Below are 143,163 nucleotides of genomic sequence, written 5' to 3'. Positions count from 1 at the left end.
TTGTTCTTACAGTGTTTGATCACACTGATATGCTGATTTTTTTTTTTTTTTTTTAATATTGTGAAGTTTAATTATCTTAAAAACAAACACAAGATTAGAAATTATGCTTACCAAAAAGGTTTTGACAAACTAAACTAGCAAAGGCTACAAACAAACACCAGCAGGTCTGGTCTTTTAAATAATTTACAGTTTCAGTTCCCACAACAATGGCACTATGTTTACAAAGCATCTAAAGGAGCCAGCACACCAAAGCAGAAGGATGAAGTGGGAGGCAAACAGCCACAAGCGTTTGCTTTTAAAAGTGCAAACGTGGATTTGTACTCTCAAGCTCCAGTTTGAGTGTGGTTAATTCACCTAGTTTAAATTAACAGCTTAATACAGTCAAACGGCCAAATCCACAAACTAAACCTTTACGTGCTGTGATGCAAACTCATAGATTAACACCATCTTGTGGTGTGTTACACTGACAGGTCAAACTTCTTTGAGAACAAAGCATTGATCAAAGTAGGCCTTTTGTTATAGATGATTGTGTAACATGACTGCCTATCAATACAATAACTTAGTGATCACTAGTAAGCTGAGCCTGATTACTTTTCACAATATTGATTAAATCATCTGCTCCTTATTATTTGTTCCCCCCAATTAAATAGCACTTTTCTACCAACTTTGAACACAGTAAGGGCTTTCCTATAACAAGCATCTTTGTCTAGCTCACACTACAATACAGGCACCATGGGAAACTGGTGTTCGGGATCTTGCCCAAGGACACTTCAACATGTAAGACTAGAGGAGCAGAGGGCTGACCTCCTGACCTTGTGGCTAAACTTAAATCTGATGTTAGATAAAGCACTGCTTTATTCACACTCTACTCTGCTTAGTGTGAATACAAAAGTAGCATCACATCCACACAATTAAGGAGCAGGAACTGAAAAAAAACTAAGGAAATTCTGACTCTTTATTTTACTTAAAAAAAAAAAAAAAGTAAAAGAACAATCTCAAATTGAGAGTGATTAGACAAAAAGGAACGATTTAATAAGAATTTTAAATATTTCAGAGCTATTTCAGTAGTACGTACAGTAGCTGTGACATAAATTAATACTCTAATGACTACTTAATAGAACTTCTATCCTATATTTTGTCTGTCATTTAGAAATTTGACACCAAATGATAAAAACCACCCCAAAAAGTCTTTAGTATTGAGCGTCCTCTTCGGTTACAGTGTTATACGTGTGCGCATTCATAATGGTACGTCCATCATTGTGTACAGTAATCTTCTCACGTCACCTTCAGTAAAATGGCAGTTGCGTAATAATTTACCGAGTCAGCTCACGATGGCAAAGTCAGCAAAACGTGTTCACCTTTTTAAAATCAGTCTAGTGGTATCATACCTCTCGCTTCCGTCCTTTATTTATCTGGGGCCACCAAATGTTTACGGGAACAGCGGGACTAGCGTTGTTTCCCTGTTTCAATGCGCACAGCCCGATGAGGCGAGTTTTAAGCATTAACAATGTCACACGACAGCTGCCGTATAAAGATCTGCTTCATTCAAGAAGGATATCAGTTTACGTTGTCGGCACGTATTTCACAACATGATGTATTAAATTGCGTGTTTTCTTTTTACTTTCTTTGACAAAGCGATTAACTGTTAAATGCTGCCTACTTGCTAACTGCAGTGACGCAACTCAAGTTCAACGACGTCTGCGGCTAACGTTAACTAATGCTGGTTAAACTGCTTCTCGGGGTCACACAACAAGCCTACGTACTTTCAATATAAGAGTTTTTAAAAGAATATTAAAAACACAACAGACAAAAAAGTGTGACCTAAAGGGTATTTGATGATACTGCGTTCTACTTAAATGCTATTTACTTCCGCTTTTCTGGTGGGCCGCTAGCTTAGCTACCCCTCCCCCCACATCGCGATTAGCCGTTAGCTTAGGCGAGGTGATGGTACTTACTTCCCAATCATGTCACAAATACCGCTACTCAAATTCGCCATGATAGTAAGAGGCTGCGTTTTTCCTTCTTTCTCGCGAGCAAAGCAATGACTGTTTAGGATCCGCTGGAGGTTGGATTTTACCATCCGGCCTCGGGTAGAGACACGACGGGCTGACTGCTCTCTGCTGCGCTCCACTCGGTAGTGAACGTTCACGGAGCTGAGAGCTGGTTAAAAAAAAGAAAATCAAGCGACACAAAACGACACAAAACACCACTTCCTATTTTCAAAAGAGTTGTGAGGACGTTGCGTCTTATGCAACACATTATTTACACGATATTTTTCTTTTAGCATTTGGAAAAACACTTTATTACATGTTCTTCTTATTTACAAAATAAACTAAACTGATCTGGACTAAGATTACATTGCTGCCCGCAACAATGAGAAAGTCGAAACAGATTATTTTTAATATAACAAGAATTTAGTATTCTAGCAATACATCAATGATTTGTCTTAATAACTATATGTCATAAATTTACCTTATTCTCTGTATATTTTATTAATTTCAAATTAAAAATATTAACGGGGACTATTACTGTGAAAGAGGAAAACGCATTAAAACAGCTATGCCTATTTAGAGCTAACTTTACATTACTAAGCTAATGCTAACCGTGTTAAAAATGCTAACGGAAAAGATATTTTAGGGTGCTAATGTAAAATCTCACATTTACCAATATCTGAGAAAACTGACTCTCCCTGATATGTGACTGGAAAATAGTAAATGTGATCTATGACAATGTCTCCTCAAAGCATAGAAACATTTATTTAAAACTGCGATTTCTTCTGTTTATATTCTTTAGCTTGTTTTATGCTAGCACACACCAGTAGAGGGGGGGCTGTGTTTACTGGGCCCGGAGGCACCTAGAGAGAAAAACTTAGAACAAAGGACTGTATATGAGGCCTATATGGTATCTGAACTCGTACATGAAAAATACCACCTTTAAACTTGTGCTTATACGTTTCTTGCTAGATTTAGATAGATGTTAGGTGGTTTGGTTTACAGCATTTTTTATCTAAGTTTAATCAGATCTATGAAAATTACATCTAAGTTAATATAACAAAAAGAGTCAATTTTCATTGGAAAATGAACACATTCTGTGCTATAGCAATCACATGATGGCAAGAATGGCATTCAGTGACTTCGTGCGACGCTCCCTCTGTCCACCAGGTGGCGACAACATTCTAAAATTTCGTTTTAGTTCAATGATAATTGTTATAGGTTGAAATAAAAAAAAAAAGTTCATTGTAAGCTGCATGGAGAAGACCCCACTGATGTTGTAGTGGTAGTAGTAGTAGTAGTAGGTGAGACAGCATAATCAAGTGTATCTTTTCAGATGAAAAAAATAAATTGTGTTTGTGAATCTTCTTTCAGTTCCATCTGCACTACAACACGCCTCATAACAGCCTCAAAAACACAGTGAAGCTATACTCCCAAAACACAAGAATGACCACACCTAATTTTCACACACTGAACTTAGTTATAAAACATATTTGCAGCACTTAGGAAATTTATTAGAACACCTGTTAAAAACATGAATTTTTATCATAATGTTGTGAACTTTCAACCACTAAAAACAAAGTTTTCTGTTCATGAAGTATACAACTTCAATTTATAATCTTAAAATTAGAAAATTCACGGGTGACAATCAAAATATTTTAGCAATAAAATAGAAATATTAATATTTAAATAGAGATCTAGTGCATACTTGTGTATTAACCATTACAGAAACATAAAATATGATTTTAGTGATTAGCAATACTGTTAATATTAGGGCAACTCTCACGTAAACTTTACTCTGGGTGGTATAGTCTAATAAATCTGTTAACCACTGTAGTTTATTGTAAGGGTAATCCCCTTACAATAAACTACAATGGTAAGAGAGACAATGTATTTAATTGACACTTTTTTATTTTCAGTATTTTATGGAATAATATTTTAGATTAAAAAACAGAAAACAACAACAATTAAACAGAAAAATGAACTGAAAATAAATCTGGTCTACGTCAGAGGTCTACGTCTACGTATCTATCTATCTGTCTATCTATTTTTTTTCTTCAGGAAATTATACTTAAATATTTTAGTCTCATAAATGTTAACTGAACTGAAGTGTATATAAAGCTTTACCTTGCACAGGGGGTTCATTGAGTTCATTTTAAAGGAATAATTCACGTTTTTTTGTCTTTCCCCGATATCTCTTTTATATTAGTAATTTTAAGAAAAAGATATGGTACTCTGAGAATCTTTAATCGAATCCTGGGAAATTTAAACAACCGAGATGGAGGTGGTAGAAGCATAACTTCAAAGGGGGGAATAAAAGCTTTATGAAACCTTATTTTCGGACGAAGTCAGTAAAAAAAGAAAACGTTTTTAAATCAAATATAAATAAATATATATTTATGTGGTTTTTAAGTCCTAGTAAGCACAGAAATGTAACTTAATTTGCATAACGTTTCGACAAATCTCCTCTGATTTCCCTCCTCCTCCCGCCCTCTCATTCAAGTTTGTCCCTCTGCGCGATCCGTTTGTCGTCCGAAGAGAGGAGGAAAAAAAGAAAAAGAAAAAGGCGAAGACCGAGAGCGACGCTTGCAGCTGATGTACCGCTGGCTTAGAAATGGAGGGCGACACCACTGTCCGGAGAATAAAACCCTTCGGGACTCAACAATACGTCGCTCAGGATAATAACGGAGCCCAGGACCGCTGCGAGAACAACGGCTACAACGGTGAGCCGAAGAGGAAGCCCGAAGTGAACCTTTACCTGCTGCGAGAAGGGCTCGCAGCTTCCCTGGTCTCTGTGTTTATTTTGGTGTTGTGGGCACTCGTTCACTTGTCTTTGCAGCAGCTTGTCATTGGAAAACCGACGGGCGAGTTCAACGCAGTGAGAGCCAGGTGAGTTTTACGATAAGACCAGTTTTATTCTCTAGGTGTTGGCCCGGTTAATCTTTCTTTTGTTGAGAAAGAGACCTGCCCAGAAACCACTGCCTGTTCCGCTCCATCTCCACCTTTACCTTCAACCTAAGCCGCGAAGTGGACAGGTGCCGGTCTCAGGAGAGGATAGGTGCAGCGACTATTAGGACTAATCTGATGTAGTTAACCATTATTCCTCCCCTAAGCCTTTTAAAACCATCCCTGGGTAGATGAATAACAAATTTACTGTCTAAGTCCTAATTCTGAAAGCCGTCAGATGTTAAAAAAGTAGGTGTTTATTTATATACGGTAGCACACAGTAAGTTTTTTATTTGGTGCATTTCCAATGCAAATACACGACAAAGGGTTTTAAAGGACCGGTTGAGAAACAGGAAATGCGGATTCAAAGCACGTGAGCATAGCGGTAGCATGTACATGTAGTTAGTTCTCTTATTGTAGTGGGAGACAGAAAAGACACCTTTGGGAGCAGGGCTTTTGTTAGATTACATTATTAACAAACAGGAGGAGGAGAAGAAGAAGAAATCACCATATTGATCAGTGACAGTAAGCATCAGGAGCTATCCTACTTATCAACCCTGACATTTTATAAAACACAGAAAAAAATCGAATAAATGTTCAAATACAGTAAGAGGGATCATAATAAACATCACACATCTTGTCCCTGTAAAAGACTCTGTAGAAATTTCAGATTAAAAGTTCATTCAGTTTCATGGCGTAACAGAGGGCTGCAGGGATTATAGCATTGAATCTGAGGTCTGCTGAGCTGCTGAAAGTGCAGAGCAGCTGGATTTGCCATCTTTTGGCTCATTGCTCTATAAATGAGTGAGACAAGCTGCATTTGAACTGATTAGAGCTCTGAGCTCTGTGTCTGTCGCCCACAAATCCAGATTTTGCAGTAGGTCATTGAAAAATTGAGTGAAAGCAGCACTTTAGATTTCTGAAATATCATGTGGTGCCACACTGGCTACAAGAAAACCAAATTGAGCAGGAGATTGGTTTTTAATCTATACGGATAACAGCTGGACTACAACACATGACTTTAGAGGTCGTGGTTTGATATCAGGCACAGTTCATTTGTTTTAAGTATCAGTAACCACTGCTGTATTTTAGTATCTCTAAAAGCAAACAGCAGTTTTCTTCTAAAGAGAAAGAAAGGGAGTAAGCACCTCCTAAGGCAATATCACTGTTCTCCAATCCCCAGACCTCACTCTTAAGCTTTGATCAATTGTTTTGCTTCCTTAAAAATGTCTTGTGTACAATGCTTCAGGAAATACTGAAGATTGCTCAGTTCAGTTTCCAAGTCTTGTTCTGCATGTATTCAATCACTTTTCAGTAGAAAGCAAGACAAGAAGGGTGAAACTTGTCTTGTCTTCAGGACATGCATTTAATATATTTTAAGTTTTTTGAAACTTTGTTGATGCTTTGTCTACACATGCACAGTGGCATTCAATCAGACTCTGTAATTACATGACTGAACTGTTAAATTGATGAGCTATGCTCAGATCTGTTGGGACAAGTCACCTTGATTTACTGATGTTTCACAGTAAACATGGCAGGTTATTTTTCTTTCTCTCTTTGTCCTTTTCTCTCACCTCTCAATCTAGGCAGCACTTGGAGCAGATTACTAGTGCTGGCCCTCGGCCTGTGGGCAGCCAGGAGAATGAGGTCCTGACAGTGGGATACCTGTTGAAGCAAATCGAGGACATCCAGGTCGAGACCGCCGCAGGCCCTCATCAACTCTCGATTGATATTCAGCGTCCCACTGGGACCTTCTCCATTGATTTCCTCGGAGGCTTCACTAGCTTCTATGATCACATCACCAACATTGCCGTTAGGCTGGAGCCCAAGGGTGGCGCGCAGCACCTCATGCTCGCCAACTGCCACTTTGACACAGTGGCCAACAGTCCAGGTAAAAACAAATTAATTACTCATTTGAACAGACATGCCTCCGTGAGGGTGAAACCCTGAGTGTGGTGGTGTTTGTTTTATTTATAGTCCACACCTTGCAAATTAACACCTGGAGACCATGTCAACAGCATATTCTGTGCATTTTATAAAAACATCTTCTTAAATCTGTTGTTGTACTGCAAGTGCTCTTTTGTACTATTTATGGTCTCCAGAGGATGGAGCTCATCAGACTGACTTTGATCACCTTGATTTGCTGTCATTTGTAGTTAGAGTGACACATTTAGAAAACCACTTGGTGTTTTTAATTTTTTTGAGTGACATTTGGTTAAAAAAACCAGTCATTGCAGTGGAGCTTTTGCACGCCTGAGTTGCATGCAAGAACATGTGCATGAGAGCTTTATTTCTACTCCGTTTTAAAACTGTGTCATAAAATAGTTTCTTTGATACTTAAAATTTAGTTAAACACCCCCTCCCCCTCCCCGCCCCAATTGTAAAAGTGGCACAGATATATCTATAAAGAATCTGATCTATAAACACATTAAATAATGTCGCTGATGTACATAAACTCTTAACAACAATCATCATTATTTATAGTCCCTACAGGATGAATTGTAAACTTTTCTTTTCCCTGCTTGGTTTAAATATGTAGCACATTGCAGTGTGCAGCCATTGTGCTTTAGTCTGGTTTTAATTCAGCAGTTTTTTTTGTTGTTGTTTTTTTTTTTTAACTCTACACCCTCGAGCCTTGTGGGTAGGCATGTTTTCCCAGCTCTCATTCTCACACACACATATGCGTTACACACAGCTACACTGGTAAAAGGAAATTGATCCAAAAGGTGTGGACCAGGAAGATACACATATATTTTCACATCCCCCGGTGCTTGCCAAGCCTTTGATTTCTTGGAATTCTTAACGTTTGTTTATGGAAAAACAAAGAATAAAAGCAGGCAGGACTTGGTAAGAAACTCATAAGTTAATTCAAAATACTTTTTTCCTGTTTAAAGCTAACCTGCACAGATGCATGCATTCTGAAGTCTTATGGTGAGAGAAAACTATTAATATGCTACTGTCATATGTGGATGGTATGCAGACACAGGGTGAACAAGCCCCCACCCCTACCTCATGAACTCACTGAGTGTAGAAAGCCAGAGCACATGATGTCTGAGTTTGCCCCTCTGATCTGCAGGTCATATTTTCCTTACTTTGGTATATTTTCACTGCTGAGCTGTGTAATCTTTCTGTATCACATGCTCCTTTCTTTTCGTCTCATTGGTGCCCCTTTTTCTTTATTCTCTCACCAGGAGTGGTGGAAGTTTTTTTTTTTTTTTGGTAATCAAGTAGTCACATGTTCCTTCACACAGGGCCTATTCTCTACACTTCATAATTTAGAGCTTTATTTCTACCATCTGTGTTTTGTTATCTCGCATTATTTTGCTAGGTAAGGACAGATGGATGTTAATTGCATTTCTCTGAATGTAAATAGCAGGTTAAGACTGATTTCTGTTGCTCTCACTAATGTTTTAGTAAACTAGAAGCCCACGATTGGTATTCGTGACACACTGCTCTCTGTCTAAGACAGTTTCTCTGTCTTAGGTGCCAGTGATGATGCAGTGAGCTGTGCAGTGATGCTGGAAGTCCTCCATTCTCTGGCCAACCAGTCAACTCCTCTTAACCACGGCGTCATCTTCCTGTTTAACGGGGCAGAGGAAAATGTACTGCAGGTAAAAAGAACATTTGGTGGGATGTTAAACTAGCCTGTAAGGAGAATTGGTGTCATTTTGTTTAATTTGTATCTCTTTTTGTTGTTTCTCTCTTTGTCTCTCTGGATCCCCACGCTCTCCTTTAGGCCAGTCATGGTTTCATTACCCAGCACCCATGGGCCAAGCAGGTGCGAGCCTTCATTAATTTGGAGGCTGCAGGTGTTGGTGGCAAGGAGGTTGTTTTCCAGACAGGTACTGTAACGTACTACTTTGAGGAATTAGCCTTGTTTGTTTGTTATGATGCCTTTTTTTTGGTGTTTGTGTGTGCAGCCTACCATCTATAGCATGCAAAAAAGCATTGCAGGTTCTCCAGTTAAAGCAGTCAACTACTGTTCCTTTGTTTAGTACTTTAAAGAGACTTAAATGTTTACAATACCAAAATACAAGCAGGCAGGTTTAAAAATGGTGGAGGCGAGGGGATAAATAACTTTGATGATATATCTTTGTCTACAAAAGGATGAATCTGTATGACAAAATTTAGGAATCAAGGCTAATTGTCAGGTATCTAAAATATTTCAGCAGCCTCTTCTCCCTTAAAGGTCCAGAGAACCCGTGGCTGGTCCAAGCCTACGTGCATGCAGCCAAACACCCCTTCGCCTCTGTGGTCGGCCAGGAGGTCTTTCAGAGTGGTGTCATTCCCTCAGATACGGACTTCCGCATATTTAGGGACTTTGGTAACATCCCAGGTAAGTCCACCGATTCTTACACTACATAACAGAAGCCAATAAGGAAAATATGCAAGTTTTCTTTGCAGAATATGTTTATAGCTAAACATTACTTTATTATGCTTTTTTAAAAGAATGTTAGGAAGGATGTGCTTCCTGACCCGCTGCTCTGGTCAGAATTTAGTGTAGCTTGCACACAATGATCCACTCAATTGGTCTTCACCTAAATTATGCTTAAGGTCATATTTACTGTGTTATGAGTTTTCAAAAGAATCCCTATTCTTCTTGAAATCAGATTTTTGGGATGTGAGTTTTCGAGCCTCCTTGACTTCTCTGAGAATTTTAATACTTGCTAGTTTGCGTAGTAGAACCACTGACAATGAAATGTATCACTTTTTTTTCTGTGCTTCACACGTTACAGTAACCTGTGAATTGGATGAGCTTTTCCATTACTGGCGTTCTGGTTTAATATATTTTTTTGCAGGCATTGATCTGGCTTTCATTGAAAACGGCTTCATCTACCACACCAAGTACGATACAGCTAACAGGATCCTAACAGACTCGATACAGAGAGCGGGTAAGCAGCGGACCTCATATGCTTCCATGCTCAAATATTTATTACGCTTTTATTCAAGACTCATTGCAAATATGTGAGAGCTGTCACTCCAGCACCATTTTTCTGTTACAGACACCTGCTGTGCATTTGTCCTTTGTCCACCAGTCTGTCTGAGGACTTAAATATGCACACATACAGCGGCAGTCACAGACTGTTGCCCCTTGTGCTTCTGCGTTGCTGAATAATTTTGCTTAGCTTAGCAGAGAATCCAGTCAGACAGCACTAAAAACCTTGGCATCAGTTGGCATCTTTCCTCTCTCCCTCAGGAACTACTGGACATCACCCTTCTGTTCTTCTGTGTGCAGCAACTCCCCATTAAAGGCATGAATTATTAGAGAGAGAAAGTGAGATTTCAGACGGAGGCAGAAGGTATTTTTAGCCTGTAAAGAAGAGGGCAGAAAAGTGCTGTAAGGTGGAGAGTAGGACACAGCACGGAAGGCGAGGATCTATCAGCAGTTCTGCTCTTTTGAAGCTTGTGATGAATACACCCTTTGGCCTCTGCGTAAAAATCTGTCTCTCGGTTTGGTCTAAGCGGAGCAAGCGATTCACTTTTGTTAAAAGCAAACGCAGCGTGGATCTCTTGTAGAGATTATATGTGAAATGTTTTTCTAAAAAGAGCATGTTGCCATGTTTATAAAATGGATCTTATCATTACCATCAGTGTTGGCTTTGTGATAGAAACAGAAAATAGAAAGATGTGAGCAAATTGCAAGCAGTGAACTTTGTACAAAATCTTGATTGTGCAGTGTTGTTTTGGCCACAGCAAAGCTACCAGGCGGAAGAACAATGGAGCTTTGTCTTGCCTTGTGTTTTTGTGCCATTAACTGTGCAGATATGGAGGTAGTATAGTACAGTAGTACAGAGGAAAAAAAACAAAACTGTTTTTGTTTTTTTGTTTTGCTGCAGTGGATTGAAAACAAGTTTACACACCCCTGTAAAAATGCCAAGTTTTTGTGATGTTAAAATACGGGACGACAGTGAGTCATTTCAAAACGTTTCCCGCTTTTTATGTGACCTACAACCTGTGAAAATGAGTGCATTCAGTATTCTTGAGTAGGACTCTACTAGCAGAATAGAATAATCCTTTAATTGTCCACAAGGGGAGATTTGGGTAGCATGGCACATCTTGACTTGATTTGCCCACTCTTCCTCAGACAAGTGCTGCAAATCTATCAGATAGCACTTGTGCACAGCTCCCTTCAGGTCATCCCACACATTTTTAAGGATTTACATCTGGACTCTTGTTGGGCCATTCCAGATTGAACTGGGGCTTTCGTAAAGGTGGAGGGACAAGCATACATCCAAATCAACAAAATAATGGATTCAACAGAAGCAAATTAAAGTTTGGGGTTTTTTAGGTTTTCAGTAGAATATTTGTGGGGTGACCTGAAGAGGGCTGTGTAGAACAACTCAGATCTGACACATTTGGAGTGTGTTTGCAAGGAAGCATAGGCAACTGTTCCCAAGTCAAGACATGCCATGTTGACGAATGGTATGCTGTGATAAAATCAAAAGGTGCTTCAATAAAGTCTTAGTTTAAGGCTGTGCTCATAAGGCAACAGGATTTTTAAATTGATACCATAGGTGTATCTACTACGAGGCTGATGGGTAGCGCTGGCAGTATTTTTTTATATCCACTGTATAGCTCGCTCTTGCTGTTCCTTCCTGTAATCAGATTTCTGATCTGAGCTGAACTTCATATTTGGAGTCAATTTAAACAGAAAGCCCTTGGTGCCCCGTAAACTTGTGTACAGCTGTAAATAAGATTTGTACACACACACACACACACCACTGAGTACTGTCCTTATCTGTCAGATCCTATCATCCTCTCTTACATGTCCTGTCATGGGGGGAAAACTCTTCTGTGAGTAAAACAGTATATGTGTGTTTAATAGGTTTTTACAATATTATTGTTTGTGTAAGAGGTCGCAGTAGTCATCTGCATGTGTTGGGGGCTGTAATTTACCAATATAGTGCCATTTAACAGGCCACCCTCTTTGTAGCCTTTTCTGCTCAGTCAACAGTAACAGGTGTAATGCATGTGACATGTCAGCTCTGTAAAGGATGATCCTTTTAGTCATATGAGGTTATCACTTTCATATTCAGTCATATAATCTGTTTACTTCCCCGTATGTAGGATAAAATCACAAGTGGTGGAAACTCTAAACCTCTATTGACTAAACCTCCCAGTTCCTCTTATTCTGTTGTCATTTACTGTCTGGATAACTTGATTGTATATGGCAGGCTGCCCAGATGATGCACACTGTTCTTTATGGAGTAAATGCACTGAAGCTTTGACTGTCTTTAACTCCATATTTACGTCCTGTTTTCAGGTGACAACATCCTGGCCGTTCTGAAGTATCTGGCAATGTCAGAAAAGTTGGCTGATTCCTCAGAGTACCGCCATGGCAATATGGTGTTTTTTGACCTGCTAGGTGTAATTGTGGTAGCTTACCCAGCTCGTGTTGGCACTATCCTCAACTACATGGTGGCCACAGCTACGTTCCTCTACCTGGCCAAGAAAGCCTCAATGCCTGGCCATGGAGGTAGGTCACCATTTCCTGCACTTAATCCTTGTTACTGATTGGTCTTTAAATCAAGGATTCTGACTAGGGGGCAAGGTAGTCCTTGAAGAGGTCATTTTCTAAGAAATTGATCATTAAGGTTTGGGGTTACATCACTTACCAGAAAAGTAATGAACATGAAATGCTTTCATTCATTTGCATTAATGGCCCCAAGCTGCGTATATTTTAATGATATGTTGCAGTTTTAATATTTAGAACAAATAGCTTTGATGAGCTCTTGTGGATCTGCAGAATAAATTGGTAAAATCCTAATTTATTGGCTTAATTGGTCACTTGTCTCTGTGTCTCCAAGGTGGGCGCTATGTTCGAGACCTGGCCTGCGCCACAGGTGTAGCATTGCTCAGCTGGTTTGTCACCCTGTTGTCGGTGCTGATTGTGGCCCTGCTTGTCACTCTGTTGGGCCGCTCCATGTTTTGGTACGACCACTTCTATGCCTCAGTCTGCCTGTATGGAGCTGCAGCCACTGGCAAGATGATACTTATACACACACTGGCCAAGAACCTGTACTACGGGGTGAGTGAGTGGAGTTTTAAATATAGAGCTTCCAGTAAATTTCAAGCAGAGACCGAGTGGCCGGACATGATTAACAGTAGCAGTAACACTGAATGTGAAATGTACTGTTAAACCTTTTAGGAGCATTGTCTGATTGTATGGTAAAAGTGACTTTATGCATCACTGTCAAAGATGTGGCTTCTTTCTAAAACCCACTTATATTTGATGAATAGGAAAAATGAATTGTCACAGACAAATTTTGGACTATTTGTTGTGTTAAAGTTGGAAAAAGTATCTTTATTCTTTAAATTTGTTAGTTGCACCTGTTCAACTGCTTATTAAGGCAAATGTCTAATCAGCCAACCATATTGCAGACAACATGCTAATGTTCAAAGTGAGCCTCAGAATGGGGAAGAAGGGTGATTTATGTGACCTTGGATGTGGCACAGTTGCCGGCAGTCTGATCTACTGGGATCTCCAGAGTTTAGAGAGAATGGTCAGAAGTCACTCCTCTCAGTTTAGAACAGAAAACTGAGGCTACAGTTCAAAACTGGACAGCAGAAGGTTGGAAAAAATGTTGAATAGGCTGATTAGCCTAAATTTCCCATGTAACTTTCAGATAGTAGAGTTTGAATTTGGTATGAAAGCATCCATCTAGTCTTGGATGAACATTTCAGGCAGGTGGCAGTGAAATTGTCTGGAGTATATTTTATTGGCACACTATGTGCTCCTTAGTACCAACTGAGCACATGCGGGGTATGGTGGAATGGGAGATTGACATTATGGATGAAAGGCTGACTAATCTGCAGCAACTGTGTGATGCTGTCATGTCAGTATGGACCAAAATCTGTGTTTCCAGCACATTGTTCAATTTGTTCTACAAAGAATTAAGAGAAAAGGGTCTAACCCAGTCCTAGCAAAGTCTACCTAAAAATTGGACGGTGATTGTAGAGTTCAAATCGGTCTTAAATTATTCTTATTGATTGTTTTCTGATTGTAGTAAAGTGGATATTACAGTATTTCACTGTGACTGATGCGTCATGATGACTCGGTAAACTGCTGACAGTCGCCTGTGTGTGGTTATAAAACTGTAGAAATGTGAGACAGACTGTCCTTTGTGCCTCACATGTACATTTACCAGATTTGATCTCTCTCACTGTGGTTTTCAATAGGCTTTCATTCAGCTCTTAGATGTTAGCACCTCTGTCATAAAAGCAAAATCCATTTCTCACATGCTTTAAAAGAGAGTGTTATAGGTTTCTTTGGTAAGTCGTTGAATACTTTGTAGAAACAGATGGTTGAAATTGAATGGGCGTATTGTATGTGTGATATTTATAAAATACGAGCACTAATTTAAAGCTGAAAGAGCTGCACTGAATTGATTTAGATCTGGAGCCTCAGCTTACCACAATGTGAACTGCATCTTATCATGGCCATTTTCCAGTAAGGACACAGACTAACCTTTGTCCCAGATTACATAACGCTTCAGTGAAACAACATGACTATTGAGAGAACGGCATGTTTCCTTACTCTAATCCTGAATGGTATATTCTGCAAGAAAAATGTCTTGCTCCAAGGACAGAGAGTAAAGAAATTATTAGTCCTCAAATTAAACTTATACAAGTTATAGTTGTAGTGATTGTCATTTTCTTAAGTTGTTTTATCCTCCTTTTAGTTTACAGTTGTGATTTCGGGATAAAGCCGTGGAAGTTATTTCTTGTTTTTTATCCACATAGATGAGTTGATGATCTTATTTGCAGTTTATGTAAGAAGAGCCCAGCACTCACATTTCACCCAAATAAGAACCCCTATGTACTATTTCACCATTAAATCGTGTGAACTGAAACTTGACAGCAGACCAAAAGCCTCGGCAGTCAGTTGTTTGCAGTTTGAAAGTTTGACACTTTTAAATGAATCCATTGATTGTTATGCCTAATCTATGGGGCAGGTGAGTATATTAGTGACATTAATTTGTTACTGATATCCCCCCAAAAGTTCTGATTAGTATGATGAACTTCTCTGTATTTGTTTTGCTGTTGTTGTGGTTGTTTTGCAAAACAACAATTAGATTTTCATACTTACAGGTTAAATCCTCATCTGTCAAAGCATCACACACCTTCCCCTGCACATTTCCTGTATGTTGAGTATGTATGTTTTCCTCACAGGGCGTCCGCCTGGTAGAGCTGGGTGACCTTTACTTTGACGTGAGCTTGCTGCTGTGGTGTTGCAGCCTGGTGTGGTTGACCCAACATGGCCTGTGTTCGGCCTACGCGCCCATGCTAATGGTGGCTTTCCCCCTGGCCACCAGACTGCTGCTGGCAAAAGAATTCAAACACAGAGGTAAAGACTTGATCTCAAAGTCGACCTTGTTTACCATGATTGAATGAAGCACAGGGTACTAAAAACTGTTGAAAGTAAGGACGGTTGGTTAATTATTAATACTTTTTCTAGAGTCACAAGAGTAAATTATGTATATGCTCATACCTGCTCTTTATAAGCTCTCTTAGCAGTAAGATGAAGCTAGCATCCTCTCATTGTACTCTAATCTTATCAGGCTATTTTAGACGATTGTGTTATCACAGAAATAGTCAAAGTAACTCCAAGTAACTGCATGAAATAAAGGTGAACCCTCTTCCTTTCTAGCTCCTATTGTGCTCTTGACCAAAGGCCTGTGTATGCTTAAAGTTCTTATCAGACTATCTTATGTCTTTTGAAAAATACACACAAAAGATAGATATGTATCAAAGAGGTGTTTTTTGTTGTTGTTGTTGTTGTTTTTTTGCCCCCAAGTGATCAAAAGGGTTCCGGATTGGATCCTAAATGATTAAGTCGCTGGATAAATAGTAACAATATGATGGATGGATCATGCAGCAACAGACAAATCTTAAGTAGCAGCAGCAGAGTTCAGCGAAATGTTTTTCTAAATATATTGTAGGCAGGAAATAAGGCACACATTCACTGAATCTGCAAAACTCACTGCAAAGCATGTTGTTTTCTTCTGCTTGCACAGCAGAAAACAGGACTGGAATCACATTTGAGTTGTAGTGTTTAGATGTTAAACTTTGAAGACTGTATAAACGCTTTTCTCTTTAAGATGGATTTGGGGGCAGCTACGAGAATCCAGTGTGTGTGTGTGTGTGTGTGTGTGTGTGTCTCTGGCTCAGTTATACCTGACAAAGATTTCTTTTTTTCTCCAGGAGCATCAGCGAAGTACTGCGTGCTGTACCTGCTGGGCCTGGCGTTGCCATATGTGCACTTCATGTTTCTCATCTGGGTGGTATTTGAGATTTTCACTCCCATCATGGGGCGGAGTGGCACAGAGATACCCCCCGAGGTGGTGCTGGCCTCCTTAGTCACTCTGGCAACCATCTTCCTCTCCTCCTTTTTTGTGAGTATTTCTACATTATATATAGGAGTGAGAAGAAAATCAGGATTTTTATTAAGCAGAAGAAACAGAGAAATCCCATTTTGAATTAGACAGAATATACTTGACTAAAGAATTGTTTTGATTAATCTGGTAGTAGTAGTGAGTTTATTTTCAAACCAGATACAGAAGGAAATATACGTATAGTATGGAGTATAATTGGCAGAAGTGAATTTAATTTAGAAAATGTGTTGGAGAATCAGGTATTTTGTGCCACCTTAGTTGTATTTTCAAATGCCCGTTCCTTCTGCTGTTTAGTAATACATGCTCATGTCTTTGTCAGCTGCATTTTATCTACTTGGTGCGTAGCACTAAGCGGATCATGGCAGGTCTTGGGTTCGTCTTCACCATCATGTTCCTGTTGGTGTCCTGTGGCCTCTTCTTTCCTTACTCGGGCGATCTAGACAGTCCGCGACCAAAGAGAGTTTTCCTGCAGGTTGAAATTCATAACATGCACACAAAAACACAAATATACACAAAAATGATACAGATACAGTATGTAAGAAAAAGAGAAACTGGATCTGCAAGAAGTCAAAACCAGTAAATGTATTCATAACGGCCAAAACCTAAAGCTCTGGCCTGTCCATTGCATGACGTTTGAGGTCTGAGTGACTCGGTTTGAAATGAAAATGATGCGAGAAGACATTTCTAAATGAGTGGCAGGAGCTTGAAACCCTTGAATTAAAGTACGGTCTGATCAGTTTTGCAGCATTTGGCTGAATCTGAGCTGAGCTCATAGTCCCGTACACTGCACAATTCATTCTGCTGCTTCTATCAGCAGTCACACCCTCAAGAAACCAATGTCCACTGGCTGCAATACCTGCTTATGCCATAGTGTTACCTCCACCACAGTTAAATGATAACGTGGTATGATTCAGATCATGAGCTGTTTCTCTTCTCCATAATATTCTCCGCTATTCATTCCAGCACATGTCCATTTTGGTTTCATCTGTCCCAATAATTTTTCCAGAACTGTGCAGCCTCTTTTAGATCTTGTATGACAGTCTAATCTGGCCTTCCTGTTCTTGAGTGCAACCTGCCCGTTTGCACCTCTGTGTAAATCCTTCGAGTTGTAAACAGTCTCGAGGAGCCTAACTCCTCGAGTGTTCTTGACGTGTTAAATTGTGTTTCTTAAACATGAAAATAATTCTGTCATCTTTTATTATTATATTTCCCTCCTTGATGTGCTCACGTATGTAATTTACATTGAGTCATTCCAGCTAAACAGATGTAGCACAAAGCACGTGAAAGAAAAGAGAACATGTTAACATCAAAGAACTTCGTTGTTTTTCTTTTCCTGTTACTCTCCCTGCAGCATACAACACGGACCTTCCACAATCTCCAGGGAGAAGTGGAGAGCCGAGACTCAGGTCTGTGGATAAACAGCTTTGACTACACGGGCATGCAGCACATCACACCCCACATCCCCGAGATCAACGAAACGGTTCGGACCCGCTGCAGAGAGGACCGACCTTTCTGTGGTTATCCCTGGTTCCTGCCTGTCAAGTTCCTCAGCAGGTCAGCCGTGTAGCTTTGATGCCTCTGGTGTCATAATAAATGCTTGTTTCAGTCATGCTTTGAACTTCACAAGTGCTCCCGTGTGTTTGCAGGAAGAACTGGTACCTCCCCGCTCCGGAAGTGTCTCCGAGCTCTCCGGTGGAGTTCAGCCTGCTGTCCAAAGAAGAGACGAGCTGGGGAACGATCAAGATGACATTCAGTGTGAAAGGTCAGGAGCAGCTAATAGAGGGTTAAGATTTTGGGGATCTAAAGAAGTACCAAGTGATAGCAGAAGGAGCAAACCCAAAACATGGACCAGGTGTAAATCAGAAAATTGATGACCATTTTTAAAGAGCATGTGATCACATGTGCAGGATGTGTGAAGAATGTGAGAGTGTTGTGCGTTGATTTGTAGCTGTAGGTATCACTTTGTGTTTCACCCTTGACCTTCCTGTCTCATGCAGGCCCGAGCCACATGTCTTTGTATCTAATGCCTCATCGAGGAGCCAGCCTCTCTACCTGGTCCTTCGGTGACGGGACGCCTCGATTTGACCTGAGCGGAGAATATTTTATCTTCTATTCACATGGCCTTGACGCCCCCACATGGACCTTCTGGTTTGAAATACAGGTACTGACTTTTTCTTCTTATTTACATTTCCTATTTCCATCTTCATAGTGACTTTGGCGCATCAAGCAGTCTGTACCGAAAATTACCTGCATTTGCAAATTACAGTAATTAACTGTGATAAACAGGCAAATATCATCTACACACACAGGAATTCACATTAACTTGTTAGATTCAGAGTCCAGCCACAGCCACATGGATTTGACACAGAAATGTCTCCACGAATAGTTGCTGCAGGATGGCAATTTGAGTGCAAAATAACACATGACTGGAAACTTTATTTTTAGTAAAGTTTAATACAAGCACAATATAACCAGTTGAGCCAATCCCAGGATTGCAAATAAATTTGTCACAGATGACTAACTGTTTAATTGCAACATGTTGTCAATTTGTCTTCATTTATAAATTCGATGGTAATTATTTGTAAACCTGAGTGACTGCAGTCAGTCCAGCAGTGAGACCCATGATTATTTGGAGACAACCTGTGCAGTTGCCATCTGAAGCTGGTCACCCCACTACTTGCAGTTGTTTGCTGAAAGTGAAAAACACTGCTGGGAAACCACAGATTTTTCCTAGTCACGAGGTTTTTGTCCTATTATTACGGCCAAACATAAGGCCTGGGGGCCAGAATCAGAAAAATGTAGAATTTTGGACTTTGAACTATGTTTTCATCAGTTTTACTTTTGCAGCTATAACGAGCTCCCCTGCTTTACTGATCAGCTTCACTGATTCCGCTTGCTTAAGATCAAAGTCGGCTGCATGTGGCCCATGTTTTAAAATGAGTGGGACTGAGCCACGATTTGCAATGAATGCTGCACGTAACCCCTCGTGGCTCAGACAAACTCCTCATGCAGCATAATCAGACTTAATACATTGCTAATCTTATTTGGTTCTTCTGCTGTTTTATTTCTGTCCCTCTGTTTGTCAGCCTCCCGCAGACCCTGACCCATCTGGCCCCGAGGGGATCGTCTCAGTCGCCATCTCCTCCCACTATTTCTTTGGGAAAGACCAGAGGACTGCTCGGTTGGAGGAAATGCTTCACAGGTTCCCCACGTGGGCTTTTCCCTCTTCCTGGGTCAGTACCTATGACATGTACCGATACTGAGGATGTCACACATCCCACGAGGCTGCTGCAGAGGAGAGCTTTGGCCTACAGGGCTCCACAAGACAGATGTAGAAGAGATTACAAGGAAGAATACAGAGGAGTGACCCCACTGCCTTTTCACTCAAACTGTAACACACACAACACATGCGAGCTCCACCCCAGCCAGCCTGAGAGACCCCCACCACTGTGTCAATAGGCACTGTAGTTAACCAAGGAGAGATGCTTGGTGCTGTGCTCACTCCTGGCTTAGTGAAAGGAAGGGGTTAGTTTTTTTTTTTTCTTCTGTTCTCTACTTGTTCGATCGTGCCTTTTGCTTTACTTGCTGTAACTCGCTTTTCCTTTCGCTCACATCCACCCTCGCTCTTCCTCACTAACGCCAGTGTTCCTCCCGAACAACTAACACCGCACGGCTACCTCCACTGCTCTTTATCAGCAAAACCACTCTGAACGTTGTCATATTAAATGTGTCTACCAACCGCGCTGTGCATCGCAGGGTGCAATAACACATGATGGATGAGTTCAACCTGTTCTCTCCTCCTCTGAATTTAACCGGATACTTTGAAAGTCACTTGTCATTAACCTGCACTTGTTTTAATAGTTTGATTTACTGACTTGCCCTTCTTTACTAAGACCACTCATTTTTATTTTTTTTTATTTTTGGAGCCACGCGTTTTAACGAGGAATGTAACGCCTGCTTAAACTATCGGAGGACATGGCGTGCAGACAGAAAACTGTTAAATGAAAACAGATGTCTGAATTCAAGCTGTTCTGGAAGTGGTGGTTAAATCCGGAGGGCAGTGTAATTTCACTTCACGTGTTTATGCAGTTTAATTTTGTTTTAGGGTTTAAAATTGTTCAGGATTACCCCCCCAGTCCACAGGGGGGTGTACCTTTGCATCCGTTCCACATTTGTTCCTACTGTAGTAATAACTGCACTTTTTTTTTTCTTCTTCTTTTTTAAGAGCAAGGGGGGAAAAAAAAGGAAAACTTGACTATGCTTCCAGCCGTCTCCAGCAGTGACTTTAACAAATCTTTTGCTTCATTGATTTTCAAATGTGATCCTCTGCTTTTGTTTATTGCATCTGTAAGCAAAAGAAATGCCTTCCCGGGTCGTGGGTCAGACAATATAAGGCGTCTGAAAACCTCGGGAATCTGGGATTGGCTTTTATTCCCACTTTTTGATTTTCCCTTTCTTGAATGTAAAATCAGCTGCTGGAGAGGGCTCAGTTTTATTTGTGCTGTTGTTTTTTCTGTAGCTCACATCCACAGTCTGCTTCACATGGTACTACCACTACCTCCGGACTGATCAAACTCAACACCGAGATAAGTTTCAGATTGAATGTTACTGTGGGAAAGCTTTAGAGGAGGTTTAGCTAACAAAAGTTAACTAATGTTGAAAAGAGAGATTATTTAAATGGTTTATAAAGTGTCACCATTCTTATCTGTGGGCTACATCCATTTATAGATGTCCATATCTGTGTTTTCAGAAAGTCTGACTTCCCTGCATCCCCAGGTTTGACTCCTCTTTAAAGGAGTCAAAGGTGGAATCGGGTTGTTGACTAATGAAACAAGTCTTTCGTCTGCCTCGAGTCTACCTAGCGAGGTGTCACCGTGAACCATGTTGTCTGTTTGCCACAAAACGAGAAATCACAATGAAAGGAGGCCTTAAAGTTTTGCTTCCAAAGACGCACAAAACGTTTACTGTTGTGGACACAAACATCTCAGTGGTCTTAAAAGCTATCAAGTGCCACACTGCAAAGCGTTTTCATGCCCGTGGATTGCTAACATCCATCACAGCCTTCAGCAGATTGTCCCACTGTGCTCTTTTTTTTGAAAGTCAAACTATTTTAAAGTCATAAAATTCACATTGAGCCACTCTGTAGCTATTCTGGAGTTATATCTCAGCACGTGAGTGGAGTTTGTGTTCGTGTCGCCTCACGGGTCAGATCAAATGATAAAGGATACTTCTTTTTACTGGTTTCATAGCAATGAAAAAAAATTTCAGTCTTAACTTTGACGACAGGCACTTGAAGCGCTTTGACTCCACCTGCTGAGGAAGCCCGTGTGATGCAGGCGAAAGCGCCTGCTTGGACTTTTTCACCTCATCAGCTGATTCCTGCAAAGATCAGCGAGACCTCGGTGCTCCTTCAAAGGACAAAGATTTAAACAAATTAGATTTTTGCTTGGTGGTGATGTAGTTTTTGCTCTCACTAAAGTACCATGCCTATATACATTTAGTTTTTTTTGCCATTTACCTCATGATAACGTTCATCACCTCACCCGTGTTCACGTTTCGGGTGTCTGCAGTTTGAGTGCGGCACTAAAACCTGGGAGGAAAAAAAAGTCCAGTCTTTTCTGATCTGTCCACTGACGGCCGACTCTGTACTTGATCCTGCTGCTCCAGACTGAAAGATGGATTTTTTTTCTTTACTAAGACCAGTAAAAAGTCTCATTTTGTCCCGAGCAGGTACTGCTGTAATAGAGGGGCAGAGCGGGATTGCTGTTACTCCCAGTGTTCGAGAGCTTCATACACACTCCTTTTCAGATGTGAGTGATTTGCATTACTAATGTGTTAGTGTGAGCTAGTGTAGGCTGAGAGGCTGACGGGCACTTCACTGAACGTTTTTGTTGAGCGTGAGTTCAGATTTTGGACTTTATCTTCTTCACACATAACAGTCTAGAAGTCCATATCAAGTCAAGAAATACGTTCTTTAACTGTGGGATACTTTTAAATATCTTAATGTGATATCTAAAAATATTACATTTGAAGTTTTGGGGTTTTTCTTTCTTTAAATTGACCTTTCATCCACATCTGTAACTGCTAGTTTTGTTCTTAGAGTTGATTTCTAACAAGACAGATTTTTTTTTCTTTCTTTCTAACGACCGTCAAATAACCGTTAACCTTCTTCCTTGAAGTTTTGTTTTCTTAGTTGGAACTGTTGACTGTTGAGCTTTGGATTATTGGGTCTGGTTAACAGGGTATCCATGTATTCAATTTACGGGATGATTTCACATTATGCAAAAAGTTTGAATTAATTTAACACTTGTACAGCAATTAAAAAGCTTCTTACGTTTAATCTTGGCAAGTGTCACTTCTTCAGACGTGGACACTAACATCATCAGCTATATCAGCTACATGGTGAGGCGGGGTTTCATGTTCACCCAGGTAACTTCAGGGTTAAGCCTGGTTTTTCTTTGATACATCGGCATGGTAACTGGCTACTGACCAATCAGTGTCACTTTATGTCGAGTGAATATGTCCATTTTCTGCCTGTAAAGTATATCACCAATACAAACAAAATCCCTGCCGTTCTGTTACAGCTGACCCTGACATTGGCAACCATTTGACACTTGTTTAACTAAAAATTACATTTTGGCCATGAGAATTTTTGCATAAGTAAAATAACTCTGCTCTCTTTCTACAGGCAGAGGAAATGCAACCACTCCTGCTTGCTGATCTTACTTCAAAACTGCATGTACAGATATCAATTATGTTTTAATATAAACACTGCAAGGGCACCACAGCTCGAAGAATAAAACCCAGAACAGTCTTTTAAACGTGAATTTAACAAAACAGTCAATTTAAAGCCAGCAGATTCCCCCGTGTGATATTCATGGAGTTGTAATGTTAATATGTCAGTTAACTCTGTTTTTTCTGGTGTCAAACATTAATATAAGAGCTCTTTTCTAGAGTATGTAAAGCCAAACACACACACGTTGCTGCTTTGTCTGCAGCTGCTGCGTTGCTTTAAAAATAAGGAGGTCAAAGAGGCAGACAAACCTTTTAAAAATAATTTATTGGTCTATATGTACAAGGGGGGGGGAAAATGAAGTAGAAAACCAAATATAAGTAGAAAAGGCGAATGTACAAGAGAGTATCTTTACACTGCATTGAGGATGTCTGCTGCCCCAGAAATAAATCTCGACTCTGAGGAAACGAGCAATACTTTTAAACTGTACACGGGTGGGAGGGAGCTGCTGTCCACGTTTTACTGAGCGAGCGAACGACACTCCTCCCTCACAGAGAAGGAAACCATAAAAGAGCTGAAATATTCATTTCCGTAGGAAATTGTCTCGCATACCGTCAGCATTAGTTTTGAGCGATGATGTTTCTGATGAGAGGGCTGGGATGTGCGCGAGTGAGATTCTCCTCCCTCTGCATGAGGACTTGAACGTTCAAATCGGGGTTAAAACAGAAGGCCTCTGGACGTAAAGTCTTTGGTTCATCAAGGGTCCGTGTTCAAGTAAAGCTTGTAGTGGAGCTGTAGGCTTGTTCAGAGCGGAAGGAGGGTCGAAGTAGACGATACAGAGCCGCTCGGGCCGTCTCAACCTTTTTGTGTATAGTGACGGGCAGCTCGTAGAAGAGAAACCATTCAAGAATCTAAACAGATAAACACACCCAACTATAACTTATCATTTTGGTCTAGGATGAGAAGCGCACAGCTGGGGGGGAATGAAAGAAAAAACAAACCCAAAAGCAGTAGTAAGCATAAAAAAATAAAGCTGAGTAACATTTCAATACATTGCACAATATAATACTGACGCATTGTTTTTCTTTTAGTGCTTGTAGTTGAGCCAATGCATGACTTTGATAACTAAAGAGGAGGGAGAAGGAGTTTTGTTATCAGTCATTAAAAACAAAGCAGGAATGATCTCTCAGCTAATAATCCCAATAAATAATAGTAATGACGAGGACTAATACGATAAAAATCAATTCCACGTGATCAGAGTCACCAATCATGTCAACATGGTGTGAACACGGCCCTGCACACGCGTTCAGATTTCCACTCGGAAGCACGAGAACACGGCGATCGGCCTCCCGCTCGTCTCGCGGGTGGTCCGGACGAACTGCGAGAGGGTGAGGGTCAAAAACCACACGGCGACTTATCTATTGCACAACAATCAATCCCTCAAACTAAAACAATACTAACGCATCGCTCCTAACACTGCTGACAAGCCAACGATCCACCTGATGGCTTTTAAAAACTCACTAATGATGTGCCTTTGGCGTGATGGGAAACAAAGCCTTTTTTGAATTTATATAAAAAAAAAATTTAAAAAAAAGCATCTTGTGATTTTTTTTTTTTTTTTTTTTTTTGTTCAGCGCAGGAAGTGTTGAGAAGGATCAACACAGATCTGCTTTGCTTTGTGTGAAAACCCACACGGGGAAGGGCGAGGCAGCTGATTCTGTACTTTAGCATCACTAGGGAGGGGGTGGGCAGCGGGCGGGCGAGGTGCTGATCAGTGGTAAGAAACTAGTCTGCACTCAGAACAGTGGGATTCTACTCACAGATCATTTTCTTAGAAACCTTAAATTCAACTGTTTTAAAGAATCGCACAGAATCATCTGCTGAGGGTGTTTTTTCTTTTTTTTGGTCACAGGGTGACTGCAGAGGGATAGAAAAATAATGTCATCCTGTACACTGTTACATTATAGAAAAAAGGTATCACAAAATATTTTAAAATTATACTGAGGTATGAAAGTATGAAACACCTCTTGTGCACACAGACAGAACGGCACGCTTCACGTACTGTAGGCTCAGACGCACTTCAGCGAGTCCCGTAAAAGGTTCTCGAGCTTTTTATTTGTTCTACGTTATGCTCCGCGGTTAGCGCAAAGATCCGGACAGACCCTTCGAACTGATTCTATCGCTCTACCCAAGCTTTCGCGTGCTGCTCTACAGCTTCCAAAACAACACAAGTGGAAAACAACTGACATGAGTAACCCTCCTCTCTAATCTACCAGCACAATCTGCTGAAATGAGCTCTGTTAAAAAGGAACCGTTTGTGCTGTGATGTCTTTGTGCCTGTCGGGCTGATAGCGATCTAAAGAGTGGGTAATACTGACTGAAGTAGGAACCGACAAAGAGGCGCACAAACGCAGGCACGCACACGCTCGCTCACACAAATGAAGTCTTTTTCCAGTCAGCCAATGCTGCAGCTTTCTCCACTCCGGCCCTTGAAGGGTTCACAGGTTAAAAAGTCCAGAAGAGGCTTCAGGACAAGGTGCAGTCGTAGGTTCCCTCCTCCTCCCCCTGCTCCTCCGTTTGTTCGGGAGGACAGTCCTCAGAGGGGGGACGGGGGAAAACTCCTGCGGGTTCGAGAGAGGGCAGGGCCAGGCCCAGCGGGGTCACCACTCCTCTGCTGTCTTCTGCCCGAGGTACCGCGGCTCCTCCCAGACCTTCAGAGCCACTGAGCTTGGAGCATTGGGTGGCAGGCTGGAAGGCTTCAGGCTGCACCTGCTCCGACGTCGACTCCATCAGCCGCTGCAGCTGCGGCTGGATCAGGCTGAGGAATGGTTTGTAACCCAGGCTACGGGAAGAAGACAAAACATTTATTGTAATAAAAAAGGTAAAGAAATCTCTCTATACGAGTTGTTATATCCATCAGTAGAGTTGGATAGGTCAATCCAAATACTGATAGCATAGTTATCAATACTGGTATCGGTATCTGATTGTTACTGATCGTGACTTTTGATAATAGGATCGATAACAACGCCGGCACTGGTATCGGCTCTATACTAGTGTATTAGGACTGATGGTACTGCTGGAAGGTGTGGTTTGTATTTATTGCGTAATATCCATCCACGCATTCGCATCCGCTTATCCTTATCCCAGCTGACTGTGGGAGGAAGCTGGAGTACCGTGGCTCAGGGGGTTGGGAAGCGTATCTGTAACCGGAAGGTCGCCGGTTCGATCCCCGGGCTCTCTGCCCTGGTCGTTGTGTCCTTGGGCAAGACACTTTACCCTACCGCCTACTGGTGTTGGCTAGAGGGGCCGATGGCGCGATATGGCAGCCTCGCTTCTGTCAGTCTGCCCCAGGGCAGCTGTGGCTACAACCGTAGCTGCTTCCACCAGTGTATGAATGTGAGAGTGAATGAATAGTGGCATTGTAAAGCACTTTGGGTGCCTTGAAAAGCGCTATATAAATCCAATCCATTATTATTATTATTATTATTATCCGAGGAGAACCCACACAAACATGCAAACTCCACACTCCAATTCCTGATGGTGGAATTGAACTCAGGACCTTCTTGCTGTGAGGCAACAGTGCTAACCACTGTGCTGCCCTATTGTGTAATATAAAAAAAATTAAAAAAATCACAGTGATTTAGTGGTCATTAAAAATGTGTCACAATTTCCAAACTAAAGATGACATCTCATAAATCAGAACACACTGCTCTCCCCTACATAACGTGTTTTTATAGATTAAAAATATCGGTACCAGCACAGAACTACCCACCAGTCTGTGGAGGCCCACGCATCGACTGCTAATAATCCGTTTCGGACACTCTGCACATTTTCCGCAGGAACCTCTGGGTTGTCCAGGAAACTGATCACCTGCTTGATGACATTTGCATCCCGCAGGATCAAACCAATCACCACACACCACTCCAGGCAGCCCGCCTCCATGAACACATGGAGAAGATATCTGATAGACACACAGAAGGCGCAGCTTAAATATACGTGTTGATTTTGCATTGAATTAAACGACCATAGTTTGAATGGGGTCCCACCTGAGCTGCACCTGGGACTTGTGCGGGCCTTTGTTGGCCAGCTCCATGGAGATGTGCTCCAGCTCGGCCTGACTCAGGCTCAAAGTGGACGAGTTCTCGTCCACCATTGTCCAGTCGCCATCCACCACTGAGCTGGTCTCTGTGAGGTCTGTGGCCGAGCCGATGCTGTACTCCTCGACTAGAAAGCGCAGTGAGTGAAAGATGAAGTTCAGCTTAAGCGGATGAAAACAAAAGAAGGGAATAACTGTTAAAGTTGTATTACCTTTGTTGGTGAGCAGTGACAGGAAGGCCTCATGAGTCTGTGGTGAGTGCTGGTTCGAGTGAGCAGAAGAGGCTGTGTCCATGTCTTTGGGTCTCTGCTCAAGCCCGTCCATCCAGGTGTGGTTGTCAGGAGCTGTCGGAGGCGGTGCCGTGTCCATGTCGTTGTTCAGCAGGCTGTCTGCTGACTGTGACTTCAACAACCGTGGGCTCAGCACTGAAAACAACAACGAAAAACAGCAAGAATTACAGCGATGAAGCCAGTGATGGCATGTAAGGATTAAATTGTCAGTAGTATGCAAACTGGGGCACCATACTGGATGGCTATTCAACCATCACCTTTAAATATTTAAAGTAATAATTGATTTCTCTGTAAACCTTCCTGTTCTTCACTCACCTGTACGGCACCGTCCATTCTTCAGTGGTGAGCTGAGGTTTCCCACAGGAATGACAGGGAACGGCCAGAGGAAGTCCTTATGGAGCTTCTTCAGCGCCAATACAAAATCATCAACTCGGGCCACGCGGTTTCGCTCGCGACATAACCAGCCGATGAGTTCGAAGCCCAGCTGAGCGGAAAAGCATCCCAGATCACGAAGGCGCACCTGCTCCAGGAGGTGACGGGCATGGCGCCACAGCATCATGTCGATATACATGTTCTCTGCACACTCCACATCCCGACTGGCGGGAGGATGCAACAGAGGGAAAAGACAGGAATAGTTAGATGAGCAGAGCACATTCTGAACAAACTGCAGTACTAGTGTCCACTTTTATGCAAAATAATGTGCAGGTACCCTTTAGCAGAAGATCCAGAAGGCATACTGAAGGTCTTCTGCAGGTTGAACTTTCCTGCGGTGACCGAGTCGGCCGACTGAGACAAGCTGATGCTGCGATTTCTAAAGAACTCGAAACCTCCAGTTGAGCTGGGTTCCTGAACACAGAAACACGTTTGAAGGTTACCAGTTTAAAGTTTATAAAAAGTGCTTTTCATGGGCATGTAGTCAGAAAGAGCTGTGCAATAACACAGAATAAAACAAATAAAACAGGAAGAGACAATAAAAGATCATTAAAGGACAGTCAGTGAATTTAAGACAGAATAAAGATAAAACCGTACGAGGTTGGTGCCCTTGCTTGAAGCCAGACTGACAGTCACTGTAACATTTTCAGCTCCTCACCTGAGTAGTGGGTGTTGGGGGCGGAGTCTCCATCTCCCCTGAACCAATGGCTTTGAGGAATCTGATCATGTGCCGGCAAAGGTCCCACTTGCCCTGCTCGAGAGCCGTGTTGAAGAGAAGAGTGGCGTGCTGTCTGCTCACTGCTGGAACCTCCATATTCTTTATGGAGGAGGAGAAAAAGAGGAACGCCTGAGACTTTGAGGATCTTTTTAAGGATCTTGGAAAAATAAATTAGACTCTTTTCCAAAGATTTTCAAGGGTGAAAATGCAAATAATCTCTGCCATTATAAAGTTAACTGAAGTGGGGAATGTAGAATATGGTAATATGAGCTGTTGACTCCGCTCGTTACCTGCAGTATAATCAAATAGGAGGCCGCTGTGTCCAGATCCTGAGCCATGAGACACTCCTCAAACAGATCTTTGGGGTTTCCCACGGCTGCAAACAGGTAGTTCCACAGGGCGTACTCTGTCTTCCTGGCGCAGTGGACGATGGTCTGGAGGAACAGGGGGAACTCTGTGATGAACTTTGCAACGGTGGGAAGCAGCGGGTCGGGTATGGGCTCCCGCGACGTTGCCTCTTCTTCCAGCACTACATGAACCATCAGCTCCATGACATGGGGGAAGTAGGGGAGGGAGGCACATGACTGAGCCAGCATCAAAGCCTTGAAAGGAAACAGTAAAGAAAGGAATAAATTCTCTCATATACTAACATCGCACACACTATCAATATTTTCATACCTGAATTTCTTGGTAATTCAAACAAATTCATACAAATTTGAAAAGAAAGTTTCTCAGAGCTTTGTCATCATCATGCCCTGATCATCATCGTGATCAGTGCCTTTTGGTCTTTATTTAAAGTTTTCCTAAACAAAATTGCAAACGGAAAAAAAGTAGGGTTTAACCTTTTCATTTAAAAGTATTCCAGTATCAAATATCTCATCTTAAATTGCCTTATGTGCTCTTAAAAATGCAGTGCTGGAAGCCTCATTTCTTTTCTGGCTTCCTCTTTGGCGACAAGTATCTCAGTTTCTTCGGACTTGGATTTCGAGGTTCTTTTTGCTCAGGGTAAGAACATTACGAGGCTAATGTGATTACAGTATGGACCTGTGTTATCGCTTACAAAGAATGTAGTCAAAACTACTCCAAGCAAAGCAAAACCCTTATAAAAATAAGCAGATATGTTGAGCCAGGCTGCTCCAAGTACCTGTTCACCCAGGTTGCGAACCAGCAGCTGTCTCAGTATGTGGTGGAGGTAGATCTGTGAGGTCCTCTCTACTGTGCAGTAGGGAAACAGTGCCTCCAGTGGCTCTGAGGATCCCTGCATCCCGTCGTAGAGCACAGTCTCATTGGTTGCCCCCAGTACGAGGGCATCCTCGAACAGCACGGCCAAAGGGTAGATGTTGATGTGGAAGGGCAGCATTATGCGTCTGGAGAGGAAGGAGTGGGGTTTGCGATGGTCTCGGGGGAAAAGTGGCAGCCACACTTTCATGCCCGCTTCTCCACAGGACAACCAAAGAGCCTCCAGCAGATGGCGCTTTTTCTTGTTGGATCGACAGGTGGTCCAAACATTCTCCACACACTGGGCCAACACGACAGGGGGACAAAATGGGAGCTAGTGGGGAAAAAAAAAGCAAAGCTGTTATGAGCGGATGCCTAAAATTTAAAATTCAGTTTTAGTGGTGTGAGGTCTGATTTCTGTTTGCACGGACATCAGTATTATTAGAACATTTTGCATGCAAAGATATCAGTGTGAACTCACCAGCTTCTTGTTGACAGCAGCCGTGTCTTTCTCTCGCACTTGCGGTCCTGAACGGTCCCGCTGTAGCATGATCAACTGGCCAGCCAGATTTAACATAATGCTCTCTGCCATGCAGGCCTGACACACACACACACACACACACACACACACACACACACACACACACACACACACACACACACACGGCATTATTAAAACACCTGTAGTTACAGATCGGCGGTTGCTGTATGCTACTGTGTTCCTGCACTACCTGCTGCGGGGCTTTTAATGTGATGCCAGTCTCGGTGCGCACAGACGTGAGAGTGACAGACACCACAAGGGCTGGATGAGGGATGTAACGGGACATCGACACCTCCTGCAGCAGCTCCACACTGGCTGTCGGGTTTGGACTGGAATGATAATAATAATCAGGAGCTTAATGAAAGAAGACTAATGCACGGGAAAGAAAATAATCCAAGAATGCAAAGAAAAGAGCTGAAAACCATACAACGATTCTACATTTTCTACTGTGACAGCTTCACGTTAAAAGGATTTTTCTGTTTAACCAGTTCAAGGCCGGCAGTCATGAAGTGGTCACAGGAAAGCAACATCTCAAGAATCATTCATTATAGTTTTTTGTTTCATTTGTAAGAATAATTTTCATCATATTTGACATTTTTATAAAATTTTGTTAAGACTCGCATATAATTTCCTGAATAAGAGCCGAGCAACCTTGACTCTGACCACTGTATTCCAAACAAATTCTGAAATCCAAATAAACCGACGTATCAAATCTGTGGGAATTCTCAAGGCGTTCCAGATATATAACCTTCATGAAAAGTGATGAATGAACAGCTGAAAACAGGACCCAACAACATAAGGCCCTCCATCCATAACGGTCACTGGCACAAAAACTGATAAAACCTGCCCAGCGTAACACCAACAGATGACGTTCTTCTCCGGAAACGGTTAATTTGTGATGTAAAGACTGGATTCGTGTGTGTATAGAAGCCCACCTGTCGTTCTTCCTCTCTATACTATAAAGACAGATGGAGCAGTCGGCTCTGAAGAGTATGACCATGTCTCTGAAGACATTGAGCAGCAGAGTGTCAGAATGTAGCTTAGTAACTGAAGCAAAGGCATTGTCCAGGTTGGATGAGCGTTGATAGAGTCTCAACTACAGAGAGACCACAGACGGAGACATCAAAATTAAAGACAGGCATTAGATCAGACAAAAAAAACCAAAGGGATTTTTGACACGGTGGTATTATAGGTGGTGCTTCAGTCTCACCTGCTCCTGCTGGTCTATAAAATTGTAACAGGCCACCACCACAAAGTCATTCCACCAAGCCAGACCTCCTGTGACTGTCATGTTCTGCTCCTGCAGAAAAAAGCAACAACACATTTATCAGGTACTGTCCAACAAAAACACTTTTGTGCACAAATTCATTTTTTAAACAGACTGTTATTCTAATTTTATTTTCAACTGCATTTTTAGAGCTTTTGCATGGAATAGCTTTCTCCACGCACATACGCACAAACAATATATGGACAAAAGTACTGAAGCACCAATAAACACACTTATAGAAGCTGTCTGGATCTGGAAACCCACACTGTGAAGCTCCTGACACACAGTTTTTGTGGTGATGTTAATGTCAGAGGAGGTTTGCAGCTCTGCAGTTATTGAGTGAGCAGAGTGGCTTTTACACACTATGCGTCTAGGCAGCACTTAGCGACCCTGCTCTATGACTTCATGTGGTCTGTCACTTTGTGGTTGAGTTGCTGTGGTTCCTAAATGCTTCCGCCTTTCAGTAACACCACTTACTGTGGATATGCGCGTTGGAGGAAATGTCACAAACTGGCTTATTACATCAGTGGCATCCTATTACAGCCCCACACTGAAATTCAGTGAACTATTTAGGACGACCCATTCTCTCACAAATGCTTGTGAAGGCAGACTGCATGGCTAGGTGTGTATTCATATTCACAAAAAAAAAATGAAGTTACAAGTTATTCCTGGCACATTTGTCTTTGTTACAGTGGCAGTATTTTCAACGTGTGGACAAAATAAAAGTATCTTAGAGCTCAGATGAGGTTTTTCCGTCATTGACCACCTATTGATCGCTGCACCAAAGTCATCTATTAAAGTGTCAACATACCTGAGTGATATTCCCAAACAACTTCCATTTCCTTGTAAACAAGGAGTAGTGTGCAAAGCCTCGCCTCCCTGCTACAGCCATGCACTGGCCTGCTGTGTCTATGGCTGCAAACTTTACAAACATACACAGACGTCGGTAAGATACACCAAACACCAATTTCAAGTGTTGACACAGAAAACGAGCAACTCCATAAAACTAAAAACAGCTCTCACTGGTTTTGCTACCAGTGTGATGACATTTTTTTAAAGTTAAGTTGAGCTTGTTTATAAAGCTTTACATCATATAAAAATGAGCTTTGGAGGCCAGAGGCAACCAAGCCAAAACTTTCCACATAAAAAGAGGACTATACTTCACATTTATCTTCTTCTGCACGTAAAACAAGCTTACTTTATAAAAACTGAATGCATGCATTTATTTATCAAACATCACTGAGATCAACATTAAAGTCAAACACACACACACACACACACACACACTTACCCGTATAGGCCAGTTGCTCTCTAGGTATGTGCTGTGAATCTAGAGGACAAATAAAATTCAATTTTAAAAAAATGAAATGACAATGAGCTAAATTTTAGATTTACTGACACACACAGGCCACTCCAAGATACTCAGTTTATTTGCGTCTGTCTTTCATAATCCATAATCCAGAAATGACTGCAGTCTCTGTGCACTAACTTATTCTTGATAATGACATACAGGAAGTTTGCAGAGCAGCAGGAGGAAGCACATCCTTACCTGGACCACGTGCCAGTGCTTGTGTCCCAGTAAAGTGCTGAGTCCCTGAGAGAGAGAGGAGTCGGGGTTGGGGGGCGGGTGCAGCGGGCTGCCGTCGCGCGGGTGTAAGTGTGTGTGTGGGTGTGTGTCAGAGTTGCTATGGATCTGTGTGGGGTCACCGCAGGTCAGGTAGAGGCGGTCTTCACCGTGGAGTAACACCTGCTCCTGGTTACTCTGCAACAGCCAAGAAAGGAGCAAACCGAGCATAAATGCAGGGCATGGCGCGTGTGTGCGGTGATGCTTCCATCAGCACCGTGCATCTTCTCACCGTGCAGGGGTTGACTGTGAGGGCGCTCTTAATGAAGTGGAACTGCAGTATGCCAGCCTGCAAAGCGCTGGAGTTAGGAGGTGCAACCATCTCCACATCCTGCTCCTGCTCCTCTTGTCTTCTCCTCTCCTGTTTGTGAGGGAGCACCCATAGGTGGTAGCCTTCTGCACCCCAGCTCTAGAAAGGGGCAAAGTGCAAGATTCAGCATACAAAAAAAGTTTTCACCTCTATCACAAATAAAGACTTTTATTTTGATTTTTTCACTCTTAAAACAAATGTCTACATACCATAGAGCTGATTTTAAGGGGGTCTTTCTTGGTACCATCAGATCGATGTCTAAAGGGAGCAAACACACAAAAATCATTACAAACGAACACGCTGTATGAATGTAGCAGGGCCGCATCTGTGCCTTCACTCACATGAAGTCCTCTCCCAGAGTGCAGATGAGGTGAGCTCCGAAGACGCTCCACAGCGACAGGCCGCCGCACTCCCACGTAACCATGACAATGCTGCAGTCAGGTGACCAGCAGATTCGTTTGACAGGGCCCGTCTTGTTGTAGATGTCTGAAAAGGCAAAGAGTGCACAGAAATTACAACACTTCTGTTTTACTGTTGTATTGGACTTTTTCTATTTTATTTATGCACCAAGTTCTGTTGTGTTTTCATTTTTATACATAATGACGAGCAAAATCTGTGAATGGCATCACGTTGGGTGACATCAAAAGAGCAATACTGTTGATTCTGCACAAACACTTTGTGCTTTTCTAGATTCACTGGGATTTTAACAAACATGTAATGACAGTCGACTGAATGTGCAGAAAGGCCACTGCAGGTAAAACTGTGCCACATCTGGCTCTTGTAGATAAAAACATTTATATAAAATCAGAATGATATTACCTAATGGTAACCTAATGAGGGCTTAGTTTGTAGAATGTGATGCAACTGGGATAATATTACAGGAGCTGCTATTTAATTAAAGAGGAGGAGAATTGCATGACACACCTTGCCTCAAACTCTGCGGGAGTTTAAAGTAAGGTGTCTTTACGCTAAGCTCTTAACTACAAAGCAAGAGGAAGACACCAGCCATTTTCATTGTTTAAACAGCCATGGGTCTATAAGGCAGTTCAGCCACTAGGGTGAGCTATGGCTTTGGACCACAAATCCAACAAAAGTGATGCAGGATATCAGATACACAAAGAGAAAGACAAAAAGCTGAAGGAATGTACATTATAACCTGTAAAAGGATGCTAAGTGGAGCTAAGCTAAGATGAAAAAGGAGTAAAAAAAAGCAAGACACAAGAATTGAGGGTAAAATGAGGATACCTGGGTAGTGTTTTGGAGTGAGCTCCAGTTTGTGGGAGAGCTGCATCGACCCTGTTGTGGTGTCGATCATGTACACCAGCACCGAGCCGCTGCAATGACAACACACGCATTTCAACCAGCGTAACATGCTGTGTAAGATGAGAGGAACTGCATGAAACGTCACGGCCTAGCTACAATTCTGTGCTGTGAGCTTCCCCTAGCATGTTTGTGCATCTCTTTGCACGTTAACATGAGACAAACATACATGAAAACAATTAAAACAGCAACACAAGCTCAGCATCTGTACTGTATGTGAATGCCATTAAACACAGATGCTTAAAAACCGGATGTCTGCAGTTGCTCCCTGCCGATATTTTGCTTAAGCTTGTTTTCAAATATGTGAAGACTTTAGTAAAACATTTGTACTTTATACATTTCCAATGTTTTGAAAAATATAGTACAAAACAGTGTAGAAAATAGTGTCCGAAACATGGTGAAGGGGAAAAGGAAGCAGCATGGAGAGAAATTCCTGCCAACCTGGCGTTATTGCTCTGCGTGAGGAGTTCCTGACGAGTACACACTACTTAGCCTCAGCAAACACAAACTGACAGATTCTCACACTGGACACACACACACACCACACTGACAACAACCTCTCTGTACCACACACACACACACACATTCAACAAACACACCCAAGATCGCTTTCCAGCACTGCCCTGTAAACGATGTAGGGAGACGGCGAGAGAGGGAGACGTTTGCAGAGACATGTACCTGGCGCAGCCAAAGGCCATCAGCCTGTACTTGTTGTTGACAGCCACACAGGTGCCATCAGTCACATCCGCTGCCCAGACACCCTGCAACTGCTGGACAAACACAAGAAGCCTTCTTGAATAACAGGTAACAGTAAAATGATGCAGACGGTCAAAAAAAGAAAAGATAACAAATCTGAGAGTAAAGCACATCATCACTCGATTGGTCACAATTTGTATCTGACATTTATGTCTTGATGTTAAAAATCAACACCCACTGTCTATTTTCCAGCCAAAATATTAACTGTAAACTGAGATGCAAGAAAATGTTTTTCCTGATGGTCATTTCGGTCTTCACCGTGCCAAGAACACTAAAAGCCGCAAGCTCTGTAACTGAGTCATTACCGCAATATTATTAATAACATTTTGTTCTGGCTTTGTGTGTACTTGAACATGTTGCATTATTAGTGTGCATAATTGCTCTCTGGAAGTACTGCTGTGCATCTCCTGCATGGTGAAAAAGCAAGTATATCGGAGTTTCTGACAGTAAATCAGGAAGGGACCAATTCCTGCCACTATTAAAAATGTATATCTTGGAAAATAAATAAATAAATAACTAAAATGATAAAAAATAAATGGTATTCAAAACTTTCCACACAAACAAATTAGGTCCATAATCAGACACTTTTTGTGGCTTTGCCTCTGTACATCACCACCACAATCAATATGTGATTAAAGTGCAGATTTTAAGCTTTAATTCAAAGAGTTTCACAGAAATTTTGCATTTGTTCAAAATTAGTGAAAAGCAGTTTTTAAACCAGGTTCTTATTCAAAACAAAGCAGACAAAGGAGAGAAGAGTGTGAGATGGTGATCCATCAGCTCACATCATTTTAAATGTGGTGGCTACAGTGTTACAGCATGTATGGGAGCCAGTGGAGCGGGCTCACTATTTATTGATGATGTAACGGTTTATAGAAGTAGCAGGAAGAACTCTGAAGTGTACATGGCTATACTCTCTGCTCAGATTCAGCCAAATGCTGCAAAACAGACAAAGCTTCACAGTGCACATGGATAATGACCCAAAGAATATTGTAAAAGTTAAGGCAAAGAAATGGGATATTCTTCAATGGCCAAGTCTGTCACCTGATCTCACTCGAGTATAGCAGCTTTTCAGTTACTGAAGATAAAACTGAACGCAGGGAGCTTCACAAACACCTGAAGGTGACTGCAGAAAAGGCCAAGCAGAGCATCTCCAGGGAGCAAACAACACTTTCTATGTCCATGTTTTCGAGACTTTAGGCAGTCATTGACTGAAAATGATTTTCATCCAAGTAATAACACAACCTCTATTTAAAATTACGCTAGTTTGTCCAATAAACTCGAATGTGTAAATGTGTATAAAAAATGGCCATAATTGCTAAATAGTCAATATAAAGGTTTCGTAAAACCCTTTGAATTGAAGCTGAAAGTGTGCACTTCAATCACATAGTGACTGTCTGAAAAGCTACAGAAGCAAAACTACAAAAAAAAAAAAAAGAAGAAGAAGAAATTCTGAACTTTATACCCTGAAACAAGCTGTTCTAGTCTACTAAAAGCCAACCAGAGCACTCAATTGATTTGCAGAATAAAAAGCATGGTTATCTTCACGAAACAGAGAAATCATTATGCTGTTAGTGATTTGGCTGCATGAAATAGGGCTTATAGTGTTCCTATCATCGTGGTGTCAGGTGTCCTGTAATAATAAATTGGCCATTTAATGCCATAACAACAGCAGTTTTCACACATGCACTGCAGCCTTGAGCATTTCTGAGTGGAACGCTATGTGAGAAAGCAAAGGTCTGACTCTGTCGTCTTGGACATTTAATGGCCCTTACGCTGCCAGCTCCCTACTATAAGGTCTGTGTAATGTGATTTTGCCCATGTGAAAATAGAGCAGGTAATTATTCAAGAATTCACTGCGGACGGCTGGATGGCATGTGGCCGGCCTGCAGCACCCTCGCTTAAACCAAACATAGTTTGAGCAGTGAGAACAGATCTGACACAAACCGCCTCCTGCTGTGTACTGCACATAAACAAAGGGCCAACTGCGCACAATGTCTCGACTACGATTATTACGCCGTTGTGGAAAATGACTAATTCAACTGTTTTGACCGTCTGTGTGCTTTAACGTGACCAGTGCGTGTCTGTGAGCATCCTTACGTCTGCAGTGATGGTGTTGCTCAGTGGGGTGATAAAGCCCAGGCGTCCGTCACTCAGTACGACAGCAAAGCCATCCAGGGTCACACAGTACTCCATACAGTGGATATGAACCCCCTCCAGGTCCAGAGAAGGGCCACCTAAATACACAGGGAGGGAGAACTTCTTTTATAAGATAACATTTTCCCGGCTGAAAAGCTACTGTAGGCTGATTTTGTTTTAATGTTACTCTGTTGTATTTGAGCAGAGTGCATTGATCTTTTAACCTCGAGCAGACTGCAGGTCCAATGAGAAGGGGATTGTAGTAAGGCAGATGGCCTTGCGTCCATTGCTGCCGAGCCCATCCCAATGCAGCACATGGAGATAACCGTCTGCGGTACACACCAGCAAATCCTCCTGGAGGGACTGCAGGCTAGTGGGAAGAAGTTTTTTAAAAAAGTAAATATTAATCAAAGGAACAGGGGGAAAAAAAAGAAGTTAGTAAAAGAAAGCGGGGGGAGCTAGGTAGGCAGGGTAGAAACAACATAACAAGACAGAAAACAGTGGGCTATTCATCATCCAGCTGTGCCCCGTGTGAAGACTGAAAGTTTTACTGGGCAGCTGTGATGAGGCCATGTAGCTGCTAGTGCCAAGTCTCCCTATCTTTTAACACACAAGAGAACAAACAACAGTGTGTTTGTGTGGGTAAAGTACTTCATTGTATCCTAAAAATAAAAAAAAATAAAAAAGGGGTAAGAGGTTTAACACAGAGGAAGGCACGACGACAACAGCCGAGAGTGAGCAAGTGGAAAAATGAAGGGAAGCAAAGGCTTTAAGCACAGTGGACTGACACTGTGGAGGAGGCAACGTCTTTTACTGCAGCTTCACGCAGCAGGAGACACCCACTCATCTCCTGCACAATCAAGCTGTGCCTGTGAAATGCCAACAGAGCGCTCTAATTCAGATGACTACCCCGTAATCTCTGTCGAGCACAGACAGCGGAGGAGAAATGGCAGATGAACACGGAACAATACAAACAAAAACAAAAAGGCGGACAAAACGAAACAGTAAAAGTTCTTGTCACTCATTAAACGTCAAACACGTCAAGCTCCAGGACATGTGGGTTATAGCTGGAACAAAGACAGAAACTAAAACAACACAAAACTCAAACCACCATAGAGCAGAAAGCAATTGTATTAGACTGGCTCCATCGTTCTAGTGCCTCCCCTCACTTTGCGTGTCCAGGGAGCTACACTAACTATACATTTTGGAAAATAGTCTTGAGCAATATTTCTCTGCGATTTCTGAAGATCAAAGTTCTTCTTTTTACATTGGCTGCTTTTTCACTCATTTTCAGTCCACTCCTTACCTGATCAGTTTTACAGGAATGTTTCTTTATTTGTTGTTGTTCATTAAGCCGCTCAACACTGACCTATCTATCATTTAAGCATAAATGGCCTCTAACTGAAAGGATAAACCAGTGTTGTTTCTCCACAAACAACTGAGCAAAGAACTCATTTTCGATTTTAACACGTTGACATGCATAAAATCTCATTTTTCCACCAACAAGAGAATTTGCAAGCGCCATTAACCGCAAAGTTGGCATATCTTGAAGTGGTTTGCAGAACGTGCCCTTTGGTTGGTCCATCTACTGTTCACTGAAGCCTCATTGGAAATGGGTGGTTACCAGGAAAACATTCTTAAGGAAGAGAAACAGGAAGAAAGGCTGAAGTATGCCAAGTTACACAAGAACTGGACATGAACTGAAAATGAATGGCACCAGGTCTTTTTTGGGTGATTAATCCTAATTTGAAATTTTTTGGTTCAGATCATCACCAATATTTACAGATGAGGTCAGGAGAGAGTGCATCTACAGTCATGGTTTGGGGCTGCATTTCAGTCAGTGCTGTTGGAGATTTAGTCTAAATTGATAGAAGAATAAAAATACCATCAGATATTGATCCACCATGCAATTGCCATCTGGAATGCTTCTGATTAGCAACTGTTCATATGTAAAAACATACTTAAATGGAAAAAACAAACAAAAAAAAAAAACACACTGTGGATCATTCTAAGTCATAGGTCGGCCTCCCCAGAGCCCAGACCTTAAGATTACTGAAGTAGTGTCAGGTCATCTTGACAGAGAACAGAACAAAAAGGCAGCCAACATCCAACGAAGAGATTTGAATGTCCTTCAAGAAGCCTGGAGAACTATTCCTGAAGACAACTTAAAGAAATTACAAGAAAGCTTGACTAAGAGAGTTCAGACTACGTTGAAGAATAAAGGAGGTCACACCAAATACTGACATACAGTCTGAGGAGAAACACCAAATACTGACATACAGTCTGAGGAGAACTCTACAAACCACATTTTTGTACTTGTTTTAAACAATCACAGCACCCATTTCCCCCAAGAGTTTTGCCCAGTACTCTAAACGTGCTGGCCATTTCATTAATATATACTAAAAGCTTTTACAGTAACATTGATGAAATCATGTGCTTTGGTCACTGAACTTTCACTGTATAGTGTAAATTCAGTCACACTTTTTAATCAATTAATTTGTTGATTGTTTTCTTAATTTATTCATTGCATCACAAAGTCCTGATGATTTATTGATTAGACTTTAACATTTTAAACGTGAAAGATTTACATTTGTTTTTCTACAAATATAGTGAGGTCATTAGGTAATTGTCCCTGTTATTCGAGGCTAACACAGAGTACAATGACTGGAAATGGATCCGTCTTCACACTGATATAAACATGTAAAAAATAAAAAAAATTTACAAGCCCTATTTGCCTAATTTTTACAAATGAGTTTGAGCCATTTAAATGAACTTCAGGTTGTCTGACATAATTAAAGACCTAATTAATGGAATAAAAACAGTTCACACTCGTTAAAATGCAACAGGCAAAACAGAAACGTTACATCTGGAGAGAAAGCACAGTCAACAAACCTATAATGGAAAAAACAAACCAAAAAAGCTAATGATGGATTCTCATCAGACAATTTGCATCTTTAAAACACCCTGTGATGATCTGAATACAAACTATCCAGAAAACAAGAGTCTGATTTGAATTAATTATGTCTTCTTTGCTTTAATCAGTTAGCTCATCTGTCACTCACTCCTCCCTCTCATTCATTTTTGCCAATTCATGCATTTCCTCTCTGTGGGCCTCTGCCGTTAAAAATCCACATCAGAGGACTTTAGCTTCTCTTTGCACCTGAGCTGTCTCTCACTGCCAACACTGTCTTTCCATCAGAGGAAGAGATGTTTTCGAGCCATTACCGTGAGCCAAATGGCTGACAAAGAGCTACATTTGTTAAAAAAATGTTTTAATCTTTAAATAGCTGCTGATAAACTACCTGAGAAGCATTTGTGCACAGCTTAAATCTTTAAAATGTTTCAAATCCAACACTATAGTTAGCGCTCACACAGAACAACAGTGATTCTGATTCTGTTGTGCAGGTTTTATGGAAGCTATCCTGCCTGTGTTTAATTTACGACATTTTAAATCACTGTTTTGAAAGTAACAAGAACATTTATACCCAGGTAAATATTTGTAGGTTCAAGAAAGAGTTATTTACATGGAAACATAAACAGATAATGATGAAGCTAAGCTCAAGGGGTGGCCATAAACATTGTTGAGAGTTTACAGTGAGTGCTTGAATGGAGACAGAGTGTGAGTAAACCTTGAGTGTGTGTGTTTGTGCAGGAGAATTTGCCTGTGTAAATGTGAGCTTGATGACACATCAAAGACCGAGAGGGAGTGAGCTGATGCCTGTGTGAGGCTGAGGCAGACAGGTAGAAACAACAGAAAGAAAGTATGTATGAGAGAGCACCTACCTGGTGATGGGGGCCTCCAGATCCACAGGCTTCTTCATCTCCAGAGAGAGAGCGGGTGCACATTGCTCCTCCTTAAAACCAGGGGTCACCTTCACACGAGGGCTTCCTCTGTGCAACCACATCATTCCAAACACACATTTTACTCCCAGTTACGTGAAAGTAAACCCAGTGAAATGCTAAAATTGCAAAGTCACAGAGCTGACAATGAACACTGAATATGTCCTAACTTGCTCAAACGCTGCTGGTGTGCTCTAAAGGAATGTGAAGTACACGCTTTGAGCCGCATTTCAATCAAACAAATGCTTTATATGGTGAACAAACATGGGAGAATTAGCAAGAGAAGAGAGCAAACATCCCTAAGCAGACGGAAAAGTATTCACTTTGCTAAACTTCATGGATATTTTATTGTGTTCTAGATTTTGAATGTTTAAATTATCTTACGGTCCTATTAATCAACACTTCATGGCAAAAAAAGAAAGAAAAAGGAAAACGTGTTTTTTTTTCAGTTATAAAAAGCTAAATGCTGCAAAAAAGAAATAAATGAAAAATCTGAATGTGCTCTGAATATTTCTAATCCTCCGAGGATCAGCTATGGAGGTAATGGAGAAACTGCAGCTATAATTTCACCGCCTGCTCTAATGACGCAAATGCAATCATGAGCAAACAGAGTGTTTACTAGTAAACTGCACCTGTATACCTGCTACTGCTTTCCTCCCCCCACACATGTTGATAGTCATAATGATACCACACCCATAACATTACATAACCACCTTTCACTGTCAAAGTCTGCATCACAGACACAGTAAAAGATTAAACTGGCAACTGCAGTTGCCAGAGTGAATAAGTTAAGAGTTTTACTTCAAGGCAGCGTTTCCTGTTCTCTCTCTTATGGTTGACTGTATATGTAGACACAGGTGATGGAGACACAGCAGTTTAGCGAGGCAAACATCACTGACAGAAGAGGTAACCAGTGCAATCTGGGCCCTGTTCAACTAATCACTGCATATGTATATAAAGGATGAAAGTACCGACTGTAAAATCAAGAGAAAGGTTAGTGTCCTCCTGGTAAACACCAGCTTACACAGTGTATTTCTCAACCAGTTGCAGAGTGGTTGCAGGAGGGTACTTGCTGGTCACACAGAGGTACAGTGGGGCAAAAAAGTATTTAGTCAGCCACCGATTGTGCACGTTCCCCCACTTAAAATGATGACAGAGGTCAGTAATTTGCACCAGAGGTACACTTCAACTGTGAGAGACAGAATGTGAAAAAAAAATCCATGAATCCACATGGTAGGATTTGTAAAGAATTTATTCGTAAATTAGGGTGGAAAATAAGTATTTGGTCACCTCAAACAAGGAAAATCTCTGGCTCTCACAGACCTGTAACGTCTTCTGTAAGAAGCTTTTCTGTCCCCCACTCGTTACCTGTATGAATGGCACCAGTTTGAACTCATCATCTGTATAAAAGACACCTGTCCACAGCCTCAAACAGTCAGACTCCAAACTCCGCCATGGCCAAGACCAAAGAGCTTTCGAAGGACACCAGGAAAAGTATTGTAGACCTGCACCAGACTGGGAAGAGTGAATCTACAATAGGCAAGCAGCTTGGTGTGAAAAAATCAACTGTGGGAGCAATCATCAGAAAATGGAAGACATACAAGACCACTGATAATCTCCCTCGATCTGGGGCTCCACGCAAGATCTCATCCCGTGGGGTCAAAATGATCATGAGAACGGTGAGCAAAGATCCCAGAACCACACGGGGGGACCTGGTGAATGACCTGCAGAGAGCTGGGACCAAAGTAACAAAGGTCACCATCAGTAACACACTACAACGGCAGGGAATCAAATCCCGCAGTGCCAGACGTGTTCCGCTGCTGAAGCCAGTGCATGTCCAGGCCCGTCTGAAGTTTGCCAGAGAGCACATGGATGATACAGCAGAGGATTGGGAGAATGTCATGTGGTCAGATGAAACCAAAGTAGAACTTTTTGGTATAAACTCAACTCGTCGTGTTTGGAGGAAGAAGAATACTGAGTTGCATCCCAAGAACACCATACCTACTGTGAAGCATGGGGGTGGAAACATCATGCTATGGGGCTGTTTTTCTGCCAAGGGGACAGGACGACTGATCCGTGTTAAGGACAGAATGAATGGGGCCATGTATCGTGAGATTTTGAGCCAAAACCTCCTTCCATCAGTGAGAACTTTGAAGATGAAACGAGGCTGGGTCTTCCAACATGACAATGATCCAAAACACACCGCCTGGGCAACAAAGGAGTGGCTCCGTAAGAAGCATTTGAAAGTCCTGGAGTGGCCTAGCCAGTCTCCAGACCTCAACCCCATAGAAAATCTGTGGCGGGAGTTGAAAGTCCGTGTTGCTCGGCGACAGCCCCAAAACATCACTGCTCTCGAGAAGATCTGCATGGAGGAATGGGCCAAAATACCAGCTACTGTGTGTGCAAACCTGGTAAAGACCTATAGTAAACGTTTGACCTCTGTTATTGCCAACAAAGGTTATGTTACAAAGTATTGAGTTGTATTTTTGTTATTGACCAAATACTTATTTTCCACCCTGATTTACGAATAAATTCTTTACAAATCCTACCATGTGGATTCATGGATTTTTTTTTCACATTCTGTCTCTCACAGTTGAAGTGTACCTCTGGTGCAAATTACTGACCTCTGTCATCATTTTAGGTGGGGGAACTTGCACAATCGGTGGCTGACTAAATACTTTTTTGCCCCACTGTATATGATGATGTACTGATAATGTCCTTGTGACTGATTTGGTAGCGCCTAGTTTGCATGGAAGACACTGACATGCCTTAAAAAAAACAAACAAAAAAACCCACTCCAACGACTTGCTAAACAAAAGTGAAACTGTGAAGAAACCTGAAACACAAACTGTTTGCCTTTAAACTCACAGCTGTGGCCTTTATAACATGATGCTTGAAGCAGCAAGGTACAGCTTTTTCATTGAAGCAGAGGCTCTCCGATTGTAGTTTTTACCTGGTACAAGGTACTACCACCTAATTGAAACCCCACAAAAATGAGTCGCAAAAGCAATTACAAGGAGATTTTTTGTGATCTTTGTTACAGATTTCACTCAGCAGCAGGCAGCAACCACTTGCCAACAGCGAATCAGGGAATACAGATTTGGTTAGTGACCAGTCTCTAAGGCCTGTGTGGCTCATACTTCTGTTACTGCAAACCTGTTATGAAGAGTGAGGGGTGGATCTGCCTAAAACACCTAGCACAGTTGTGCAGATGGTCATTTGTGTTTCTCATGAGTGTCTTTTGATCTCAATTTTTTCCCCGGCTTCTATTTGTTGTGAGCGTTGCTGTTGTTCCCTTTTCTTTTCTGTGTCAACAGACTGTAGACAAGCCCACAAAATTCCCACCGTTCCTCTTTCTGTGTACCCAAAGACACAAATGGAGTGATGCTGCTTAAACCGCAGCAAAATGTCAATCACAAGGTAGGCTCGTCTTCAAGCACGCACTGTTTATAACCCTCTTTGATACTAATGGGGATCTTAAACACATTTATCAAACAATGGTTCGATAGCTCTTTAAAAGTAGTCTGAATGTGTGGCGCACTCACTTTGGATAGACAGGCTCATAGAGGTACTTGTCATCCCCTCCACCAAGCACATCAAACAAAAGGATGTAGCCTTTGGCAGTCTGAAAACAGAGAGGGGGGGAAAAGTCATTAAAACATCATAAACGTAACTGTTGACAGGAAAAATGAGGAAAAGGTGCGAGACAATAAGATGAGTGCCTTTTCAGACAACAACAGAAACTATAACAGATTAAGTCTGAAGCCCTTGTCAGTGACAGGTTTCTAATTTAGCACAGATAAAGTCTGACTAAGTAGCCTTTTTGCACATTTCTGTGAGTATATATGGACTTTACACAGTTTCTGCTCGTAATGTCTCACCATAATTTGGCTACAGTAAGAATCGAGCACTGTTGTTGTTGTTGTTGTTGTTACAGTGAAACTGTTTCCATAGCTGGGCGCTCCTTTTCATGTGCCATCAGATCATGTCAATTAATAAAGAACACTTTATGAAGACTAGATAATGGAAGGAACAGAGAAAGAAAAGCCCACATCACAGCAGGAGGGTGGAGGAGGAAGCAAGGAAGGGAGGAAGCTTAAAATCACAGAACGGAAAACACTGAAGCTGCAGGTCTGGAACAACAGGTCTGCAATGACAATCACTGCAGAAGTGGATAATTGTGATAAGTTTAAAGGCCTTTTATAATTAATGTTATTATGTTTTTATAATCATAGTGGTTATCTTAAGAAAAATGACGCAACTAGACCATCTGATGTGGTGTTCGGCTACAAGTATTACCTACACAAACATGCTAGAAAAAAAATTTTTTGATCAGGTTTTTCGGGTATTTAATTAATGCCCAAGTTGTTTTCCATATCTATATTTGTAACACCATCACAGACACAATAGAACAATAAACATCCAACTGCACACATCTGTGCCGCGACCCTTCATGGCACAAGCTTGAACCGTCTCAACTGTTGAGACAGTTCAAAGTTATATAGGCTAAGAAAAAACTGACAATCACAATTTTGTTAGCATTTCAAAACAGCCCATTTACACCGAAAGCTCTGTACAGCATTTTCTTGTACTTTTTCCACAACACACACGCAAAGAGCTCTGTAGGAAACGGCTGAAACTGAGAGCTTGTGGAATGAAACATGACACGAAACCTGATCTTGACTCCAGTGTCTGCGTTAATGATCCAAGGTTTGCATATAAAGACTGCTGCGGTGCTCGAATATGACCAAACTAAACTCAAATTCTTCTGCTTATGGTCTCCTGAGCTGAGCTCCAGTGTAGGGCAGTATTTTGCTCTGACTATGGCAGTAACCCTTTACGGTTTTACTAGTGTGGTGACAGTGCTGTTACTACAGCTTTAAGAAAAGCCAAGAGGAAGAAGAAAAGGTAATTTCCAGAAACCGACAAAGAGAGCCAGACTGAGGCCTGTTAAAGCCATCAGCAGCCTTGGATCTTGAAAATCTTAGTGATGGGTAAAAATAAGAAAAACTGCAAACCAACAGCACTGCAAAATGCATTAACTCTAAAAAAAGATCAGAATACAGTAACAAAAAAGGTCTGCTTCATACGCTCACTTCTCAAGACTCGCTCACAGAGACCTGAATGTGAAAACTAGAGATTTAAAGTATCATTTACAGGGTTCATTAATTAATGGATAACGTTAAAACCAGAATGTTTCATAGCTTATAACCCATAAAACAACAAATCTGACTTTGACATCAAGCACAGTTTGTGTGCAGACCTGATTAGGTAATCACGGTATGCAAGTTTGATTAATTCTAGAGGATTACCAGCTATTCCTGTGAACTTACTGTGGCATAAGCTCGCCAGTCCTGTGCCTGGATGAGTTAAAAACAGATCCCCTGGCGATGGGATTACAGCAGCCTCATCACAGGTATTTTCTTGACCTTCCTACTTCTGCAGTACTATATTCACTACTTCTTGAGCTGATAATCTGCAAGTCTTCCAACAAGTCCTTCATTTTGATCTCAACTACACAGCTGTAAAGATTCATCTTGCACAGTGGGGATGCTACCACACGGAGAATCCAGACACACAAAACACCTGCCAACGTACTCAAAACCACCACTGTGGTAGTTACCCGTAAAACAGATGTTTCTCACGGCACCACATTTACCCTTGAAGACTGATTAAGGAATGAAGTGATGCTGCATTAAACATAACCTTCATAGATTACATTTTCATGTCTAAACAGTATGAGATAATCATCACTAATAAAAGTAAAAAGGCTGCACATGTGCACATGAAATCACCACACAAAGATGTTTACTTGAATCACAAAATACTCTACAAAAATGTAATGAATTGCTGAATCACCTGCACTTCATTTCCCCTCTATCATCATGATCTTCCCTTTAAGAGTGTATCAAGAGTCTAATTTACTGTGTAAGTGAATTAAAGAGGGATGAGTGGGCTTGGAGAATTCTCTGTTAGTCTGCTGAGGAAAATCATTGTGCATTCAGGCTACAGAGACAAAACAGCCTCTTCATCATTTTCATTTTAGCACTATATATAGTTTAGATGAACAGTAGTCTCATCACAATGACCTAGTTAGTTATAATAGCCTCACATGCTTGTGTGATCCACATACAAATACAAGCATTTACAGAGTTCACCCTCCAGCAAAGGATGCACAATTCTTCACATCTACTATTGTAACAGCAGAAAATGTTTGGAATTTGTTAAACCGCTTGAGTTTTCAGACTTGTGGCAAAGCCTTCTGTTAAAGACTATAATTTTATCATCGAGAGCCATAAATTTAAATATAGTTATGTGGCTCAGTTACAAAAACCTTCTGCAGCATTGGGGAAGGCGCAAATCAAGCAGGAATAGAAACGGACAGTGTGGAGGGCAATGAGAAATATGGCACACAGCCAGTTATAACATGGAGTAAACAAACAAGGCTTTCTCCCCCCGAGGAAATTTATAAAAATGGAAATGCGAGGGACACTAGCATGTGAACTGCAGGGAATCTCGCTGAAATATCAAAGATGGGAGGGAAGCTGCAGAAGCAGAAAAACTTGGCAACTCATGATGAACTTCAGTAGTGTCCCCCACTCTTATCATCTCCTCCCTTTAACCTGTAGTTTTGATCACACTAACACATAAAAGCGCTCAGACATCCATTCATCCATTCATGGGCCTTTGATTAGCTTTATTTCAACCTGTCCTATCTGATAAGTGAGCGCTCGTGATGAAAGCAATTGCAGACGAAGGCCTCAATTGGGATGCATCCCGTGTTTCTAGGACTCTTGGTGGGTTCACACATGCACATATAACAGTACAGGAAGAGGCAGGATGCCAGTCATTCTCAGCTGAAACCCAATAAACAAGCAGGCACTGCAATTCAAAGGCAGTCAGTGACCCAGGGCAGGGGAAGTTGCAAGTCACTTTTGTTTTTTCCATCTATGCCGTCTCACTAATAGCAGTCACAAACTCAAGCTGCAGCATTTATGGACAACAGTGAGGCCCTGAAATGTTTTTAAACAGGCCTGTAAAACAGGATGCATCTAAAGAAACCTCAGAGTAACATGTTTGGTATCCTATTGTGCTCATGTTGTGATCAGTAGAGTCTTATGAAAAAGTGAATCACATGAGAGAAATCTATCATTTATTATCAAATGACTTCAGTGCACTGGTGTGTTGCTTTCACTTTTGTCACTTAAATCGTCCTCTTCTTCAGCTTGATAGCACAAGCTGTGACTTAGCATTGTATTTAAAAAAGACAAGAAAAAGAGGAAGATCAGAAAGGACAGACTAAAGGACAAAAAAGTCAAATAAAGAGAGGAAGAAGCCCACTCAAACACTGAAATGAAAAGTGGGAAATAGCTGACTGCTAAGTGCTCCAGTTCAGTGTTGCAAGCGGAACGAAAGACTTTGAAAGTTGTTGCTGCAAAAGTAACAAGTCAGCAGAAAGAGTGTACACAGAAAGCACGATGAGCTGCTCTTCTGCATGTCTGAACAGGCTCCACAAGTACACAGGAACATAAACTCGAGGGAACACCGCAGTGTTAAGTGCATTATAACAAAAAAAGAGAAGAAAAAAAAATGGATGCAAACTATTACGATCTGCAAATATTAGATACCTTTCAGTTTGGATTACAAACAAGTATAAATAATGCAATAGCAGAGCACAGATGTGTAAAGTTGATCTACAGCTCTTGCGTGTTAAGTCTTACCGAGTGTGGTTTCAAGGTACACACAGATGTTAACAGTCCTAAATGAACCATGGCAAGTCTAGCTATCTGAACGGCAATCAGTGTGCTGCTCTTGATGAACAACTACAAGACTGGTGACGATAACAGACCTAAATCGCCATTATTTTCGTGGCAGATAAGGAAATATGTGCGGTAGGTAAATCTTGTGTATCTCTGAGTTTAACACTCAGAAGAGTAGAAGTGCCAGGTGAACGGAGGCAAAATGGGCGCTGTTTAAATGTGGAAATTCATATTGATTTAATCATTAGCATCGTAAACAGTAAGCACATTTCTTTTTTAATAAACCATTGGAAATAAATCAAAATGCAACATTTCTTTGTGATCAAGGAGTGGCCACAACAAAAAGCAAAATCTGATACAACCTGCAGTCTCAGAACAAAACATGAAGTGGCTGGAAAAACCAAAAACCAAAAAAAAAAAACCTGTCCATTTCTTTCTGTCACATTTTGTTTTGAGAGTTTTTTGTGTCAGTGAACACTGACAGCTTGAAAGGAATGCATTTCAATAGGAAGTAGATTTCATGTCAGGAGCAGGTATTTTGTCCAGAGAAAGCGGGTAGGTGTCACCATGGCAACCCAGAAAATAAAGCTTTAAAAGAAGTGGAACCTGATCTTTTTTTTCTAAGCTAAATACTGGCGTGTTTTAGAGTGATACGAACGAACGTCTGTGACGTGCATCACTCAAACCTGGGTCTTCGTGAGTGGTGGCAAAACGATTTGCTCCACCTCCACCCTCCAAATGCCTTTTAAAAGTGGAAAGCATTTCATGTCTATGGACATGAATTTGTACATATAAAAAGAGACAGATGAAAAGTCATGTTCAAGGACACAAATATAAGACTGGAAATTTGTTATGCGGAACATGAATCACTAGATTAAATGTTGTGGCAATTTCATAAACTGTCGTGAGACTGGGTTGTTACAGCAAAGAGAGCTCTCTGGTACTGGTATGATACTAAATTTTATAATCTGGTTTTTACTTAAAGAAATATGAAGATTTATTGTCTCAGAAAATTAAGATATGTTTAACAGTAGTGAGTTACTAAGGTCATACACAGGGTGCATTTCTCTAAGTCTAGACTTTCTGAATTGTATCCAGAAGTGGAAAATAAATGCGATAAATGCCATCGTTCTCCTTGTCACCTTAGCCACATGTTTTTTCTGTGTCCTGAGCTACAAGGTTTCTGGACAGGGTATTTTGCTATTATGTCAACTGTTCTTGGGGTAGCTCTTCATCCTTGTCCTCTGATTGCTGTATTTGGGATTCCTGTTCGCTCACTTACACTTTATTCCACACAAAAGGATATTATAGCTTTCACATCCCTATTAGCGAGACGTCTAATATTGTTGCATTGGAAGTCTGTTCAGTATCCTACTATTTCCCGGTGGCTTAAAGATGTCATGTTTTTTTTTTTAAAACTTGAAAAATTAAATATACGTTGAGAGGTTGCACAGCCAAATTTTTTCACAAGTGGCAACCCTTTATCTCTTATTTTGCTAGTCTAGAGGAATTGCCTGTTTAAATGCACTTCTGTTACTGTTATATTCCTCTCACATGTTTGATGGCTGTGTTTTAGAATGCGTTGTTTTATATAAGTTTATTTACTTAGGAAAATGAAGAAGGGTTGATTGTATTTCGGTAACCGCAAGTACTGTTGTTTTCTTTTTTCAATAAAAATATTTTCAAAAAAACAGTAGTGAGTTACATCAACTTATTATGGATGTCTAAAGAAGCTAAAATCACATAATCTTAATTCACACTGCTAAAAAAATTAAAGAAACTTTGAAAACACATCAGACCTCAGGAGGAAAAAACCTGTGCTGGGATATTTACACTGATATGGACTGGTAAAGATGTCAGAAATAAGAGGATGCGCCATCGTTTGATGGTAATAAAAATGATCATCTTATAGAGGGCTGAGTTTAAAGCAACTCTAAAAATCAAAGTGACATAAATTAGGAAAATAATAATAATAATAATAATAATAAAAAATTTAAAAAAACGCAAACTCTGATTGCAAAAACTCAAAATGGAATTCAGTAGTTCCCCTTCAGTCGATTCACTCGGTACAACACGTAAGAATGGGATATCATGCCCTCGCGTGTCCTGGCTGAAGAAACCTTTATTCACGCCTTTAAGGCAGATGACGTGTGATGACACGCGCACGGCCCCGCCTGCACATATAGCATCACAGTCATCCCTCAGTTCTTACGCTCTTCACCTCGCTGAATCCGCGCTTTCCAGCCACGCACGTTTGTCGGAGCACAGAGTGGCCGCGTTTCATCGCTGCCTCGCTCAGTTTAATCACCCACCCACCCAAACCTGGGACCGGACCTTCTCTCCAGGGGGGGTCCTCTGGTGAGAGAACGGAGGTTACACCCTTTAATAGTGGCTCAGATTTGGGACCTAGATACCCTGGAAGCAAATAGATATTTTTGCTTCCAGGGTAAATACTCACTGCCCCCTGTTCTTCTCCATAATTGACCATGATGCACCCTTGGGCTTGGATGCGCTAGCGCACCAATGGCCAGACGTGCTCCTGTATGCATTTCCCCCAGTAGAAATTATATCTCCAGTTCTAGAGAGAGCGCGTCGGCATTCCCTCTCTCTGATTCTAGTGGCCCCTTGGTGGCCCACAAGGTCGTGGTATGCAGAGATAATCAGCCTGCTAGCAGCGAGTCCTTGGCAGCTTCCTCTCCACAGGGATCTCCCCTCTCAGGCTTGTGCAGAAGTGTTTCATCCGTGCCCAGACCTGTGGCGCCTTCATGCTTACCTGCTGAGAGGTTAAACTTGATTGCTAAGGGTTTGCCACCTAGTGTGATAGCGACAATTCAGAGCGCTAGGGCCTCATCTACTAGAGGCTTGTACGCTTACAAATGGCGAGCCTTCGAGCAATGGTGCCAGGACCGCCACACTCCCATTTCAGTGCTCTATTGTGGATGTTTTGACATTCCTGCAGGAGCTGCTGGATAAGGGCCTTTCATTTTCGACAATTAAGGTTTATTTAGCAGCTATATCTGCTTGTCATATTGGCTTTGACGGGGTGACACTAGGTGCACATCCCCTCGCCATACGTTTTCTGAAAGGAGTTCACCGGCTGAGGCCCGTGCTTAAGTCCAGTGTCCCTGCTTGGGACTTGTCTTTGGTGCTGGAGGCCCTTTGTAGCCCCCGTTTGAACCCATTGAGTCTGTGGATATGAAATTTCTTTCATATAAGACTGCATTACTTCTCGCTTTGGCTTTGGCAAAGCGAGTGGGTGACCTTCATGCGCTGTCTGTGCATCCCTCCTGCACACAGTTCTCTCCTGATGGCCACGAGGTCGTATTGCGTCCAAATGCTGCCTATTTTCCCAAGATCATGCCTGCATTTTATAGCTCAATGGAGTTTGAGTTGCTGAGCTTTTGCTCCCCTCCTTTTGCATCTGAGGAGCAGAGGAGGATGCATTCTCTTTGTCCAGTGCATGTGCTACGCACCTACATTGAGCGCACTCAGAATGTGCGTTTATGTGACCAGCTGTTTGTCTGCTTCGCTAATCCAAATAGAGGTAGAGCTCTGTCGAAACCGAGGCTGTCCCACTGGATTATAGAAGCTATCTCACTGGCATACGGCACCAGAGGTCTTGCTTTGCCCCACGGGGTGAGAGCTCATTCCACCAGGGGGATGGCGACCTCATGAGCTCTTTTTAAAGGGGTGCCTGTAGCTGATATTTGTGCGGCAGCTAGTTGGGCATCACCGCACACTTTTGTGCGGTTTTATCGGTTGGACGTTACAGCCCCTTCGGTGGCTCATGCTGTCCTTTCCGCTGGGTCTACCACTCACTAAAGATGTGGTGGTCCGATTCCGGTTCGGTGGCTGCTCTGCAGGGCATGTATATATGTCCCATACTTATGTGTTGTACCGAGTGAATCGACTGAAAGGGAACGAATAGTTATGTCTATAACTTCTGTTCCCTGAAGGAGAGAAATGAGGTACAACACAAGGTGGCCCCACTGAGCAGTTTGGCTCGGTGAAGAGCGGCTATCAAACTGAGGGATGACTGTGATGACAGCGGCTATATATGCAGGCGGGGCCGTGCGCGTGTCATCACACGTCATCTGCCTTAAAGGCGTGAATAAAGGTTTCTTCAGCCAAGACACGCGAGGGCGTGATATCCCATACTTATGTGTTGTACCTCTTTCCTCTCCTTCAGGGAACAGAAGTTATAGACATAACTATTCATTTGTATGGGGCTTATATGCTTGAGTGCTTGCTTTACAGCATCGGGGCATGCGCCTAATGAGACGATGGATGGCATCCTGGGGCATCTCCTCCCAGATCGGGACTAGAGCATAATTAAGCTCCTGGACAGTCTCACACTGAACCTGGCAGCATCAGGTGGGTCAAAACATAACAATACACAGTCCCATGCGAGCCCAACTAAACCGGTCATGCTGACCAATGTTCCAGGCAGCACAACATTCTCCACGGCTTCTCCAGACTCAAGGTTAACCTGCTCTCGTCTGTGAAAAGCGCAGAGCGTGAGTGGTGGACCTGCCAATACTGGTATTTTATGGCAAGCTGGCTCCACAGTGCCGCACAGGGAGCACAGAAGCCACTAGAGGACGTCAGGCCCTCAGGCCACCCTCATCAAGTCTGTTTCTGATTGTTTGGTTTGTTTTTTGTTGCATTCCTGTGCCCAGTACACTTACACACTGACCCGACTGGGAAACAGTCATCGCTATGAGAGTCTCACTCTTAGGGCCTGTAACAGCCCAACACCGGAAACCACTACTTACATCCACTAGTATAAACACCTAAACAACACATAACTGAAATCAAGATCACAGCACCAGTCACATGACTCTTTGTGCAGAGGAGTTCATTACTTCAAAAATAAAGCTCAAATTATTAACTGCAACAAGTGTACCAAACTACACTTGACAAAAAGTAACAGTAACTCAATATAAGTTGTAAACTAAATGCACCAACAATATATAGTTATAGGATGTTATCATATATGATATAGTTTTATAGTTATAATTATGTAGTTATGTAATAACTACATAACGGGGCGACGGTGGCTCAGGGGGTTGGGAATCGCATCTGTAACCGGAAGGTCGCCAGTTCGATCCCTGGGCTCTCTGTCCTGGTCGTTGTGTCCTTGGGCAAGACACTTTACCCTACTTGCCTACTGGTGTTGGCCAGAGGGGCCGATGGCGCGATATGGCAGCCTCGCTTCTGTCAGTCTGCCCCAGGGCAGCTGTGGCTACAACTGTAGCTGCCTCCACCAGTGTATGAATGTGAGAGTGAATGAATAGTGGTATTGTAAAGCACTTTGGGTGCCTAGAAAAGCGCTATATAAATCGAATCCATTATTATTATTATTATATTAATTATATAGGACATAATCACATTTATATATAGCTATATTACAGCTATATTTTAGTTATAGGACATAGTTTACGGTTACTTTTATATAGCGCTTTTCCGCATTAACTGAGCATCTAAAGCACTTTTTATAACAAGCCACATTATCCCATAGACACGAACATGCACAATCGCACACGCATTATATAAACACACAGAATGTTAAAGATAAAACAGGAATGAGCGCTGCCTGTGTTTACAAAATATGATACAGTGCTGAAACTGCTGACTCTTTACTTTTAGCTTTCAGTTCCTTCTTTAAAAACCAAAATAAAACGAAACCCTTTTGACCCTAATCCTTTTTCATTTTAGAATGTGTTTATAAATGTATGCTAGTAATATAACTATGTATGTTGTGCATCTGTGTGATAGAAAATTGCACCGTATTCTTGGTCAGTCTTTGGTGAAAACACTTTCCTGAGTGCTGCAGTGTGAGAGACTAAAAACAGAGAGGGAACACGTTGGCCTCGGAAAGATCCCAAAACACACACACGAGAAAAGCTAAATGGTAAGAAGTATTTCCCGTGTCTGAAGAACGTCATCCTTTCTTGACGCCAACCACACGCAGAAGTCCATCCCTCTCCCTGCTCTGTCAGTTGCTTTACTTATTTCTCTGTCATTCTCATACTCACAGACACACACTGAGCTAAAGATAGTCATAGCTATGGTTTAGTTAGCCTCAAGGCCTGCAGTCAAACATCTGGAAAACAGCTGGTAGCTGAATTAAGGACTACTGCCTGGGCAATGGTGGCTTTTATTGTTCTGCAGTCCAAATCTGTTCCCTCTATAATTACACTGCAGTGCTAATGAAGGTGTGAGGATTTATGGCATTGTGAATAAGCAGCTTGTCAAGACACCACAAATCCTGTGAATGCTTCAAGCAAACTTGAGACCTGTAAGCCTCGATGACTTCTTATGGTTGCATCATCTTTGCCAAACAAATGAAGTGCATGAACATAACTCCTTTCAGCAGTAAGTAAACCCAGGAAGTGAGTGGTGTGTGGGCCCTAGTATTTTTAACTTCTGCACCTGCTCACTGTTGTGCCGACAGACCGAGCCTGGGACTTACTGCTTTCTCAGACACGTTCATAACATTCATTCATGTATACTTTGGCAGTGGAGTGAGAAAGAGAGGTGAGATTATTGCACTAATATTTGTTCCACTGTCTTTTGGGTGGGGGTGGGGGGGGGGTGGGGGGGGGGGGGGGGGGAGATTACCAGCATATTCCCCATATTTTCTAGCTCGGAAGATGTAAAAGCCAATCAGAAAATAGCATCTGCTGAATAAGCGTATCTGCTTTGCACACTGCAGTATTTGTACACTGGAGCAGCTTCTTTAACACCTGATTCTGCAGAACGGATTCAAGAACAAGAGGTAGTGTTTTGGGACAAACGAGCACACTGCCACACCTCTGAACAATGTATTGTGCCCTTGACAGTTTTTTTACATGGAAATGCAAGGGAATCTAACTAAGGTATACCAAACTCCACAAAACACAAACAGGGGATATTCTGCCATTTATAGCCAAGTGGCAAAGTGACCATACATAGCATTATTTGAGACAGATTTTACAGAAATTTTACAGACGTGAGCATCAGAATGGAGAAGAAAGAAAACTTTGAATGTGGTTGCTGGTGGACTGAGTATTTCAGAAACTGCTGGGACTTTCCTGCACAACCATCTCTAGAGCTTACAGAGAATGGTTGGAACAAGAGAAAATGTCCAGTTAGCAGCAGCTCTCTGGGTGAAAAATGTCTTGTTAACACCACAGGTCGAAGGAGAATAGCCAAACTACTTCAACATCCATCCCTACGTGACCACAATGATGGTGCCTTCCAGCAGATTAACAAACCATGTCATGATGTTCAGATCATCTCAAATTGTTTGTTTTCTTGACATCAAAACGAGTTTTCTGCACTCAAATGACCTCCACAGTCTCCACATGTCAATACAAAAGAGCACCTTTGGCATGTTGTGAAATTAGAGAATTGCATCATGTATCACCTAACAAATCTGCATCAAGCCCGTGATGCTGCGTGATGCCTTCATTTCAATGTGGACCAAAATCTCATAGGAATTTTTCCAGCACCTTCTTGAATATATGCTGTGAAGAATAAAGGCAGTTCTGAAGGCAAAAGTGGGTCCAACCCAGAACTAGCAAGGTGTAACTAATAAAGTGGCCAGTTAGTGTATATATTAAGAAAAAACTCAAAGTACATATAAAAATTACACAATTAAAACTTCTCATCCTCTGGCTGCATGCCTCTGCAAGCATGGATACTAGCACACCCAAACACAAAGCAGTGGATTTTTTGGAGCAGACACTAATGATCCTAATGAATCAATGCTCTGTGTGCCGGTTGTTTTGATGCCTATCCTTTTGTTTTCTGTCTTGGCAGTCGTGCTATGTGTTGCTGATCACATGGCCTTTAGAACCCGCTTGACTCATCTTCTGACTTAGACACTTGTTTTGTGAGGTTACTCAACCTGACACTTCCATCAGACAGTTATCCCAGTAGCTCAGCTAACAATCATGACCAACTGTAACCAATGACTTCCTGTATGTACAGTAGGCATTCCTGCTCAGGTATCAAGGTAGGAAATTTTGAATGGAACTAGATGATAATATATGAGATGAGCTCCTATCAAACATTTATCCCCACAAGCTCTATCTTATCTTGCATGCAAAAAGAGAAACAGCCCGATTCCACTAACACTGCTCATCCTTCTTTATGTGCATCAGTATGTTTGATAGAACAGATGCAACGTCCGTCTGTTACGTTGCTGAAGAAGACATTAGTTCAACACAGAGAGGGGTCACAGGCAACATGTACCAGTGATTACAATTGAAAATGTATACTTTACAGCGTGCAGATGTACACGCACACACACACACACACACGCACGCACACACACACACACACACACACACACACTTTTAAGATGTGGAGATGTGACAGTAAAGGAAATATCTGTCTAAACTAATATCAATAAGCATGTGTGCTTAAATGCTAACAGATGGTGGAAGAACATTTCATCTCCGCAGACATTACCATGTTTTCTACGTCCTATCTGACAGGGGAGTAACATGGTAAGATCCTCTGGACAATTATAACATCTCTACAAACGTGATATCATTTTGTACAACTTCTAATCTACTTATTAGTGCTCTTTAACATAAAATTTCTTTTTTTTTTTTTTGGTCACCAAAATGATTTTTGTCCTAATAGTGAAACCCCACTCCCAAACAAATCCAAATTTGAAGGCTTGAGTGGTGGGGTGGGGGAGTGAATCACTCCACCATTCCCAAATTATCATTAAAATGGTTACATTTAAGCAACAAAAACTCACACAAAAATATGGTTTGAGTTGCCATTTCTTTAAAGCTTTATCGTCTCTGTTACCATAATAAAGCATGGCCACTGAAGAATCTAGACAACGTGCTACAGACACAAAATATACTTCCTCTTGATATACGTTAGTTATAAAGTCGTCCCTGATGTCCATAAAAAGAGTCAAATAAATCGATATTTTTTGTGACCATTTAATTTTTATTTTTATTTTTTTGCAATGAGGCCAGGCTGGTTTGGCAGGGCATTACAGTTCCACTTTGGCAGAGAACAATTTGCTTCACTTCAAGCCAACTGCATACTTAATCAGTGTTCAGCAAAGGATAAAGTATGACACTATAGATTAGGAGCAAAGTGTAACCACAGCACAGACATTGTTGCGTCACTGTAAAATCCTTTCTGTTCTTCCGCAACTAGTCCCCCTTCGACATTCCCTGTGCTTTTCAGCACGCTGAGCCCCTCTCAAGTTAATCTTGTCTAAATTATCTCTAACTGTCGACACTTTTACAATTCTTCGCGTCGTTGTTGATGTTTTGCCGTTATTTACTTAAACAGCTGCAGTAGACTTTTTGAATGCTGCAGGCTATTCCGTTCGTGCAGCATTAAACCCGGAGCTGCTTGTGGCCTTTTGAAAGTTGTAGACCTGACACAAGTCAAAGCGTGTTTAGCTTCAAACTTGCTTTTTTGAAACACGTGGACATGACAGTATGTCAAGAGTTCATGTTTTTCAATCAAAAACGCCAGAATTGTGAACACTGATGTACAAATACTCACAACAGGTACCCAAAATGATCTTTAAAATATCTATTATTGAATAGCGAGGCCATACGGTTTATGTCGCTTGTGCGATTCTGCCTTATTTTTATCCACAAAGTGTTATTTTTCTTGACTTAATGTTATATTTACTGTTATATTATAGACCTTAAACATGCAAACTTCACAGTAATATCACACCATAGTTAACGCTGCAGTATGTGTGACTGAAAGTGATGTCTGATGACGTGGACTGCTCAGCAACTGTGTTTCAGTGCTATTGCCGTCATTCACCTCCTACATCGTTCCCTCGCTCACCTGGAGACCGCTGGGAGCACTGTGAGAATCATGTTCTTTGATTTCTCCAGTGCCTTCAACACTATTCTTCCCACGGTCCTGAAGGACAAGTTGGAGAACTCTGGAGTGGACCATCACCTCACTACCTGAATTTTGGACTACCTCACCGACTGACCACAGTATGTGAGAACTCAGGGCTGTGTGTCGGACAGAGTCGTCTGCAGTACGGGGGGCCCCACAGGGAACGGTTCTGGCTCTGTTCCTCTTCACCATCTACACTGCAGACTTCTCCCATAACTCCACCCAGTGTTTTCTGCATAAGTTCTCTGATGACTCTGCAATAGTCGGCCTCATCACTGATGGGGACGACAAGGAGTACAGAGGACTGACTCAAGACTTTGTGGACTGGTGCCAGCTGAACTACCTACAGATCAACACCAGTAAAACCAAGGAGCTGGTGGTAGACTTCCGCAGGCACAAACATCCTCCACTGCAACCACTGAACATCCAAGGTATGGACAAGCTGTGGACAGCTACAGGTACCTTGGTGTTCATCTGAACAACAAACTGGACTGGACTCATAATTCAGACGCCCTCTACAGGAAAGGTCAGAGCAGGCTGTACCTGCTGCGGAGGTCTTTTGGAGTGGAGGGCCCACTCCTGAAGACCTTCTATGACTCTGTGGTGGCCTCAGCCATCTTTTATGGTGTGGTCTGCTGGGGTGGCAACATCTCTGCTGGGGATAGGAAGAGACTGAACAGGCTGATCCGCAGGGCCATCTCTGTTCTAGGATGCCCTCTGGACCCAGTGAAGGTGGTGAGTGACAGGAGAATGGTGGCTAAGCTTTCATCCCTGTTGGACAACATCTCCCACCCCATGCAGGAGACTCTGACAGCACTGAGCAGCTCCTTCAGTGGCAGGCTGAAGGAGACAGAGACGGAGAGATTTCGCAGGTCTTTCCTCCCCACTGCTGTCAGACTCCACAACAAAGACTTCAACTGATCAAACACATTATTAGTCATACTAATATTATTGTAAAAGTGCTACATCCACAAGCATCTTAGAACCACTAATTAAATCTCCATATGTAACAAATCCCAACAGTCATCATCTGTGTCTATCAAATATTGAGATTCACTGGTAAGAAAAGTGATTAATGTTGCACAAACTAACCATAATACACATAAAGATGTTATTAGCGATTTCAGACAGTCATGTAAAACACCGATCCCAGCATAAACTTTTACTTCAACCGCGCATGTACAGTGGGGCAAAAAAGTATTTAGTCAGCCACCGATTGTGCAAGTTCCCCCACCTAAAATGATGACAGAGGTCAGTAATTTGCACCACAGGTACACTTCAACTGTGAGAGACAGAATGTGAAAAACAAATCCATGAATCCACATGGTAGGATTTGTAAAGAATTTATTCGTAAATCAGGGTGGAAAATAAGTATTTGGTCAATAACAAAAATACAACTCAATACTTTGTAACATAACCTTTGTTGGCAATAACAGAGGTCAAACGTTTACTATAGGTCTTTACCAGGTTTGCACACACAGTAGCTGGTATTTTGGCCCATTCCTCCATGCAGATCTTCTCGAGAGCAGTGATGTTTTGGGGCTGTCGCCGAGCAACACGGACTTTCAACTCCCGCCACAGATTTTCTATGGGGTTGAGGTCTGGAGACTGGCTAGGCCACTCCAGGACTTTCAAATGCTTCTTACGGAGCCACTCCTTTGTTGCCTGGGCGGTGTGTTTTGGATCATTGTCATGTTGGAAGACCCAGCCTCGTTTCATCTTCAAAGTTCTCACTGATGGAAGGAGGTTTTGGCTCAAAATCTCACGATACATGGCCCCATTCATTCTGTCCTTAACACGGATCAGTCGTCCTGTCCCCTTGGCAGAAAAACAGCCCCATAGCATGATGTTTCCACCCCCATGCTTCACAGTAGGTATGGTGTTCTTGGGATGCAACTCAGTATTCTTCTTCCTCCAAACACGACGAGTTGAGTTTATACCAAAAAGTTCTACTTTGGTTTCATCTGACCACATGACATTCTCCCAATCCTCTGCTGTATCATCCATGTGCTCTCTGGCAAACTTCAGACGGGCCTGGACATGCACTGGCTTCAGCAGCGGAACACGTCTGGCACTGCGGGATTTGATTCCCTGCCGTTGTAGTGTGTTACTGATGGTGACCTTTGTTACTTTGGTCCCAGCTCTCTGCAGGTCATTCACCAGGTCCCCCCGTGTGGTTCTGGGATCTTTGCTCACCGTTCTCATGATCATTTTGACCCCACGGGATGAGATCTTGCGTGGAGCCCCAGATCGAGGGAGATTATCAGTGGTCTTGTATTTCTTCCATTTTCTGATGATTGCTCCCACAGTTGATTTTTTCACACCAAGCTGCTTGCCTATTGTAGATTCACTCTTCCCAGTCTGGTGCAGGTCTACAATACTTTTCCTGGTGTCCTTCGAAAGCTCTTTGGTCTTGGCCATGGCGGAGTTTGGAGTCTGACTGTTTGAGGCAGTGGACAGGTGTCTTTTATACAGATGATGAGTTCAAACTGGTGCCATTCATACAGGTAACGAGTGGGGGACAGAAAAGCTTCTTACAGAAGACGTTACAGGTCTGTGAGAGCCAGAGATTTTCCTTGTTTGAGGTGACCAAATACTTATTTTCCACCCTAATTTACGAATAAATTCTTTACAAATCCTACCATGTGGATTCATGGATTTTTTTTCCACATTCTGTCTCTCACAGTTGAAGTGTACCTCTGGTGCAAATTACTGACCTCTGTCATCATTTTAGGTGGGGGAACTTGCACAATCGGTGGCTGACTAAATACTTTTTTGCCCCACTGTATGTTCCCTAGTGTGTCCAACCAGGCAAGTCTGACAGCAAGAGCCGTGTGTCAGCCTCTGATGACACTTTAGTAAACTAAAAAGGGAGCTACTTCAATAACCTCCAACAAAGCACTGCTCCCACTAAAGATGGAAACAACTAACGTGTTTCATCACTTGAGGCAAAAAACATACAGTTGAGCACAATCAGGCTGTAAATGACGAGATGCTAGCAGCTGGTGACGTGCAACCAAAAAGTAAACAAATGATCCCCCCACCATGACACGAAGAGCAAACAGTGGATGGAAATTATTGATTTGGTTACGTAGTGGAAAAGCAGGGCTTTAAGGAGCTAGTTATAAAACTCGATCGAAGACAAACCAATAGAGGAAGGAAGATACATTTCAGCATTAGTTATTTTTAAACTAAGATGTTACGCAGTCATGTTATACTTTTCCTTAAATTTCAAGGAAAGATAACGAGGCTACGTTTGTGTCAACTTTTGACTTACGTTGTGTCACAACTAGAGCACCATAACGCTCCTGCTGCTGCTGGTGGCACCTTTTTCAATCGACTCGCTCTTCAAAGTAGGAAGTGGCTCAGTGCAAAAGGAGGATGGAAAACACCCATTTATTTACACTCATAAATGCTGCTACTTGTGGGCATCCAAAACAAAAACAAACAAAAAAAAACACTGTTCACAAAATTTTTTTCTATGTAGTCAAAAAAATGTATTGCACATTTCCTTTAAATATTGTGATATACTTCTGAAGCTGTATCACCCACTCCTGGGTGCAACATGTTATATCTAACACCAGCGGTCCCCAACCTTTTTTGCGCCATGCACTAGTTTTGTCTGACAATGTTTTCACAGACCGGACTTTAAGGTGTCATGGACAAATACAACAAAATAAAACCAAGACTGGTACCAAAAAAAAGAAAAAAAAGAAGGTTTATTCATAACACACGGGAAAAGACCCAGGGAAACAGAGTTAACAATAAAAACGACAAAAAAAAAAAAAAATAACGATAAAAACCTTAAATTCCACACCCAAGGCTCAACTCTCACGGCCCGGTAGCAAATGACTCACGGGCTGTGGCCCAGAGGGTTGGGGACCGCTGTCTTACACAACATGAATTTGCTTTTGACCTTTTTTAACTGGGGTTTTTTTCTGCACACTGAAGAAGTTTTGATCTTGCAACCAATTCTGACTTTTAACTTGTTTCTTAAGGTTGGGTTTAATTTACTCACACCTAAAATCAAATGGCCTATTAAAAAAAAAAAAAAAAAAAAAAGGAGAAGAAGAAACAGGCAGAGTTCTTGTAAGAAGGCAGCACAGACTCTTTGCCTTAACTGCATGCGAACCAATCGTGCTTATGTGAGCAGTCAGCCCTCAAAGACATATGTTTGTGTATGCCAGAAAAGGCTGCTTAACCAGGACATAACTGTGATATATGATTGTTTGATAGCACTTGAAAAGAAAAAAAAAATCTCAAAAATATGTGTTGATGTTTACTCTAATATGCAACACAATTTGTCCCAGGGAAACTCAGTCAAAACTACATTTCTGCAGTTGGTATCAACTTTAGTGTTTTGCAGTAACAGAGCTTGGGGGAGAACGTAAGCTGATCAGTCAAACTGCAAATATGATATGACATTGCCAAAGGGTGTACTTACCGCCACAGCTATCATTGAGTCGTCTGGTTTCCATTCTGCTTTCTGGTAGAAGCCAAACTGAGCCGCTGCCTTTGCAGACTCGATATAGCTGACTATCAAAACACTGGGCTGTGGGTGGGAAACAGAAATATGGGAAAGAAAGTGAGCTCTGGAGGTCAAAATCATCTGATTTGATATTAAACAAATAACACTGGAGCTACAAAAGAAAACAGCATACCTCTTGTATCAAGTAATTAATATAGAAATATTTAAAAAATGCTTAAAAAAACATGCTGTGTGACAGCTAGTAACTCATCTATCTACGAAAAAATTAAAATGAAATAAATCCCAGGCAGCAGCCCAGTAAACAATGTCAGTGTGATATTATGACAGCAGCTTTATTTCTAGTGTTGGTTGTGATTGACAGAGATAATCTATAAAGATATTTGTCAGCCAATGTGCTGGAAGGGGATTTGTCGGGAATGATTTATTGCCTCAAATGGTGGGTATTTGGCAAAGAAGAAATACAGATTTGATTTCAAATTCTTTTCCAAAAATGGGATGACTATAATACCTCAGTGATGCCAAAAATCTCCTACCTAGTGAGGCCCATGGACTGTGAAAAATCTATTTTTACTGAGAAAACAAAAGCATGTTGAGGCTTCTCTTTCTATCACGCAAAATGGATAAACTACAGGTGTGTTGCGAAGTTCTCATACAGCCATCATGGGCATAGATGTCATGGCAATTACCGGTATGTGGGTTTTCATGACTTTCATGAACTGTTCTTTTTCCAGGGCTGAATGACTGTACAGCATACATCTATAATGACTTTAAAAAAAACAAGAACTGGGTGCACAAGGTTCTACAATATCTTTTAAATTGGCAAGACCAAGGCCTATTAAATTCTTTTAGTGATCATGACTACAACTGGTGGTTTTTCTTTGGCAGCATAAAAATGATTTGTTTGATAGCACTCATTGGACTGACCAATACTCAGAACAATGGGGAATTCCAAGGAACTCAGTGATGACCTAACATTTACACAAGTTGACACAAGGAGCCATTGCTAAACAAATACATCTTTCAAAAAAATGTACACAAATCCAAGTTACTTGAATGTGTCACCACTTTTCCAAAGGGACAGTTTAACCCCAATGACCTGAAAAATGCTGGAACACCAGCATCACTGTCCATAGTGAAGCAGGAAAAACAAACAAAAAAAACAGTTCAGAGAAATCACTGCAAGCCCAAAGTTAACATGACATTCATGCCTGATATCTGCATGTATACTTATAACCACAACTGTATGCTTGAGGCTACCACCCTTAGTTTACCTCACCTTATTCTCTCTACAGCAAAATAAGAACTAGCCTACAGCTTCAAAAAGAAAACCTGTATGTCCAACCAATAAATTTTCAAGTTTTAAAACAGCTGCTGAAGAGGAAAAAAAAAGTGAAAAGATTTGGTTTCTTAAGATCAAGCATCTGGCATAGTATAATTCAACATTCAACAATAACAGTACAGAGCATCAACAATAATGGAAGCTTGAGACTTGCTACAAAAGTATGACTGCCAATTGATTTTACTGCCAATTGAAGTGGTAATCAAGCTTTTTCATGTGTGGGCTTCACTCTGGTGACCTCTCTTGATTCAGTTAATCCTGTCCTTCCACTTACACAATTAGCACCACAATCATTGAAAACATTTTAAAAGTATGTATGGCATCCCAGAGTGTTAAAGTAAGGCTGTTGAATCAGTTTTCAGTGAGATATAACAAGGATCATTATTACAGTAAAAACAGGACACTGGCTATGGTGAGGTAAAGCAGTAATGTAATTCCAGCTGTGCAACTTTAATGCTGGTATCTACTCACTGTAATGAGACAACGGGCTTAACCATTCCTAACCTATTGTGTCGCTTTCGTAGAATTAAAATTTAATAATGCCAATGATACCTGAACCTGATGGAAACAGAAACCTATCTCCTCATTAGGAAAAGCAAAACTTACTTAAATAGAAGTAGCACACTGACATGTTGGAAGCTCAATAGCTTACTTTTGTCTTTCTACATCAACACACTGGATTTGAAAGTAAACCATCACAGTGGTCACCTGGCAAGACTGAAAACTACTAAGCCAAATTTTTGGTGCCATTTATTTGGTAGAATAATGATTCTATGAAAATGCTGACTTCTCCTTGGGAAAAACCCCTAATTTGCTCATTGCTAATCACAATATTGACAACATTAACAATACCAAAAAAGGATCCAAGTTAAATTGTATGGAAATAAAAGTTTGTGAACTTTTGTTTCCTTATTTTGTTTAAAAATCAAAATTATTTCTTCCTCTGGTAGCCCTGCAGTAGCCTAATGTTAGCCATCTGATAACCCCTAAGCTATACAGAAAAGTTGAAGGACACAATGGACTTAGTAGGGGTGACCAGCACATGTCAAGAGGAAGAAGTTCCTCCAATCGACATTCCTTTTCCTGGATGCCCCACGGATACTTGCAGGCACTCAGAACTCTTAAGAAAGGAGGGGAAACAAAACAAGGTCGCATCCTGTGCAGGTCTCTGGAAATTAACTGTAACCCTGATCCATTGTTGCCACAACTCAATAATATTCAGACTGTGTGCATGTATCACAGACCGTTATAAACAATGTACACAAGAGCAGGTTATAAAAATCAATTATATGCTCCCTTTCGATGTCACCATGGCAAAAACGTTCAAATAAACAAGGCCAACAGAGAAGAATTCAAAATACTCTGTATGATGTTGATAAAGATACTGAAGAAGTACTAAAATGGAGGCACACCAAACAATTCATGACCCATTCCGCATTTCTATGGTATTGAAAGCTGAGCTTAGTGGGTAGAGAAGTTCCCTGGAAACAGTGAAAGAGAAACCACATCTACTCTCTGCATTTTTTTTAATTTTAGATTAAAAAAAAAAAAAAAGTGTGAAAAACAGGAATTAATATGATGAAGCTGCCACCATGTCCAACATCACCTGAATCCCACATGCAGTGACTCAAAATATATATTGAAATATACGTATTTTTTCTTATGCTGTTAGACTTCTTCAATTAACCCTTGTTTCAACAACTTATCAAGAAAGTCCTTGATGTTTTTATTTGCATTTCTTGGGAAGAAGAGATTGCCAATAAAGCATTCATGTGTTTGACAAGCTACTGACCTACAGTCTGTCCTTCCAAGTTCCATTTTGAATGTCACATCACTGGCATCACTATCTGTTCAGCCCTGTTTATGTTGTTACCACGCACCTCAAAGTCACTGCTCCCTTGGCTCTATACCAGCAGGTTCAGGAGTCAATTAAGCCAGATGTTTTAGATGTTGCAGTGCTCAGAGTTTGGTGTTTTGTTAAGAAACCAGCTGCAGCACAGCATGTTGGCACTTTTATAAACTTATTGGACCGCACCAATAAGTTTATAAATAGACAGAATTAACATTGACTGATTGGTTTAAGTCACTGTGAAATGTTCCTGTCATGTGACGCATTTGTGGCCATGACATACAAAATAAACACCGCGATTATTGTGCTGAGATAAGTGTTGACATTTATTTTGTAACTGCGCTGCCTAAATTCCTGAAAACTACTGGTAAGCAAAACATGTCATGGCATGTTTTGAACACTATTACAAATGTTTTGTTGACAGTAACTTAACCTTTGACCTGTATGTTGCTGGGTAAAACTGATGAGTAGAGCGGATGTAGCTGTACATGGCTTAGGTGGTAGCGTAGGTGGTCTACCAATCTAAAGGTAGTGGACTGCTCCCTGACTCCTCCAAAGGTACTGACCCCCGCTATGTAGGCATCTGTATAACACTTATAGTAAGAAAGTGTTTTGAATGCTCAACTGAGCAGAAAGGCACTATATAAGTACCAGTCCACCTACCAAAATATACAATTTACTAACATTTGGGCAACTTTAAACTGAACTGCTATAAAGCGTCTATCAGGTGAACACCAATCCACTGTGGTTGAGTTTTGCTGTCAAATTATTGTTTTAACTTAAGTAATGAATGACACATCCACGTGTAATGATGTGTAACGAGTTCACCTGCCGTCTGATATCTGTGTACGTGGAACCCTCTGCCAACACATGAAGGTTAAAAAAAAGAAAGAAGACGTAGTAGTTTGAGTTACTCATATGGGGACACCACAGTTTCTCCCCGTGTTTATTTACAGCACTTAATAAAACATGAAGGGCAGCCGGCCAGGTTATCACCCTCTGCTGCAATGCGTTTGAAATGAAAACGGCACCAGATCACATCTTAGCTAGCGTTTTTTTGTTTTTGTTTTGTCAGCTGATTTCAAGACCGATCAGAGTTTCAACTCACCCGACTAAACCAAACGCTGAGCTGCGTCTCTGACAGCAGAGCGAAGTAAAAGCGCTGGGAGCTGGGCTGGATGTAGAAGGGCTCTTCTTCGCTCCTCAGCGGACAAAGCAGCCTCCGTGGCCAGCCGGTTAGAAAATACATGACGGCAAACTCACTCCGCCTCGGCGCAGCAGTGCCAAATAGTTTGTGGCCCCCTGTTCCTCCTTAAGTGCAATATTTAATCCAGGTGACTCATGAGCGGCTCCGGAAATACAAAAAAAATTATAAGGTATATACAAGCCAGTGTTGACACCGGTTAAGGGTACCATACAGCTTCCAAACAGCCGAGTGAGGCTACACAGCTAGCCCGGGCTAGCGCTGGCTTTTCAACTTAAAGCTAATGAGAAGTCCAAGTGTAACCGAAAACAACAGCGCGCAAACCCGCAGCGTCACCATACGGCCCCAAACGGCGGGTTCAGACTCAAGAGCGGACCGATTAACTTCCACACCCGGTGCCGTGTGGGTTCTAGCGAAGTGTGGATCTGCGGTGTTTAGTAACAGCAAAGCGTCCAGTTTTCACTCCTCTGTGCCTCACCGTCGCCATCTTTCCAAGAGTCTGTCTGACCAAAAGCTGATTGGCTGCAATAGTGGAAGTTTGCGTCCTGTTGACATCTGACGTCACCGCTCCGTTGTGCGAATCCAGGTGGCGGTGTCGGCAGCTTGGCTCGATGCTGCCACCTGGTGGTGAAAATGGAAATGCCTGGGAAAAACAATTTCATAGGGGTGTGACTTAACTGCAGTCTATCTGACATCTTTTAATTGTAATACATTCTTTTTCTTCTACTTTTAATTCTTCTTTTCATTATTATTATTTGCAACCATTGCACTGAATCCTGCAACCATAATCCACATTAGATTTGCTATGTTCTTTTTAAATCAACATATATCAACACAAGCTTTTAACCTAATTATTTAGAGCCTGTGCATCAGTTTTATCTTTTATATCCAGCTCATAAATCCATCCATGAAATGGCGCGCTATTTAGCAGAATAAAAGTATTATTGAAATAACATGGAATTTTAATCATGTTAGTGTATCATTCTTCCCATAATAATAAAATAAAATAAAGTTTGTGGAACAGGACTATGCTGAAGCACTCAGTGAGTGTTGATGGACAAGTAGAGAGAAGGTCAGGAGGAGTTGCACTGGGTCTTTGTGGAGCCAGAGAAAGGGTAGGTTTACAAGATGGATATATGACCTGCTGTGTTGTATGGTTTGGAGATCACAGTGTCAACATAAAGACAGGAGACTGATCTGGAGGTGGCAGAGCTGAAGATAATGAGATTACCACTGGGAGTCCACCAAGATTAGAAATGAGTATATCAGAGAAATAGCTCAGGCTGAGTGGTTTGAAAAATAAGTCAAGAGAGGCAAGGCTGAGATGGTTTGGAGCGAAGGATAGCAGATATACGGGACAAAGGATGGAGCTGCCAGGCAGGAGGAAAACAGGAAGACCACAGAGAAGATTCATTCATGTAGTAAAGGAGGATGTGCAGTTGTTGTGACAGAGGAGGATGCTAGAGAGATGCAGGGAAGCAGCTAGATGTTGTCAGCGGCTAAAGAAGGAAAAGAAGCAGTGTTTGTGAGTTTTCCTCCCCATAAACATTTACTGTTTATATATATATATCACTAACGCCACAGATATAAGACATGTATTTAATTTTTTTTTTACTTTATTTATTTACATTTTATTAGACTAGGTGCTTTTTAAAAGTAAATAAATACAACTAACGCGTCAGTAGGTGGCGGTAAAACTCTTATAAGTTCCGCAAACCGCCAAAAAAGTGAAGAGAAGAAGAAGCAAAGGAAGAAGCATGGCTGCAGATATGAGATTACCGACCATTAGAAAAACCGTGTCGCTATCAGCGTCTGCTTTTGACCGAAAAGATCTGGTCGTACCGGGGGATGTTATTACTTCAGACACTGGGTTCATGAGGTAGGTGTTGGTTTTATTTGAGTTATTATGGGAAATCAACCAAACACAGGAGTGTGCTGCTGTTCGGGTCTGTTTCAGGTATCTGGCTTGTAAAGGTAAATAAATAAAAGCTCCAGATGACAGCCAGTGCCATACTGAATTAGCAGGTGAGCATAAAGTCAGCCGGTCTCATTTGCAACCTTCTACACTGATACACAGTAAGTAAGGATAAGGACTCTAATCGGATAAACTGCCGCATTGTGTTGTGTGACCTCTGAATGCTGCACTTTACCCTTGTTTCTTTTTCTTTCTTTTTTTGGCTGTTCTCTTCAGAACTAATGTTTGATACCGTCTGTCCGCAGGGGTCATGGCACCTACGTTGATGACGACAAGTTGACAGCTTCAGTCGCAGGAGAGGTGCAGAGGGTGGACAAACTCATCTGTGTCAGGCCACTTAAGACCAGGTGAGTGATTGAACTCTTAAACGGTCAAAGACTTAGATAGGCCTGTCATCTATATACTCATTCTTACATTGTAAAGTGTGCTTTGATTGCAGGTTTAATGGTGAGGTTGGAGATGTTGTGGTTGGCAGAATTACAGAGGTAATTCCTAGTATTTGTTCTCATATACAACCACTTTAGTTATAAGAAAAGACAGTGATTGCAGAAACTTGTTTTCATTTTGGTTCATTTTGGGTTTTTTTTAAATTTTCTTCTTCTTCTTTAAAATGTATAGGTGCAGCAGAAAAGATGGAAGGTGCAGACAAACTCCCGACTGGACTCTGTCCTCTTGTTGTCTTCTGTAAACCTGCCAGGAGGAGAGTTGGTGAGATGGTAGAAAGTGTGATTCACTGGGAGAAGACAGCTTTGGCTGACGTATTAAAATTAATATTTGATCATCTCCTTTCTTTCTTTCTGTCTTTCTTTCTGTCTTTCTTTCTTTCTGTCTTTCTGTCTTTCTTTCTTTCTGTCTTACTTACTTAGAGGAGAAGATCAGCAGAAGATGAGCTGACCATGAGAGAATATCTTCAGGAGGGAGATCTCATCAGTGTAAGTCAGACTTCTCTATTATAATTTCTCACTGGCTTTCCAGTGATTTTATTCCCGGTTACATAATCTGTGTTGAACCTTTCTTGTGGTTTCAGGCAGAGGTGCAGTCTGTCTTCTCGGATGGAGCTCTTTCACTTCACACCCGTAGTTTAAAGTATGGAAAAGTAAGTTATTCCAGTGTACACAAAGATATGTGAAAAGGTAAAGGGCAAGTTTAGTTATATAGCACATTACAAATGACCAGAGTTGATCAAAGTACTTCACAAGTAAGATGTCAGGGTTTTTTTTTAAAGGCCGGAAAGTAGAAACTGAGCAAAGAAAAGTAAAAAGATCTATTATGGCAGATCTATTATGAAATAGAAACACATTCAAGAGACTCAGGGCAACAACTGAAAAGCTCTATGACCCCTATTTTTTTTTTTTTTTTTTTGATTAGCAGACCTCAGAGCTCCGAAAGGAGTGTGGACATTAATAAGAGCAGACAAATACGGGGGGGGCAGGCCAACCTATTTAGTATCCTAAAAACAATCAATAAAATATTCAAATTAACCCTAAAACTGACAGGATGCCAGTGAAGTCAAGCTAAAACTGGAGTAACTGTGTTAGTTCAATAATAAGAGTAACGATCGTTATTTTTATTTTCATTTAAACTAACACCCTATCTCTGCTTCCTCTGACTATCAGTTGGGTCAAGGAGTACTGGTCCAGCTTTCCCCTTCTCTGATCAAGAGGCAGAAAACGCATTTCCACAACCTGCCGTGTGGCGCATCCATTATCCTGGGGAATAATGGCTTTGTGTGGTTGTATCCCACACCGGGCCAACAAGAGGAGGAAGCTGGGGGTTTCTACACCAGCCTTGAGGTAGGACACCACAAAAAACTGTATTCCATATTTTTATTACTGATCAATGGGCATATGAATTTGGAAAACAATTTCTTGTTGTTTTAGGAAATGTAGGAATTTCAAATTGATACAATCGGTGCATTCACTAAAAATGTTGGTTGACTTCAAATCTCAGTGGAATTGACCTCAAGGTCAAAGGTCAAGTTCTCTGAAAGGTTTGTCTACTCAGAAGCTGAGGGGTATCACTCGTGGTTGCCCACATTTTTCCTTCTGCTTTCCCAAGTTTGGAAAAGTAATGGATACTAATTTAATGTTTGAGTATTGATTTAAGTACATTTACATCAAGATTGAAAGAACTATGTGTCAGTTTTCTCTGCACACAAATCGCAATAGTAGTTTTCAGCTTGGCTGCTAAAAGTTCACTGAGAGTATTGAGCTGTTCTTGTCTATCAGTAGGAGGATTCAACACACAGCCATGCTTATAAAGAAAGTAACAAGAGACAGAAAAGCAAAAATGTATCAAAATATAGTTAATATATTGTATGTTATATATCAAAAGGTAGTAAATTTAAAAATGTAATTTAAAATAAAGGTGTGCACTGAAAAACTAAGTAGAGAAAACATGTAGAGAACCTAAGCATTCAGCACAAGGAACATTTTTTTATTTTTTTCTAAATGGAAAGGCCTGGTTGTAGTTTGCAAAATCAGTGAGAGTTCTGGAACAAATTTTTATGGACTGATGAACTAAAACTTGGAAAGAGGCTCGGGCATGCATGGCTGTCAATGGAACGGGAACGCTGCCATCCATTAATGATCTTTACTGCTCACACAAGTAGTGTTTTGTGTGCTTAGCTTCAACCAAATGCACAAACTTTCATCATTCAACCTAAAGGCAAGGCCAGAGCAACCAACTATTCCATCAAGTTGGGGCATCCTTGACTGTTTGAGTCAATCACCTTCGTGTGCCACACTCGGCTTGGTAAAAAAGCACCTTCAGCAACACGGGCTGAAGGCAGCTTCAGTCTGAAGGAGCATTAGAAAGACGTTTAAAAAAAAATGTTTGCAAGTTGAAGACTTGCAAGAGTATGTAATGATGCTCCGGATGCTTGTGGTTTACACCGTACACACAGAGCTTATTCGTTTGTGCATCTCTCATCTCTGGTTCCTCAGCCTGTCAGCCTGTCGGATCGAGAGGTCATTTCACGGTTGAGAAACTGCCTGCTGGCTTTGGCTGCGCACAAAGTCCTCCTGTATGACACCAGTGTTCTCTACTGCTACGAATCATCACTTCAGCACCAGGTAAGAATCACTCCAGTAAAAACCAGCCTTTGAAACTAAATTATTGACATTACTACAATTTACAGTCATTTTTTGTTATAATGACACCTGTTGTTTCATGTTTGTAAACAATATGATTACAAAACTATTGCAACACCAGAAAACCCCCAATTCTTTTCTGTGTCATATTGTGCCATCTAGTGGTCATACTGTAATTCTCCAGCTCCTGGGCACCACTAGTGGAAAAAATACTGTGCAGTTCTCAACTTTGACTCGGCTGTTTTTGCAGTGTGGAACAGTCACGGTTGATTTCATTGCCCTTTGGGGTGGGGAACAAATGACTTAATCGCCCATGCGTCTCGCAAACACTACTCTTGCAATGATATCAGCATATCCACTATGTGGCACATTTTTCTTCTGTATTATATTTACAATCGAGCCAACCCATATAAAGTGTTACTGTGCACTCGCGCTCAAGCTGCAACTCGATAAAAACACTTTCTGTTACCATAAACACAGACTGAAAACATGTACATCCATGGGTGTATGTGGTTATGCTTTTGATTTATGTTGTCTCTGTAGGTGAAGGACATCTTAAAACCAGAGGTGATGGAGGAGATTGTAATGTTGACACAACAGAAGCTCTTGGAACAGGAGGGTTAAAGAGCCCAAAGCCTTGTCACAAGTCAAAATCACATCAGGCCAGCTGTGGACCCGACCACTGATCTGAAAGCTGAATTAGCTTTATTTTCTTAGAGATATAATTAAATTGTCAAAGTCCAACGTGTTTTATTAAAGGAAACCAGTATTATTGTTGGGTTGTTTTTAATAGCAAACGCAAGCGAAGTGTAACTCGTTCAATGTGTGCAGCATTCCAGCTATTCTAAAGTTTTACAAAATAATAGTCAATCTTTTTTTTTTTTTTCTTTTTTTTTTTTTTCATGTGAGATATATACTGTATACAATAAATTTTGTGATTTCTATAAATTTTCACTGCATCTCAGTGTGGTCTGTCTGTGAACAAGGAAAAAACGTATCTGGGAATCTTTATTGTTTGGGCTCTAGTTCTTACAGGATTTTTTTTTTTTTTTTTAATTTAAATATCAATATTGGGCAATTTTAAAAATCTGACATAGTAGCCAATATTTTTTTGTCTTCTTTCAGATAGATGAAAAAGATTTCTTGAAATTTTCCGTGTAGTTACTAATGACCCTTTACTAAGATTATGTGACGGTGCTGTTTAAAATGATATTTTTGTATCGTTGCAACAAGTTACACATTATTTATTTACACTCTTTAAAAGTTTTGTTGGATCAGCTGGTTGTTCTGTTTGTGGTGTGCCAAACACATGTTGGCAATAGGAAAGTTTCAGAGTTGTGGAGCTCTTTCAGTCATGTTAAGGTTAATTTATTAGACATTAATCTGATATATTGGTTAAGCTGATAAGAACAAACTTCTCACGTCAGCAGTAAAGGTTACGTATAATCACCATTTTAGTGGTTTTAATGGTGTCTGGAAATTGGTAGTTTTTAGTTATTATTTTAGGTTTGAGGGTATTCTTGCATAATCCATCCACTTTAAACGGCTCAATAATGGTGAAATGGGACTTTTCTTGAATAGATTGCTCCATAACCTCCTTTTCTTCTGTTTTACACATCCTTTGGTGGATTTGCTAATGTGCTAGGGGTCACTAGCTTGTAAAAATGTTTGAGCAGCTGGAACTCTATGATAAAATTCAGAAGTCATAGTTGACTCAGTAACTGCCCAAAGTGCCCAGTCACTGAGACAGTGGAAAAGCTAAAGCAAACCCAAACCATAATGTTTCCACCACCATGATTCACAGTATGAGTATGGCTTTGGTATTTGCCACTTCACTGGTACTGTAAACTGTAGGTTTTTTTGTTTTTTTTTTTAACTTTCTTTTTATTGTTTTTCTTTAAACACTATACAACAAAACAACAACAAAAAGATAAATACAACAAGTAGGATAACAAACAAAAAAAACATGTTGGATCTCTTTGTTTCTAGTTTGTGGTAATGAGGTATGTTTGTTCTTAATTTTGGGTGTTATAAAAAATCTAATTACATTTTCCAGCAGTGCAGTCTCCAGGCACGTGATGATGTTGTTGACTGCTGTATTTTCCAGGTTTGTGACCATTCCTCATCAGATATGTTCACTCCCACTGTAGTTTTATTCTAATTTTCCTCCTGGACAATAAATGCTTTCCCTTGACACCTCTCATGTAGGTTAGATTTGTATAATATCTTTCTTGCGGTTGCAAGAATCCCTTGCAACCCTGTGAAGAAAGTTTTCTTTTCTCTGCTTTTAGTGTCTTTAAGTTCCCTTAAAGTGGATAATTACAACACACCAGAACACAACAATATATATGTTAGAGATTTAAATTAGGTAAATTCCTTTAGATCGTGTAAAATATATATTTATATACAATCATAGGTTCACTCCCTACAGATATCCTGATAACATGCCACCCCTGATTCTAATAAGTATCTCAAAGTGGGATAAATGTTGAGTTAGATGCTTTAAAACTGAGTAAAGTAACCAAATTTGTGTAATTTATCTGTAAGCACAGAATCGAGTGTTTTCATAGTTTGATATGCCATCCATCCATTCGCTTCCCCCCCGCGGGGGGCGCTGGAGCCTATCCCAGCTGTCATAGGGCGAAAGGCGGGGTACGCCCTGGACAGGTCGCCAGTCTGTCGCAGGGCCAACACACAGGGACAGACAACCATTCACACTCACATTCACTCCTAGTGACAATTTGGATTAATCAATTAACCTATCCCCACAAGCTGCATGTCTTTGGACGGTGGGAGGAAGCCGGAGTACCCGGAGAGAACCCACGCAAACACGGGGAGAACATGCAAACTCCACACAGAAAGACCCCGGCCTGATGGTGGAATTGAACTCAGGACCTTCTTGCTGTGCGGCAACAGTGCTAACCACCATGCCACCGTGCTGCCCAAGTTTGATATGCCAAAAATCATATATCCATACATATATCCTGAAGACAATTAGGCCTGGGCTAGATCATATTCTTGAGCAGTGAGTTCTTTATGGCTTTGATCAAATCCACCATTATATGTGTGGGTGGATGAACCTTTAACCTGTGTACCTTCAGCTTTTCTCCCCTGTGTGAGCGTACTCTCTCTGCCTCAGCGTGGCTGCAGTGTTGCTGCTCTCCCAGCACAACAAACCTTTGCTCTAGTCCTCCTGTGCTAGTCCACGCACGCACGTGACGTCGTACGTCGCCCCACCCACCCAGTAAACCACCTTGCGTATGGAAGTATGGCGGCCCCAGCTACAGAACTACTACTCGGCCAAAGTTTACTGCTGCGATTTTCACGTGAAAGCTATGAATAAGTACGAGAGCCAGGGGTTCGGTAACGAAGAGCTCGGCGACTGTGAACAGAGGAAAGGACTTGTAAAAAGAGTCGTCGCTCTCTGCCCGGCTGAGTTGCCTCGATTTGCCTTGATTGAAGTGCCTTTTAGTCCGGGTACCGCAGGGGAAGAAACTCCGCAAGACGAAAAAGTGGACACGGAAGTTTGAAACCAACTGTGGCTTTGGAAAGACCAGCTGCAAAGTGTTGAAAGGGTGGCGGTCAAATCATGTTTTTGTGAGACGTTTAAGTGCACTTGTCGGCGGTTTCCCTACCAGCGAGCCAGCGACAGCCAACTGTTGCCTGCTTGGTGTGCATTTAAGGGTCTGGCGCTGCATACCACCAGCAGTTGGTTAGCTTTCATGGCTATCTCCAACATTAGCTTAAGGTCGCCAGCTAACAAATCATATATATGTTTCTGTGACCGTGTAAGTTTCTGTAAACACTTGTTTTTACTCCCCACGGCGTTCGTAACTAGAGCAAAAGTTTGCTTTATCTGGCACATTTACTTCAGTGCCTGTTACTGATGATTAAATGATCTTTTTTTTCATTATTTTTTTTTTTAACTTTGGTATTCCAATAAAATAAGGGCAGTATTGTTATGGCTATCAATACTTGCTACTTTTCTTGCTTTTTCTCTCCGTGACTAGTTTTTAAATCTAACACTTGGCAGTTTTTTTTGCATATCTATAATAGAATAAAATAGAATAGCCCTTTATTGTCATTGTACAACTAAATTGTGGGTGCTCCACACCAACTGTGCGGAATAAAATGTAAATGGTAGATAGCAGGAATAAATATGAGTGTATCTTAACCTAGATTAGGGGTTTTAATAGCTATCTTTTTTATTTAAAGAGCCTTGAGGCAACTGATATTGTGTTTGGCGCTATATAGATAAAACTGAATTGAATAGACGGGCATTAAAATTAGAAAATTTAGCTGACGTTTAGGTTATAGGGAACAAGGGAAAACTAATTTGTATAGAAAAGGAAACACCTGACATCACAATTAAAGTGGAACACAATAAAACTAAATGAGCAGTTAAGATTAGCTTGTGGTTTGTTATTTGGCACAAACTTTATTTTGACTTTAGGGTCATATATCTTTGTGTTAAATGAAATCATCACTGAATCTTGTTTTATTTGTCTCTAGATCGCTGTGAAATGTCCTGTAAAGCACTCACACTCCATTAATGCATGATAAACAGAGACATACTGGAGCATCACTGATTTGTGCTGGTGACCTCCATCACCTAAATTCTGGGAGGGGAGTGCCCGAGCCAGGGGAACGGATTCTTTTCTTTTCCCAATCTCCTCTTTTCCTGGTGGGCAACTGAGTCCAGCTTGGAGAGTCCCGGCTGCGGCCTGGCACCCTGCCCTTATGGGGCAGCAGCCGGGGAAGCTTGTAGGGGACCAGAGGAGACCCAGTTTGCCGGCCTTCATCAAGGGCTCGAAGAAGGAATCATCACGCCATGGGAACCAGCCCTGTAATGTTTTTGCTGTGCACGGTAAGATCAAATGTTTTTGTCACTTATTACGTTGACAGCAAATGGATTTCCTAAAGTATAATAAATTTGCTCAGTAGGGGAAATTCTTGATTGTTGAAGTGTGCATGTGTGCATTTTGAAGCTTTTTTTTGTCTGTTTTTTTGAATATCTTGTGTGGGCATTGGCCTGAAATCAAGCACAAAAAAATTCATTGTTATTTTTGACTCTCCCTGTGACAAACATTTTTTCAGCAGAATAAATCCCACAGTGAAAATGCACTTACTGGAGCAACCACTGTACATATTAGCCAAAGCTAAACATCGATTATGATCTGACTAATTAATCAATGAAGATAAAATAAATTGCTGTCCAGCTGCTATATTTATGTTCTTTTTAAATTTTACACACTTTGTGCATAAAAAACAGTATATTTTTAAAGCTCATTTTTAAGAAAAACGATGACATGTAGCTTGTATTTGATGGAAATCTATTAGTAAACATTACCAAATTAACTGTTTACTAATAGATTGAGGAGATGAGTTTACACTTGACCCTTTACAAGATGTAACTTAGTTTATTAAATGTGTGTTTATTATAATAATGACCTCCACAGATGGAAGCAATGTTCTAATGTAATGTCATAAAAGTTTTTTGAGCTTCTTGGGCACAGAAATGCCTTTAAACCTTCAACACAGTCTTTAAAATATTTTTAGCAAATGTGTGCAGTATGCTGAGGGTTTTTCTGACTTTACACTGTCAGACACACGAGATAAACTTTGAGTGACTGCTCATTGTCAACATGTCAAATCTTAACATGAGTGATCAGTCCAGGAATGTTTGGTAGTTTGGTTTAAAAATATACTTCAATGATTAATGGAATATCAGAATAGTTGCATTGTTTCTCCACATCTTTGGGAGCCATGTTTGCCTCTGGGTAAGACTGGCATACTGTTGGTGCAGAGCTTCACCACGTGTGAGAGAGAAGTCTTACCTGGGTGTGTGTCATCTTTGTGGTTGGCGGGAAGTGCATCGTTTATGTCCATTTAAAGCCGTCTGATTTTGTTTCTGTTTTTCTGCTGGTTTGAGTCTCTTGTTTTTTGTCCACATATTCGATCAGAGCAGACTTCCATAGTTTTAAACATTGCTTATGAAACACTGTCATGTCATGTATTACTTTGCCTCATGTTTCTGTCATTGCTAGCTTATTATTTTCCAGTTTGACTAGTAAAACTGTCTTTGTCTAAATGTGTTGCCCAGAATAGTTAAACCTAAAAAATAAAAAGGTGCAGGAAGGCTTGCACTCTGTTCTAGATCAAAAAAGAAATGTATGATAGTAGGATTTTTAATTTGCCCCTGTAAACTTTTTTAATTGGTCTTAAATTTTCTGCAGTGAGGGGTTCAGATCAAACAGGAAGTAGATTATTACTGCATTAAGCATTTCTGTCTAAAGACCAGACATGCACCGATTGTGAAATTCATGGGTAATATCAGTGTTTAGAATATGGCTGAGTGTCGATTCTGATGGGTTTTTTTGTGTTATGTTTCCTGTGTTTACAAAATCTACAGAGGTATAAATGTTTTTGAAACCTTTCAGCTCTGCACACGTTCTTTTAACATTTATACACCAGTGCAAAGTTATTAATCACTGGCATCTGTAAATGTCATTTTAGTGGTGAACTTTTGCAGTATTGATACTGGCTGATTCCTGGGTGCACCCCTATGTGAGGCATCAGTGGAAAGAGAGGTAAACAGATATTATCAATGTAGAAGACAATTTTTCAAAGTAATGGAAGGGCTGCAGAAAAAAGATACTCATTATTATCAGAGATGCATCTTTTTTAAATTTAATTTTTAATATGATTTTTAATTAGTGGATGTGAATCATGCATCTAGCTAACTGATAGGTTAACCGAATGTGTCTTTAGCGTTGTGATTGCCTTGGCAGGATTGCTTTCCACTGACTCTAAAGCTTGCTTAACACAGTGGGGAACAGGACATCGAAGGTCATGCAAACAGAATGAAATTGTGTGCTGGTAAATGGATCGAATTTTGTAAAGGGTTACTGACATGGGATGCATTTGCTTTTCCTTTCTATCCCTTTCCTCTTGTGATGTGCAGGTTAGACCGTAAGAGGGGATGTGAGTCACAGTGCAAGAGGAGGGCAAGATCAACACATGATTTTATGTTTTGTTTTTTTCTTCCCGGTGAAGCAAACTAGTTAAAACTAGGATCTTTAGAACCATGCTGCTTCTCAGCAGGCAGGTTCAGACCTCTGCATGCAGCTGCTTGGGAAAGAGACAGAGGTAGTGAGGGGCAAGCAAAGACCTGTTTCTGTTCTTGGCACTTCTGCATGCTGTGTGTGTAGGTATGTACTGTGTTTAGGCATGGTTAGCTTGTACAGAACTATTCCATTTTTAGCTTCCACCATGTGTGTTTCAAATTGCAGTGTGTGCGTGCTTAAGTTAATCATACAACTGTGTAGTTCAATAATTAAAGTACATAGTTAGTTAACTGAAATGAATCTTAAAAACCAGAATATGGGGGAATTAACTGAAAAAATGCAAAATGTTTCATTGACATTGTTGCGTTTGTTGGGGAGAAAACTTACAGACATACAGTACAGGACTTCAGAGTCACACTGCTAGCGATCAAAGATTTATGTAAATTTGACAAGCTGAACGCATTCTGTAATGCACAGGAGATACGGCATGAGATCGGCTGTAGACCATTGTCAGTCAATCAGGACGCAGATCACAATACATTATGGGAAAAAAAAAAAAGCAAAGAAATTAGCGAAACAGCGAGGCCACGAAAGGTGAACTGCATTATAGCGAGGGACCACTGTACTGCAGTTTGTGTTGTGTTTCTATCCATCTATCCATTTTCTCCTGGTGATCCTTTTCAGGGTTGCGGGAGGCAAATCCCAGCTACCACAGGGTACATCCTGGACAGGTCGCCAGTCTGTCGCAGGACTAACACATAGAGACAAACAACCATTTGCACTCACATTCACACCTATAGGCAATTTAGAATGACCAATTAACTTAACCCCACTAACTGCATGTCTTTGGACTGTGGGAGGAAGCCGGAGTACCCGGAGAGAACCTACGCAAACACAGGGAGAACATACAAACTACACACAGAAAGTGCTTCCATTTGGTTGAATAAGTTGTTACTTTGTAACGCAGAGACAACTTTACAACACCCTTCATGTGTCATTTATTCTTGGTTAACATCACTTGTTCTAAACTGATGATTTCCTTACTAAAAATGATGAGGGTGAAGAACATTGATTTCTGTCTTTTAATGTAGTGTTATGGTGCCATTACACCCACCGTTCTTGGCCTTGCGAAGGGTGCAACACTCCAAAAGTGACATGCATTTGCTGGGTCAAGCCACGCTTTGGTTTCATTTTGGCCAGTGGTGCACCTCTTGACTTTTGTAACCTTGTGTGGGTGCCGCAGCTGATGTCACAGAGTTAAAGCCACTATAGAGATTCAGAGGTTATACACAAAGAGATTTTTAAAAAGTTAGTGCCTGTGACAGCACCGATAGGCTCCAGTGGGCCCGAAATTCTGAATAAGTGCTTATAAAAATGATGGATGATTTTTTTGTTTTGTTTTATACTTCAGCACAACTAGCCAGAGAAAAAATATCTGTTTATGGAAACTGGGATGTGTATGTGACTGCGAGTCATGTATTTGTATTGTAAAACCCATTGTGGACTTAAATTATCCTCTGACAAATGAAACACATAAAAGGAAGTAAAACTATTAAAAAGTAAAAATCACAGCAAACTAGAATTGAGCAGACAAACCCTGGAAAGTGAAACTAAAATGAATCTGGAAGAATTCACCAGATTTTCAGTCAATGTGTCCGTAGAGCTGGGCGATAGAACGATAACGATATGTATCGCGATATAACTTTTACTCGATAGAGAAATTAAGCTATCGCGATAGACTTCGCCGCTCTTGTCCTCTTAAAATAAAAAAAAATTTAAAAAAAAAGGTCAGCCAATCCAAACTAAGTAGCGCAGAGCCGAACCAATCACAGCCGCAGCGTCACGTCGCGTGACTTGTTACATACAGCACAAGTGCCAAGCCGCACGTGTGTTTGTTTGGGAAGCAGGCAGTGGGTGGTAATAATAATAATAATGGATTGGATTTATATAGCGCTTTTCAAGGCACCCAAAGCGCTTTACAATGCCACTATTCATTCACTCTCACATTCATACACTGGTGGAGGCAAGCTACGGTTGTAGCCACAGCTGCCCTGGGTAATGGAGCCAGCGCGTAATGGAGGAAATGAGTGTGCCGACTAGAAAAATCTACCGAGCGTGACCGAAGAGAAAACAGATGACGGTTCCAATGCCGGAGAGATTGTCGAACGGAAGAGCCATAGAAGTTCCGTAGTGTGAAAGTATTTCGGCTATTTCAAGTCTGACAAAAAAGAGTAGCGTGCACTGTAAATTGTGCCGAAAGCAAGTCTGGAAATACAATAAACTGGTGCATGCGTCACACTGTGCGCCACGTTATTGTTTCGGTGAAATGAATTTCTACAATACTGTTACTGTTAATTCTACTCTGCAGTGTTTAAATGCTTACATATACACACAGTTACTGTCCGTCCACACATACGACTCGGGTCTGCTTCTATGCCCCAGCTTTGTTTACTTTTTCCCACCGAGGCTTCTAGACTTCTGATTGGCCAACATTTCTGCACAGTTAGGAATCTAGCGCCACCTGCTGCTTTGGCATGTTCATAGCAGCGTTTTCCTTCATTTCTGCCTTTATGTGTGGACGGGATTATTTTTTAAAACGAAAACGGAAAATCTCCGTTTTCAAAAACACCCGTGTACGTGTGGACGTAGCCTCAGTCTCTGACTGGAAGCGCTAATTCGTCATTCGGCTTTTGTCAGACTAAAGTAACTGTTAAAACTGTTTGAAAAGCTAAGCTATACAACAAGGAGAGATTGAGAATTTCCTTTTAGTTCTCAGTTTATTTGATACTGACAAAAGTTAGTTTTGTCTGTTCTTCTGTAAAACAAACTAAGATTTATTTTTAGAATTAATATTTTGTTTCTAAGTGGAATTGACAATTTAGTCTGTTTTTGTTTGTTCTGTTTTGAAACTTAAACGCTTTAGCGGCTGCCTTTTGTGTAGTTTGCAATATTTGCCTTTATTTATCTGAAAAAGTCTCATGTTCCTTAAGTACATCTACCCTGTTGAACTTATTATGGGAAATAAATATTTAAATAAAAACAAGCTGCTGATTATTTCACATTTTACTTGTGAGCAACGGCACATTTAAATCTTACAAATATAGTTATTTGGCTTATATCGTGATAGATATCGTTATCGCCTGAAATGAAAAAAACATATCGTGATATGAAAAAATCTCATATCGCCCAGCTCTATGTGTCCGTGGTTGGTGTCAGCATAAAATTTTCTTTAGTTAGATATCTTCTCTTTAGATGTTCCAGCAACCGCTTTAAAGTGCACCACTTGCAAGCTGTAAGAAATTAAATGGCTGCATAGAAAGACTTAAAATAATTCTTTTCCTTTGTTTTCATTCCCTGAAATGGGCTGACGCTGGAAACAGGACAGCTGTGAACGTTTTGGAGAAAAGAAAAGACTTTCTATCTTTTTTTAAGGCTTGCAACAATATTATCTGACTGTGCTTTAATATTTGAAGTACCCAAATGTTGGTGGTATAAAAAGGGAAATTCGCCCCCTGGTGGTCACATTTATTTATGGGGTTGTGTTTTAGTACAGTGAAGTGGTGACCCAGATACCATTTCATATAAAAAGTGTGCTTAATAACCCCACTTAATAACCTAGGATTTAGGTTTCTGTGGGGTTTTTTCACATCAGCAGTTAAAGCAACACCTGCAAACCACAGGACAAACTGTAAACCAATGCCATCACAATGTTATTACGTGGATATTGTGGCCCAAGTGCAAGCAGTTCCTATTAGCAATAATTTGGTGCGTTTATTGTGAAATTATGTAAAACAAACAACCATAATGTAAGGATGGGAGTGTTTGTAACCACCACTGTACGAAAACATACAAGAGAATGCACTGAATCACAAATACAAAAGTGCAGTTTCAAAGCAAATGTAAAGATTTTAGTGTAAAATGATACATTTAAATATTGCAGGTTTGTGGTTGTACAATGCTTCTTTGGAAACAGAAAACACAGATTGATTGTAATTGCAGATAATTTTAGTTTGTAGGCAACAAAAAGCGACCATTGCTAACCTGCGGTCATCAGCCATGTGAGGTGGGTTGCAGAAAACCTCTTGCATGTAGATACTTGCTTGGATATTTGTCAGCATGAGCACAACAGGACTTTTCTTCACCCTGCACTTTTTCATTATTTGATGCCCTGAAGAAAGCCTGGCAGGGCTTGAAAGTATGTTCAGGGCACAGAGAGGGAGATGATTCCTGTTTCTATTTGCTAATTTCTATTTTGGGTTTTTGGATATTAGAGCAACACAATATTCTGGTTAACATAGAAAAGTTGTCACGTATATCAGTGGTTAAATTAATAAGCCAACTGACTTGCATGTTTATGAGGGACTGGTAAATCTTGATGGTGGGAATCACCGGAGACCCCGTGATATAATTGTTATCATGATACTTAAATCCCACTATGATATCTTTGCGTTTTTAAACATTCTGTAAAATGCTTGGTAGTGCAGTAAGGTATATCATGATATATTACAATTTATGACCTTTAAACTTTAAATTCTAATCTGTCTATATTGCCCTATGTTCCCCTCATTTCAGTCATTTTGATTGCTGGAAAATGGCTCAACACTGTCATAAATGCTACATGCACCTGACAAACTGAACTGTTTGTATTACAGTCCAACTTAACTGAATGCAAACATGTGGGCTGCTGTGCTTTTACAGGTATTTTGAATGTGAGCCAGCAGCTGCCAGTCCTCAGTGAGATAGTCAGCTGTTACAGACACAGGAATATGCAGGCCGTGACGATCACGCGTCGCAAGTTAATGCAACCCTTTCTGCTGTAGCCTACCTTTCGTCAACTTCACGCTTCGCTTCTGTCTCGGTGCAGCTGCGTCTGTTGAAGCTGCATGTGGGAATATCTGGCTGTTTTGAGCATGTAAACAAAAGCTGTCGTTTTCCACAATGTTGCATGGACACGGGTCTTTGCACTTAAAGTAGGTGATTGATTGATTTTTGTCCTTTTGGCTTTGTCAACTTAAGAGTGAGCTGATGTAAGGTTAGCTTTGTAGTCCTTGGATAATGTTATGTGAGGATGGTGGCGTGTTAGATGAGCCCTCATGTCGTAGTATTCCTGGAGTGTTTTACTTTCGTGTGACACTCTTGCATATCCCAGCAGCAAACAGTGTTCTCTTTATTTATTTTTTTCTCTGATGCCACTCTCTTTCTTCCTGCACGCTGACCATCACCTCTTTGACCCCTTAAAAAATAAAAATAAAAAACCCCTCAACAACACTACCCGATGGACTGAAAAGCAATTGATTTTTACTATTAGAGCTCTAAAAAGTTCAATTAGTATTTATAGTTCATGTAACAAGATAAACTTTTGTCCCTTGCAAAATGTTATGCTATAGAGAGCCTAAAGTTGTAGCGCTAAATGAAGCAGCAGTAAAACTGGTCACGTGCAGGAAGTATACCTGATTTCGAAAATATGGTCATTTATAGTGGTGATAGATGGTCATAACTACTGGAGATGCCATGCTCCAGATGGCAAACTTGGGTATTTGTAAAACATTTAGTTTTTGCTGGATCTACTTCAGATTTTATTAATTAGAGAAAAAAATCGTAACTGTGCAAATGAGGATTCTTTGAGCTTTGGAGTGATTTAAGCAAGTTAACATTGCCTTTATAAAGTTGTCCTAGAGAGCAGACAGTGACATCATTTGATATCTGTGTATTTTCCTGCAGCAGCTGCATTTAGCATGTATCCAGTGAGGGAATCCGTTTCTCTTGTAGTCAGTAACTGACTCTTTTTTGGCTGGAACTTGAGGAATCTATACAGTCTAGACACCAAATCTCCTCCCATGATCCCCGTGGGTCCTGAAGATGGAAGGAGGGGGGTCTGTGTGTGTCCGTGTGTACGTCTGTGTGTACATACGCACCCACATACATACCCACAGAGCAGGCGCCTCATAGTAATACTCATTCAGGCCAGCTGTTAGGCCACTGGTGGCTTTTCCCTTACCGTGGCAGACCCTGTCTCTACACTAATGGACACAAAGGTCTTCTGCAACTCCCAACCAAGGGGACTTTTCTTTTATCTAATGTTTAGTTCCTAATCTCGACAGTGGTTGGTTAGTCTTTGGTGATGCTGTCATGTTGTCATACTGTGTTGGGAAATGTGAGTAAAATAAATTTGCCCCTGTCTGGATGACACATTGCTGATTAGTAAGCATTTCCTCTCTCATTAGGTCTTGACCACCTGGAAAAGAGTCTGCTTGCAGCCACAGTAGCCAAAACGGCTGTCTGTATAAATCAAGGTAGTCTATGCCTTACTAGTTTTCGTCTGTTGCACTGAAGAGACACTATTTTGGTTTTAAACCTTCTTTAATGAGCAGGCTTACATTGTCGAGGGATTTAGACAGTAGACAGTATTGAGCAGTTATTAAAACCTGCTGTAAATGGGCTTTTCCCCATTTTAACATGCCTGTAGAAAAGAGCACAGATTCAACTCTTAATGATATTGTCACGCTAAGCTGCGATTAATCAGTATGCACAACAGCGGAACAAAGCACCTAAATAAATAATTCAGCTGTCATTAATGCTGTTGTTTTTACCCGTAGTCTTTCTTTACCGTGACATGTCCAAATGTTTTCCTTCAGAAAGGCCTATTGTGTAACTGTTATCTGACCAGTATGATGATATCGTCAATGGGTTCCGGCCAAGGCCTCTTCATCCTCCACTCTGTTTCCTGGGGAATAACATATGTTTATATGTGATCTGTTGCTCCAGGCTCCGTTGAGTGATATTGTCTATTATTCACAGTTAAAAAAACAAAACAAACAAACAAAATAGAAAAAAACAAAAGAGAGAGAAAGAGAGAGAGAGATGCACACACACACCACTACAGCAGTGGAGAGAAGAATGCAACCTCTTATGCATTCCTCTCTCAAATAACTGGTGCAATCCCCCTTTCTGTTTTGCAAGTTGTTTTCCATTCAGATCATGCCGTATATCACATTCTTAAAGGAGACATATTATGTTCTTTTCTGACTTCATTATTTTATTGTTGGACACTACTTGAGTAACTTTGCATGAATTGGGACTTAGTTCAGCTGCTCTTTGAACGAATCTGTTTTTAGCTCTATCACTTTGTCTTTTAACCCACTTTCCTTCTACCTGGCTTTCCTGAGATGATTATATTATGGATATTTGCTCTGTTTGACATCACGCATAGCTGACAGTAAGAAAAAAAACAACAACTCTCAAATGGAGTGTGCAGAGCAGTCCAAAGCCCAAATTTTTGGCTCACAGGTATTTTTTGCAGACATTATTTTAAACAATGGCCATGTTTCATATGAGCCGATTAAACAGTGCAGCAGTACGTACATGAAAGAAAGTAATAGGTTCCCTTTTAAAGAGCTGTAAATTGAGCTGCACGCATGCCTACATGTAATTACGTTAACCTGAAGTAAAGAGATCCCAAATGGCAGCAAAGAAAGGAAAAAAGTGACACTAGGGCTAAACCAAAGCGTAAACCAAAGCCTTTTCGATATACGTAGGGCACACAATGTTTTAAACAAAACAACTGAAAGTGTATGCATGTGGATTTAGGACAAACAGTCCTGTTGAGTCACCGACTCTCACCCTGGTTTTTGTTATTTGAAATCACTTCAGCATCAGAAACACTGTGTTATGAAATCTCGGCTTGTGATTGCGCCGTTTCTAACTAGAAAATAAGTATTTACTGAACCATCTGTGTTTGTTTAAAGCTTTTGTAGCCAAGTTAGACTGTCTTTGTTGATAGATTGCTCAAACTTGAATCGGCTTCTTTTATGTTGGCATCACTACAGTTTTCGTTGTCTCAGTGCAACATGTGGGATCTTCCAACTTATCTCCCCATCGCACATACAGACTTGTGTGCTTACAGAGAACTTCCAAGTTGAGTTAGGAATGCAGCATGGGAGCTTGTCACCACCTGGTTCCATAACACAAGCCCACACTCTGTCACACGCTCACCCTGTTCTCCACTCCGTACCCAAGCAGGCAGTCCCAGCTGTTGTTTTCTTTGCAGACAACCTGCTACCTAGCGTGCCAGCTCTTTCTTTTGGTAAACAGTTCAGCTTTACAGTTCAGAAATTCCCCCTCTTACAGATGATATGATCAAAGGCAGACATGAGGGCAGCACAAGCTGACGTTAGGGCATTTATATGTGGTCGGTGCGCCTCTGTTTGTCTTCAAAAAGTTCCAGTGTCATTTCAGTTAAGCGGGAATAAGCAACCATTCTTTGATTTGTTTTCTTTTTCCCCTTCCTGTCCAGTTTATTATGAAGTACTGTCATGCCGTCCTGTCCCTTAATGCTGTAGTAAGCTCCTCTTCATAGAGCTTTAAGAGGGGGCCTGCAATGCTCGCTCCATCTGGATCCACTTAGACTCTAAGAAGAGCATAAGCACTTCCACTGCTGCAGCCTGAGAGTCTCATAGCCTGAGTGGCTTGCTTGTGTATCTGTTGCTGTTTTTACTCCAGTGGGCATTCAGACAAATGGGTCTTTCCCCAGGCATTTAGATGTCTCTAAGACATGTAATGTTGATAGCAGGAAAACTGTGCACAAAGACTGTTTCTTTCTTTACTTTTATTTTGTTTGTCTGTGCTGTCTTGTCACTGTGTGGTCATTGTGTTACCCACTGATTTACATCCAAAAGTAGTGATAGAAGTTTTTGTGCTAACACTCTTTTCTTAATTTCTGTAGCACTGCAATCCATCTACTCACATGCAACCTTTTCTGTGCAGCTTTCTTTTTCCCTCCCGAAAGTTTGCCTTTCCTATTCTGAATCTGCATACTCATAAAATAATGTGATATATGTTTGAAATAAGCTGTTTAATGCCAGCACTCTGGGTAAACTTTCAGAGTTTTGTTAAAATCTGAAACAATACTGGATTAGCACCTATTTCTGAGCCCATTTGCTTGGCCTTTCTTCTATCCTGCTAACTTTCAGGCGTTCGCAACACAGATGATTATGTTGTCATTTTAAACATGACAAGTGACGGATTGTTGTGTATATTCGACACCGTCTGTCTTGTTTGCTCGGTATATGAAATTTTAACCCTAGGCTATCACCCATATGTTCCAGTACTCTGCAGGTTTGCATAATTATGACTTTTATGCAAGGTTTGCATCTTTCTGGCACACGCTGGACAGGCCACAACACTCCATCATGTGGAAAAATTATGTTGTGCTTAGTCACTTGATACGAGTTGCCCTATTTTTCATCTGTCATCATGATAAAATGGTTCCCTCATTCCTTTTCCAATAGGTCGGCGGGGTTTTGCTGCCAGACCGTCTGTACTAAAGATTGCTGCAAAGCTGAGCTGTTAGTATACTCTTGTCCAATCACATGGCGAGGATTAAACTATACACATGAATGTACTTGTATGGTTAGCTTCCCTTCCATCAACATTAGTAACTTATTACCACCTGCAGCTACACTTCTACAACATTAACCTTGAACTAGACCAGCAACTGTTTTCTTCTTAAGTGTCTCCCTGTGGAGAATTACGTGGAAATCTAAACCCCCTAACCTCAAGTGCAGGTCTGCATGCCTCCGACACTCTGGCTGCATTCTCTAGAGGGTCCTGGATAAACAGCCATATGTGTACCCACATGTATACATGAAACCTGATTCTTTAGTGTCTGTTCAATCAACAGATTAAGGACAACTGACAGATGCGGATTACCTTTGGTGCTAAATTGTGTACAATAAAAATTAATGTGAAATTGCTAAGCAGAGCCCACATAGCTTTGTGCCAATCGCTACACCCCATCTTGTTGTACTCTGAAAGTTTATTCAGTTTAAATGTATATTCATTATTTTTCCATAATGTAGATCTATGGAATTTATAGCATTTTTATGCACTGTGGATATGCTGGACTCTGTGCTCTTTTATGTGCGGGACAGAAATCAGGCTGATGACAACTGTAGTTTTTCATCAACTTCTAATTTTCTTCTTTGTTCCTGTTTTGATTTATCATGCAAGTCAATTGTATACCTCTGCCTTCGTTGCCTTAACACGTCATCATATGAATATGTTCCTAGCGGGTCTTTTTAATTTTGTTCGTGTTTTGGGAAGAGAAATCTGAGTCTGGGTCATGTCAGTGTTACCTGAACATCTTTGCACAAATAGTTTGAGTCTTATTATGAGCGCTCATCCCATACTTCAAGTTTTGGACAAAGAAATCAGGAAGGCAAGAGGGGGGGGGCATAGGAAATGGAGAGAGAGAGAGGGAGAGAGAGGGCTAAAAGCCACCTCGTGGGTGGATGTATGTCAGCTAACTGTTAACACACTAGGTTCAGATTATAAAACGCGAGCGAATGATTCTCCTATGATCTCACTTCCAAACAATGTGCTTCATGTTTCTCCATCTGCAACCTTTTTTCCTTTTTCCTCCATTTTTATAGCCCCTCTCCTCTTCCCCTCATCCTCATCTCCCCAACACTTTGTGACTGCGGTAAGTTAATGGGCCCTTCTCGGAGTCGGAGGGAGCCTGCATTTCTTCTTAATTGGTGTTTGGGGTGGTGCATGAGAGGAACACAAATGTTTGCCATACCAGCACTGAAGCAATGATGTAGGGCCTAGTGGCATGTGACTGAATGTTCAGGGTATTGAGTTTGTTGCTCAAAGCCAGTGAGACTTTGCCATATTGAACAATTCCCATAATTACTAATGAGACTAACAGACAAGCATACAATAGTGTGCTAAAGTACTGAGAGTATCATGGATATGTTGTTTTAGGCCCACCCATGCCAGTGCTGTTATTTGTATAGAGTCACCTCATCCTCTTGGCGGGATTCCTCTTAGTTTGAGATTTTAAAAAGCCAATCTGAGTTTGGCCGACACTTGCAGCCTCCAGAATACCCGTCAAATAAAAAAATAAAGGAAGAAAAACCCCATCACTACAGTTTAAGCTGCATCGTTCTATGTATTCATTTTCACCCTTTCCCCAGCATTGAATAAAACTTTTCCCTTAAGCTTCATCTCGTAGACAAAATAAAACAGACATACCCAATGTGACATCACTCGTCGGATTTGGAATCCATATTTTTTTATTTTTCTTAAGCAGGAGGAAAATCCCATTTTTAATTTGTAAATCTGGAGGTGAGTTGGAACAAAGAAAGGGTGCTTTTCTGCCTGGGCAAGGAAGAGAAAAAGTTATGAAACACATCAAACAAATCTGCAATGCCTGGAGCAAAATGTACAGCGGCCAGGTGCTAACTGGTAAAACTAAATAACACTAATCAAAACTGTCAAGACAAAGAATTTGGGGTATTTTTACTCTTACAGTTAATTTTCTCTGGTCAGAATCAGTTGATGAATTGAACTTGTACCTTTTCCCCATTGTTTGATTTGTCTCACACAAAGAAAATTCCAAGCAAACCACAGTGCGTCCCTTTTGGACTAGTGGATAACATGGAGAATTTCTCTAATTATCACTTCACTTTACGACTAGTTGGTGCAGTTTGTATATTCAGGATGTCTGCGTTAGTCTGCCACATCCCTGAAATCAAAATATACCTGGCTACAGGAAGGTGTTCAGCTCAAACTTGGAGCGTAGACATGGAAGTTGGGTTGGATCAAGGTTAAATTTAGATCATTTGGAACTGTAGCGAGACCACCTACTTCAAAGGGTCTCTTTGTAGCTGATTTGGTTTTTACTCTGTTCACATCTGCACAAGCAAACTGCACCAAAGGGAAAAAAACACCAACCAGAGTTTTATTTAAGCAGACTAAACAGCGCAGGGGTGAAAGCACCCTTAGACTATAGAGTACCAAAAGTGGATACCAACACCAAAATACCTTAAGCTACACTTATAAAAAAAAAAGAAAAAAAAAGAGAGAGACCAAAAATAGAAACGAGGTCATAGAGGTCTATGGGAAAATGGCCCTTTCTCTGTTACCTAAGTAAACACTTTCCCCACTGATTTTACAGGCTTAGTGGTTAGTTTAATCTCAAGTTGAATAAAACATGGGGCTCATTTTGTAAATTATCACAAGTGAGCAGATTGATTAGTCATTGGCCATTAAGTTTGTGGACCCTCTGATTTGGAAAGTGGAAACGTTCACCTCGAGCCTTTGTAACGGGGCTTCAGTGATGTATAGGTGAATTCACAGTGGCTATGTCCAACTGTTATACTGCCTATGATTTAAACAGAGTAATATTTTATGGACAACCTTTATTGCACACATAGGAACATAAGTTGTCATCAACCTGAGCAATGTTATTCTTACTTCCTCTGCTCTTTGCAATGTAGACTCACACTGAGCTAAAACAACACAAATGGAGGTACATGACAGAGCCTGCTACTCGACTGTGATATGAAAGAGCTAATAGTAATGAACTAGGTGCAGTGTAGACTCACATGCATTGGAAAGGGCTTTGGAGATGTTAACAAGAACTTGATTTTTAAAAAAAATATAAATCTGAGTGAGTTTTTTTTAAATAACCTTCATGCTTTCTCCTCTCTTTGTCCTTGACTGCATCAATCTACACATTAAATGAGCCACACACGAAGCCAATTATAGGTTGGACAATCATTCTAATGCTCAGTAATCAGTAATCTTTTACTAAGATGTATATACAGTCATGCGAAGAAGAATGTTTTCACAGGACTCAATGTATTTTGTTAAAAACTAAGTACACCCTTACTGGCATCCATAGGAATTAAGAGGGTAAGTAGCAGCCAGGTGCTGCTAGTCCACTTGATTAACATTCACACGTTTGCCACAGTCTTCTCAGGAATCCCTGCAAGTTCACCCCAAGGGCAGACCATGCAATGCTCAGAGAAACTGCAAAACATCTCAGACTATACAAGCCTGAGGTATCATGTTAAATTTAAATGACATCTCAATTAGATAAAAATGGAACAAGTATGGCTTGTTTGGAAGTGTTGCCAGGAGAAAGCCTCTTCTCTCTAAAACAGTGGTTTAGGTTGGTAGAATTGCATCTGAACAAAAGATTTCTGGAATAATGTCCTTTGGACCATGTACCACAGTACCATGTTTGGTGAAAGCCAAACACACACTCACCACAAACATGCTATCACTCTATAAACCAAAGAATTCTAGAGTCAGATGTGAGGCCATTTGAGGCCATTCGTCCAACAGCTTGGCTGAAATTGGGTCATGAAACAGGAGGTGTTACCTAGTCAAAGTCCAGACCTCAATCTGATTGAAATGCTCTGATGGTATCTTAAGAGAGCTTTGCATGAGAAATTGCCTGTAAACCTCAGTGAACTGAAGCAACCTAAAGAAGAGTGGGCCAAAATTCCTCCATTCCTCCAAAAATGTGCAAGAGTCATACAAAAAATGATTTCATGTTATTGCTGTTGAAGCAGTTTCTACAGTTTCTACATGAGTCTGTAGAATCCCATGTGAAAATATTATTTTAACCAGTAGTTGATAAAGTTTACATCAGTCAACAATGTCACTGCATTCCCATTGTGTTTCAAAGATAAGTCACTGTCATCAGTATGCTTTCCTGTGTAGGGTGTATGTTTAGTCCTTGCTTTTGAAATGAAATTCCAATGAAAAGGTCAACCAGCAAACTAGCCTGACACTCCTTCTATGCATTATGGTGTCCACCCAGTCAGCTTCCCAACAACACCTACATGACTGGACTTCTGATCTCTGTATTCAACCGCATACACACAGTGAAATGTAAGTCATTTATGTGGAAAATATTTGCCAGGGGTAGTCAGAAGCATGTTAAATGCTGTGGTTTTCCAAGCAGTTTCAGGATTCAGTGTATTGATGACCAAAGGTCTTTCATATAGCATGGTGGGACAAAATAAGATGATTGAAGACTCCGTACTTTCTCACTTGTGTATTCCTGTTATGATGAATGGGGAGAACTTCTTCTTTTCTTTTCTTTTCCTTTCTTTTCTTTTTTTCCTCTCTGTCTTCTAGAATATATGGTAATTTGCTTTGATGTAGGTTTTTGTAGCTATGCAGGTTGTGTAGTAATTGTTTTTCTTTGTCCTGTTGGACTACTTGATAAGTCAAGCACTGTATGTATGAAAAGATAGGCTGGTTGAAGTCTGGTCTCATCTTCCAGTTATTTTGCATTATACCTTTGTGTCTTAATATTTGTGTCTTTAAATAAAACACACACACACTCACACATATAATATAATGGTCAGTTGGGGCACAGGAGGGTGCATCTTGCATATGTTTTTAGGAATGGATTTTTAAATTTTGCTAAGAAGCTTTCGTCAAATAGTTTAGAGTTTTTGAAGTTTTTTGACAAATGCCATTGGCAGCTTTAGTAACATTCCAGACTTTGTTGCTTTTAATAATAATTTTGACTTTTTTCATGTGATTTAATTCAGTAGATTTAGTACGCTAGTGTGTTGCAACCTCCGCTTTAGTGATTAATACAGAGATAGCTGGGGGAAAGAGAGAGTTGTGAAGTTGTCCAGCAACTTCTGCCAAGGGTTATTTCTTTTTCTAGTTATGGTCAAGGCAGAGACCCTGCCTCAAAACCACAGAGCCACGTATGTTTCTTGTAAAGTAAAACAAATACAAGAGACGGTGACAGGCCCTCATTTTGATTAATTTCAATATGTTGCTCACTTAATTCCCATTTCAAATGACCTGTGGTAAATGAGTGTGAAGTCCAGAGCACACAATGGCAGAAGTTATACTTTTCCCCTGTTGATTGAGCACTTTAGCTATGCCTCTAACAACCTGTTTCCAGAACAGATTCCTCAACCTGTAAACATTTCAGACGGCAGGGAGAGAGAGGAAAAACCGAGAGAGAGGGTATAGTGGCAGAAAGATGAAGGGGGGAGGGGATTTAAGCATTTTAGGAGGAGGAGTGTCTTGTAATTATCCTATGACTTCAGCAGAAAGAAAGGAGGAATTTTTTAGAAGTATACACCATCTGAGCTCTTTTCATAGTTTGAAATTAGAGCGTTTGACTCACATGTTGGCATGGGTTTTGGGATACTGGTGGGGTGTTGTTTGTATTCTTCTCGGAGAGTGTGTGTGGTAGTGGTCTCTCCCTCCTACTTTTGAGGTGGGAGGGCTGAGCTGATGTCATTGAGTGCAGCAAACTGAGCCTGAAAGAAGCTCTTTGTTGGCAGCTGCAGCACGAGTAGTCCCTGTGCCTCGGATACTCACTCACACAGGGGGACGGAGAGAGGAATGGCACCGCACAGACGGCCCTAGTGTGTACTCAACTGATAAATCTACAAGGCGATAAACGTTTGGACAAAATCTGCGCTATTTTGTTGGGGTTTTTTTGGTGATTGTTTAACTGTGGAGGCAACCTAAAGCCAAAGAGGGGGGAAAAAAACATGGAGACGCTCATAAGGAAAAGTTGGTAGACTTTGCCGGACAGCGGACTCTTTCTGTTTCGGAAAGGAGTGAGAACAATAATAAAAGGATACATTTCAGTTGGAAGGACTCCAGGAAAAACAAACCAATATCTATTTCTTCTTTACTTGGTGTTCTTTCCACTTTTGTCAGCTTCTTTTGGATTTTTTTATTATTCTTTTGTTGGACACATGTAGACGAGAAACGTTCAAGGGACATCTGGTTTGAACAAGCAACAATATTTTCAGCGTGAAGGGAAAGAAAGCAAATGAAAATGTTGGAGATATGCCTAAAATTGGTGGGGTGTAAATCTAAGAAAGGCCTCACGTCGTCCTCCAGCTGTTATTTGCCAGGTAAAGAAATCTAGTTTTCTGTTTCTTTTGATTTTTACAGTTTGCCATAAGAGGAACAGTCACAGGAGAGATGTGAGAAATGGAGAAAAAGTAAAGGCTTATGAGCACAGAGGAAAGAAAGAAAAGGTTGAAGTATCCACCGTGTAAAATCTCAACAATCATTTCTGGGTTCTGGAAAGTGAAGAATGGGGAGGGGAAAGCGGAGATCAAGCTCAGGGGAGGGTTGGGGAGCCCAGACACACTGGCTAGCTGGAGAGGAAAAAAGTGGAAAATGAGACGGAGAAGAGAATACAAGGAAATCTGACTCCTGCCCATGTCCCACTTAACTCTTGTTTATGTGGAGAGGGGATCTAATCTCAGTCTGCGCTCCCTTTTTCTTCTCTGCTGTATTACACTACTTCAATCTTGTTTAGTGCTCCCATAATGAAGTTAGTAGATAATGAAAGAGGGAGAGGGGGTTGTGAACTTTTTTCCTAGCGTCACGCACAGTTGATTTCCGGATTATCTATGCAACACAAGGGGAATTCAACGAAGTCCAGGACATATTGGGTCTGTACATAGTAAAAGATTAGTACTGGGAGACTGAGTGAAGTCTTGTGTGTTCTGTAGATTGCACAACCAAATGATTTAATAGAGTTAATAGTACTTGTACGGCCCCATTGAAGTAAGTGACAGTGATAAAGAGCCTCTAACTCTTAGATCTTATTGTAGAAGGCACAACAAATCTCCTGATTATGCCTCAGGGAGGCTGTGTTTGTCTTTGATCCATGAACAAAGCAAGCTTTTTGACATTGTTGGAATAATTATATTCCATGGGCATAATAGCAGGAAGATTGTGGATATTTTCAGAGAGCTTGGGGTTTAAATGGTGTTTCTTTCATGCATAGTTGCCTACTTTTTCACCTGGTTCCTTGCTATCTCCCACGAACATCTTGCAAACATATCTACAGTCAGTAGAAGTACATCACCACTTCCTACTTCAGTCATAGCATCTTAAGCAAAAGGAATATATTAGGGTAGAAGTTTTCCCCTTTTCATTACTCATAAATATGTAATTTTGTACTAAGTGTGTTCCATCTGCAATAAATCAGCCTTTTTTTCTCTTTACCAGTTGATGGGAACTAATTGATGGGAACTAACAGCTGTACCAGCTGGTTAGTTGCATTTGTAAACTGGTTCATTAGAGATAAGTAGAATCACCAGGATGACACAGCTCCTAGTTTTTTGCAGAAATTTTCTTTCTTGCATCAGTGTTTGACTTCCAGTGCATTCCTAATGCTGATAGAAGTGCAGTCATGGCTGTAAATTCTTTAGGAGTTCCTCACATATTTAATCATTTTGACTGTCATCTCACTAATGCAGCCAGGACATGCTGTAATTTCTCCCACTCCATGACTGGGGAGAGCTGCGGTCTGATACGAGGGCTGCTCCCATTCTTTGCTTCTTTCTTTCATTTACCTCCTTTTTTCTGTTTTCATATGACTTTTCATTTCCCCCCTCTTTCTCTCTCTCTGTTGACACATGTGTCAGCATGCTGTCATCATCTCACAAATAGCTGCAGTATTTCTGGCCTGTTAAGTGGGCATGTGTGGCACGGGCTGTTAAAATCGCTGCCCACACACTGTATGACCAGCCCAAACTGTATGCAGCCCCCCGCCCCATTTGAGCCGGTTTCCTATCTTGCTCGATCTCTGGTCTTATCTGTTTGAATTTGGGTTGTTTTTGTTGCTAAAATTAAGCTTGGTACTTATGAATGAATGGCTGGCTGTGCTTTTGAAGGTTTACACCTTGGACAAAAGGACAGGAGAAATATAGAAATGTAGGTATGAGCCAGATCTATCCTGTGTGTCATCAGCAGCTCAGCCATCAGGTCCTTTAGCTACAAAAAAAAAAAAAAGCAGCACATTTAGTTATGATAGTCTCACTGTGAGTAGGCTGGTGAACCTAGCTTGCCAGAAGAGTTGGTGTGAAAGGATTTCATTAGCCTCCAAATACATTGATGCCTGGAACTTGTCAACAATGTCATGTGACAAGTTGTGGGCCTGTTTACTTTGTATAGGGTTATATTAGTTTACTGCTGTATGTTAAATCTTTGAAATACTTTAGGTTGTGAGGAATTTGGAAGTCATATCATCTCCCACTGTGACTAGAAAGTCCATTACACAATGGCCCTTTAAGCTCATGTTGAAATGAACCCATTTGTTGCTGCTGTTATTGAATAACAGCCACTGCTTTTTCCACAAACTGTTATCTTTGCAATATGGTTATTCACCCATCCAAGTATTAATGCATTAAATCAAATTGTGTTATCAATCTTCAAAACGTTGGCGTGAGTTGCCAGTTTTGGAGATATCCACTTTAAAAATGTATTCAGTATAGGGAAACTAGGGTAATATCTTTTTATACTCATCACGAGGCAGTTACAAAAAATGGAGTACAAACTGTTTTCTTTGTACAAAACAAGCAAAAACCTGTGATTGGAGGTTTGTACTAGTGACACTAATGGCACACCCCTTGGGGTACATGCTTGTTTTGGTTGGTGAATTTAGAGTGGATAAGAACATGCTCTTCTTTAATTGCAAATAGGCATTGTAATGATAAATGCATATGCAAATGAATAATTAGCTATATTTTATTGACTTTTGCCTTTAGGTTACATTATTGGCTTGAGGTAGAGCCATCTTGTTCTATGAACGAGCCCAACTTCCTCCTCTGAAGCTGTAAGTTGTCCTTAGTCCATTGTTAGTCTTGGAATAGGTTATTTATTTCTGTTACAGGATTTTCATAGATGCACTAATGGAAAATTGTCTAGTTTCTTTTTCATTGGGTCAATTAATCACATGTGTTTAGCTGAGTCTTGATTTGTCTGTAGTTTTTCAGTTGGGTCAGAGGCACAACTGTTGAGCATAATTGCTAAATTACTAAATAAACACAGTTACAAGTCAGAATATTTTATCTGCTGTTACCAAATCAGATGTTTTCTTAATCATTCACCCTTTCAGTCAAACCATTTGGCTTTGTTTCTGAGAACGACTAGAACACACAAATGCTGCAGTTGCACAGCAACTAAGATATGTGTGGTGGTATGTGTTGTAATCCATGCAAGACTTTTACATAAAACAAAAGGAGCAGTGAGCACTAAGAGCACAGCAAGGAATGTGGTGATAACCAAAGGAAAGTGATGCAAGATGAATGTCAGCTGTTGTAAGGGAGAGAGAAAAGTGAGCACATGGGTAAGTTTTATAGCCTGTGATGCCCAGGTGACCCAGATCAGCTGACAGCGTTCCTGAGTCAAGAAGTTTCCTGCTGAGCTCGCAGATAAAATGGATGTAAAATGGCCTAAAGCCGTTAAATGATAAAATCTGCACTGCTGTGCTTTGCCGGTAAAACTTAATTTGTCACATGCTAGTAGCTAGCCATTTGTTTTTTGGGAATGCTTGGAAGAATGAAATGCAAGATGGGTCCAAAACATGTGTGACAACAGCTGAGAAAACCGCACAGTCGAGCTCATTTTATAGGCCAAACTGCGTTTAAATAGTTTCTCCTCTTTTTTTTTCTTGCTCTTCACTGTAAACAAAATCCTTCTTTTTTTTTCTGTGTATTATTTTATTTTGTCACATTTTGAATGTTATCAATCAGGTTTACTTCTTATGCTTTGTTATAATTTAAGACATATATAACAAAATTTTAAATTAAACTACTTTGAACTTATCTATTTTATATTTACAGACAAGATCAGTGGTGAAACATATTCTCATGGCCTAACTTGGGGGGAGGGTGATTGTCTAGGTATTTAGGAAAATTAAATCTAAACAGGGATAATCCAGGAAATGAAAAGTTGTAGAAGCTTGAGGTACAATTTAGATCACATGATTGGCCTCTTTACTCTTGATTTCATGGTGGGATCACAACTGCTGAAGCAAAACATGGGCTGAAAGTGATATAAAAAAGTATAAAATGACAGATGGAGAGGTTAGTGTTCTGAATCATCCAACTTGTGTGTGAAAATGCTTCACAGGGTCAGTGTTGTGGTGTCTCTTCCGGACTTCATAATTAATATTTTTGCTCATATTGAAGTTTCATACTTGTATTCTGACAGGCTTGTTGTTGTTGTTCTTCCAGAAGCTCTCCAGAAGCCAGAAATTGAGGGTCAGGGTCTGACAGAAGCAGCCCGCTGGAACTCCAAAGAGAACCTTTTGGCTGGACCCAGTGAGAATGACCCCAACCTGTTTGTTGCCCTCTATGATTTTGTGGCCAGTGGTGACAACACTTTAAGCATTACTAAAGGTAAGAGGGTGGGGCAATAAATGAAGGATTTATAAAAATATTTATATATAAGTTTTTTTGTTTGTTTTTTGTTTTGTTTTGTTTTTTTGGGGGGGGGGGTTCCATTTAGCAAATAGTAATAATTACAAAGCAGTATTTGTGAAGGTAGAAAGAAAAGGATTTCATACAAAAGTATGCTAGTGGAAATGAACCAGGCAAGCTAAGCACCTTATTAAACTCCAGGTCACAAGGGCACTACAAGGAAGGAAATAATCCTGACCATTACCCAATTTTTGTAAGAGTAACTCTAGTTTAGAATGAGTCAGATCAGTTTCTGAAAAAGGCTTGGTTGAGTTTGTAATCTAAACCAACACACATCTATTAAATTTGAGTGGGATGTAACTTACAAAATGATCTCTACTGGAGATTGCTGAAGTCTTTATACGATTCTTACCATTGCTGGGAATCCACTTATTAGTGTCCCGTCTCCTTCCCGTTCTGCCTTCGCTCCCATCTGACTCTCACTTCCTGACAATGGCCTCACACGTGGGTCGTTTCCCACTGAAGCGATTGTAAAACAATGCTGCAGACACAGACAAACAGAGGAAGGAAGAATGGATCTTAAGCACAGGAATAAACAAGAAAATGTCCTCTACAGTGCTGCCTTCCAGCTTGTTATAATGGTGCAAAGATTAGGTCTGTTTACTTTGGCTGTTTATTGCCAAATAACAAAGATTACACAATTATTTAATTTAAAAGCAAAAATAGGCCACCATCATTATTTAATTGTGTATGTTTTTTTTATGTCTTTTATGTTGTGTATATGAATAGTTTATTCTCAAAATGTTTTCATATTATGGTGTCTTCAGGATAAGTTGCATTTTATTTGGATAGCACCTTTCAAGATAAACATCACAAAGTGCTTCACAACTAAATGCCAGGTCATGAGAACAAAAGTTAACCAAACCCAAGTCTTAAAAGATGAGTTTTTAGCTGGTTTTTGAATGAGATTAGCAAATCCACAGATCTCAGGGTCGCAGGGAGAGTCTGGGTGGCCACTTTTGCAAAAGCTCTGTCTATGAATGTAAAAGTCAAATAAAGCTCTAAAAGTCAAAATCAGAATCTTAAAATGGACTCTGAGGTTAATAGAGAGTCAGTGTGAGTGAATTGGCAACAGTGTGATCGGAGTACTTAGAAGACTCAACCAGAAGTCTTGTAGGGGTGTTCCAAACAACTTTGAGACATTCCGAGGAGTTTTTGCAACTACTGAATAATTAATTACAATATTCCAGACATGATATAATAATGTTGACTTTCTATGTTGACCAGGGGAGAAGCTGCGTGTGCTGGGTTACAATCATAACGGCGAGTGGTGTGAAGCACAGACCAAGAATGGCCAAGGTTGGGTGCCGTCCAACTACATCACCCCAGTCAACAGCCTGGAGAAGCACAGCTGGTACCATGGACCCGTGTCACGGAACGCGGCAGAGTATCTGCTCAGCTCGGGCATCAACGGGAGCTTTCTGGTCCGTGAAAGCGAAAGCAGCCCCGGTCAGAGGTCCATTTCTCTGCGGTATGAGGGGAGAGTGTACCATTACAGGATTAACACTGCGTCTGATGGCAAGGTGGGTATCAGCGGTGAGAAAGAGTCACACGATAAGAAAGTATTTATGTTTTTGTCTTTTTTTGTTTTTTTTAAATGGGTTCTTTACAAGCACTTTTCCAACTTACTCCACGTCTCTAAGTGGTTGTTTTCTCACATGCTTTCACAATAGTTGGTACTTGGATGGTTCATCTGTATCTGACTGGCCAGCACGTCTTGGTAATCAGGTAGTGCTAACAGTGTGTTCATGATAGTTTTTAAATGTGTTTTTATAGTGTGCTGCGTTCTTGCCAAAAATATCTATAGGAAGTAATCGTTTAACTTACTTGCACATATTGTTCATATTGTTGTCTCCTTGAGTATCACAGCATTACCAACTCACATACACTCACTCTAATACGCACTAAATGCTGCCTTCCTGTCTTGCCTTACGGGCACTGTACAAGTCAAATTAAATCAAATATTTTTCATGGCATATTTAAAACCACACAAAATACAATTGTATAATTTAATACCATTTCCACCGTCATTCCGGCCGAAGAATGATGGAAAACCAGTGGGGACAAGAAGGCCTATTATTTATATTGGCTAGCAGTGGCAACAGTGCTGCAGGTATAATTGCACCAGCACAAAGAAAGGATTAAACAACCTCCTGCTTGCACAATCCACTGTCACACTAGTCTTACTCTTAAGTTTTAAATGTGGAGTGTCTCTAGAGGGGAAAAAAAGATGAAAGAGATTTGTTTTAATTCGTGCTTGATTTAATTTTATTCAAGACTAAAGACCTACAAGTTTTACATGTTTCTGTACTTCTAATTGTAACATTTTGCTTAAATCCTTTGGAGTTGAGGCTGGCCAACAACTTAAAAGAGGTTTATTTTAAGAACTTTAAAAATGCAGACTACCAGTATTTAATGTTCATGGCAGATCCACGTAGGTGGCTGAATTTCTTGAGTGGGATTCCCCCCTCCTCCCCTTAAAGGCTATATCGGTCGAGAAGCCACTTTTGGCCGTGTCACCCTGCTGTTTGTGATGGAGCGAGGTGAACTAGGTTTAGGAACGCCAGCTATGAGAAGAATGCCTCTAACTGCCACTGTGCTTCTCATAATGACCAGCAGACGCAAGGCCTGGCCAGACACTGACGCCCATGCAAAGACATGCATTAGCACAGATGCAGCCAAGTATGCACACACATACAAAGAAGCGAATGGACAAACACAGACGCTCTCTCTCACACACACACACACATACATACACTTGGTTCCCCATCGCATATTGTTTTCCATCCTCCCACTGAGCTACAAGTCAAGCGTCTGGTATGATAGAGTTCGCCAATAATTTGAAATTACCTCAGCACTCCCTGGAGCTGCAGGTTTTGTTGCACATTGGCTCTGTTATTAACACTGCTCTGAATAGAGAAAAAAAAAGAAAAAAGATTTTCATGTTGGTAAGCTCTTTTTTTCTTCCCCCTCCTAGATTTAGTAAATGGTCATGGTTTAAACCATTAAATCGTCTTGAGGTTTCTGCGGACTCTTCACCGCAGTCAAGGTTGTTCTCTTTCTTTCCTTTTTTCCTCCCTCCACAGGCCTTAGGCAAAGAGCGTATTCACAAGAATAAAAGAAGGCAGAAGTCACATTCTGGAACAAAAATCAGTTTTTGTTCCGAAAAGGCTAGAAAATCTGTCCACTTTGTTCTGTCCAGTATCCTTCCACCTGCCAAATACTGTACGAGCCTCTGATAGGCTAAGAAAATCTGATCTCTAATCTCTTGCATCCACTCAAATATAGAATCTCCCCCCCCCCCTCTCTACAGCTTTACGTCTCATCTGACAGCCGTTTCAACACACTGGCCGAGCTGGTGCACCACCATTCCACCGTGGCCGACGGCCTCATCACGACACTGCACTACCCAGCGCCGAAGCGTAACAAGCCCACCATCTATGGAGTTTCTCCCAACTACGATAAGTGGGAGATGGAGCGCACTGACATTACCATGAAGCACAAACTAGGAGGGGGCCAGTATGGGGAAGTGTACGAAGGCGTTTGGAAGAAGTACAACCTCACCGTGGCAGTCAAGACGTTAAAGGTACGGAGACAGAGAAGATTAGCATCGACCTACTCATGTGGAAACATTTTGACAACTACTGGTGTTACATATTAACATTCCAAGCTATGGTTTTAATTTGGCTGAATAATGCTACCATCTGGTGTAGCACAGATGCAACTGCACCCAGCCATCCTTTGCTGTCCTCACTTTCTTTTTTCTTTCTTTCCATAAACTGTGTAGGAGGATACGATGGAGGTGGAGGAGTTTCTGAAGGAGGCTGCGGTTATGAAAGAGATCAAACACCCTAACCTGGTGCAGCTGTTAGGTATGTGACTAAAAACAACAATCATTGCTTTAATGTGGGGGTTTTACATAAACACTGTTTAAATGTAACACATGTACGCAAAATCTTCTGCTAGAAATGATGTATTTTGTTTTTAGTGGCTCCATAGTGTAGATGTGTACACGTGTTTGCCTAACAAGCCAGGAGGAGAAATGGTTCACTTTGGGGTTGCATCTGGAATAAAAACTGCACCCAAGAAAAGCTGTGAGATGATGATTTGTGTCGCGGGACTCGTGTTTTTGGCAGGCGTGTGCACACGGGAGCCCCCGTTCTACATCATCACAGAGTTCATGACCCACGGTAACCTGCTGGACTACCTGAGGGAGTGCAACAGAGAGGAGGTCAATGCTGTGGTGCTGCTACACATGGCCACACAGATCTCCTCTGCCATGGAATACCTGGAGAAAAAAAACTTTATACACAGGTGGGTTTGAAGGCCTAAAAAGCAAACTTGCTAACCTGTCCTGGGTTTATAAGACAGATGTTTTTTTATTGGTTTTTTTTTACCCATCTTCAGTTTTAAGCTGGAAGGGACAAAAAACACCTTTGACCTCATATCTCATTTTCTCTTATTTTTCTTTTTTTTCTCCCCTCTCCTTCCTGAGCAGTGCTCCTCTCACACTCTCATTGTATCACAGACAAGTCGATCTTGTAGCAAAGCTTGTTTGTTCTGGCACGTCCAGCCGTATCTTTTGGAAGCGATTATATGACTTATGACTTACATATTTGTGAAACTGGATTTTAATTTTTAAGCCTGACACGACTCAGCTTGCAATTGTAAATTTATTCTTTTTTTTTTTCTTTTTTTTTACCCCACAACTCATCTGTAGAAATATGGCACCTGAGAGGATTCTCTAACAAAACACACCGCTGTTCTGTTGTTTCTTTTCTTTTGGGTTCATATCAGCTTAATAAATTCTCATTTCTCATTTTCAAAGTCAGCATTTCTATACAGCTTCCCATTCATCACTTCCTCTCATAACTGCTTTTTCTTCTGTAGGGACTTGGCAGCCCGTAACTGTCTCGTTGGGGAGAACCACCTGGTGAAGGTTGCAGATTTTGGCCTGAGCAGGCTGATGATTGGAGATACCTACACGGCTCATGCCGGGGCCAAGTTCCCGATCAAGTGGACAGCTCCAGAGAGTCTGGCTTACAACAAGTTCTCGATTAAGTCTGATGTCTGGGGTGAGCTCCTGTCTTTTACTCTGCTGTTAAACAATGTGAAACAAATTTAATTTCCCTCATTCTAATTTGCACATATTCCTCACATGATCTCAATTCGTAGTCTTTGACTTTGTTCTTTTTTGATTTATTGTCTTGTTCAACTTGTTCCTGCAGCATTTGGTGTGCTGCTGTGGGAGATTGCCACATATGGCATGTCTCCTTACCCTGGCATCGACCTGTCCCAGGTCTATGAACTGTTAGAAAAAGACTATCGTATGGATCGACCAGAGGGCTGCCCCGAGAAGGTCTATGAGCTCATGATGGCCTGTGAGTACCACAACCCATCTTGTAAAAACATGATTAAAGGCACGCTTCTGTTTTGGAATAACTTTTTGTTTTCCTTTTCTTTTTGTCAGGTTGGAAGTGGAACCCTTCAGAACGTCCAACTTTTGCTGAAACCCACCAAGCCTTTGAGACCATGTTCCAGGAATCCAGCATCTCTGATGGTCAGTGTCCATTTCTTTTCTGTCTAAAACCTCTTCAGTTTGGGGCAAACTGTTCTGATACTCCTCAGGCTTGAGTGTGTTACATAGATATCCTGATGTAAACACACTCAAGCCTGTTGTTTGTTGCTAATATGTCCAAACCTTCTTGTATTTGTGATTTTAGAGGTGGAAAAGGAGTTGGGAAAGAAAGGAAAGAAGACATTAGGCTCCATCCAGCAGGCTCCGGAGCTGCCCACCAAGACCAGACCTCGCAAGAGCAACATAGACAGCCGAGATACAGAGAGCCCAGGTGACATGAACTTAAAGAGTATGCCTGGTGCCTTTATTGCTAGTTGTTAAATATACCTTCACACTTTATTTACATTACCCTGAAATAAGTAGTGCAGTATTTGATGCTCACATTCATAATCTTAATAATCGGTAAGAATTAAAGACCACAAAACGTTCTGTGGGTAAAATGAAACAATGTCTCACCACCAATTTCCCTTTGAAGTAAAGACGGTCTGAGCTTTTGACAACCTGCAAGATCAAGTTCTTACTGAATTGTTTGGCTGTAACCACATAATAAGGATTGTTCCCACCAAAGCATTTTTTCTCCAGCTGTGAGGACTTAATTATACATGATCTGCTGTCCTGCCCTTCTCTTTGCCCTGACATTGCTCTAAATATGTTTGGCAGACACACTGGTGGAGCTTGCTTTTACGCTTTCTTGAAAATTTTTTTTTTTTAGAAAAAAATACAAATAAAAATCTATAGTTGTTTGATTGCCTTTGCTGATAGTCCCCTGGTTCTTTTATGCTCTTCCACAGATCTGTTGGAAACGGAGGGGGCTGTGTCGTCACCCATGCTCCCCAGGAAAGAGCGCCCCCCCCTGGACAGCAACCTGAATGAGGACGATCGCTTGCTGCCCAAGGACAAGGACAAGACGCGTGGCTTTCTCAGCCTCATCAAGAAAAAGAAAAAGAGTGCGCCAACTCCTCCCACACGCAGCTCCTCTTTTAAAGGAGACTGCCTCTCTGACAGGAGGTGCGTTACTCAAGATCCTCGAGACAGTGACATCTTTAACAACGGGGCATCATTGGGCATTAATGACGCCATACATGGCCTCCACAGTACGAATAATAATGGAGCAGCAGGTATAACTAATGGGGCTCCTACCTACCCAGTACCTTCTTGCCCTAGAAAGAAGTTACCTCTTGTAGTGACTAGCCCAGGTGGAAAGGGAGCAACAACTCCACCTAGTGAGGAGGAACCCTTTTCTAACTCTAGGTTTTTCTGGTCCATGCCCACTGGCTCAGATGGCACAGAATGTAAGTCTGTCACACTGCCGCGAGATCTGAGCCATCGCCGCTTCGACACAGGCACCGTCGGGGGCAAGCCAGCTCTGCCACGAAAGCAGCAGAAAGGAGAGAATGCGCCACGGATGGGCACCCTGACTCCCCCACCACGCCTGAATACATCTCCAGATATTTCATCCACCTTCTTAGGCAGAGATAATGATCTCAGTCCTGGTTCCAGTCCCAAGGCTTTGACACCTAAGGTGGTGAAGAGACCCAGTGTGTCAGGGCCAGAAAGCTCCAAGACCAGCGCTCTGCATGCCGAGCTTCTGAAGCCCAATGTGTTCCCTCCTATGGGAGCAGCTGGAGAAGAATGCAGGGCTCGCAGAAACAAGCACACGGAGTTCTCCTCCAGCAGGGATCGAGTAAAAATACAGAAACCCAAGCCAGCCCCACCTCCACCACCCACTAATGCAAAAACGGGCAAGGTCTCCCGCAGCCCCACTCAAGAGCTCCCCTCCCCGACTGCTTCAGAAATCAAAGCTAAGTGCCTCCCTTCCATCTCAGATCCCCACCACACAGCCACTCCCAGTGACCAAGCCCGCTTACCCCTGAGTGAGGCCTCCAAGAAGCTGCCCTTGGGCTCCACCTCTAAACCTCAACCGTTAAAGACCTCCGCCTCTTCCACTTCAGTAACCAGCTCCCCCTCCAGCCAGAGCCTTGGAGGTTTGTCTTCTCCCCTCACCTCCCCCAACGATCCAAATTCACCTACTGCATTCACCCCTCTAGCGAAAACCCGATCCTCCCTCCGCAAGACTGCACCCCGCCAGGCCTCCGAGCGCACTCCAAACTCAGCCGTGACACGCGAAATGGTGCTGGAGGGCACCGAGCTGCTCCGCGCCGCCATTTCCCGCAACTCCGAGCAAACGGGTAGCCACAGCGCCGTGCTGGAGGCCGGCAAGAACCTGTCAAAGTACTGCGTGAGCTATGTTGACTCCATTCAGCAGATGAGGAACAAGTTTGCCTTTCGCGAGGCCATCAACAAGCTTGAGAGCAGCTTGCGAGAGCTTCAGATCTGCCCCAATGCCACGGGGGGCTCGAGTGCACAGCAGGACTTCAGCAAGCTGCTGTCCTCCGTCAAAGAGATCAGTGACATTGTTCAGAGGTAGCGCCTAGAATATGACACTATCAGACATAAAAATGATAACATTTTATGTTACACTACCCTTCCCCCCCCCCTCTCCATGCATGTGGGCCAACTGTTACCCAGGCCCAGCTCATGCTGGAGAGCAGCAGAGGTGGAGGTTCACACATACTCTAGTATGTTCTGAAACACTTAAGCATGTGGTTACTCCGGACTGAATCAAAGAAAGCTTTATGTAGATGCCATCAGACAGTCTGTAACATTGAAAAGCCTTAACTATGAATAAACACTGTCATTTGGCCTTCACATGAGGCGAGGGGCCAAATCTTTCATCAACGTAACCTTTCATGGTTGATTTTTCTTTTTGAAATGATCATGTCTTATGTTTTTGGTTTCTTCCCTTTATCACTGACTCGAGTATTAAAAGAAAAGACCTGTGATAATTGTTTCCATCACTGTTAGTGTTTCATTTTTTTAAATCATTAATGCTGACAACAGTGAACAAAAACAAAAATGCTTAACCTCATCTTGTAGTTTGCCTTTGTAACACAAATGCCATTTTTAAATGTAAGCGTTAAGGAACTTTTCTCACAGTGTTTGTAAGACTCTGTGTTTTGTCCCACATGCCCCTACATTTTCTTGTTTTTTTTAATGCCATCAATGTCTGGTTGTGTGCTGAGTGATGGAATTGTGTCAGTGTTTTTGTATGAATGCTCTTCTGCAGTATTTGCAACCACGTGCCATAATGTTATAATGGGAGCGAGCAAATGAGGCAGGATGAGCCTCTAGCCTTCACAGTTCTGCTTTTCTGCACACTTGGGTAACAATTAGTGCCTTAAACACTTACCGGCAGAGCTGTTCTTACTCTTGACACTTTACAAGTGCAGAAACATGCTTTTATCAAGTGGTTGAGAATGGCTGTTTTTAGGCGTGTTTCTTGGATTTCCATGTCTGCCATACCAAAAAAAAAACCAACCTTTGTTTCCAGTCTATACTGGGAGAGGGACCAGGGTTCTCAGTGGATCTGTTGATTTGCATTGTCCTTAGACTGGACTTCTTTTTACTAAACAAGTTTGATTCAACTTTCACTACATGTCATAAAAGCCATCAGTAGCAGACTGGCCCCGCAGCAGCACGCCGTCTGATCTGTTAGGAGGGGGTAACAGACTGAAACAGCGTTTCCGACTCTGACGGGCCTTCCTCGCATGTTCGAATGGTCTGAATGCTGTTTTGAGGCCTTTTCACCCCAGAGGGAAAAAAAATCCTGGGGGAAACACTGGACTAAAATGTTTATGGAGCTATCACTTGCTGTGCTACAAAATGATGTGAGGAGGTGACCAATACGGACTGAAAGAACTCGTCAGATTTCACTTTCACCACGTTCTTTCCTCACTTGCATCTCTCGCACAGTGTCAGTATTTGTATTGTCGTGTCATCCCCGTGTGCCCCATCTGACTGCGATGCCTGAGGACAAAAATCAACTGCTAGTTGCCTTGACTTCAACATGGTACTGTCAGTGTTGGCTTCTTTTAAAAAAAAAAAAAAAAAAAAAACACGAAAAACTTCCTGTACCAACCATACCACTACTCGAATTTTGTGTCCAAGCCTCCTCGCCAATTTTGTACACAAACTTTCACTTGTAAATGTCGCCCCCCCCCCTTCTCCCCTCTACCCTTGGTGCAATTTTCGTTGCAATAAAAAACAAAGCAGTTGTGCTACTTGAAATACATTTTGTGTACGGCTTATTTGGTCATTTTGGCTGTGAAGTGAAAGAAATGATCTTTCAGAAACCATTTGACTTTTCTCTCCCACCTAAAATGGTTAGAGTATGATAACATCTAGGTAGAGCTTTTTCTTCTCACTGCAAAATTTCAGACAGTGTCTTGTGCTAACACGATACCTCCAGCACAAACTGGAACGGTGTGATGCTCTTCGCTTGTAGTAGACAGGATATTAAAAGTGCTCTTCTCATTTGCCGCCACAGATTTTTAAAAAAAAAAAAAAGGACACAGCAACAGGTTATGTATAATTTATTTTTTTCTGTCTAGAGTATTTTTTTCATTAAAATCAAAATGTCAACATTTTAAAATCATATACACGCAAGAGAACGCATTTAAATGTTAGCACAGCTCCTTAAAAATTTATACATATGTACGTTTCTTTTTGTACTTAGACAAAAGCAGGAAGTGGTCACTCAAACTGCAGAACAGGTGGGGGACACAGGAAAAAAAAAATAAAATAAAAGGAAGACCCGGCCGGCCCACTTCCCACGATAACAAAGCAATCCCCCACTCCCCAAAAGAGTTAAGACAGCGATGCAGCCCCTCCCATACAGAGGAGCGACGAAGGGGTGGAAAAAGAAAACAGAATATAAACAGAGTGCCCCACTCTCCGCTCCGTTACAGATATAAGAATCAAGGCAGACATAAATAGTTTGCGCATCATCTCAATCCGCTTCCTCACCCCTCAACCACTCGGCAGGTTCAGTAGTGTGCAGAAGGGGTGATGGGGGAGGGTGTCTAGTTATCTGTCCTTTACATACATTTATTAATAGAAACTATGTTACAGAATTTTTCCCAAGCATGAATTACAGGCAACCCACTAGCACACCAACTGTACAGAAATTGGCAGAGCGACCAAATAAATTTCTAAATTCAAAGTACAGTAGCGAGGTCATCACCAGTAGTTAAGAAGCAATATATACAGCTGTCCAATCGGGGAAACACTATGGTACAAATATTCGTACTTGAAAAAGGAGACAGATTTTTTTTCTTTTGTCATGTTTCGGGGGGCACACTGCTTGGTGTCGCTTTATAGGAGGCAGAAGAAATGGGCTCTTTAGTGCGGCTTTGTTGATTATACAGGAGGGACGAGTATATTTTTCCACTTAAACAGTCGGGACTTTGCTCCTAATACTTGGCCATTTAAGATACTGTGACCGTGCCGACTACCTCAAGTACTTCAGTTATTTGTTTCAGTAAAATGTGACAATGAATCTAAAAGAGCTGATTTATTGAATCGAATTGAATTCAGAGAGCAGTGTGAAGAGCAAGTGCAGCAAAACAAAGATTCCAGAGTAATAACATTAATAATAAGGCAACAAACAATGACAAAGAAAATGCTGGTAAAGACAATCTTGTTATACGTGACGTGAGGGAGAGTTTGGGTGTGAAATGGGAGATAAAGAAGAAGAGCTGGTGCAAAATAAAAAAATCTTTGTGTGACAAAAACAAACAAAAAAGTCACAGGGTGGCTGTTGTTGTTAAAGTGTCATTTTAGCTCAGTCTATACAAACACAGACAAGCTGGAAAACACCCAATATTCCATGTAATAACTCAGTGGAGAGGCCCGGGGAATAATCCACAAAGAATTTCTGGGTAATTCCTAGTTTTCTAGACCCCCCCCCCTTCTTTCTGAGAATATCAGCATTGCCACATCTGGCAAAGGACTGTGCCAAAGCAGAGAAAGCAGAATTTAAAAGACACAGGCAGGTTTGAATCGAGACCGCTGGAAAAAGCTCCCTCAACTACACATTCCTGGACACGTGCTTAAGAGCGTCTACCCGTGTGGCTGCTTGATACATGACTTCATCACCATTGCGTTCTGCTCCCAAGCAAATAAGCACGAGTGAGATATCACATTTGCGTGTGCTGATAAAATACAGGAAATGTAACCCATGCAGGGGAGGCGGACTCTGGGAATATAATTTAGTTCCAACTGATTGGTGGTGGATGAAACTTAACGCAGTGTTTACATTTCGCATATAGCTATAAAATCCAACATAAAAAAAACAGTCTTGCTTTATCATTATCGTATGAACATTACATCTATCTAAAGTGTCAGTGACCTGTGTAATGTGTGGTGGATTCTATGATACTATGATGGAGGGAACTAGGCTGAATGGTGTGAGAGGTTTGTGGGGGGGTGGAAGAAGAAGAGTTATCGGATGACAATACACTGATCGAGATTAAAGAGGAGGAGGAAGAGGAGGAGGAGAAGGGGGAGATGTAGTCCACAAAGCCCAGCTCAGCCTGGCCCAAGTCGATATTCACCCCCCTCTGTTCCTTCCCTCCGCAGCCCTGCTCTCACGCAGCACCTGGTGCAGTGGGATGGGGTGTGAATGCACGGAGGTGGTGGATGGAATGGAGGGGATTGGCAGGACAGGAAAGGGGGTGGGGGGTGGGACAGACAGACAGTGGGAGAAATGGGGCAAAGGGGCTTTTTGCTTGGTCATTAGCAGCCGCAGCCTTCCCTCTGGGGCTGTGGTTCGTTTGTTATCCGGCCGCCCTGAGGGGCCGAGGGCTTATGCTGAACCCCCGACTCGGCAGCATTCAGGTCCAGGCTGCCATCTTGGATATTCTGGTAGATCTTCTTAGCAGCTTCCAGGAAGGCGTCCTCAACGTTTTCACCTCTGAACAGACAGGGCATACACACAAATGTGAGCTACACAGAAGACGGCTGATCGGATCTTGTTCTGCAAGAACTGGAAAGCTGAAGTTGTGCAGACTTACGTTTTTGCGCTGGCTTCCAAGAACAACAAACCTGTTCAACATAAAACAGACACAATGACTGAGTCACTAAAACACAGCGCCAAGTGTGCATACCTCAAATACCAAGTCATCATTCACCCCCTCTTTTAATTAATATTGCTCCATTTCTCCTAGAATTTACTGCCCCACCAAAGTAAACTGAAAGATGTTAATCTTGGCTTTGCCCCCCCCCTCTTTTTTTTTTTTTTTTTTAAATAGAGTTCAAATCAAAACCATCTTAGAGACAGATCACAGAAAACTCATTTTAGTGTCAATATTTGTGGACATTTTGTTAAGAATCCCGTGAATATTATCCTGTTGAAAGTTATTCTTAGACAGATGTAAATGGCTAAAATTGCCTCCCACTGAAACCTTTTTCCACCTTAACCTCCCAGCATGCACCGGTTGACGTCTCGCTCACCGTTCTCCTCGGCAAACTGCTTCGCTTCCTCATACGTAACATCCCTCTGGGCCTCCAAGTCGGCTTTATTTCCTATGAGAATGATCACCTAATGATAAACACAAGGGAAGAGAGTGTGAGACGATCCCCTGGACACTTTGTCTGGGAGAAATTTGCTGTCTAATCCTTTGAGAGATAATAAAGCCAAGGGCAATCCAGGAAGACTCCACTACGTTGCTGAGCTAATTTTAAGATATTGATTGAGAGAACGTGTGCTCAACAGGATCCTTAGCAACTGCGATGTAATTAGAGATTTACTGAACTTCTTTCTAAAAGAGTGACAAAATGACTAAACCAAAACTGCTGTACACCACCTTTTACATGCCAATTTCTTTTGCTTTTACTGCAGAATTGTTCAGCACTAGGGCTAATACCGGCAATATTAGGCAATGATAAGAAAATGAATATGGCTAAAATGCGCATGCGCAGTGCCTTTGTTTTCATACACACGTGGGAGGGAAAAGCGGATCGTTGAATGAAACAGCTGAACCACAATTGGTTTTTAAAAATGCTGCAACTTCAGTGGTTATGAACTAGTTTGGGTTTCGTCCGTCAGATACACACCAAAGCACAATTTTTGGTGGAGCATGCTAGCGGGCCGTCGTTATTACCGTGTTTTTCGGAAAACAAGGCACACTTAAAACCAATCCTTTGATTTTCTGAAAAATCGGCAGTGCCCCTTATAATCCGGTGCACCTTATGTATGAATTCTGGTTGTGCTTACTGACCTCGAACCAATTTTATGTGGTACACGGCGCTCAACAATCTGTCAAAAAAATGTTTTAGTACGACTTTCGTAAGCTACTAAGCCGCACCGCTTGATGGATTGTCGGAGCATTAAGGCTATCGTAGGCAGGAGCCTCGCCGAGTGATACGTACGGTGCTTCAACATAATATTACCGTACTGTGTGTGTATAACTTTAAGTGAAAATACATTGATGGGGTTTTTTTTGCACTAATAAAGTTGTGGAGTTGTAAAGTATTTTGTCTCGCGTCAATTATATCGTCTAAAACCAAGGCAGGCAGATGTTGGGAGTTGGGGCAGATGCTGTGACAACACCAACAGTGCCACCACTTTGTGCTAAAGTATTTAAAATTGGCAAACAGCAGTTCTATTTCACAGCTCAGCGTAGTTTTGGCTTTTGGAAGATGTACAGTCATCACTGCCCACAGTGCTATGTGCACTGAACACTCATTTGTGATTTGACGCTCTCCTCTCTGGTATGCATGCAAACAAGATCAGAAACCACCTGTCAGTGGAGTCAGATCTGCCCGTTTCACAACATTAACACAAGTTTAGAAGAATCCTCATCTTTACAGCTCAGATGAAACACATTTAACCTATTAGACTGATCAAAATTATTCTAATCTGTTATAAATATATTAAGGATAGCTGTATATACTGTTTAGGGACATGAAAACAAATTATTTGATTTCTTTCCCTCAACCTGAGGCACATTCTGTTTCATAGTAAAGGCCTCAGGTTTATCTCCAGTCTTTTTAGTGTTTAGAAGTGGGGTCACTTCCCAGGATACATCACCATGGTAACTTATGCTGAAGTTTATATTAGATAAGAGATCAACTTGTACAGAAATCAGCACCTGCTCACCAATCAGTCCTCTGGAAAAAAAAAATACATTATAATTCCTAGAAGATCTGGTGGATCTTTGTAAGAAAGTGAGTTTTTGGGTTGTTTTTTTCTTAGGGACCGTCTAAAGATTTTGTCTCTTTGTGACAAGCATCAAAATAAATAAAAAAATAATAAAAAAATGGATGGCTGCAAGCAATGTTACACATGCAAGAAACTCTTAATTTTTTTTTTTTTTAAACATGTATTAGTATAGCAATATCACCCCTAACCCTTCAACTTGTTGATTGCATATAAAATTAATTATGAATAATAATTATTATTGATTTATAGGATTTTATTTCTTCTTTACTTGCCATCTTCTTTCACACTGGCTCTAAAAGAGCCTAGTCACACTGAATTTAATTATAAATACTGTCAGATGTTCCGATGAGTTAAAGATGGGGGATTACTCAAACGTATGTAACTAAAACATTTTGGGGGGCAATTTCCATGCTGGCTTTAAATAAGTTATGTAGCACACTGTCACTAACTGCAGTGCTGTATGGCACTTTAATACTCCTATTCATACTGTATTCTTTCACACACTGGCTGCAGAAGCTCTGCTCAGAACATTGAGCATCATGTGTTTAACTTCTTCAGATTTATCTAACATTACAGTTTGCTCTCTGTTAGTAAAATAATTCAGCTATGATACCAGTAAACCTCTGTGTTTGTGACTGATCACATGCTGCCAACACTGCCTCTATGTTTGTGTTCACAACTAAACTAGGTAAAAGTCTATGTTGACTTTAAGTTGATAACCACCTTTGTGTAAATGTTTAGCAGGATTAATAATATTGGTGTAGCTTGATGGATTCACTTCATAGTAAAAGTCCCAGATTTAACAACTTCAAAGTGTTCAGATTCTGTTAAAGTGGACTGTGCCAGAAAGAAACCAAAAACTTAATACTGTTCATATTAGCTTAGTAAAGTTTACTTGTACTCGTCATTAAAATGAGCAGTGAATAACACAGCTCCATACAAAGCCTGTGTATAGTTGTGACTGGATATACAGAAACATCCCTTTTTGCTTTCTGCCATCTAAAATGTGAACAGGAAGTGTCATGTTGCACAAACACACTTCCCTGATGGAACACAGACCTCTGAGAGTGAGAGCAGGAAGGTTTAGAGCTAATCATATTTACCAAGAAAAACCTATTTAAGAAATGGACAGGGCTGAGTGGCTCCAAAAAGACTAACAGGGGGGTGACAAAGGGATAAACAGCATAGCGACAACTTAAAGCAATTAAAAGAAGAGAAATCAATGCAGAAAGAGAGTGCAGAGACGAGGCTGTGGAGACACGTGTGCAGCTTAAGACAATCATTAATTTCAGTGCGTGTACTCACAGTATTGGGGTTGGTGAGGTTTCTGGCATCAGTCAGCCAGCTGCTGAGATGGTTGTACGTGCTTCTCCTGTTTGACATCAGAGGGACAGAGGTTACTATGACGACAAGCAAAGACATAACATCCTGCCATCTCTGAGGATGGATTTGAAAAGAGGCAGCAGCTGCCATATAATACAGGCAACAATAACCATGGAGGAAATCATCTGGGAGTTATGGATACATCTGGAAGTGATACTGCTTTCTCCAGATCATAAGTATAAACTTTATTTATATCAACAGCTTCCTGTGCCTGACGATGCAGCTACCAACTCCAATGCCACATTATCCAAGTTACAGCCTCATTTCCATTTTCCAATAAATGAACCAGTCCTCAAAATTTTATTTTGAGCCATCAAGTTAACAAATTCAGACGCTCTGAAGTCTGCTCACAAGATTTCAGGCAGGTTACGAGACAGACAATTCTGCATTGGTTTCTTGACCTCCAGAGACCCGAGCTCTTGTTCCTGGTACATTTTTAATTTCTCCTAGATAGTGGTTAACACATTTGTCTTGCATGCAAAAGATTTGGGCACAAATGTAGCCCAGCGGTGATAAGCTACTCCATGTGGATAAATAGGTGGGTTGCATCAGAAAGGGCATCCGGCGTAAATTTAGATATCTGTGCCAAATCAAATATGTGAATCCATCCACTAGTGGTGAGCCTTTGGGAAATAAGTGAGCAGCTCAGGGTAACTCAGTCAAAGTAACTCTTTTTGGCTGTGATTAGTTGGACTGATAAGTATATAAACTAAACTTTGCCTTCAAAAGGGAAGTGATCACTTTGTTACAGAGTAATTACAAAGAAAAACATGTCTTCATATGGTAAATGGACTGGTTCTGATATAGCAGTTTTTGACTGAGCACTCAGAGCACATTATACAACGCTCCTAATTCACCCATTTACACCTATTCATGTAATAATGAATGCATCCATCTAACCTGGATATTGCACACCAAAGGATATTTGCCTTGCAGCAGTGATCGAACCACCAACCTTCAGATTAGCAGATGACCTGCTCTACCTCCTGAGCTAGAGCCACCCCATGTAGGGACAATGAGTTTATTCAACAGCATAACACAGTGAACTGAACAGTGCTTAAAGTACTGAGCAGAAAAAAGGGGAAAGTGCAGGAAAGCTCAAATATAATGAGTCCCTATGAACACACAGGGTCTCTGGAGGTTAAAAGAAATAATTTGAATGTTACTTATCCAACACAACCTACTGTCTACACTGGTGTGGCCCATGTTAATAACAAATGTATACATAAAAACAGAAGAATGCAAATGAAAGCCACATCTTTTCATTAAAGGATATGGTTATAGTTAGGTGTATAGTCACAGCAACCATAGATGACAAAGAAAACACTGCGTTGGCACTCATTTAGCCCTAGAGGCCATACTGGAGGTGGTTGCAGTTTGGACAGACATTCCACATGTTCAGCTGTGTTTGCTTGGCATACCACTGATACCATCTAACAGTTTGGGTAAGAAGGTCAGTCGCATGCAGTAACACAAACTATTTGTATTTGTTCAGGAGTAGGTGTGCTGGGCTGAACGGTGCGGTTATCAAATGTTCATGCTTTCCTTTAACTTCCTCTTTCTGCACAATGCACTATATGGCTATTGTGTACACTAGGGCTGCACGATTTTGCATAAAATGAGAATCACGAATTTTTTGCTTAGAATTGAGATCACGATTCTCTCACGCTTTTCTTTTCCAGTATAAATATTTATTGCGCTTATTAACTGCACATCAACTTCGTAACAGTTGAGACTGAACATAAAAACAATAAACATAAAAACAACAAATGTCTCACATTTTGTTGTTGCCGCAAAATGTACTGCTTGAAATTCCGTCTCCACCGTTGCTCGACGCTGCGTGTATAGAGCAGGTAGTGCAACAATAGAAAAATAGTTGCGGGATGGCACTGTGTAGCGTTTGTTTAGGGTGTTGATCATTTTCCTAAATCCCTCGTTTTGCACAGTGTTGATGGGAGCCATATCTTTGGTCAGGTGATAAGTGATAGCCTCCGTAATTTCTTTGTGCCTGCGGGAGTTCGACGTGTATAGGGAAGCGCTGTATAAGGATCCCGTTGTTGATGTTTGGGTGGTTGACCGGGACGGATTTTCTCCTGTCACTTTCTTGTCATCCCTGACGTGCTCTCCGTTGTTTTTTCCCTGCCAATTTTAGCAGCCAGCTCCTGTATTACGTGGTATAAGGCTCCACTCTTGTCATTTGTTGAGCAGGAAGAGTGAGCGCTTGTTTTCATGCAGATCCCGGATCAAAATGCGGTACAATCGTCGTCGTCTCTCGTTTTTGTTTTTTTTTTTTTTTAAATTGTTGTCATTTGGAAATGAGATCGCACATAAGTATGAATTGAGATCGCGATTTTCTAATGATTAATCGTGCAGCTCTAGTGTACACTGTCAAAGTTTCTGTGTTAAGCGGTGACCATGACTGCATCAATACATAACAAGCACGCTCTACCTGGTGATGTCGTAGACCATAAGCGCCCCTGCGGCCCCGCGGTAGTAGGAGCGGGTGACGGCCCTGAAGCGCTCTTGTCCTGCTGTGTCCCAGATCTGGAGCTTGATCTTCTGCCCACTTACTTCGATTATCCTCGTACCAAACTCCACGCCAATAGTATGAGGGCAGTCAGCCATGACTGGGGAGAATAAGTATGTCAATGAATTCTACTGTTGCCCTTACTAATGTTTTTGTATTTCAAGTCTTTCTTCTGTCATCCGTTTTGTGAACTTTAACAAAACACGTGCCTAGTTTGAACTTAAAATTACGTAGTAACAAACATTATTCAATATGTATAGGTCACACATAGCCAACTTGTTCCTACTGTACGGCAGCAGTTGCATCAATAATTAATCGCAGTCTTTAAAGTCATCACTTTGTCTAAACTGCAAACACTCTTGATGTATCAATTTGTTTGAAACTGCCACTGAAACCCTCTTCTACATCACTCCAGTGTGTGTATGCATGTGTGCACTGGTGTATGGGTGCAGGCAGGATGCGATTGTGGACAAGTGAATGAGTAACACAGCATCTGGCTTGTTAATAGTAGCACTAAACAACTGAGCTGAATGGTAATGGGAGGCTGCAGCTGGCTCATACACAGAAGAAGAGACTCTCACTGTTGAGCTCACACTCCACATCTATGCTGCTGACTTCCGCTGGTGTATAAAAGAAATCCAAAGAGATTTAGCCACTCCAGTTAAACCTGGCAAATCTCACATGCACTGGGGCACACGCAGAGATGAAAAGGAGTCAAAAGAAGAAAAAAAAAAAAAAAAAAAGCAGGGCAGCACTTACATTTCTTTTCTGTGAACTGGTGAAGCAAACATGACTTCCCTACCCCCATGTCCCCTGTGGAGAGAAACTCAGGTCAACCAAGGAAATAACAGAAGAACAACAGTTCTCTATTCAAGCCTGAAGTGTTGCCCCCATGCATGATGCAGCAGACCCTCAGTGACAGTCAGCAACTACACTTAAAATTTCATGTGGACTTAATGAGAGAGACAGACGGGGATAGATGCACTTGAGTGTATGTGGTCCTGCAGATTTTGACAATAAATGTTTTTTATTGTCGAAAAACATTTTCTCACTAATGGTACATCTATATTATGCTTTGATTAAGTCTGAAGTACTTTTGCACTTCAAAATACCCCCAATAAATTTGCTGTGAACAATATCATACACCTAAGTCATATAAAACTTACTAAAAATACTTCTTAATTTCCAGCTGCGCGTCATGTAGCTGGAGTTGAGTGTTTTAACCGATGCATGAAACTATACATTTTTAGACATAAGTTGTAACAGCCGCCGTTTTCTTTGTGAGTATTTATTACACAGCGTGTAAGCCTGTTCTAACGTTTGCGTCTAAGGTTTATTTTTTAGCACCTGACGGCTCTTTTTTTACTTCTCATCCGTAAATAATCTGCTCTTTCACGTGATTCAGTTTATTTTGAAAAGTCTCAACAGGATCTTGAGCTTTATTGTGAAAGGTGTATGTGGAACATAAACAAGCGGACACGCAATGCTGTTACCGTCGTTATTGCTAACCACAACGCATAAAAACAGGCGCTTGTCCATCCGTAGTGTGGTTATATAAAATACAAGAGAAAGAGAGAACTTTAAGAAATTAATATAGCCACTACAGTGACCATCAAAACGATGAAAAATATTGACGTAAACAGTTTATTTTGCGACACCACAAAACAAACGATAGCGTAAAATGAAACGATAGATGTTTTTATATCGTCATCCGATATATATCGTTATATCGAACAGCCCTATGCCAGAACACCCCCTTGTTAGAAGTACTCAGTTATGTTACCTTCAAAAATGGACTAATATGACATACGCTGGACCCACTCAAAGCCACCATGTAATGGAAGTACAATAAATGTGCAGTTTGTGAGAAGTGCCATCAATATTAGTCACTAGAGAGCCTCCAAACTGCTGGCAATTGGTACTGATCACTTACCGATAATGATGTATTTGAAAATGTAGGAGTAGTTGTACGGTGCGGTGGCCATTGTGGCTCTGAAAGAGGAAAAACAGAAGAACAGTTTAGCCACTTAAACCTTTAACAGAGAAAAGCAACTTTTCCTTAAGAGGGGTCAATACATGTAGATTATAATCATTTGACTTTTACAGTCAGTTTCCCTGAACACTTCCACTAATCTTCCACTCAGATCAGCAAGAGGTTTACTAATCTGGTAAGGTTTTGACTCCATATAAATAAACTGCACATGATGCAATGAATAAGAAAAGACAAAGACAATTAAGCATGGACAGCTCTTTCTCACACCTTCTGCACTTTATGCAAAAACAACACGATGTGTGGATATAAATAAAACAACAAGTCCTGTAGTAACAGTAATGGAGCCGCTTACTGTTTAATGACTGTGTTACAGGTGTGATTACTGATCTCCAGTAAAAGCTGTACAAATTCCAGCGAGTAGTTACAGGATTAGCATAGTCCTGAAGTGAAGGTTCAGACAGCTGAGAAGGCTGATTACATTCATGACCAAAAGGACTAACTACACAAAAGCTTCAAGAACACAAATAAATTTAACTCATCAGCAATTGAACATGGATTTTTTTTCAATGTTGTTTTTTGTTTCTAATATGAAGGGAAAAACCTGCCAAACACAATTTTGGCGCCAAGCATAAAAGTAAATTTACCAGAACTGTGATTTACATTAAATTGGTTTAGGTTCATTCAAAATACTTTAAATAATAAATGCTATAAATAATGCTTTGAATAAATTGTGTTTATCAAATGGACAAACATAACATGAAAATCCCTATACTTTAATTGTACATAAAGCAACCAGAGGGTACATTTCCATGCATGAACTATCCAACAATACTTTTTACTAGATGGAGGGATATTAAACTAGCAGGTGATATGATTCAAATACTTTGCAAAAGTCTTGTACCACTGCTCATTTCCTTTATATTAACTTTTCAAGGAAGTTTCCAGTGTTATTTTTTTTATTTTTTTTTTTAAGTAGTGTTAAGCAGTAGTTCTGCAGGCTTTCTGAAGGTCTTTTAAAGTTTTTCTTTGGACACTTGCTGCCGAGGCCTGGTCATGTTTGAGGCTTCATTATAGCCAGTGGTGCTGGTGATCTTGCCCAAATTGACAGAATTATGAATGCAGAAAAGTACTGTCACATTTAAAAAATAAATAAATAATACGGTCTGCGCCAGTCTACAACACCCTTACTACAGAAAATCACAAATATACTTCAGAGTACTCATATCTACGACAACCTTTGAAGGGTGAGACCAGAGAGGTGATGGATCTTTTTTAACAGTGTTAGAGCTTTTCAGTTATTAGAAAGACTTTCAAGAAGGGATCCCATTACCTTCCTGTCTCAATCTCACTTCTGAGAAGGCTCTTTCAGACTTTCACTCCTTTCCATTAATCTGACAACATCACACACGCACACACCTCTTAGCAGAAATGATGCAGAGAACTAAAGGTGTGGTCGTTTGATTCCACAGTTGCTGCTGACAGTGCTCATTTCCAACAGCGCAAAAGACCTGCTGCATGGGAGGCATAGCACTGAAGCAACTGCGGATGCTTCAGTGTTCACAATCAAACCAGAATTACAACAATTGTATTACAACTAGGTCCATTAATAGGCATTGTTAGGATCTATAAATACCAAATACTGATAACAGTAATTACCGCTTATCAACACTACTCACCATATTGTGGTAAAATAAAGAAATACCAGCAGCTGGCTTACCAGTGATTTTTAAAATCTTAATTACTAGTAAGTAAAGTAGTAAGAAGGTATGAGGGTGTCAGTCTGTAATTATTATTATTTTTAAACAATCAATTTTGGTATAAAATTCCTTTAACACTAAGGCTAGGCAAGAAAAGAGAAAAAACCAACAACCTTGCCACGCTATTTTTTTTTTTTCTTTTCACCAGATTATATTCATGATTATTGATATCAACCACAATATGAAATCACTGTTTTTCAAGCTTAATTTTAATTAATTTAGATGTAAACACTTTTTTTGTCAAAACTTCAACAAATTCACTGTAGAATGTTATACGGGTGTCTGTGTTTATGAATAATATTAAACAAACAAAAAAGGCACGAGAGTATAGTACTGCCTCTGAGGGGCAGCAAGACTCGTACATGGATCAGATGTGCGACTTGACCACAAATGTGATGTGGTCACCAAGCTGTGTCTCTACGCTCTGTGTGTGGTTGGCAAAGCGAGAACTGTTTATGCCCAGGGAGTTGGTGACAAGGGTCAATTACTTGAATCAGTTGGTTACATCTGAAAATTTCAACTGTGCTTACTGGCATCATGACTTTTACAACACAGGTTGGTTGTTGCATCAGTGATGTCTGCGTTACTCTGTATTTTGTCGTAAGGCGTGGTATAGGAGAAAGTTCTGGGACTGTCGTCTTGTGCTGTGCAGGTAAATGGTCAACTGTGCACGTGGCAAAACGATACTTGCCTTTGTAAAAACATGTTTTTGACACATTTTCCAGTGTATGCTACTTTTCTTTCTTGTCAAACTTTAAAAAGCCAAAAATAAATAGCCAACCTCCACACCACTGAACTCTTTGGACCCTCAAATATACATCCTATCCTATATCATATCCTCATCTTTTGGGCCTTGGGCCAAGTCTGTCAGGTTGTTATGTTCTATAACGCTATTACTCAAGTTTGAACATTTTGTGTTGTCATTTTGTCTCATCTCATTTACAAACCTAATGTACTGTTGTGTACTTCTCATATGCTATTTGCATGAACCTAACGTGATGCGGCTGTTCCAACCACACAACTGGCTCAGCGCAGTGATATTCTCATTCTCACCTTTCGTGTTATCTGTCAAAACATGGATGGAATGAATTCTATACTGATCTCGTATTTCTATGAAGGAAAATTATTTTGTGATAGTTACCTTAATTACTGCTGCACAGTATTAAATCGAGATGCTGCTGTACACGATTGACTGCTGTAGGAGTAGTAAATAATTCAGACTTAATCAAAAGAATAATCATTCAGCAGACAAATGATTTCTCTGTAACTTGCAAAGATAATCTGCCTTAAACCAGTGTCATTCTCACATGAAGTTCAAAGGAAACTATACTGCAGTCAGAGCAGTTCCTAGAAACCGAAATCACAGTGCCCGAGCACAACACAATGCTGGTTTTACGCACGTACTTCTACATCTGCAGATTGGTCAGCTTAATTTAAACTCAATCGTTAGAAATGCATGTAGCAAGAGAAAAAGTGGAAATAGAAAAAGCAAATAAATGGAAAAATACAGACAGCAAAAGAAGAAAAAAGTGCAAGAAACAGAATAAAAAAAATTGAGTACATGGTTGAAATAAAGACATAAGACGCTGCAGGCTACTTAACTGAGGTTGAATCAGATAAAGATATCAATTAAACTTTAGCTTTTATAACAGTAAAAACAATGTTGGGTCACAAACCCTCATGTTTACACATACTCATATTGACTCGAGCTTTGACTGAGGAAAAAAACTAGAAATGTGACAACTGAAAACAAGACAGAAATATAGGTGTACAAAGACAAATTAAAACTAGACAGCTAACAATGTAGTAGTTGTATTTTTCTTAATTAATAAGAGCAAAAGTTCCTGAGTGTTATATTTTCAAGAGATGTAAACAACTCTTAGCGCTAGCAGTGCCTTTGTGACTGTGTTTCTGTGGGTGGTCCAAGAAAAGATTTGGCACAGTCTTCTGCAACTTGACCTGTGCTTTAGTGTTTAATCACACCACCAACAAGCAGCTAACTACAGCAAAAAAAATAATATATATAAAAAAAATGTATGCATAAACTTCCTATTTATAAATGCCCGTATTCTATCCAGGTACCAGACTTGGGGTTGCTCCATAGAAGTAATAAATTACACAGTACCTTTTCATTCGCTCACTATTCACATAAGTGAAGAACCTTTGTAATGAAATTAACAATATAACTGTAACTGTAAAGTGATTACTGAATTTAGTACAATAACACATTATGTTACTACATTACCAAAAACGTAATCTGTAATCACTGGTGGATACCTACATTATTTCTACATTGTGGTGCATTATCAAGTCTGAAATCATCGTGAAAAATCACAAACACAGTAGACACAATGTATGTTTACATTTCATTAATCCCTACAGTGTGATTCATGTGGGTAAAGACAAAACATAACATTGCACTTATGCTCCACACCATGATTTAGTATAGGACCTTGAAGCTGTCACACCTCACTACCATCCTTTTAACTCCCAACATATTGTTTCACACACTCTTTTTCTAGGCTCTCTGCTGTCACATGACCCTCATGTGGTCTCTCTAGCTCCAAAGTGATGGCCTGTTGATTTTGCACAATCCCCAGAAAGAGCAAAAGTAAAATGTGACTTGGCTGTGACATTCGACTTCATTTTACACCCTTTTTTCCTCCCACCGCTACACATGGCATAGAAATAAACCCCATGAGTATCAGTCAAGGAGAAGGCGAGTCAAGACCATGTGACCAGACTGCAGCCTCAGCACTTCTCCTTTCCTGAAGCTTTCTCTAGAGAAACAGGGACACTGCCTTTCTTCCTCTCAACAGACATTCCTCATAGAGGCAAAGAGATGATGTGATTTCAGGAAATCATGACACATATAGTCACACTGTCTCCGTGATGTTCAGACCCACCACTCAAATCACGTGACTAAAAAGAACGTGATACCCCATAGCTATTATATACACTCTTGAAGGACGCTACCGCGATACAAAAATGAGTGACGTGTTTACATGCTTACAGTAAAACAAAAAACTAAATATTAAGTAACGCGGTAATAATTTAAGATAATGTCCACTAACACACAGTGCACTAACACCAGAAACAGAAATGATGCAGCACTTTAAATGTCGACGAAGGCAAAGCTATCCAAATTTCGACCATACAAAAGTTACCATCGTTAACTCAATGACCAATTTTATTTATTTATTTATTTATTTTAAATCGTGTATGCCTGCTCTTTGGAAAAAGGACACCCAAATAAGAAGCTAATACACTACCGGCTAAGGGATTAGCATTGCAGTACAGGAAAAAAAAATCGCTTTGTTACAGTTATTCCTACACAAAAACAAGGAATTAGACGGGCCAGTCAAATCCATCGTCAAACCCGACTTGGATATCGGAGGTTGACCCTTCAATATGGAACCCTAACGAAATGCCTGTTTCTTACCGACGGCGACTAGCTTAACGTTAGCTTGACAACCGGCAAAAATGACAGCGTCGCTATGACTAAATCTCTGAGATTAGATTCCATGCGTGAAAAAAAGAGTGCTGCTACGAAGCGGAAATGGATATAAAACCTGATACTGACTTGAACAGACATTTAGATGGCAAATTCAGATAAATATACGGCCTTAAATTGGATGTTTTGACAAACAAGTTTGCGTTAGCTAGTCACTTGCTAGCTGACAGAGACGGATAACAACAAATCCCATAAATCAAAGCACATAAGCCACCTGCCCTCATCGCCACACAAACAGCTGATTTAAATGCATTATTGAGTAAAAACAGGTTCAGAAACGCAACCTGGCCTGAGCCCAATTTCATGAAAAATGCCTCAATACACTAAACTAACGAAAGCTAGCGACAGTTTTAGCAGGCTAGTTTGTCAGCTAATGGCAAACACGTAACGCGTTATCTTGTTATTTCAAGGAAACCAAGCCCTTTGTCGTAAACAGTAGCATTTTTTCCATAACCGTTTAATATGTGATGCCTCACAATATTGGACTTAGAACCCAACCTTGCATTAGTCATCTGTTAGCTACCATCGTTAGCTTTCCACCTAGCTGACTCCTGGAAAACACAAGAAAGCTTAACACTTCCAAGGGTTTCTTCGTTTAAATATCAGTTTCTCTACATTTATTACACATTACACGGGCGTCTATGAGTGCAATCAAATACCCCCCTTCTTCTGTCCTTACCAGATATTAAGTCTTTTGCGCTTTGAGCTGTTCACAGGAGGTATGCAGGTTATCCTGGCTCAAGTATGATCTGTCTATCCAAGATGGCTGCTCACGGCACAGGGTTTCCTCTGCTCTATACAATGGGCTTCTGGGACAAAGAGCCTCGTATGCGGCGATTTGCAACTTATGCACTGCCTCCTCGAAGGTAATCACCTTCACAGGTGTATTCTTGCAAAGGTTACTACTCTCGTAAACTGCTTAACAGGGAGCAATCGTCATGTCACACTATGAAATAATCACTTTGGTGAAATCATGAGCCACTATAAGAGGGAAAGTTCAAAATTTTAGCAAGCTTCATCTGCCACCTGAGAGGTTTAGGCTTGTGGAGTACGCTCAAATGCATCTGGTCAGCAGATGTTAAAAGAGTTACAACAGCACCATCAGCACACAGCAACACAAAACAATACTAGAACTCCATCGAGGGGCATCGCTAAGATCTTGAAACACTGTGGACTTAGCCCAACCATGAAATCATTTGATTTTCACTGGAAACAGTGGCTTAAATATATTCTTACAATATGATTACTATATATTTTATAGTAAAGTTAATATAAAATGTCAGACACTGTGCTTCACCCTTATAACAATTGGCAATGTTACCAGCGAATGGCCTCCAAAACCCTAAAACTGCACAACACAGGCCTTCACATCCTTTCACAGCAGAGTTTGCAAGCCTATCCAAATCTATCTATTTAGACATATAACACTGGCCTCAAAAATGTACCATAAGTAGGGGCTCTAAAAATACATAATTTTGATAGATGCACAAAAAATAGAAGAGTAAAATAAATTAAAAATTGGATAAGAAAATAATTCAGCAAGATGCATGTTTTTCTTCTTTCATGTGATCTTTGCTCTGATTTTTTTTGTTTTGTAGATGACAGTTTGTGTCAAATAAAACATGTGCTATAATTATATATTATCACAATATATGTAAACATATAACTCTCCTACCTGAGCATCCTTCAGTTTTTTTAAGACAGTTGTCAATATACTAGGTGAACTGTTTTGTTGTTTGCGCTGGGTATGGTAAATGGACAGGTTCTTAAGCACGTCATACAACATGCCTAATTCACTCATTCATTCAAGCACTTTTTTTGCTATGCGTAAGTGCTTCTGTCTAACATTCTGACACATTCACACTCTGATGGATGCATCAGAGAGCAAGTTGTGGTTCGTCTCTTGCCCAAGGATATTTGGCATGCAGACTGGAGGGATCAAACCACCAAACTTCCCATTAGTAAATGACCTGCTCTACCTCCTTTTTTGCTCTTTTAATTTTTGCTCTGATTATTCTGATCAGCACAATGGTGCAGTGGATGGCACTGTGGCATCACAGCAAGAAGGTCCTGCGTTTGAATCCAGCAGCTGACTTGGGCCTTTCAGTGAGGAGTTTGCATGTTCTCACCTTGCTTCCGTGGGTTCTCTTTGGGTACGTCGACTTCCTCCCACAGTCCAAAGACAGGGTGAATGTAACAAGTAGAAGAAAATGATTTGACGCAAGTTCAGACTATATACACAAAAATAAACTACCAAAGTTCAAACCCATTTTCTTTTGAAAAATATCAAACATTTTAATATGTTTTCCACAATATTACATGCTGTCACTGAACAATATTTTTTTTTTACAAACATAGACAGAAGAACCACATGCAGTGTGCGTTCCCAACTAATAATAACATTATAAAACAATTCAATATGAATAGCCTGTGAGTTCACAGAGGACACCACACAAAAATGTTATCTTAAAAATGATAGTGAACACTTTAACCAAGGAAGGAAATGACTGTCTTCCTGTACAAGTGAATTCAACTGAAGTCAGTGTGTTACTGCTTTGCTCATACAAAGTGTCATTACTCACTTCCATAATATTCCATACTTTAAGGTTCAGTAAGTGGATGTGGACATAAATTCACTGATGGCTGCAAGCTGCTTCACCATTATTTTTTATTTACAAGGTTATTTTTGCCACCCCTCTGACTGTAAGTCCAAGCAATGTGAACACCACAATTTAAAGGTGCATACCAATAAAGCCATACTGAGCAAAAATCCCCCAATTCAGTCATACACATGAGCAGCTATGAAAAGAGGCCACTGATTTTATGTTTCTCTTGAGAGTTATTTCACATCACAACCACATCCTTAGCAGTAAGAGGGTGAGCAGTGCACAGATATAGTGGAGTGTGCTGGGATGCCAGAAGGGGGTGCTGTTACATAGGTCTGAGCCACAACAGTGGATTCGCACCCCTGGCAGTTCTTGTTGCTGGCAGTGTCTGGATGTAGCGCAACCACTTGTCAGGACGATACCCAGGGCCGCTGCAGGGACAGAAGGGAGAGACAGTCAGTCAGTCAGTCAGTCAGATAAGAGTGATTAGCTGGTGTTTGGCTCAGCAGGAAAAAAAGCAAAAGTAAGCATTAAATACTGCAAGTGTATAATGAGGAAGACATTTAGAGATCTCCACGGGATATGCCTACACAGCTGAGAAAGAGTACATTTTGTAGTCGTGAATAAAAACATCATCACAGTTTGGAATCTGGCATATATGTGGTGTATTATTTGATAATAACTAAGAAAATACTTATGTTCTTAAATATGCACAAATACTCCAAGATGTTTGCCCCAAAATTCTGACTATAACTAATTTAATAGCGTTACACAATTAAAATGTAAAATGTTACATTTGATGGAATCTGGTCAAGTGAAATTTACTTGACTCGTATTACATTGTCATGGTTCCTGGGTCGACGATCCAGTGCTTTGAGATTTGTGGAGTCAAGATTTATTTTGAGGATTTAAGAAGTGATTTAAGTTAGAGGTCTATATTATTTCTTCCTTTGTTTTGTTTCCCAGCACTTTTGAGTTTTGTTATGTTTCTAGTTCTGTTCCTTGGTTGATGTTAGTAGCCTACCTCTGTGTGTCTCTGTCTGGTCTCCCTCTTTACTTGTGTCAAGTTAGTCTTTCATCCCAGTTAGTCACGTCTCTGTGTTTGTTTACCTGTGTCAAGTTTGTATGTCTTTGTCTCTGTCTCATTGTTATGTTTCCTGTTTTATTTTGACAGTCCCTCGTTTTGCTTCCTCCTATCTCAGATTCAGTTCAGCTGTGTCACCTGGTGTCTCCACTTTGCCTTATTACTGCCTGTGTGTACTTAAGTGCTCCGTTTTCATCATTTCCCTATCTTGTTGTTGTCAGTCCTCTGCATTTTGGTCTGTTCCCAGCCTACCGCACAGCTACCCTTTGGCATATATTCAGTTTATACCAAGCACATTTTCCTTAAAGATTAAATATTTGAACGAATAAGCCTTTGATTCAAGATTCAAGATTCAAGGTTCTTTATTCGTCACATGCATAGTTATACAAGTATAACATGCAGTGAAATGTAACCACATGCAGTGAAATGTAACCTAAATGTAACTGAAATTTTATATATTTCAGTTTCATTTTACTCAAAGTGTTTGCTTTATCTATTTTGAAGGTGAAAAAAATTCCTTCTTGAAAGCGTCAAACAAAAAATTGTAAGCTGTCAGGATTTTTGTTACTTGTAATCTGCTCAGGGACTTTATTTGGTATGCACCTCAACCACTTTGCCTTGAGGGTCCCAAAGGTTTTTTTTTTTTAGGCATTTTATATATGTTTTTAATTCAAAATGTATTGATGCATATTTTTAGTTTGCTAGTTCTTCTGATCAGCAATGCATTTTCAGCATTTCTTTCATTTCCTCACTCATCACCTTCTTGATTAGCACCAGTCAACATCTCTTAAAAGACAAACAGCAAACTAACTTCCCCAGATGGCGAAGCAGTTGTTATTTATCTAAACGCAAACAGAGTGATCACGTCGGAGATCAGTCGGGGCAGCATGAAAAGATTAACCTGGCTAATAGTCAATCTGCTGTTTATATGAAATACTTTAAATACTAAAACATGCTTCAACTAGGGGTTAACTGTCTTTGCATATGTTGAATGCTAATTAATAACAAGCATTACGGTGTCTCCTGAAAGTTGTGGCTTACAGTAAGTGAGCACTATCAAATTTTGGCAACGATGATGTTTTTTAACAGTTAAATTACCTCAGCACTCATTTTAATATCACACAATAACAATATTGGATATTTTCCTCTTCTTTATTTCTGTTATAACTCAGAGGAAGGAACACCGAACTTGTTGGGGGTTAAGGGCAGATGTCTTGGGGATATGAGGATAAAGGGCACCAAAAAATCTAAGCCTCTTACAGAACTTCAGGAGCATCTGTTTGATTTGCTTTGGACGGGGTCACAGGAAGATTAGCAGCCTGTCCAGCCCCAGTTTACTACCAAGACACAGCTACAAGATTCTGACAAAATGCCTGTCATACTGTGTCTGTCAGGCTGTTATCAGAGCTTGTCTGAGCTTGCTGTTTCTCTGAGCCAATGGAAAAAGGTGCCTCATCAGGCTTTTGGGTAGGAGAGGTTTCTTCAGATGTCAAGCAAAAAACAAAAAATCAAAAACGGAACAAAACAAAAAAGGTCTGAATTGCCCACACTTCTACGAATGTATCCATTTTACCATCAACACCCAGTTTGCCTTAACATGAAACAATGAATGAGTTACAATTTGGTCAGCAAAGCACACTACAGCAGAGTTATGTAACTATCCTCTGCGCTGGGACAAGTCAAATATTCACATCAGCGAACAAAGAACATTTACATGAAAGTATGATTAAAAACGATTACGCCAATGTCCAGCGGTACGCCAGAGTCAATTCGTCATGATTTTATAATCTGCTACCCCATAAATATTCTCCAAAGAAATATCACGCACAAGCGCATTAACTCACTGTGTTAAAGGATAAAGAGAAAAGGAAGATAATCATTAAGCACTCACTGCTCTCTGTCTTGATGCAGAAACGATGTTTGAAGCCTTTGTGAGAGTGGGGGCAGGTGATGACCTCTGGGTTGGAGCAGCCCACGTCAACATACCTCTGGCCCTGGATGATGTTACAGCCATAGCACTGCAGACTATGGACTGCAAGGAAAGCATAGAACAATAAATACAGTGTTTGAGTGCTTTACTAGTACTGAGATCATGGGGAAAATGTACTGATAGAAGAGCTATTATTATGGAATTAAATTGCTTAGATGATGGAAGAGCATATTAGTCTTATCAGCTCACACATATTGTGTGTGTGGCATCCAGAGAACCCAGTGTTTTTACTGGTAGACCTACTTAGCACCATCACCATATGCTCTTATTGTTGTTTTTGTGGTTTCAAAATGTCACTTATATATAAAAAGGAAGATGTGAATAGATTTGAAAATAATATGCTTATCTGTCTAAATTATACTCCTGTACTGTACTGTGTGGAAAACAGTACAGAAGTGGAAGAAAGGTGGACAGTATTACTTTTCATGGTAGTTACATGCATTTGTCAACCCTTTGATTATCATAACACAGTTTCATCCCTGAGAGAATTCAGATTTATGAATGTCTGACACATTTAACTTTGCTCTTGGTGCATGACGTCATTGGATTTCTTGGCTTCCTGTTGTTTACTAATCTATTATAAACTAAGTCCGCTGAGTTGGTTTGAATATTAGCTAAACATAACTGCCAGGCCTTTTTATTTTAAAGGCTGTTCGATCCTGAATGCATAAACCACCTTCAGTGTTAGCAGTGGTGATATTTTTACTTTAACTAGCATCCAAATCTACACAAGTGACATCTTCACTGACTCTGATTTGTATGTTCTATCTTTATGGGAGTTGTAATGATGCATTTGCATTCATTTAAACTGAAAATGAGCAAAATTTAAACCAATTCTTCACTTCAAGCACTAGCTAACGTGTTATTTCACGAGATGCATGCGACCAAGATTCCTACGTAACGCTTGTGATCTCTTAGTCAAGTTTACCATTCAACTGACTAAAAGTAGTGGAAGTTATAACAAAGAAGGCATGGGGTAAAAACATGGCATGGGGTAAAACAACATTAGGTTGTGCTATTTATTTTGCATTTTTAACTGACACATAAGAATGAGAGATTTATCAGTAAACATAATCAGCTTTCAGAATGAGTTCACATACTAAAGGGTGGAGCTGGTGGGTGGGGCTCACTGAAGTGTAACAAATAGCAAGGCCCTTTAGTTTGACACACACAGAAGTTACATCCAGTAACCTTTTGTGGGAACATTTCTCCACAGTTGTTGCTCCCACACTGAGACATTTTAATAATTAATTGTACTTTATCCATGATTAATAAGAAATTATTTTTTACAGCTATTGCAGTTTTTTTTTTTTTATCAACTGAGGGTTATATAAAAAATGCTCTGGCCCCACCACCACTTATGTTACTAAAAGAGAAGCTGCCACTGATTTTATCGAGCTTGTCCAGGATTCTGCTGCAAGGATATTAATGAAAATCAATAACAGGGAGCACATCAGTCCAGTCATAGCAAAGCCACACTGACTCCCAGTATCCTATGGAGCTGATTTTAGAATACTCGTACTTGTATGTAAAATCTTTAATGGTCTTGGATCATCTTACATGTCTGACACTTTATGTCCCAACTTGCCCTCCTAGATCCTCCTCTGTTAAATTGTTAGGTATCCAACTCTTCAAAGAGAAAAGTTTAAGCCCTAAACTCTTGATCAGCCTACCTCAAAATACAGGGAGTGCAGAATTATTAGGCAAGTTGTATTTTTGAGGAATAATTTTATTATTGAACAACAACCATGTTCTCAATGAACCCAAAAAACTCATTAATATCAAAGCTGAATGTTTTTGGAAGTAGTTTTTAGTTTGTGTTTAGTTTTAGCTATTTTAGGGGGATATCTGTGTGTGCAGGTGACTATTACTGTGCATAATTATTAGGCAACTTAACAAAAAACAAATATATACCCATTTCAATTATTTATTTTTACCAGTGAAACCAATATAACATCTCCACATTCACAAATATACATTTCTGACATTCAAAAACAAAACAAAAACAAATCAGCGACCAATATAGCCACCTTTCTTTGCAAGGACACTCAAAAGCCTGCCATCCATGGATTCTGTCAGTGTTGTGATCTGTTCACCATCAACATTGCGTGCAGCAGCAACCACAGCCTCCCAGACACTGTTCAGAGAGGTGTACTGTTTTCCCTCCTTGTAAATCTCACATTTGATGATGGACCACAGGTTCTCAATGGGGTTCAGATCAGGTGAACAAGGAGGCCATGTCATTAGTTTTTCTTCTTTTATACCCTTTCTTGCCAGCCACGCTGTGGAGTACTTGGACGCGTGTGATGGAGCATTGTCCTGCATGAAAATCATGTTTTTCTTGAAGGATGCAGACTTCTTCCTGTACCACTGCTTGAAGAAGGTGTCTTCCAGAAACTGGCAGTAGGACTGGGAGTTGAGCTTGTCTCCATCCTCAACCCGAAAAGGCCCCACAAGCTCATCTTTGATGATACCAGCCCAAACCAGTACTCCACCTCCACCTTGCTGGCGTCTGAGTCGGACTGGAGCTCTCTGCCCTTTACCAATCCAGCCACGGGCCCATCCATCTGGCCCATCAAGACTCACTCTCATTTCATCAGTCCATAAAACCTTAGAAAAACCAGTCTTGAGATATTTCTTGGCTCAGTCTTGACGTTTCAGCTTGTGTGTCTTGTTCAGTGGTGGTCGTCTTTCAGCCTTTCTTACCTTGGCCATGTCTCTGAGTATTGCACACCTTGTGCTTTTGGGCACTCCAGTGATGTTGCAGCTCTGAAATATGGCCAAACTGGTGGCAAGTGGCATCTTGGCAGCTGCACGCTTGACTTTTCTCAGTTCATGGGCAGTTATTTGGCGCCTTGGTTTTTCCACACGCTTCTTGCGACCCTGTTGACTATTTTGAATGAAACGCTTGATTGTTCGATGATCACGCTTCAGAAGCTTTGCAATTTTGAGACTGCTGCATCCCTCTGCAAGATATCTCACTATTTTTGACTTTTCTGAGCCTGTCAAGTCCTTCTTTTGACCCATTTTGCCAAAGGAAAGGACGTTGCCTAATAATTATGCACACCTGATATAGGGTGTTGATGTCATTAGACCACACCCCTTCTCATTACAGAGATGCACATCACCTAATATGCTTAATTGGTAGTAGGCTTTCGAGCCTATACAGCTTGGAGTAAGACAACATGCATGAAGAGGATGATGTGGACAGAATACTCATTTGCCTAATAATTCTGCACTCCCTGTATTAGGGAGACAAACTCTGGATATTTTCAAGAAAATCTTCTAAACACACCTTTTTAAATCTGGCATTTAACAACAGCTTCCTCTTAATAATAATACCACTCCACAGCCATGCCTTCAGTAATCTGGCAGATACAGAGTTTTTTTTCCTCTCCACAGTTTTCATATCTTATTGGCCCTTTACTTCCAAGTTTGAATCTTTTTCACATTTCTCTGTTTTATGGGATTTCATGTATTATTTATTTTTTATATATGGACTGTTTAAATAATAGTGTGTGTGTGTGTGTGTCTGTGGGTTGGGGGCATGTTTATATTTATGACGGGTTGTTTATTTGTTAAAATGTCTTTTTTAATATTTAGACAGAGCCACCTATTTTTCTTGCATGTTTTTTATGCCTGTGAAGCCCTTTGGATTTCCATGTGTAATATTGGGCCATACAAATACATTTCAGTTGAACTGATTGCAATAGAGTGGAATTTATAGAAGTATTTCTTTGAATAAATAAAGCTCCTCAACCAATTCTTTCATCTTTAACGTCCTCCCTTTCCCGTGTAATTGTCTCTCATCAGAAATGCCTAACTCTTCTAAGAAAGTGAGGCTAAGCCTAACCAGAACAAATCCACCAGAGCTTAAAGGGATTGCCCATGAATTCAGACCCCTCACATACCTGCGCCTGACCTCCCAAATCCTGTACACACAAGATGGAAGATCAGCTTTGGCTGAAACCAATCCTCTCTCTTTATCTGTGCAGCCCTGTGGACTCAGAGTGGGCAGAGAGCGGACGCCAGCCTCTTGCTGCCCTGTGCCGTTAAATAGCCCACCAAAAGCTCTCATGGAGCTTTCAGGAGTAAACTAATCCCAGGCAAATGCTCTTACAAAAATCACTTTAGAAATCTGCTGGAATCAATGTAAAGCCTCGCAGGGACACAGAGCATGTGCCAGTCTGTAGGGGATGTGTCATATTCCCCTGTTGGTGGTAGTGAAAGCTCACATAAATACTGCAGTATTTCATTAGAGTGAAGTAATGGCTGTGGAAATGAAAGCAATGAAATAGTCATTTACATCTGGCAAATAACCTGATTTAACTGTCCAATGTGCTGAGATGTTACACACAGCTCTCATGAAACATTAAAAAGCTGCCCTATATGAGCATTTGTCAGCATAATGAGGCCATATTAGAACGACATTCAGCTCCCACGATACGGTGCAGTTTATTATATGAGTATACGCACGCTCCTCTCCCAGTATGCATTGCAAATGCTGATTAACTCTGAATCTTTTGTGACCCGAATCCAATTTTATTCATTCATTAGTTTCAAGCACATGCAAGCACCACATTTGTTATCTGTCATCATGTAAAAACTCAGCCATGTTGTTGCCATAGTATTACTATGAGCTTCATGGATTTTATATAAGAATTAGTTTAATAAGAAAGAGACACAGGGATTAAAAGCAGTAGAGACTATTGCCTCTCTGTCTCATTATGTGGAGTTGTTTTTTTTCCCTTTCTCAGCAGCTCTGAGATAAAGGAGTGCTCAAAATGATCTTTTAATGCACTGTAAACACATTAAAAAGAACTAAGTGAAGGATGATGGCTATAGTCAAGCATTATAATACACAATAGGTGATAAATGGTGTGCTTTTGTGGTTTTATATTCCAGAAATGCTATCATTTATAAGTGGAAGTGTGCATATGCAGTTGTTTTGACATATCTGTGCATTTCACGGATGCCAATATTGATAAACAACAACTCAATAATCTGCACAGGAGGTGAATTCAACCCTGCGTCTGAAGTTGATAGCGGCATATGTCTTACTTGGATAAAACAAAGCAAAACGATGTCTCAGAGCGCTACACTTTCTGTTTGCCTGGCAGTCACTGACACAAAGGTTCTTGCCAAACTGAGTCAGGTCAATTGCTATTGCTCTACAGGGAAATTCATTTAGCCTTTTATGGATGTTACCTATTGTTTGGAGGCATAGATTTTAACTCCCAGGTCAATTACGAGCAGAACAAATTTATATTAACTGGAATCAGCTCGAAACACACTTGTTCACCATATTAATGTGATGTGCTCTGCTTTCGGTCTAAATTTTGATCGAGCTGTTTTATTATTATTGCTGTTTGTGTTATTTTAATGTTTTGCAGATGCACAAAATTAATATTAACAATACTTTTGCTGTATTTATTAAATCCTGCAGTATATATAGAGGATTTTTTCTATCACTGGCAATCATGTCTTTAATTACTTTGAATGGAATAGACTGTTTTAAGTGAAGATTATTGTATCTGGGCTATTACTAGGACTTAGGGCATGCCCCCCCCCCCCCCCCCCCCCCCCAACCACACACACACAAACACACACCTCCACCCCCACCTCTATCTCAACCCACAGACACAAACACACATTGCTCATTTGGTCCTTTTCTCTAAAAGACCCACAACACATATTTTCATACCAAAGAATACATCCTACCTACCTCGTGCAAAGCAGAGTGTCCAAACCAATATAAATCCAAACCCATACACCAGCCAGGTATGTAAAGTCATGGATGCAGCACAGTAGTGACAGTCAGTGGTCTGCGCTGAAGGACAGGTAGGCACAGATTTTCCCTGCTCTCATCTAATACTCCACCAAACCAGGCACAAAGAGAAATCTAGCAAAGATCCCACTTTCCAAACACGGAGCAGCCCAGCTGTCTCTCTCCACCCCTGCCTCAGCGAAGCTCGCGCAGCGTGTGAGCGAACTGCCAGTGAGAGTCCAGTGAGAAAGGGAGCCAACCATCCAGGGAGTCAAGTCAGCTCAGCAGCCAGTCAGGCAAAGAGACGAAGGAGAGGAAGATGATTGAATGAATTAGCTAGACAGACCAGTGCCTCCCTCAGCGAGCGCCTCGTGTCCTGAGAAGCAGGAGCTGGCAAAAGTTTGAGCACAAAACAGAAAAAAACATCTCATCTCTCTTGTCAGCTCCTGAAGAAAACAAATGAGAACACAGATGAACAGTGAAGCAACGAGTGTGGTCCTTTTCCAGTTGGGTCAAGCACATCAGTCAGGATTAATTCCTGATTGATAATCCATTGCTCCTAATAATAGCTCTATCACAATGTGTTAAAAGCCCAGCAGCTAAATGGGATGGCACGCAGGGGTCCTGGGTTGATGTGTGTCTAAGTGTGCATGTGTGTGTCTCTCAGAGAGGGAACAATGCCAGAGGACTTGCAAACACACTTTCCCAATTGGGCAGGTTATCTGAGCTTGGTGTATCACTGCACTTGCACACTGTGGAGAAATTTCTATCTAATCAAGAATTAAAGACTAAATCCTTTCTTAGAGACTGTAATACCAGCGGATAAGGCAGGCTTTGTGGTAAGCCCTCATTCCCTCCCCACCCAAAGCTACATATGGTCTGGCCTGATAGATGGCTGCCAATGATTGCTATCATTCATATTAAGACATATTGACAGGGTCAAAACCAGATTTTGCCACATATGTTTGTATGTTTTCAACACAGATGAATGCAGATACGGAATAATTTCATTAGAGAGCATATTTAGAAATTAAATAGATAATCATATCCTGCAGTTCTTCTCTTTTGTTTTGTGTTACACTTGCGCGCACGTGCCTGTTGTTATTAGTGCAGCAGCGTGTCAGTTGTCTCACTTTTTTGTGTTTTTATCCATGAGTCATTGTTTGTGAGAGTGTGAGAGAACGACAAACAGAGCAAGGACAAAAGAAGTGAAAGCAGTGTCTTAGTGAGGTAGAAAGGTTTATGTGGACAGTTGTTGTGGGCCTAAGGAGAATATATCCATGTGGGGAGAGAATACACATTATTCAGCTAACTGTGGAAGTAATACTGCCCATGCTTGCACACATGGAAACACAGCTCAGCGTGCCACAGTTCTGATTTGTCATGGTCAGGGCTGATGAATCTGTAATGTGAAATTTTCTTCCACGTCTTACCAAAGCAAATAAAAGAGCAGTGCTTGTGAAAGTCCCCATGCTGATGTGCACATGCCGTTTTAGTCACAACCTTTTTCTTCTCTCACCATCTCACAGCTCTTATTCATTTACATTCTGCTGAGCTGCTTGAGTCTTTGAGTGATAAAGCCATGAAAAAGAGAGTGAGAGAAGGATCGACTCCAAGGGGGGAAGAGGAGGTCCAGCAGTACAATGATGAAAGTAAGTCTTTCCCAAGCCGCTTCTGATACACAATAGCCGCTTAAAATACCCTTGAAGTCCCTGCCGGTGGCTAGTTTAGAGTGACAGTGACAAGAATAGGGAAGGCTACATGGCTTTAAATTCTTGATGAAATTGCAATTAAGACACCAGAGGAAGAACTGAGCCCGAGGCTGTGCAAGCAGCAACTTAAACACACATTGTGGAGGAGATGAAACTGAAAATGCCCATTAAGTCCTAACCACAGCCTTGTGGGTTCTCTGCTGTGTTAATGAGCAGTAATCCAGTGTTTGATCACATTGCTTCACAACATGTAAGGACACTCTGGGGGAGCTTATGCAGAGCAAAATCAAAACAAAAACTTTAGAAGCTGCATGAGAAGCAGTGAGGTCTGAGGTCGTCTCAGGAACCACCAGTTTGCCTGGTTGTAGAAATACTCGCAGGTCTCTTTTACTCCCCTTTAGGGAGCGTTTTTGCACATTTGTCACATGTCTTAAGATTATTGGTTTAATGCTGGCACAAGCTGTAAGATTAACCATGGGAGCCCAGAAGGGGAAGCTGCCTTTTAGTACCCACAATACATATGTAATTGAAAGTTTGACCAAATGTACATACCTCTGCAGTTTTACACTGAAGGCAGTGAAAAGCCGGATTCTCCTTATACAGCAAAGGAGATCTCTAAGAAAAAGGCTTAGAATCAGCTCGAGGTACGTAAGCGCTTCTGCGTTTTGATTTATTGCTCTGAAACAGCTCACATCGTTCTTATGGATTTATGTGCATTTCCTCTTGAGTCCTTGCAGTTACAATGAAACATTTTCCCTGTTTCTCATGAAATAGTACTTCATGCATGTGCTGTAATGTATAAAAAGCATGCTTCCAAAAGTTGCAGAATTAAAAGGTATATCTAAATAAAAAAGTTTGCAGAGACAAAATATCAGAGGTTTGGATTTGAAAGTTGACACAGGGGCATGTTTACCACCACGTTGCATCACTTCTTCTTTTACCAACACTAAGCGTTTGAGAAGTGAGGAGGCCAATTACTGTATTTTCTAAAATGTTTTTCCCCACATTTATTCATGAGGTAAGATTTCAGCTGCTAAGAGTTCAGGGCTTCCTGTGTCAACTTCGCTGTGTCAGAATAAATCAGATGTTCTGAATGGTCAGCAGGCAGCTCAGTTTAGCAGCTAGAATCCTTAAACACATTTTGGAATAAGCAATGACTTCATGTTCTCTAAGGCACCTTCATAGCATTCCAGACACTGGTTTACACTGTGCTCTCGTAATAAGCCAGACAATCCTTCTCCCATTTGGCTCAGTGGATGCCACATCCCCATTTCTAATTTCTTTTTAAATTTCTTGATCTGTTAGACCGCCGAACCCTTTTCCATTTTCCCTCAGTCCTTAAATGAGCAGCATTTCCGGATCTTGCTTGTATTTGTTTTTTGTATTCTTTGTCGCATGGTAACCTAATGGTTTTCAGAAGTGCTTCTGAGCAGTGAATTACACCACAGAGTCAGTCTGCTTTTCTAAATCCCCAAAACGCCAAATCCCAAATTCTCAACATCCTAAACTTTTTTTTTCTTAATTGTCACTGATTTGGCATCAGTTTCCAACCTAGACACATTTCCCAGGCCCCACTGAGAATTTTTACTAAACTCTAAAGACATTAACAGTCACCAGAACACATTCTTCACAGTGATTCACCACCGGAGGCAGATGTTAAAACACGTTTCCAGAAAATGAAATCATCAAAACTCTCAACACAATTGGAAAAGAGTTCACCACTTTGTCAAAACTCCACACTTCTCTTGCAAAATGAAACACAGCACTTAAAACCACGCTCTCTCATCTGAAAAACAACTCCTTCCACTAAAACATTCTATGTACACACAGTACTACATCACCTATTTTAAGTAGTAAATAGCAAAACTAATCATTTCTCTTACATAATGCATTGGCAATATGAGAAATACTATAAAGAAAAACCAGTGTGCAGATGCAAAAGGTAACAAAGGCACTACAAAAAAAAGTAAATTTGCCTTCTGCTCTCTGGGGGGCCTCCTCTTAACCTTCCCCTGTGTTCTTGCTGCACCATCGTCTTGCCTAACGCCTGTACAAGTCAGTTGAAGTTACTTGAGGGCTGTTTCATACTCTGATGCAGGATTAAATTGTTATTCCAGTTGAGTTATCAATACAAAGTGTGCTAAATGCTTAAATGATGCAATTTGTGTTGAGAGATTTCCAAAACTGTGATTTCAAATTACATTTAAATGAGCCAGATGGAACTGTGCTCAGAGTTTAGCAGTTTGGAGTCACGTTGTTGACACACAAGCTTCATGATATTAGAAATGTCTGCAAATTTCAATTTTTTTGGGTTAAATAATGAGGAAAACTGTAAACACAGCATGAGACGTATAGTTAGTCCTATGAGCTATATCGTACACGTAAAGCATAAACGCTTATCATATCGTTTGTTCTTTGTTTTAGTTTCTTTTGTGAATAAAACAAGTAGGACACATTGAATAACCTACCTCAGTAGAGATCCTCTGTTGCTGCCATAATCTTGGCTATTTACTGTATAGTCATGTTGCAGGAGATCCAGGAAGACGGGGGGGGGGGGGGGGGGGGGGGGGGGGGGGTTGCGTTCAATCCCTGTGTGCTACATATTTGGCAACTTGTGTAGAATTGCAAGACAGCCTCAGGAGGCTGGAAAAACCCTCCCATACAATTTTCTGATGTAGCATGTAATGAAGCCTCAGTAGAGTCATTACTTTGTGTCTTGTGCATGATGGCGCTGTATGGTTTCAAGCATAAATAAAACTGTTTTGATCCGATTGTGAGATACTGCCACAAGAGAACGAAGTTTAGTGAGAGTTCTGAGAAAAGAGTGAGCGCTTCCAAGAACTGTAATGCAAACACAAGCTTAGTTTTGGGCCTTGATCCTTGCATAAAGAGCTTTCTCTCTGGATTCCCTGAATCTTTTAATAATATTACAGTAGATGATGACATGACTAAATTCTTTGCAATCCTACGTTCAGAAAAGTCATTCTTAAATTGGTGAACCTTTTATCTTCTCTGTCTTTTACAAAGTGGCGAGCCCATGCCCATTTTTACATCTGATAGGATCAGTTTCTCCGACACGCTTTTTAAAAAACACCTAACCTAACCTAAAGAGCTTTTTATTACGTGAATACACAGCATTCAATACTTCTGAAAACATGCTGCTAGTGACAAATTCAAAGTTAAGACATATTATTAAAAAACAGGACAAATATAAAAGTTCCATTTCAACATTTCAATGTGTCTGTGTTTTATTTTCAGTTGAATTTGATCAAATACCACAAAACTTTTCAACAGTCAAAATCACCTATTGAGAGTTGGCCTCAGAGGTTACAACGTCGATCATGATGGGTTAAGTCGGGGTCCAGAGAAATCACCAGGTTAACATACTTGTAAGTCTACTTGAGCATGTGAGTGCTGCTCCTCTGAGCGTCTTATCAGCCTGTGGCACTAAGCGTGGCAGGGTCCAGTCAGTGGCCAGATATTTTGTGCATGGCTGCTCTGTCTTCTTGCCCAGGAGCTTGGGGGGGTGGGGGTGGCAGTTAAAGCCCAGGGGCCTCTCACCATCTGCTGCTCTCACTAGGGGTGGGACAATTACACTCACTGTGCAGAACATCCTCTCTGCTCAGGCTCTGAGACTTTTATCTACCTCACCAGGTTATTCACATCAGCATGATTCACTCTGCCTGTTGGCATATTGAGCAGAACGTATAAATAAGGACTACAGAGTTAAATAAATATACAACTTAAATAGACGTCCAAATGTTTCAGGCGTTCTTCATATTTTCCAAACTGCTGTACTTGACTGATTTTAAAATTATGGAATTGTAAGTTTTCTTTAAGGG

At 40.9% G+C, this 143,163-nt stretch overlaps 7 protein-coding genes across 13 annotated transcripts in view; 3 read left to right on the top strand and 4 right to left on the bottom strand.

Moving 5' to 3' along the window:
• Positions 1-2,158, bottom strand: part of oaz1b (ornithine decarboxylase antizyme 1b) — a 4,652-nt gene extending 2,494 nt beyond the window's left edge. The window contains 1 exon segment of the mRNA XM_082541009.1: positions 1,956-2,158. Coding sequence (XP_082397135.1) covers positions 1,956-2,080 — 125 coding nt within the window. The 5' untranslated portion in view covers positions 2,081-2,158.
• Positions 2,159-4,319: 2,161 nt separating this feature from the next.
• ermp1 (endoplasmic reticulum metallopeptidase 1) lies at positions 4,320-22,673 on the top strand. The gene is made up of 15 exons (XM_082541007.1): positions 4,320-4,880; positions 6,524-6,828; positions 8,421-8,548; positions 8,674-8,779; positions 9,127-9,273; positions 9,737-9,829; positions 12,202-12,414; positions 12,746-12,966; positions 15,111-15,285; positions 16,143-16,333; positions 16,653-16,805; positions 17,685-17,887; positions 17,980-18,095; positions 18,331-18,494; positions 19,420-22,673. Exons 1-15 carry the CDS (start codon positions 4,606-4,608, stop codon positions 19,594-19,596), a joined length of 2,667 nt encoding a protein of 888 aa, XP_082397133.1. The 5' UTR covers positions 4,320-4,605; the 3' UTR covers positions 19,597-22,673.
• A 701-nt stretch (positions 22,674-23,374) lies between these two features.
• Positions 23,375-68,684, bottom strand: ric1 (RIC1 homolog, RAB6A GEF complex partner 1). Of its 4 annotated transcripts, none has more exons than XM_082540996.1 (27): positions 68,051-68,683; positions 63,710-63,817; positions 45,163-45,242; positions 41,561-41,668; positions 38,002-38,147; positions 37,739-37,875; positions 35,561-35,652; positions 34,808-34,896; positions 33,904-34,048; positions 33,772-33,820; positions 33,485-33,661; positions 33,178-33,390; positions 32,920-32,958; positions 32,440-32,550; positions 31,572-31,661; positions 31,297-31,457; positions 30,552-30,690; positions 30,302-30,418; positions 29,747-30,154; positions 28,893-29,204; positions 28,543-28,701; positions 28,162-28,298; positions 27,768-28,048; positions 27,375-27,587; positions 27,113-27,290; positions 26,839-27,027; positions 23,375-25,908 (listed from the first exon to the last, which is right to left on the bottom strand). In XM_082540996.1, the coding sequence occupies exons 1-27, from the start codon at positions 68,189-68,191 to the stop codon at positions 25,593-25,595; spliced, it is 4,335 nt and encodes a 1,444-aa protein (XP_082397122.1). In that variant the 5' UTR covers positions 68,192-68,683; the 3' UTR covers positions 23,375-25,592. The 4 variants fall into 4 exon arrangements, with proteins under 4 accessions (XP_082397122.1, XP_082397123.1, XP_082397120.1 ...); XM_082540997.1 differs by having other exon boundaries at positions 35,561-35,649; XM_082540994.1 differs by having other exon boundaries at positions 27,113-27,587; positions 68,051-68,684.
• Positions 68,685-69,864: 1,180 nt separating this feature from the next.
• Positions 69,865-74,167, top strand: exosc2 (exosome component 2). Its single transcript, XM_082542844.1, has 9 exons — positions 69,865-70,025; positions 70,367-70,468; positions 70,561-70,606; positions 70,740-70,829; positions 70,988-71,053; positions 71,149-71,217; positions 71,738-71,914; positions 73,067-73,195; positions 73,757-74,167. Exons 1-9 carry the CDS (start codon positions 69,904-69,906, stop codon positions 73,835-73,837), a joined length of 882 nt encoding a protein of 293 aa, XP_082398970.1. The 5' UTR covers positions 69,865-69,903; the 3' UTR covers positions 73,838-74,167.
• Positions 74,168-76,434: 2,267 nt separating this feature from the next.
• On the top strand, positions 76,435-110,056 carry abl1 (c-abl oncogene 1, non-receptor tyrosine kinase). 4 transcript variants are annotated; one of them, XM_082541000.1, is made up of 12 exons: positions 76,435-76,925; positions 77,726-78,080; positions 100,101-100,265; positions 101,574-101,869; positions 103,660-103,932; positions 104,134-104,218; positions 104,483-104,660; positions 105,237-105,421; positions 105,575-105,727; positions 105,817-105,906; positions 106,070-106,195; positions 106,716-110,056. In XM_082541000.1, the coding sequence occupies exons 2-12, from the start codon at positions 77,954-77,956 to the stop codon at positions 108,350-108,352; spliced, it is 3,315 nt and encodes a 1,104-aa protein (XP_082397126.1). In that variant the 5' UTR covers positions 76,435-76,925; positions 77,726-77,953; the 3' UTR covers positions 108,353-110,056. The 4 variants fall into 4 exon arrangements, with proteins under 4 accessions (XP_082397126.1, XP_082397125.1, XP_082397124.1 ...); XM_082540999.1 differs by having other exon boundaries at positions 76,435-76,961; XM_082540998.1 differs by having other exon boundaries at positions 76,435-77,001.
• A 284-nt stretch (positions 110,057-110,340) lies between these two features.
• On the bottom strand, positions 110,341-126,984 carry rab14l (RAB14, member RAS oncogene family, like). Its single transcript, XM_082542213.1, has 8 exons — positions 126,842-126,984; positions 120,832-120,890; positions 119,658-119,711; positions 118,821-118,998; positions 116,294-116,360; positions 113,278-113,365; positions 112,839-112,869; positions 110,341-112,738 (listed from the first exon to the last, which is right to left on the bottom strand). The coding sequence occupies exons 2-8, from the start codon at positions 120,881-120,883 to the stop codon at positions 112,561-112,563; spliced, it is 648 nt and encodes a 215-aa protein (XP_082398339.1). The 5' UTR covers positions 120,884-120,890; positions 126,842-126,984; the 3' UTR covers positions 110,341-112,560.
• Positions 126,985-128,417: 1,433 nt separating this feature from the next.
• Positions 128,418-138,251, bottom strand: LOC309711032 (uncharacterized protein). Its single transcript, XM_082541010.1, has 3 exons — positions 137,568-138,251; positions 131,744-131,884; positions 128,418-129,199 (listed from the first exon to the last, which is right to left on the bottom strand). The coding sequence occupies exons 1-3, from the start codon at positions 137,635-137,637 to the stop codon at positions 129,012-129,014; spliced, it is 399 nt and encodes a 132-aa protein (XP_082397136.1). The 5' UTR covers positions 137,638-138,251; the 3' UTR covers positions 128,418-129,011.
• Positions 138,252-143,163: the final 4,912 nt, after the last annotated feature.

This window comes from Aulonocara stuartgranti (assembly GCF_965226115.1).
Source record: "Aulonocara stuartgranti genome assembly, chromosome: 7".
Lineage (NCBI taxonomy): Eukaryota > Metazoa > Chordata > Actinopteri > Cichliformes > Cichlidae > Aulonocara > Aulonocara stuartgranti.
Note: the sequence above shows the minus strand (reverse complement) of the source record. Positions and strands in the feature narration are given on the sequence as shown.

What these genes read in the sequence shown, in the direction of transcription:
- ermp1 (XM_082541007.1), top strand. Translation starts at nt 4,606, where the DNA reads ATGGAGGGCGACACCACTGTCCGGAGAATAAAACCCTTCGGGACTCAA. An exon ending in TTCAACGCAGTGAGAGCCAG is followed by an intron (nt 4,881 to 6,523) that starts GTGAGTTTTACG and finishes CTCTCAATCTAG; the next exon opens with GCAGCACTTGGAGCAGATTA. An exon ending in CTCAATGCCTGGCCATGGAG is followed by an intron (nt 12,415 to 12,745) that starts GTAGGTCACCAT and finishes TGTGTCTCCAAG; the next exon opens with GTGGGCGCTATGTTCGAGAC.
- ric1 (XM_082540994.1), bottom strand. Translation starts at nt 68,191, where the DNA reads ATGTATTTTCTAACCGGCTGGCCACGGAGGCTGCTTTGTCCGCTGAGG. An exon ending in TTCGCAACCTGGGTGAACAG is followed by an intron (nt 29,205 to 29,746) that starts GTACTTGGAGCA and finishes TTTCCTTTCAAG; the next exon opens with GCTTTGATGCTGGCTCAGTC. An exon ending in CCTATTTGATTATACTGCAG is followed by an intron (nt 28,702 to 28,892) that starts GTAACGAGCGGA and finishes TCCTCCATAAAG; the next exon opens with AATATGGAGGTTCCAGCAGT.
- exosc2 (XM_082542844.1), top strand. Translation starts at nt 69,904, where the DNA reads ATGGCTGCAGATATGAGATTACCGACCATTAGAAAAACCGTGTCGCTA. An exon ending in TCAGACACTGGGTTCATGAG is followed by an intron (nt 70,026 to 70,366) that starts GTAGGTGTTGGT and finishes GTCTGTCCGCAG; the next exon opens with GGGTCATGGCACCTACGTTG. An exon ending in GTAGTTTAAAGTATGGAAAA is followed by an intron (nt 71,218 to 71,737) that starts GTAAGTTATTCC and finishes TCTGACTATCAG; the next exon opens with TTGGGTCAAGGAGTACTGGT.
- abl1 (XM_082541000.1), top strand. Translation starts at nt 77,954, where the DNA reads ATGGGGCAGCAGCCGGGGAAGCTTGTAGGGGACCAGAGGAGACCCAGT. An exon ending in TAATGTTTTTGCTGTGCACG is followed by an intron (nt 78,081 to 100,100) that starts GTAAGATCAAAT and finishes TTGTTCTTCCAG; the next exon opens with AAGCTCTCCAGAAGCCAGAA. An exon ending in GGAATCCAGCATCTCTGATG is followed by an intron (nt 105,907 to 106,069) that starts GTCAGTGTCCAT and finishes TTGTGATTTTAG; the next exon opens with AGGTGGAAAAGGAGTTGGGA.
- rab14l (XM_082542213.1), bottom strand. Translation starts at nt 120,883, where the DNA reads ATGGCCACCGCACCGTACAACTACTCCTACATTTTCAAATACATCATT. An exon ending in ACCTCACCAACCCCAATACT is followed by an intron (nt 113,366 to 116,293) that starts GTGAGTACACGC and finishes GTTTATCATTAG; the next exon opens with GTGATCATTCTCATAGGAAA. An exon ending in GCAGTTTGCCGAGGAGAACG is followed by an intron (nt 112,870 to 113,277) that starts GTGAGCGAGACG and finishes TATGTTGAACAG; the next exon opens with GTTTGTTGTTCTTGGAAGCC.
- LOC309711032 (XM_082541010.1), bottom strand. Translation starts at nt 137,637, where the DNA reads ATGACTTTACATACCTGGCTGGTGTATGGGTTTGGATTTATATTGGTT. An exon ending in GACACTCTGCTTTGCACGAG is followed by an intron (nt 131,885 to 137,567) that starts GTAGGTAGGATG and finishes CTTTCCTTGCAG; the next exon opens with TCCATAGTCTGCAGTGCTAT. An exon ending in CTGCATCAAGACAGAGAGCA is followed by an intron (nt 129,200 to 131,743) that starts GTGAGTGCTTAA and finishes CTGTCCCTGCAG; the next exon opens with CGGCCCTGGGTATCGTCCTG.